Source organism: Hyperolius riggenbachi, chromosome 3, assembly GCF_040937935.1.
Source record: "Hyperolius riggenbachi isolate aHypRig1 chromosome 3, aHypRig1.pri, whole genome shotgun sequence".
NCBI lineage: Eukaryota > Metazoa > Chordata > Amphibia > Anura > Hyperoliidae > Hyperolius > Hyperolius riggenbachi.
This window is the reverse complement of record NC_090648.1, coordinates 11,495,492-11,639,670: the sequence shown is the minus strand read 5'-3', so window position 1 is coordinate 11,639,670 and position 144,179 is coordinate 11,495,492. Positions and strand designations below refer to the sequence as shown.

The window sequence follows — 144,179 nt, the reverse complement described above, 5'->3', positions numbered from 1 at the left end:
ACCGACACACTGCTCTGTGTATACAGGTGTACTTACCGACACACTGCTCTGTGTATACAGGTGTACTTACCGACACACTGCTCTGTGTATACAGGTGTACTTACTGACACACTGCTCTGTGTATACAGGTGTACTTACTGACACAATGCTCTGTATATACAGGTGTACATACTGACACACTGCTCTGTGTATACAGGTGTACTTACCGACACACTGTTCTGTATATACAGGTGTACTTACCGACACACTGCTCTGTGTATACAGGTGTACTTACCGACACACTGCTCTGTGTATACAGGTGTACTTACTGACACACTGCTCTGTGTATACAGGTGTACTTACTGACACACTGCTCTGTGTATACAGGTGTACTTACTGACACACTGCTCTGTGTATACAGGTGTACTTACTGACACACTGCTCTGTGTATACAGGTGCACTTACTGACACACTGCTCTGTGTATACAGGTGTACTTACTGACACACTGCTCTGTGTATACAGGTGAACTTACTGACACACTGCTCTGTGTATACAGGTGTACTTACTGACACACTGCTCTGTGTATACAGGTGTACTTACTGACACACTGCTCTGTGTATACAGGTGTACTTACTGACACACTGCTCTGTAAATACAGGTATACTTACTGACACACTGCTCTGTATACACAGGTGTATTTACTGACACACTGCCCTGTATATACAGGTGTACTTACTGACACACTGCTCTGTATATACAGCTGTACTTCCTGACTCACTGCTCTGTATACACAGGTATACTTACTGACACACTGCGCTGTATACACAGGTGTACTTACTGACACACTGCTCTGTATATACAGGTGTACTTACTGACCCACTGCTCTGTATATACAGGTGTACTTAATGACACACTGTGCTGTATACACAGGTGTACTTACTGACACACTGCTCTGTATACACCAGATGTACACTTACTGACACACTGCTCTATATATACAGGTGTACTTACTGACACACTGCTCTGTATATGCAGGTATACTTACTGACACACTGCTCTGTGTATACAGGTGTACTTACTGACACACTGCTCTGTGTATACAGGTGTACTTACTGACACACTGCTCTATGTATACAGGTGTACTTACTGACACACTGCTCTGTGTAAACAGCTGTACTTACTGACACACTGCTCTGTATATACAGGCGTACTTACTGACACACTGCTCTGTGTATACAGGTGTACTTACTGACACACTGCTCTGTGTATACAGGTGTACACTTACTGACACACTGCTCTGTATATACAGCTGTACTTACTGACACACTGCTCTGTGTATACAGGTGTACACTTACTGACACACTGCTCTGTATGTACAGGTGTACTTACTGACACACTGCTCTGTGTATACAGGTGTACTTACTGACACACTGCTCTGTGTATACAGGTGTACTTACTGACAAACTGCTCTGTATATACAGGTGTACTTACTGACACACTGCTCTGTATATACAGGTGTATACTTACTGACACACTGCTCTGTATATACAGGTATACTTACTGACACACTGCTCTGTATACACAGGTGTATTTACTAACACACTGCCCTGTATATACAGGTGTACTTACTGACACACTGCTCTGTATATACAGCTGTACTTCCTGACTCACTGCTCTGTATACACAGGTATACTTACTGACACACTGCGCTGTATACACAGGTGTATTTACTGACACACTGCCCTGTATACACAGGTGTACTTACTGACACACTGCTCTGTACATACAGCTGTACTTACTGACTCACTGCTCTGTATACACAGGTATACTTACTGACACACTGCGCTGTATACACAGGTGTACTTACTGACACACTGCTCTGTATACACAGGTGTACACTTACTGACACACTGCTCTATATATACAGGTGTACTTACTGATACACCGCTCTGTATATACAGGTGTACTTACTGACACACTGCTCTGTATACACAGGTGTACTTACTGACACACTGCTCTGTATACACAGGTGTACTTACTGACACACTGCTCTGTATATACAGGTGTACTTACTGACACACTGCTCTGTGTATACAGGTGTACTTACTGACACACTGCTCTGTGTATACAGGTGTACACTTACTGACACACTGCTCTGTATATACAGGTGTACTTACTGACACACTGCTCTGTGTATACAGGTGTACTTACTGACACACTGCTCTGTATATACAGGTGTACTTACCGACACACTTCTCTGTGTATACAGGTGTACTTACTGACACACTGCTCTGTGTATACAGGTGTACTTACCGACACACTGCTCTGTGTATACAGGTGTACTTACTGACACACTGCTCTGTGTATACAGGTGTACTTACTGACACACTGCTCTGTGTATACAGATGTACTTACCGACACACTGCTCTGTGTATACAGGTGTACTTACCGACACACTGCTCTGTGTATACAGGTGTACTTACCGACACACTGCTCTGTGTATACAGGTGTACTTACTGACACACTGCTCTGTGTATACAGGTGTACTTACTGACACACTGCTCTGTGTATACAGGTGTACTTACTGACACACTGCTCTGTATATACAGGTGTACTTACCGACACACTGCTCTGTGTATACAGGTGTACTTACTGACACACTGCTCTGTGTATACAGGTGTACTTACTGACACACTGCTCTGTATATACAGGTGTACTTACCGACACACTGCTCTGTGTATACAGGTGTACACTTACTGAGACACTCCTCTGTATATACAGGTGTACTTACTGACACACTGCTCTGTGTATACAGGTGTACTTACTGACACACTGCTCTGTATATACAGGTGTACTTACTGACACACTGCTCTGTGTATACAGGTGTACTTACTGACACACTGCTCTGTGTATACAGGTCTTCTTACCGACACACTGCTCTGTGTATACAGGTGTACTTACCGACACACTGCTCTGTGTATACAGGTGTACTTACCGACACACTGCTCTGTGTATACAGGTGTACTTACCGACACACTGCTCTGTGTATACAGGTGTACTTACTGACACAATGCTCTGTATACACAGGTGTACATACTGACACACTGCTCTGTGTATACAGGTGTACTTACCGACACACTGCTCTGTGTATACAGGTGTACTTACCGACACACTGCTCTGTATATACAGGTGTACTTACCGACACACTGCTCTGTGTATACAGGTGAACTTACCGACACACTGCTCTGTGTATACAGGTGTACTTACCGACACACTGCTCTGTGTATACAGGTGTACTTACTGACACACTGCTCTGTGTATACAGATGTACTTACTGACACACTGTCTGTGTATACAGGTGTACTTACTGACACACTGCTCTGTGTATACAGGTGTACTTACTGACACACTGCTCTGTGTATACAGGTGTACTTACTGACACACTGCTCTGTGTATACAGGTGTACTTACTGACACACTGCTCTGTGTATACAGGTGTACTTACTGACACACTGCTCTGTGTATACATGTGTACTTACTGACACACTGCTCTGTGTATACAGGTGTACTTACTGACACACTGCTCTGTGTATACAGGTGTACTTACTGACACACTGCTCTGTGTATACAGGTGTACTTACTGACACACTGCTCTGTGTATACAGGTGTACTTACTGACACACTGCTCTGTGTATACAGGTGTACTTACTGACACACTGCTCTGTGTATACAGGTGTACTTACTGACACACTGGTCTGTGTATACAGGTGTACTTACTGACACACTGCTCTGTGTATACAGGTGTACTTACTGACACACTGCTCTGTGTATACAGGTGTACTTACTGACACACTGCTCTGTGTATACAGGTGTACTTACTGACACACTACTCTGTGTATACAGGTGTACTTACTGACACACTGCTCTGTGTATACAGGTGTACTTACTGACACACTGCTCTGTGCATACAGGTGTACTTACTGACACACTGCTCTGTGCATACAGGTGAACTTACTGACACACTGCTCTGTGCATACAGGTGTACTTACTGACACACTGCTCTGTGCATACAGGTGAACTTACTGACACACTGCTCTGTGTATACAGGTGTACTTACTGACACACTGCTCTGTGTATACAGGTGTACTTACTGACACACTGCTCTGTATATACAGGTGTACTTACTGACACACTGCTCTGTGTATACAGGTGTACACCTACTGACACACTGCTCTGTGTATACAGGTGTACTTACTGACACACTGCTCTGTGTATACAGGTGTACTTACTGACACACTGCTCTGTATATACAGGTATACTTACTGACACACTGCTCTGTATACACAGGTGTACTTACTGACACACTGCCCTGTATATACAGGTGTACTTACTGACACACTGCTCTGTATATACAGCTGTACTTCCTGACTCACTGCTCTGTATACACAGGTATACTTACTGACACACTGTGCTGTATACACAGGTGTACTTACTGACACACTGCTCTGTATACACCAGGTGTACACTTACTGACACACTGCTCTATATATACAGGTGTACTTACTGACACACTGCTCTGTATATGCAGGTATACTTACTGACACACTGCTCTGTGTATACAGGTGTACTTACTGACACACTGCTCTGTGTATACAGGTGTACTTACTGACACACTGCTCTATGTATACAGGTGTACTTACTGACACACTGCTCTGTGTAAACAGCTGTACTTACTGACACACTGCTCTGTATATACAGATGTACTTACTGACACACTGCTCTGTGTATACAGGTGTACTTACTGACACACTGCTCTGTGTATACAGGTGTACACTTACTGACACACTGCTCTGTATATACAGCTGTACTTACTGACACACTGCTCTGTGTATACAGGTGTACACTTACTGACACACTGCTCTGTATGTACAGGTGTACTTACTGACACACTGCTCTGTGTATACAGGTGTACTTACTGACACACTGCTCTGTATATACAGGTGTACTTACTGACACACTGCTCTGTATATACACGTGTATACTTACTGACACACTGCTCTGTATATACAGGTATACTTACTGACACACTGCTCTGTATACACAGGTGTATTTACTAACACACTGCCCTGTATATACAGGTGTACTTACTGACACACTGCTCTGTATATACAGCTGTACTTCCTGACTCACTGCTCTGTATACACAGGTATACTTACTGACACACTGCGCTGTATACACAGGTGTATTTACTGACACACTGCCCTGTATATACAGGTGTACTTACTGACACACTGCTCTGTATATACAGCTGTACTTACTGACTCACTGCTCTGTATACACAGGTATACTTACTGACACACTGCGCTGTATACACAGGTGTACTTACTGACACACTGCTCTGTATACACAGGTGTACACTTACTGACACACTGCTCTATATATACAGGTGTACTTACTGATACACCGCTCTGTATATACAGGTGTACTTACTGACACACTGCTCTGTATACACAGGTGTACTTACTGACACACTGCTCTGTATACACAGGTGTACTTACTGACACACTGCTCTGTATATACAGCTGTACTTACTGACACACTACTCTGTATATACAGGTGTACTTACTGACACACTGCTCTGTGTATACAGGTGTACTTACTGACACACTGCTCTGTGTATACAGGTGTACACTTACTGACACACTGCTCTGTATATACAGGTGTACTTACTGACACACTGCTCTGTGTATACAGGTGTACTTACTGACGCACTGCTCTGTGTGTACAGGTGTACTTACTGACACACTGCTCTGTGTATACAGGTGTACTTACTGACACACTGCTCTGTATACACAGGTGTACTTACCGACACACTGCTCTGTATATACAGGTGTACTTACTGACACACTGCTCTGTGTATACAGGTGTACTTACTGACACACTGCTCTGTGTATACAGATGTACTTACTGACACACTGCTCTGTGTATACAGGTGTACTTACTGACACACTGCTCTGTGTATACAGGTGTACTTACTGACACACTGCTCTGTGTATACAGGTGTACTTACTGACACACTGCTCTGTATATACAGGTGTACTTACTGACACACTGCTCTGTGTATACAGTTGCACTTACTGACACATTGCTCTGTGTATACAGGTGTACTTACTGACACACTGCTCTGTGTATACAGGTGTACTTACTGACACACTGCTCTGTGTATACAGGTGTACTTACTGACACACTGCTCTGTGTATACAGGTGTACTTACTGACACCCTGCTCTGTGTATACAGGTGTACTTACTGACAAACTGCTCTGTATATACAGGTGTACTTACTGACACACTGCTCTGTATATACAGGTGTACTTACTGACACACTGCTCTGTGTGTACAGGTGTACACTTACTTACACAGTGCTCTGTATATACAGGTGTACTTACTGACACACTGCTCTGTGTATACAGGTGTACACTTACTGACACACTGCTCTGTATATACAGGTGTACTTACTGACACACTGCTCTTTATACACAGGTGTACACTTACTGACACACTGCGCTGTGTATACAGGTGTACTTACTGACACACTGCTCTTTATATACAGGTGTACACTTACTGACACACTGCGCTGTTTATACAGGTGTTCTTACTGACACACTGCTCTGTGTATACAGGTGTACTTACTGACACACTGCTCTGTATATACAGGTGTACTTACTGACACACTGCTCTGTGTATACAGGTGTACTTACTGACACACTGCTCTGTAAATACAGGTATACTTACTGACACACTGCTCTGTATACACAGGTGTATTTACTGACACACTGCCCTGTATATACAGGTGTACTTACTGACACACTGCTCTGTATATACAGCTGTACTTCCTGACTCACTGCTCTGTATACACAGGTATACTTACTGACACACTGCACTGTATACACAGGTGTACTTACTGACACACTGCTCTGTATATACAGGTGTACTTACTGACCCACTGCTCTGTATATACAGGTGTACTTAATGACACACTGCTCTGTATATACAGGTGTACACTTACTGACACACTGCGCTGTGTATACAGGTGTACTTACTGACACACTGCTCTGTATATACAGGTGTACTTACTGACACACTGCTCTGTATATACAGGTGTACTTACTGACACACTGCTCTGTATATACAGGTGCACTTACTATACTGGCACACTGCTCTGTATATGCAGGTGTACTTACTGACACACTGCTCTGTATATACAGGTGTACTTACTGACACACTGCTCTGTATATACAGGTGTACTTACTGACACACTGTTCTGTATTTACAGGTGTACACTTACTGACACACTGCTCTGTATATACAGGTGTACTTACTGACACACTGCTCTGTATATACAGGTGCACTTACTATACTGACACACTGCTCTGTATATGCAGGTGTACTTACTGACACACTGCTCTGTATATACAGGTGCACTTACTATACTGACACACTGCTCTGTATATATAGGTGTACTTACTGACACACTGCTCTGTATATATAGGTGTACTTACTGACACACTGCTCTGTATATACAGGTGTACTTACTGACACACTGCTCTGTATATACAGGTGTACACTTACTGACACACTGCGCTGTGTATACAGGTGTACTTACTGACACACTGCGCTGTGTATACAGGTGTACTTACTGACACACTGCTCTTTATATACAGGTGTACACTTACTGACACACTGCGCTGTGTATACAGGTGTACTTACTGACACACTGCTCTGTGTATACAGGTGTACTTACTGACACACTGCTCTGTAAATACAGGTATACTTACTGACACACTGCTCTGTAAACACAGGTGTATTTACTGACACACTGCCCTGTATATACAGGTGTACTTACTGACACACTGCTCTGTATATACAGCTGTACTTCCTGACTCACTGCTCTGTATACACAGGTATACTTACTGACACACTGCACTGTATACACAGGTGTACTTACTGACACACTGCTCTGTATATACAGGTGTACTTACTGACCCACTGCTCTGTATATACAGGTGTACTTAATGACACACTGCTCTGTATATACAGGTGTACACTTACTGACACACTGCGCTGTGTATACAGGTGTACTTACTGACACACTGCTCTGTATATACAGGTGTACTTACTGACACACTGCTCTGTATATACAGGTGTACTTACTGACACACTGCTCTGTATATACAGGTGCACTTACTATACTGGCACACTGCTCTGTATATGCAGGTGTACTTACTGACACACTGCTCTGTATATACAGGTGTACTTACTGACACACTGCTCTGTATATACAGGTGTACTTACTGACACACTGTTCTGTATTTACATGTGTACACTTACTGACACACTGCTCTGTATATACAGGTGTACTTACTGACACACTGCTCTGTATATACAGGTGCACTTACTATACTGACACACTGCTCTGTATATGCAGGTGTACTTACTGACACACTGCTCTGTATATACAGGTGCACTTACTATACTGACACACTGCTCTGTATATATAGGTGTACTTACTGACACACTGCTCTGTATATACAGGTGTACTTACTGACACACGGCTCTGTATATACAGGTGTACTTACTGACACACTGCTCTGTATATACAGGTGTACACTTACTGACACACTGCGCTGTGTATACAGGTGTACTTACTGACACACTGCGCTGTGTATACAGGTGTACTTACTGACACACTGCTCTTTATATACAGGTGTACACTTACTGACACACTGCGCTGTGTATACAGGTGTACTTACTGACACACTGCGCTGTGTATACAGGTGTACTTACTGACACACTGCTCTTTATATACAGGTGTACACTTACTGACACACTGCGCTGTGTATACAGGTGTACTTACTGACACACTGCTCTGTGTATACAGGTGTACTTACTGACACAATGTGCCATATATACTGACATAGTAAATAAATATTTGACTCCCTGCTGATTTTCTTGCTTGCCCTCTGACCAGGAGATGGTCAGTCTATAATTGCTATGGGTGGTTATTGTGGCTGTGAGAGACTGAATAAAAACAAAAGAACCCTCAATAACCCCCAGCGCCCCAAAGTCAGACCTTGATGTGCAATGAAATGAATAAAATAAGTATTTGATCCCCTATCAGTAAGCGAAGGTTTCAGGCTCACAGGTGTCTTCACTGTGTGCAGGTAGCGAGCTGAGATCAGGAGGAAGCTCTGTAAGGGCTGTTTCACACTGGGCACTTTTGCAGCGCTTTGCTGATTGCTGGCTGCTCATGTATCTCTATAGCACCATTCTCACTGCTCTCGATCAATCACAAACATGCTGCATGCAGTGCCTTGAGGATGATCTTGCTGCAATTCTCATTCTATTGAACGGGAATGACAAGCGCAAATCGTGGTAAATCGTGAGATTTTGTCTGCCGGTTGGTGGGCGCTTACCCGATCGCGATCCAGTGCTCAATATGCACCTGCGCTAAGGGAGTCCTCCTATTCCCAGCTCGTTATAAAGCCTGTCCACCGAATCAGGCAGTCAATATTTCTGTATCCTTCCCCTAAACCATGATGGTGAACAATCTTTGTCTTCAGGTCATTTGAGAGTTGTTTTGAGACCCCCATGTTGCTACTATTCAGAGAAAATTAAAAGAGGAGGGAAACTTACAATTGACCCACTTAAATACTATTTCTAATAATTGGATTCACCCGTGTATGTAGGTGAGGGGTCACTGAGCTTACCAAGCCAATCTGAGTTCCAATAATTAGTTCTAAAGGTTTTGGAATCAATAAAATGACAACAGTGCCCAAATTTATGCACCTGCCTAATTATATTTAAACAATTATTGGGCACTTTCTGTAAATCCAATAAACTTCATTTCACTTCTAACATATCCCTGTGTGTGTCTCCTATATGATATATTTAACTGACATTTTTTATCGTAACAGCCAACGATTTATACAGGAAAATCATGACGATTAACAACGTTGCCCAAACTTTTGCATCCCACTGTATTTTCTCTACTAAAAAATGTGTTAGATTGACTCTAAACTTTAATACCATCCTTCAAATTAATATATTAGTACTTTTAAGATGTTAATATGAAGCAAAATGAACCAGGATAGGAAGGACCAGTGTGGTTTTAATTATAAAACAACATGTTTTTCTCATGAAATCTTTATGGTATGTGTGACTAGGGGTGTGACAGGGGACATGATCAGGGTGTGGCATGGGTGTGGCATGAGCGTGGCCCTCTTTCTCATCTCAAAAAGTTGGGAGGTATGTCCAGGGGTGTCAGGGACAAGTCTGTAGACCTGCACACGGTTGGACTGAGCTACAAGACTATGGCTAAGCAGCTTGGTGGGAAGGTGACAAGTGGAGTGGTAATTGGTAAATGGAAGAAACGCAGAATAACTGACATTCTTCCTCAGTCTGGGGCTTTAGGTAAGATCTCACCTCCTGGACTTGCAGTGAGAACGGTGATGAAGCAGCCCAGAGCTACAGATGGTGGGGATCTTGTCAGCGAACCCAATGGAAGCTTGGACCATAGTCACCCCAAAAAAAAATTGGTAACACCAGGCCCGGATTTACATCACAGGAGCCTATAGGCACAGATGTCCTGGCACCCTAGACTCCGCCCTCCATGAACCTACAAACCCCTGCCGGACCCCATCCCAAGTGTGCTGGCTGGCCCAGCTGTCTCCCTTACTTCCCTTGCCCATCATAGGTAGCTACAGGTGCACCTTAGTATTAGGTAGCCAGAGGTACCCTCAGTATTAAGTAGCTACAGTTGCCCCCGATTGAAGCGAGATCTCATCAGTGAAATGCCAAGACCCGGGTGAGTAGCCCCTCATTTACACTCTGCTTGGGACTATGCATAGGGAAGGAGGGAGGGAAGCACTGGGGGAAGGTAGTGAGCTACCTTTGCATCATCAGCCGCCTGTAGGCTCGTGCCTACAGTGCCTTATGCTAAAGCCAGCCCTGAGTAACACACTACGCAGTGAAGGATCAAATCATGTACAACCTGCAAAGTCCCCCTGCTCAAGACAACACATGCACAGCCCTGTCTGCAGTGTGCCAATGCATATCGGAATGATCCAGAGGAGAACTGGGTGGAAGTGGTCAGATGAGACCAATATTGAGCTCTTTGGCATCAACTCATCTCGCTGTGTTTGGAGGAGGAGAAGGAGGCTGCCTGTGACCCCAAGAACACCAGCCCCACCCTCAAACACGGAGGTGAACACATTGTGCTTTGGGGGTATTTTCTGCTAAGGGGACAGGACACCTTCACCGCATCGAAGGGGCAATAGATGGCGGGGTGTACCGTCAAATCTTGGGTGAGCACCTCCTTCCCTCAGCCAGGGCATTAAAAAGGGGTCATGGATGGGTATACCAGCAGGACAATGACCCAAAACACATGGCCAAGGCAACAAAGGAGCGGCTCAAGAAGAAGCACCTGGAGTGGTCTAGCCAGTCTCCAGACCTCAATCCAATAGAAAATCCGTGGAGGGAGCTGAATTGCCAAGAGGAGCGGGCCAAAATCCCTCCTAAGATGAGTGCAAACCTGCTGGCCAACTACAAGAAACGTCTGACCTCTGATTGCCTACAAGTACTAAGTCATCTTTTGATAGGGGATCAAATACTTATTTCCCTCATTACAATGCACATCAAGCTCTTATTTTGGGTCTCTGGGATTTTTGAGGGTTATTTTGTTGTTATTCTGTCTGACACAGCTACAGTAAACCTCCCGTTACAGTTATAGACTGGTCCTTTCTTGGTCAGAGGGTAAACCAACAAAATCAGCAGGGGATCAAATACTTCTTTCCCTCACTGTAAGTCGGGGTGTACAGTTACTGACGCATTATACTATATGTAAGATACAGCCTCTGTATACAGCGCAGGATCTAACCATATATTCCATACTGGACTCTCTATATGTCCCGTGTGCAGTATATATGTATATCCTCCTGTGTGCAGTATATATGTATATCCTCCTGTGTGCAGTATATATGTATATCCTCCTGTGTGCAGAGACATTGCTCACCATTATATACACACCTACATCTCCCGTGCCCGGCCGTCTACAGCTCCTGCCATTCAGCGGGAGGATAGGGGAGGGGGTGACATTCTTCAGCCCCCTGTAATGGGGTGAGTGGGTCTCCCAGGGTAACACTCCCCCCCCCCTGTCTATAAGAAAGACCCCCCCCCCCCCACCTCTTTTATATATAGCCGCACTCTCAGCAATAACTCAGAATTGACCAGTCCTGCAGCATCAGGACAGACAGAAACAAAATCACGCAAAAGCGATTGCAAGCGAATACTCGAATCCTGCAGAATCTGACGACCCTAACCTGACCTCTAGGGTTACCGAAGTCACAAACTATTCCCTAAATCACCCAATAATCATGAAGAACGTGTCAGCGCTGATCACAGTGGTATCCCTGCTGGTTATCGGGGTGTCCGGCCGACCCTCGCCCCAAGTCAAACAGCTAAAGGTAAGGACTGAATATGTCACGACTATAATCTATGCTTGTTCCGGGTCGTCTCCTCTGTATTCTGTATCTTCCTGTTGTGTGGGAAAATATTCCAGATTGGAGATGTCAGAACGTGCGTTACAATCCCGACACAACCAGCCCACACACATTGCAAGAATGCCAAATTCTTTCATTTACAGGTGAAACGCGAAAAACTAGAATATTGTGAGAATGTTCAGTATTCTCGGCTCAGTGTCAGCCTCTAATCAGCTAATTCATCCAAAACACCTGCAAACAGTTCCTATTTCATATATTGGTTTCACCTTTAAAGGGAACCTAAACTGAGAGGGATATGGATGTTTCCTTTTAAACTATACCAGTTGCCTGGCAGTCCTGCTGATCAATTTGCTGCAGTAGAGGTTGAATCACAGACCTGAAACAAGCATGCAGCTAATCCAGTCTGACTTCAGTCAGAGCACCTGATCTGCATGCTTGTTCAGGGGCTGTGGCTGAAAGTATTAGAGACACAGGATCAGCAGGAGAGTCAGGCAACTGGTACTATTTTAAAAGGAAAAGTCCATATCCTTCTCAGTTTAGGTTCCCTTTAAGTTGAATTACTGAAATAAATCGACTTTTGCACGATATTCTAATTTTTCAAGGTTTATCTCTATTCTCCAGCACAGCCATAGAGCTTCTCATGTTGTCACTGGAATCCTCATCCACTACTCCATGATGAAGCTGGTGGATGTTAGAGACCTGGCGCTCCTCCACCTTCCATATAAGGAGGCCCCACAGAGGCTCAGTAGGGTTTAGGTCTGGAGACATGCTTGGCCAGTCCAGCACCTTTATCCTCAGTGTCTCTAGCAAGGCAGTGATCGTCTTGGAGGTGTGTTTGAGGTCATTATGTTGGATACTGCCCTGCTGCCCAGTGCCTGAAGGGAGGGGATCATGCTCTGCTTCAGTGTGTCACAGTACATGTTGGCATTCATAGTTCCCTCAATGAACTGTGGCTCTCCAGTGCCGGCAACACTTATGCCCCAAACCATGAAACTCCCACCACCATGCTTCACTGTAATACAATATACAATACAATAACGTTTCTATAGCGCTTTTCTCCCATAGGACTCAAAGCGCTTAGGCTCTCTCAGATTCAGTAATTGGTAGTAGGATGAAGCATTCACACAACAAAAGTTATAATTCTGCAAATGCCAAACTGAACAGGTGGGTTTTCAGTCTGGATTTAAACACGTCCAGGGATGGAGCTGTCCTGATCTGTTGAGGTAAGGAGTTCCAAAACGTAGGGGCAGCATGACAGAAGGCTCTGGGACCAAACGTTTCCAAGTGGACTCTGGGTATGACTAGATTATTAGAACCTGTGGATCTGAGAATGCGGGGATTGCTACGCAGCTGCAACATATCTTTCATGTATTCAGGACCTAGATTATTCAGGGTTTTAAATGTCAGTAGGTTGATCTTGAATAGGACCCTCCATTCTATAGGTAGCCAGTGAAGGGAGTGCAGGACTGGCGTTATGTGGCAGTGAAGGGGTTGGTTGGTTCAGGGCCAGCGCTACCATAGAGGCAAAGGAGGCAGCTGCCCCAGGGCCCCAGAGCTTGTAGGGGCCCCCAGTGGCTACAAGAGGAAAAAAAATTTCAAATCGGCCTTATAGTTTTTGAGAAAATCGATTTTAAGGTTTCAAAGGAAAAAAAAAACACATTTAAAAACCTGCCGACTTTAATGGTTGATAGCAAATCCACCTTAAATGCTAGAAACCCTAAATTTGCAGGATATGTTAAGGAGATCATTAGGAATAAGAGGAAAAAACAATTTTTCAAAAATACCTTATAGTTTTTGAGAAAATCAATTTTAAAGTTTCAAAGGAAAAAAGTATACTTTTAAATGCGGTAAATGTCACTTTTAGCAGCAAACCTAACGGTAGTGTAATTTTACATGCATGAAACGAAAGCGCAATAAATTTCCTGACGGGGTTTCCAGGGGGTCCATACGCAGCCTCAGCGCTTTGGTCAGGGATCGCTATACAGCCGTAATATGGCTGTATGTAGATCCCTGGCATTCTTTCCTATTTTCCCAATTCTTTTTTTATGTTTAGAGTGTGGGAATTAAAAAAAAAAAAAAATGATGTGGGGTCCCCCCTCCTGAAACTTTTTAGCCCCTTGTCCCCCATGCAGGCTGGGATAGCCAGAATGTGGAGCTCTGACCGATTGGGACTTCACACCCTGACTATACCAGCTGCAAAAAAGGTCCCCTAATGCCGATTTTTGTTCCGGGGTATATGTTGGGGGGGGGGGGCAGGTTTATTTTGCCCTGGGGCCCCATTGTTGCTTAAACCGGCCCTGGGTTGGTTAGCAGTCTGGCAGCAGTGTTCTGTATCAGCTGTAGGCGGTACAAGTCCTTTTTTGGAAGGCCAGTGTAGAGAGCATTACAGTAGTCCAGTCGGGATGTGATGAAGGCATGGACTAAGGTTGGCAGATCTTGTGGGGGGATGAGGTGCTTGATTTTTGCAATGTAGACAAGACACACTTGTATTAGTACGCCTCACCTGGTTGCTGCCACACACACTTGCCACCATCTGAACCATAAGTTTATCTAGGTCTCATCAGACCACAGGACATGGTTCCAGTAATCTATGTCCTTAGTCTGCTTTAGTAAACTGTGGGCTCTCTGTGTATCATCTTTCGAAGAGGCTTCCTTCTGGTATGACAGCCATGTGTGCAGCGTATGGTCTGAGCAGCACTGACAGGCTGACCCCCCCTATCCCCCCCCCCACCCTCTGCAGCAATGCTGGCAGCACTCATACGTCTATTTGCAAAAGACAACCTCTGGATATGATGCTGAGCATGTGCACTCTACACCTCTGGTTGACCATGGCAAGTCCTGTTCAGAGTGGAACCTGTCCTGTCCTGGTAAACCGCTGTATGGTCTTGGCCACCATCCTGCAGCTCAGTTTCAGAGTGTTGGCAATCTTCCTATAGTCTAGGCCATCTTCATGTAGAGGTATAATTCTGTTTGTTAGCCCCTCAGAGAGTTCTCTGCCACGAGGAGCCATGTTGAACTTCCATTGACCAGTATGAGAAAGTGTGATTCTACTAATCTAGTATATCTGATCATGTGTGCAAAAAGCCCCAAAGGAACTTGTGTGGGAGAAACTGGACAAACCCTGTGTAAACGTAGGAACGGACGCAGGTACATTATTATCGATACCAAATGTGATCTCCCAGTCCCTGCACACTTTCGTTTCCATGGACACAGCTTAAATAATGTTCATGTTACTGCCCTGGAGGGGGCTTTACATACCAGAAAGAGAGACTACTAATAGCAGAAACAAAATGTATACATTGTCTCAAATCTGTAGATAAAATATTGAACAAGGACACACATTTCTTGCATTGGTATGATGTTTATGATATTTAATGTTATAATTATTTTTCAGCCTAGACTAATGGCCCATACTCACGGGCTACAATTGTCGCCGCAACACGCGGCGCACGCGTGTTGCGGCGACAGGTCGCTCGTGAGTATGAGGCGCAACACGGGCGCACACCCCGAACCATCGCTCGTCACTACTGTCGCCAGGCGATTGTCGCGGTCAATCGCCTGCCGACAGTTGCCACCGCAACTCCGCCGCAACTGTCGGTAGTCTGCGTGGGTATGCGGACTAGCAACAGCAACAAGCAGGGAATACCTTGAGCTTCCGGCGGGGGGAGGAACAACAGCGACAGCTTTCGCTGCATCAGTTGCCAGGTCCCTCCGCCTTGTGTATGCGGAGGGACCTGGCGACGAGCTGTCGCCGGCCTGTTGCGCACACGTTCCCGTGTGCTAGCAACAGGCCACAAATATAGCCCGTGAGTATGGGCCATAACTGCATCCGTTCTGCTTGTAGCTTACGGTTTATGATGCCTGTGTGCCAGGCAGTCTCATTTATGTGAGGATTGAGTAAACAAAGGGTCTTATCTATTTGTCATAAATCAGCTAACATCCTCTCAAGACCCTATTTGGATGTTTTGTTTAACTTAAGGCATCTTAATTTATTTATTTATTTATTTATTGTATTTATAAAGCGCCAACATATTACGCAGCGCTGGACAATAAATAGGGATACATACAATATTTAGGGGTGACATACAGCAAAATGACAATACCTGAATACAAGAAAGATCAGATCATGCAGCACAGTATGAGTACAAGGTAATGCTTAGTCACTGGATGGAGCATGGAGATCACACAGCACAGTATGAGTACAAGGTAATGCTTAGTCAGTCACTGGATGGAGCATGGAGATCACGCAGCACAGTATGAGTACATGGTAATGCTTAGTCACTGGATGGAGCATGGAGATCACACAGCACAGTATGAGTACAAGGTAATGCTTAGTCAGTCACTGGATGGAGCATGGAGATTAGGCAAGTTAGGTTCACTCAGATGCATAGCATGGGTGCACAGTAATGGAGGTGCATGATCAGGTTGGACACAAAAGGAGGAGAACCCTGCCCAAAGGCTTACAATCTAAAGGGAAAGGTAGGGACACGAAAGGTAGGGGACCAGAGTTCAGCTGTAGGTTTAGAGCACTTGTGAGGGGTAGTAGGCCAGAGTGAAGAGGTGAGTTTTGAGGGCTTTCTTGAAGATGTTGAAGGAGGGGGCTGCCCTAATGGGTGGAGGTAGGGAGTTCCATAGTGTTGGAGCAGCTCTTGAGAAGTCCTGGAGGCGTGCATGGGACTGGGTAATGCGGGGGGCGGTTAGGCGAAGTTCATTGGAAGAGCGGAGTGAGCGGCTAGGTGTGTACCTCTGAGTAAGATCGGAAATGTAGGTTGGACAGGTTTTGTGGACAGATTTGTAGGTCAGACACAGTATCTTGAATCTGATTCTGGACTGGATAGGAAGCCAGTGGAGGGTTTCAAGGAGGGGATCCGCCATGGTGGAGCGATGGGAGCAGCAGTGGATAATTCTGGCTGCTGCATTCATGATCGACTGCAGTGGGGCTGTTCGGGTCATAGGGAGACCAGACAGCAGGGCATTGCAGCAGTCAAGGCGGGAAATTATGAGGGCATGGATGAGGAGTTTGGTGGTGGCAGAGGTCAGGAAAGGGCGAATCTTACAGATGTTACGAAGGTGGAAGTTGCAGGACTTTGTGAGGCTTTGGATGTGGGGAGTGAAGGAGAGTGCGGAGTCCAGGGTGACACCCAGACAGCTGGCTTGAGAGGTAGGGTGAATGGTAGTGTGGTTAACAGTGACATGCACATCTGGGGGGGTTCATGGATGGCCGGGGTGGGAAGATCATAAATTCCGTTTTGTCTAGGTTTAGTTTCAGGAACCTAGCGGACATCCAGGAGGAGATGGCTGATAGGCAGGAGGAGACCTTGTCCATGGTAGTGATGGATATGTCAGGAGTGTGGAGGTAGATCTGGGTGTCATCTGCATACAGATGATAGTTAAAACCCATGGAGGAGATAACCTTGCCAATGGAGGATGTGTATAGGGAGAACAGTAGGGGGCCAAGGACCGAACCTTGGGGGACTCCCACCGAGAGGTGGTTGGGGGTGGATGAGGACTCATTGAAGGCGGTCGTGAAGGAGCGGTTGGAGAGGTAGGATGAAAGCCAGGACAGGGCAAGATCGTGAATGCCCATGGACTGGAGGGACTGAAGGAGTAGGGGATGATCTACTGTATCAAAAGCTGCTGAAAGGTCAAGGAGGAGGAGAATGGAGTATTTACCTTCAGCTTTAGCTAAGGCAAGGTCATTGACCACTTTGGTGAGAGCAGTTTCGGTTGAGTGGGCAGGCCGAAATCCAGATTGCAGTGGGTCTAGCAGTGAGTTGGCATTGAGGAACTGGGTCAGGCGTTTGTGAACCAGACGCTCAAGGAGTTTTGAGGCAAAGGGGAGGAGGGAGATAGGACGGTAGTTGGAGGGTAGCGAGGGGTCGAGGGAGGGTTTCTTGAGCAGGGGTAGTACAGTGGCCTGCTTGAAGTCTGAGGGGAAGGTGCCTGTGGATAGGGAGAGGTTGAACAGGGTAGTAAGGACTGGGGCCAATTCCGTGAAGTGAGGCTGGAGTAAATCAGAAGGGATGGGGTCAAGGGGGGAAGTAGTGGTATGGGAAGTCTGCAGTAGGTGGATGACTTCCTCGGTGGTAGTAGGAGTGAAGGATGTGAGGGGAGGATAGGGTGGAGGAGGAGCTGGTTGGGAGGGGGTGGGAGGTGAAGATTGGAGATTGGATATTTCCTGGCGGATGGAGACAATTTTGTTGGTGAAGTGGGTGGCTAAATCTGTGGCAGAGAGGGAGGAAACGGAGGATGGGGGGGGGGGGGGGGGGGTGGACTAAGCAGGGAGTTGAAAGTGGCAAAGAGACGCCGGGGATTGGAAGCTTGTGCTCCGATGAGCTTGCTAAAAGTATTCCTGCTTTGCATGAGCAAGGGCAGTGTGGAACTGCAGCAGGTTGGTCTTGTACTGTAGGAAATCCTGGTTAAGTCTAGATTTCCTCCATTTCCGTTCAGTGGCGTGTGTTTCCCTCTGGAGGTTGCGAGTATGGGTAGTGCGCCAGGGCTGGGGGTTATAGGGTCGGTTGCGGCGAAATATTGGTGGAGCAGCTTTCTCTAGGGCTGATGAGAGAGTTTGGCGATACTGAGCTGCAGCAAGATTAGGACAGGTTAGGGTGGGGAGAGTGAAGACATGTTTTGTGTTTCCAAAATAAGCTATGTATCCCCTTTTGATGATGCATGTATATAGCTGTCTTGTAAGCATATAGGAATTGAGTCTGATGAAGGAGGAATAGCTGAAAGCTTACTTTTTTAAGTTGGCCAATAAATGGTATCATCCTGATTGACATTGACATTGATATTGACACTGTTATACAAGCTGTACACTGACTGCTTTACATTGTATCACAGTGTCACATCTGCAGTGCTGTCCCATGAGAAGATATCATATAATATTACACTGTTATACAAGCTGTAAACTGACTGCTTTACATTGTATCACAGCGTCACATCTGCAGTGTTATCCCATGAGAAGTTATCATACAATATTTACACTGTTATACAAGCTGTACACTGACTGCTTTACATTGTATCACAGCGTCACATCCGCAGTGCTGTCCCATGAGAAGATATCATACAATATTACACTGTTATACAAGCTGTACACTGACTGCTTAACATTGTATCACAGCGTCACATCTGCAGTGCTGTCCCATGAGAAGATATCATACAATATTACACTGTTATACAAGCTGTACACTGACTGCTTTACATTGTATCACAGTGTCACATCTGCAGTGCTGTCCCATGAGAAGATATCATACAATATTACACTGTTATACAAGCTGTACACTAGGGCTGCACGGTTTTTCGGTTCAAAACCGAAACCGCGGTTCGAGGCAAGACGATCTGCTGATCGTCAGTGCCTTCGGTTTTTTGGTCCGCTGTCTAACTTGCTTCTGGCCCCGCTGTGTGCTGATTGGCCAGAAGCAGTGAATATGCATAAGTGTTAATAAGCGGGCGGGGGGGGGGGCGGATCCACTCGAGCGAGCGGCGGGCACATGCAGCATTACTAATCACTGGCTAGCGATTGGATGACGGCAGCGGTAGGCGGAGCTGTATGCTCTGTACAGCTCCGCCTACCGCTGCCATCGTTCCATCGCTAGCCAGTGATTAATGAAATGCTGTATGTGCCCGGCCGCTCTCTCGAGTGGATCCGCCCCCCGCTCATTAACACTTATGCATATTCACTGCTTCTGGCCAATCCGCGCACAGCGGGGCCAGAAGCCGTGATCCTCAACACTAGCGGCATAACTAACAACATTAAGCTCGACTGAGATTTTCAGCTTGTGCTGCAAGGAGGGCACGTCTGAGTCAAGCGCAGATAGTACCAGACTGGTACTAGCGCTTGACTGTTATACAGCCTGTTATACAAGCTGTACACTGACTGTTTTACATTCTGTCACAGCGTCACATCTGCAGTGCTGTCCCATGAGAGGATATCATACAATATTTACACTGTTATACAAGCTGTACACTGACTGCTTTACATTGTATCCCAGTGTCACATCTGCAGTGCTGTCCCATGAGAAGATATCATACAATATTTACACTGTTATACAAGCGGTACACTGACTGCTTTACATTGTATCCCAGTGTCACATCTGCAGTGTTGTCCCATGAGAAGATATCATACAATATTTACACTGTTATACAAGCTGTACACTGACTGCTTTACATTGTATCACAGTGTCACATCTGCAGTGCTGTCCCATGAGAAGATATCATACAATATTTACACTGTTATACAAGCTGTACACTGACTGCTTTACATTGTGTCACAGCGTCACATCTGCAGTGCTGTCCCATGAGAAGATGTCATACAATATTTACACTGTTATACAAGCTGTACACTGACTGCTTTACATTGTAACACAGCATCACATCTGCATTGCTGTCCCATGAGAAGATATCATACAATATTTACACTGCTATACAAGCTGTACACTGACTGCTTTACATTGTATTACAGTGTCACATCTGCAGTGCTGTCCCATGAGAAGATATCATAAAATGTTTACACTGTTATACAAGCTGTACACTGACTGCTTTCCATTGTATTACAGTGTCACATCTGCAGTGCTGTCCCATGAGAAGATATCATACAATATTTACACTGTTATACAAGCTGTACACTGACTGCTTTACATTGTATCACAGTGTCACATCTGCAGTGCTGTCCCATGAGAAGATATCATACAATATTTACATTGTTAAATAAGCTGTACACTGACTGCTTTACATTGTATCACAGTGTCACATCTGCAGTGCTGTCCCATGAGAAGATCTCATACAATATTACACTGTTATACAAGCTGTACACTGACTGCTTTACATTGTATCACAGCGTCACATCTGCAGTGCTGTCCCATGAGAAGATATCATACAATATTACACTGCTATACAAGCTGTACACTGACTGCTTTACATTATATCACAGTGTCACATCTGCAGTGCTGTCCCATGAGAAGATATCATACAATGTTACACTATTATACAAGCTGTACACTGACTGCTTTACATTGTATCACAGTGTCACATCTGCAGTATATCAGGTTTCGCTCAGGGCGCTGTGAAACCTAAGGCCGGCCCTGGAGAAGATGGTGAACTTTTTCATATTGGTCACCAATAGGGATGATTAATAATATGCAAATACTTCTGTGTTGATCACTGGCGTAACAATAGGGCCTGCAGCCTCTGCACCCGCGGGGGGGGGGGGGGGGGGCGGCCCCCCCCTGGGGCCCGCTCGGGGCCGTTTTGTGGGGGTTGGAGGGGACGCAGCATGAGGGGAAAGCCATGCAGCAATTCGGCGGGGAAGGTCCCCCCCCTCCCTCACCTCGGGGCTCTCCCCTCTGCGCTCCCCTCCGCCTTAAATCTAAGTCCGGGCAGTGTCTGGGCAGCGGCGGGCAATCTTCGGGTGATCCGGATAGTAGTTATCCGGATGACACCCAGTAGTACTGCTGTGCTGTGCGACGGGCTGGGCGGAGGATCAACCCGGAAGGAGGAAGTGTTTGAAGTCACGTGAGCGCCGAGTGGAACGCATCGTGGGAGGCGCCGAGGGACGGCCGGAGAAGACGTCAGAAGGGTAAGCTTGATCCCCAGCCCGCACAGCACAGCAGTGCTGGGTGTCATCCGGATAACTACTGCCCAGACACTGCCCGGACTTAGATTTAAGGTGGAGGGGAGCGCAGAGGGGAGAGCCCCGAGGTGAGGGAGGGAGGGGGGGGGGACCTTACCCCCTCCCCGCCGAATTGCTGCATGGCTTTCCCCTCATGCTGCGTCCCCTCCAACCCCCACAAAACGGCCCGGGGGGGGGCGCTCAGAAATTCTGCAGGGGGGCCCGGTGGGGCCTAGTTACGCCCCTGGTGTTGATACAAATTTATGCAAATATATGCAGCTTCCGAAGGGACCAATTAATTTACATCTGGGTTTAAATGGATTGGTCCATTTTCAAACTGCATATAGTTGCATAAAATGTGCATAAACCTGGAAGTATTTACATCTCATTCATCATCCCTAATCATCAATGTATTGACATATTAGTGCAATAGTTGTAGAACAAGCTTATGCAATAGTTAATAGTGCAAAGTGGCAGAACGATGGCCAATGCAACATCTAATGGTGCAAAGTGGCAGAACGATGGCCAATGCAACATCTAATGGTGCAAAGTGGCAGAACGATGGCCAATGCAACATCTAATAGTGCAAAGTGGCAGAACGATGGCCAATGCAACATCTAATGGTGCAAAGTGGCAGAACGATGGCCAATGCAACATCTAATGGTGCAAAGTGGCAGAACGATGGCCAATGCAACATCTAATGGGTGGGCGTTCCAGCGACAGTCCGGCGTGTGTATGCACTGTTGGCAGTGGCGGACTGGCCCGGGGGGAGGGGGGCCGATTCCCCCCCCCCCCCCCCACCTCGGGCCGCCTCCTGTCCCTTGCATCAGGGCCGCCCAGGGCTGAATCTTACATTTGCAGAAGCGGGTGGCCCTTCTCCCGAACAGCTACTATTCTGGCTGCTGCTAAGACTGGCTGCTAGGCAACAGAGATCCCGCCCCTTGCCTGCAGACACAGCCAGCCAGTAAGGAGAAGAGAGCAGCGTCGCCTCCAGCGCGTCATTTGAAAGGGCAGAGACAGCCTGAGTATTCCAGTGCTGCCTGATGTCTCTCCCTGCTGAGTGTCTCCCTCAATCCCAGCCTCCTGCCTCTTGTAGCTGGGAAGGACAAGGAGGCTGACAGTGGCAGAGTCTACAGACCAGAGTCACCTTGTAAGCCGCCACCTCCTCTGCTTTACCTTTCTAATGCTTTGAACAGGCCAGTTCTGAACACACTAGCCAGGCATTCCACTGTCTGATGTATTCATGTAATCCTTTCACTGCTGCCTGCTGGACTGGTATTAGCTTATATAGCTTTTTGCAGCACTTTCTATTTAAAGGGATACCTAAGTAAAAAAAAAAATATTTACTCACTTGGGGCATCCCTCAGCCCCCTGAAGCTGTATGGTGCCCTCGCAGCCTCGCTCCGATCCTCCTGTCCCCACCGGTGGCTACTTCCGGGTTCGGCGACAGCTGCCGACAGGCTGGAAACGCGAGTGATTCTCCGCGTTCCCAGCCGCTATATCACCCTCTATGCTGCTATAGCATATAACATATACCACCCTCTATGCTGCTATAGCGTATAACATATATGCTATAGCAGCATAGAGGGTGATATAGCGGCTGGGAACGCGGAGAATCACTCGCGTTCCCAGCCTGTCGGCGGCTGTCGCCGAAACCCGGAAGGCGAGGGCACCATACAGCTTCAGGGGGCCGAGGGATGCCCCAGGTGAGTAAAAATCTTTTTTTTTTACTTATATATATTACTTTGGCTGCATACTGATATATTGTACTACCTCAATAGCACTTACCACTTTACTTAAAGAACTTCTGATGTGAAGTAGAAAATCTATCTTTTAGTCACCTGGGGCTTCTTCCATCCCCGAACAGCCGTCTCAGTCCCTCGCTGCAGCCCCGGTCCTCGTACGTGTCCCCTCTGGCTGTCCGCAATGATGGTGACCCGCTGCTGGGGTCAGCTCTTCTGCGTCTGTCCACATCATCTGGCGCATATTGTGCCTGTGCAATAGGTGTGCGCAAGTGCAGTATGCGTGAGATGACATAGACGCGCAGGCACAGAAGAGCCGACCCCACCAGCAGGTCGCCATCATTGCGGACAGCCAGAGGGGATACCAAGGAGGACCGGGGCTGCAGCGAGGGACTGAGACGGCTGCTCGGGGAGGGAAGAAGCCCCAGGTGAGTACAAAATAGATTTTTTACTTTGCATCGTAAGTCCTTTATTAAGGCTTTATTAAGTACAAGGTATTAGTACAACTGGATGATGCATCGGAAGTCCTTTAAAGGAAACTTGGGTTGTGTTGTGTACTGGTGTATTTATACTTACCTGTGGCTTCCTCCAGCCCCATGAGGTGCTCCCTTGCTGTCCTCTCTGGCCACTTTGTTGTAATATTACACAACCCCTCCCAGTAATCTGGCCAGTAGCAGCCAGTCATGTGCTTCTACAATGCCCTGCCACGCACGAGTGCTCTGCGTCTGCACAGTGCACAGGCACAGAACGCTCCCAGCTGTGGAAGCATGATGGGGGTGCACATGCAGTCGAGCCGTACCTGCGTAGAAGAGTGCGGCCAGCCAGATTACCATGGGGGACTACAACACAATGGAGAGGGCGGCGAGGGAACCTACACACCTCATGGGGCTGGAGGAAACCCCAGGTAAGTATAAATACACCACATCTCAGAGGGGGAACAGGTGACACAGGGACATGAGGTGACACACGAGGACAAAAGAGGCACAGTGAGAACAGAGGGGGAAGAACAGATGTAACATGAGGGAACAAAAGAGATTGGGGGACAAAAAAGGCACAGGGGGACATGAGGTAACAGAGGAGGAACAGAGGTGACAAGTGGAACAGATGTAACATAGGGGTACAAAAGAAAACGGGGAACAATGGTGACACGTGGAACAGATGTAACATAGGGGGACAAAAGAGACGGGGAACAGAGGTGACACGGGGACAAAAAAGGCACAGGGGAACAAAGGGGACACTGGGGAAAAAAGGAACGGGACATGAGGTGACACAGAGGGAGACAAGAGACACACGGGTAACACCGAGGGGGACAAAAAAGGCACAGGGGGAACAGGTGACATAGAGAATGTGGGTTCGTTCTTAATCTGAATCCGTTCTTAAGTCAGAACACTCATTTCTGTGCCTCTTCTGTCGTCCTCTATCTCCTTCATTAACCAGAGACTACCTGTATTTCGTTAGCCACTTTATTAGGTATGTTTTGCTAGTACTGAATATGATATATTTTTTTGCCATCAGAACTGCCTTAATTCTTTAAAGAGACTCTGTAACAATTTTTTCAGCCTTAGTTCTTCTATCCTATAAGTTCCTATGCCTGTTCTAATGTGCTCTGGCTTACTGCAGTCTTTCCTAACTGCACTGTCTCTGTAATAAATCAATGTATCTTTCCTCTGTCCTGTTTGTCGGGCTAAAGCTTGATTGTGTGGAATGTGCAGGGCTGCTTGTGATTGGTAGAAGCGATACACACCCTCTGCAGGCCCCCTGCATACTCTGAATGACTCACACACTATGCTTAGCTGAGCCTATTAGAAGCTGGTTAGTTTGTTTGTAAACATTGCCTAAAACTGTTAATTACAAGCCAGGATTGCAGCAGGGAGAGGCAGAAACAGCACAGAGGGGCACAGGACAAAATAATGAATAGAATGGTATGCTTTTTATTGTAAGAATATTAGAGTACAGATTCTCTTTAAGGCATTCCTCAGAGATTTTTGGTCCATACTGGCATGATAGTGCCATGCAGTTAGCTCCGCCCACATCATGCCACGGTCAATCCCATCTTTGTTGTTCGCCTCACTGTTGTAACCCCCCACCCCCACCCCCCCTCCCCCAAGGGCCTCTGGGTTGTGTTTTCCCCCCAGGCCAAAAGTTCCCAGTCCTCCCCTGACTGTTGGCGGACTGATACGCTCAGAAACAGCCGTATCAGTCTGCAGACTGACTGTACACACGCCGGACTGTCGCTGGAACGCCCACCCAGCGGGAGGTGACGACGGACCCGTCGTTGCCTCCAGTCCGGCGTGTGTACGGACCTTTATCCTTGTTTGTAAAGAAATACAATGTTACACTATGAAGATTTATAAATGATCGGATGTAGTTTTCTAATCTTCTGTTTTCTCTCTCTACTAACCCCCCCCCCCCCTCCACAAATCCTTAATTCATTCCATTTACCCCAAATTATAACCCCCCTCCCCCAATATATCACCACAATTCATTCCCTCCACTCCATAACATCCCCCCAGACTCTGGCTGATCTTCTCTCTCAGGATCTCACTTCCTCAGAGGAGGTCTTATTTATGGAGAATCTGGAAGATCTGGGATTGGTCGCCTCTGGACCCCGCCCTCGGGACACTGCCCTGCCTGCAGACTCCGCCCAGGCACCACCGAGCCGAGCCTGGCTCCGCCTCTTCAGTGACTTCATGAACAACCAGAAGAAATTTCGGGGGCGCACCAGGAAATCAGGGAACTCCCGCGGATGTTTCGGGATGAAACTGGAAAGAATAGGAAGTATGAGCGGACTGGGGTGCTGACACCAGGTACGGAAGGCCAACCTTATGATCATCTATCTATCTATCTATCTATCTATCTATCTATCTATCTATCTATCTATCTATCTATCTATCTATCTATCTATCATCTGCCTGTGTAATTGCTGTAATGTGATTCCAATGCATTGGATGGTAGGAACACAAGGAGAAAAAATGCAGCAAGGAGCAGGGGTGTAACTAGAAATCACTGGGCCGGGGCCCCCCTGCGAAACTTTGGATGTACAGTATTACACAGCACTTGGGGAGGGGTAGAGAGGCTGGGGGCGGGGCTCTGCAGACTCCTCCAGCATCACTACAGTGCACAGCACTTAGGGAGGGGAGGAGAGGCTGAGGGCCACGCTTCCGTTCTGCTGCGTAGCCGCAGCCCGAATCGCTAAGCCATGCCGTGCACACCCCCTCCCCTCCCCCATGCCATGCACACACCCTCCCCTCCCCCATGCCGTGCACAGGTAAATGGATTCGGCTGCGTGCTGCATAAAACTGCAGTATGCCATCCAGATTGGCACCGAAGTGCAATCAGGAGGGCAAGTTCATGATAGGTATAGGCAGAGTTTCTCCGCCCCTCTCGTCTGCAGATTTGTGCCGGATTCGGTAAATAAGGTGGCACTATACCCTGTCATACTGTACTATCCTCATGTATATCCCTCCCCAGCCTGGCAGACAGGTGGCGCTATGCCCTGTCATACTGTACTATCCTCATGTATATCCCTCCCCAGCCTGGCAGACAGGTGGCGCTATACCCTGTCATACTGTACTATCCTCATGTATATCCCTCCCCAGCCTGGCAGACAGGTGGCGCTATGCCCTGTCATACTGTACTATCCTCATGTATATTCCTCCGCAGCCTGGCAGACAGGTGGCGCTATACCCTGTCATACTGTACTATCCTCATGTATATCCCTCCCCAGCCTGGCAGACAGGTGGCGCTATGCCCTGTCATACTGTACTATCCTCATGTATATTCCTCCGCAGCCTGGCAGACAGGTGGCGCTATACCCTGTCATACTGTACTATCCTCATGTATATCCCTCCCCAGCCTGGCAGACAGGTGGCGCTATACCCTGTCATACTGTACTATCCTCATGTATATCCCTCCCCAGCCTGGCAGACAGGTGGCGCTATACCCTGTCATACTGTACTATCCTCATGTATATCCCTCCCCAGCCTGGCAGACAGGTGGCGCTATGCCCTGTCATACTGTACTATCCTCATGTATATTCCTCCCCAGCCTGGCAGACAGGTGGCGCTATACCCTGTCATACTGTACTATCCTCATGTATATCCCTCCCCAGCCTGGCAGACAGGTGGCGCTATACCCTGTCATACTGTACTATCCTCATGTATATTCCTCCGCAGCCTGGCAGACAGGTGGCGCTATACCCTGTCATACTGTACTATCCTCATGTATATTCCTCCCCAGCCTGGCAGACAGGTGGCGCTATACCCTGTCATACTGTACTATCCTCATGTATATCCCTCCCCAGCCTGGCAGACAGGTGGCGCTATACCCTGTCATACTGTACTATCCTCATGTATATTCCTCCCCAGCCTGGCAGACAGGTGGCGCTATGCCCTGTCATACTGTACTATCCTCATGTATATCCCTTTATTTTCAGGTCCTGGGACAATTCCCAAATCGGGAAGATTCTGGATTGAGGAAAGGACTTTGGATACATGAAAATAACACAATAATAAAAAAAAAAAACTGTTAACTACAAAGACGACATTGGGGCGTGACGCCCCTGGCTGGACCGACGCCCTCCGCACACGGCGGGGAAAGGACAATCGCCATTCTGATGAAGTCACATGTTTCATGTGAAGATTCTGTGCTGTCTTGTGTGAGAATTGTCACCTCGTTGCTGAGGAACGATTGTGGAGAAATCCTGTGTGTGTGTGTGATGTTCAAACCTGACGCGGGACCCCGCCCCGTCTGACGCGGGACTCAGTCCTGAGCCCTCCCCAATCCCCCCGCCCCCTGTCTGACGCGGGACTCTGTCCCGAGACCCCAATCCCTCCACCCCCTGTCTGACGACGCACTTTCCGAGAGAAACTCTAACACTGTATCTCGATTAAAAAAATCTCACTTGTGAGTCTTACATGATCTGCGAGTCTGTGTGTACCATTTATTAAAGATCAACTTTGTCAAAATGTGTATTTAACCCTTTAGCAGCCAGGCCAATTCATTTTAGCACATTTTGTATTGGTTACTTTTTCTTGCTTCTAATTAGTACTGCTGTAATGTGTATTTATGGCCACTTAAGACTAGGGGGCAGTGTGAGACAATAAGAAGACTTTTGCTTCCAGTTTATATTTTTTGCTAGCAGAGAGAGATCAAAGCATTCCAAGAATTTACAGCACAATCAGTTCGGCCAACTGAGGTGAAAAGCAGTGCAAATGAGATGACTCTAATGAAGCTGCTAATGACCTGATGATAGAGAAGTTAGGCTACCCACTTTTTTCAACAGTAAAGGTGGCCATAGATTTTGCAGCCCGATTGACCATATGTTTCGACAATTTTATTGAATCGGATGAAAATCGGTACCGCCACAAGCATACCCGATCGCCTATTTGACCTATTTTGAGCCAAAAGCGGTGAAATGTTCTGATTCAGTACGTTGAAAAATCTGGGGGATCGACGTGATCGATTGGGTGCACGGCAGTAAGTGTGCGATATTGCAAGAACCATCACACACGACAGAACCCCCGATCCCGTGCATTGCAATCGCTCACCCATCCAGCTGCTTCCCCACGCAGCTGCCACTTATAGGACGTGTGGCACGTGTGTGATGTCACACACACAGAGGCGTATCTAGGGGGGTGCAGGCATGGCTTGTGCCATGGGCTCCACAGCACCAGGGGCACCATTGCTGCTGCCTCCTCCCTCTCAGGCATTTGTACCTGCTCTCATACTGGAGGACATCTCTCACTAACTATACTGGGGGACACCTGCCAAATCTATACTGGGGGGTTACGGATACTGAGGGGAACCTCTCATTACTTATACTGAGGGACTATACTGAGGGGATACCTCTTACCACTTATGCTAAAGAAGGCTACTTATACTGGAGACACAACTCTAACTACATACAGTATACTGGGAGGGCAACGTAAACTGGGGTCTACTTATACTGGGTGAACTACTTCTGACTACCTATACTAGGGTGCTACCTCTGGTTACTTTTACTTGGGGGTTAACTCCAGCAACCTATACTGGGGAGACTTGTATCATTGCAAGAAAAGAAGCTGTTATTATGGGACAAGGTGGTCTGATGGGGGCGCAATTTCAGTGTTTGCCATAGGCGCTATGCAGAGGTCCCCAAACTTTTTCGGTCAAGGGCCACCCAGATACGCCCCTGCCAGGGGCGTAACTAAGACCCACTGGGCCCCCCTGCAGAAATTTTAATCGGGCCCTCTCCCCCCTGAAGCCCGCTTAGGGCCATTTGGGGGGCTGGAGGAGTCGCAGCATTATTATTATTATTATTTATTGTATTTATAAAGCGCCAACATATTACGCAGCGCTGCACAATAGATAAATGGGTTAACATACAGGTAGAACATACGGAAACTCACAACAAAACAAGATCATGCAAATGATTTGATAACAATACAGTGTCATAGGTCAAGATAGAGACTGTTCGAGTCTACAAGAAGGGTGGTTGTGAGTAAGATTGCATAATCAAGATGGATACATTAGGGAGGAGGGCCCTGCCAGAGGCTTACAATCTAAAGGGTGGGGTGGAGACAATAGGTGCGTCTTTTGAGAGGGGGTCTAACAGAACATATTATGATACTGGTGTAGGGGGGTATGCGAGCGTGAAGAGGTGAGTCTTGAGAGCTTGTTTGAAGGTATTAAAGGTGGGGGCGAGTCTGACGGCTGGTGGGAGAGAGTTCCAGAGAGTAGGGGCAGCCCTGGTGAAGTCCTGCAATCGTGCGTGTGACTGAGTTATGCGTGGTGCGACTAGGCGCAGGTCATCGGAGGATCGGAGGGGGCGGGCTGGTATGTGCCTGTGGACCAGATCAGAGATGTAGGTCGGGCAGGTCTTGTGCACTGATTTGTAGGCCAAGCACAGGATTTTGAAATTGATCCTAAAGCTGATGGGGAGCCAGTGTAGTGCTTTACAGAGCGGAGTTGTAGAGGCACTGCGGTGAGAAGAATGTATCAGTCTGGCTGCCGCATTCATTACCAATTTAAGTGGGTCAGTACGGTTAGAGGGGAAAGCTATGGCCGCACATCGACGGGGTGAGGGGATGGTCCCCCCCCCCTCCCTCACCTCGGGCTCCCCCCACTGCGCTCCCCTCCAGCTTCAATAACCATATGTGTGTAGCGGCGGGGCAGCGGCAGCTACATACCTTCCGTGCGCTCAAGCATGGACGCTTCTCTCTCTAGTGTCTGACGCGACTTCCTGTTTATACAGGAAGTCACGTCAAAGGCTAGAGAGAAAAGCGTCCACGCCATAGCTTTCCCCTCATGCTGCGACCCCTCCAGCCCCCCAAAACTGCCCTGAGTGGGTACCCCCCCCGCGCGGGCACATGGGCTGCAGCCCCTATAGTTACGCCCATGCGCCCCTGCACACACACACGCACCATGTGGTATATGGGGCAGCCATGTGGGGCAGGAGTGGGGAAGCAGCTGGAGGGGTGAGCGATTGCAATGCACGGCCACAGGGGGACAGCGTCAGGCTGGTGAGGCTGATTCCTGATTGATTTCAGCATGTAATTGATTGGGAATCGGCCTGCGGCGTATGGGCTGCCAACAGACCTCTCTCTCATCAGATCCCATCAGAGAGAGATCTGTCTCTTGGTAGATCTGCCATACATCGATAGATGTAACCGCTCCTTAAGAATTCTATTGCTTTACAAAAAAATCAGGTTGGTAAAATACCACATTCTGTATTGTAGCCTTTTTTGTTTTCCCCAAACTCACAAAGATTATCACAGGTGATTTACAGAAAAATGTCGCTTCCATTCACTGAGCCCTGCTTGGTAATGTAGACGTCTCACCAGTGGAGCGGATCTCTGCAGCAAGTTGTGTGAACTGGTCTGCATCAGCCCTGCCTGTGACTGACAGCTTGTTAGAGAGGTAAAGGCTTCCTGCATCCCTTCAGATGTGCATGCATGCCACTAGAGGGAGCTCTTCTGTTTCTCACTATGTACAAGGGATACAGAAATCCACTTTGAATGTCTCCTCCTGCCGATTGGCGTGAAAGTGGCGGCAGCCTCAGGACTGCTCAACGCCAATCAGCGTGCAGTCCTGGGGGCGTGTTTTGCAGGAGATTGCGCGTGCTGAGGCGTGCGCATCTCCACTTGAATGATGGCGCTTCGTCATCTGTCTCCCAGCAACGATCGCTGGTAGGAGACTGTTAGATGACGAAATTGCTATCTCTTTACACTGTACAGCGCTGCGATCTAAGGCAGCGCTGTACTGGGGACAGCCGTGTCAGACGGCTGTCCCCCTGGGAGGCTCAGAGAGATATCAGTTCTCATTGGCTGATATCTATGAGAGCCAATCGCTGGCATTGGCTGCCAGGGGGGGGGGGGATGGAGGGTGGAAAATAACAACAACAAAATAAAAAACAAACAAACCTCCCAGCAGGGATCAGACCCCACCAACAGAAAGCTCTGTTGGTGGTCAGAAAAGGTGGGAGGGAATCACTTGTGTGCTGAGTTGTACAGCCCTGCAGCGAGCCCTTAAGGCTGGTTTCACAGTAGGACGTTACAGGCGCACGTTAGAGCAGCCTGTAACGCACCCCACCGCACAGCAATGAAAAATCAATGGGCTGTTCACAGAGCCCACGTTGCGTTACTTAGTAACTCTGCGCCATAAAACAACGTACTGCATGCAGTACTTTATAAGCGGCAGAGCCGCGTTAGACTGTGCACACATGCTCAGTAACGTTGGGGAGGAGCGGAGAGCGGCCAGGCACATGGCTAATTAATATTAACTGCACTCAGTGACGTGCAGTGTTTACTTCCTGGAGCGGCTGCTCTGTGCAGCGATTGGCCGGCGGGACCACGTGATGCCGCATGCGTCCAAGAGTACACATCACGGACGTCAGAGTGAGCTGCACAACGCGGCTCACTCCGACGTCCACACCAGAGAGCACCAGGCGTTGCGTTAGGGGCATGTTATGTGCCCTATAACGTCCCCTAAAATGCAACGTCCTGGTGTGAAACCAAACCAGCCTAAAGCTGCAGTGGCCTGAATTGTAAAAAATAGCCCGGTCACTAGGGAGGTGTAAACCTACGGTCTTCAAATGGTTAATGAGAAGTGTTGAGGTATTTATGGCAGACAGATTCAAGCAGGCAGCACTGGCTGGGAGAGTCTGTCCCGGGGGATCGTGGAGGAATTTTATGGAAGACCTGGGAGATCCAGAGGGGAGAATAAAAGATGGAAAGGTGGGGGAAAGGGGAAGAATGGCGGGAGCCATGTGACTGTGGCTGCCATTACAGCGCCATCTTAATTCATTAAAACTAATTAAAAAATTATCCAGACGTTAACTGAGATATTGAAGCTCTTCACTCAGTAAAAGTGACAGATTTTTATCAACATTACAAAACCACACACACACATTAGCTGAACCAAACAGGGGAGATGCTCTGCTCGATTTGGTTATTAGAAATAGACCAGATATTATATCCAATGTGCATGTTTGAGAACACTTGGGAAATAGTGACCATAATATGGTAACATTTGACCTGCGACTTAACAGCTAAACTATCAAACTAGCAAACAATCCCACCTGCTACACACAATGCAATTTAGCATCAGATAGATGGGTCGAATAGATCATTTCTGTTCGTTTTTCTGATCGATTTTCTACAGAAGTGATCAGAAAATCGGTCAGAAAAGCATTCAGAAATCAGATCGGACCTGCCTGAATTTAGCTATTCAACCAGTCCATCTGACGGGAAATTGCATGCTGTGTACGGATCAGTGAATAATGGTGCACAGCGCCTATGCATAAAAATGGCGCCGCATTAAAAAGATACGCTTATCGCTATTTATCGTTAGTACTGCATAATAATGGTGCACAGGGAAAAAAGAAGAAAAACGGCACACACTAACGTTATTTATCAATAGTGGCACACACTAACGTTATTTATCAATAGTGTAGTTCATTTGCCAAACATCAGACGTTATTGCCCACAGTAACGTTATTTATCAATAGCGCCCTACATAAGCCAAACTGCAGACGTTATTTAACTGCAAAACGGTGAATGGATTTAATGTAACACTGTCAAGGTTAGGGTTAGGCACCACTGGGGGGGGGGGTCTTAGGGTTAGGCACCACCAGGGGGGTGGTTAGGGTTAGGCACCACCAGGGGGGTCTTAGGGTTAGGCACCACCAGGGGGGTGGTTAGGGTTAGGCACCACCAGGGGGGTCTTAGGGTTAGGCACCACCAGGGGGGTGGTTAGGGTTAGGCACCACCAGGGGCGTCTTAGGGTTAGGCACCAACCGGGGGGGTTTTAGGGTTAGGCACCACCAGGGGGGTCTTAGGGTTAGGCACCACCAGGGGGGGGTGGTCTTAGGGTTAGGCACCACCAGGGGGTGGTTAGGGTTGGGCACCACCAAGGGGTTAGTTAGGGTTAGGCACCACCAGGGGGGTGGTTAGGGTTAGGCACCACCAGAGGGGTGGTTAGGGTTGAGCACCACCAGGGGGGTGGTTAGGGTTAGGCACCACCGGGGGGGGGTTATGGGTTAGGGATAGGTACAGAGAGGGTTCTGTGTGTTAATGCTAAATAACAATAAGGCTTTAACGTTAAATAGCGATAAGCGGCAAACGGATTAGCGGCAACACCGTGCACCATTATTCACAGGCGCCATTTTCAGATGGATCCTGCTGTGTACCAGGCATAAGTCTGTATGACTGGGATACTACAGGGCAAGGACACTGAAAGTAAACAGCTAACTTTCAAACATTCCATTTGTCAAGATATCCACCCTGGTGGAAGGGTGATACACCCTCTTTCCTTCTTCAGAGAGTGACATCTTATTCCTGAGTGGGGACAGGTCTAATCTCCCCACCTGCCTATACAGTGGTTGCCTGAGCGGTAACCCTTGTTTGTGAGTATGACACTTACTTATCATCATTCCTGCTTGTTCCAATACATACTACACCATATCGGGCTCTCGGTATCTCTCTTTTAACTTTCAAACAGATTCTTAGTGACTATTGCATAATATATCTAAATATGAACATTCTAGAGCTAACAAAAAGGCAATGATGGAAAGATAATACTGTTTTGGAAAGGAATAAATGCAGTGTCCTAATGGGCTCCTCACCTCAGGAGAGCCTTGCCTCTTGGTCCCCCCCCCTGTCCTCCTCCCTGGCCTGTCCCAGTGCTGCCCCCTCGCGCATGTGCAGTTCTGCAGACCTGTTGAGGCTCCGCTTTGTTCCACTGGAGCCCGAGCGGTTCCGTGCTACAACTCCAGCAGTGTGACCGTGCGCCCACGATCTCAGCGCTGGGGGTGGGCTGACAGAGGAGCACGGGGGCGGACCCAAAGGCTCCACCTTCCCAAGGTAAGTATCTAAATGTTGGGATTGCAAACTGTAAAAGGAGAATCTCTAGGGCCCTAAAGCAGGAGGGGGCTGCATCTGCATTAAATAGAAACAAGCAATGTAACAAAAATTGTTTTAAAAAGAAACCTAACCCTTCAAAAGCTTGCAATGTAGTCATCAAAGGGACCATAAACAGGCAATAATAATAAAATCTGGACTTACCTGGGGATTCCTCCAGCCCCCCATAGTCCGCGATGTCCCTCGGCGTCCTCTGGGTAACCTCTGTTGTCCCGCTGGCGGCTCCGTAGGGTGCGACTTTGCTGGGAGTCGCTCTGTGTGCATGCATGGCTCCTCCCCTCCTCCCGTTGCTGGGAGTCGCTCTGTGTGCATGCATGGCTCCTCCCCTCCTCCCGTTGCTGGGAGTCGCTCTGTGTGCATGCATGGCTCCTCCCCTCCTCCCGTTGCTGGGAGTCGCTCTGTGTGCATGCATGGCTCCTCCCCTCCTCCCGTTGCTGGGAGTCGCTCTGTGTGCATGCATGGCTCCTCCCCTTCTCCCGTTGCTGGGAGTCGCTCTGTGTGCATGCATGGCTCCTCCCCTCCTCCCGTTGCTGGGAGTCGCTCTGTGTGCATGCATGGCTCCTCCCCTCCTCCCGTTGCTGGGAGTCGCTCTGTGTGCATGCATGGCTCCTCCCCTCCTCCCGTTGCTGGGAGTCGCTCTGTGTGCATGCAGGCTCCTCCCCTCCTCCCGTTGCTGGGAGTCGCTTTGTGTGCATGCATGGCTCCTCCCCTCCTCCCGTTGCTGGGAGTCGCTCTGTGTGCATGCATGGCTCCTCCCCTCCTCCCGTTGCTGGGAGTCGTTCTGTGTGCATGCATGGCTCCTCCCCTCCTCCCGTTGCTGGGAGTCGCTTTGTGTGCATGCATGGCTCCTCCCCTCCTCCCGTTGCTGGGAGTCGCTCTGTGTGCATGCATGGCTCCTCCCCTCCTCCCGTTGCTGGGAGTCGCTCTGTGCATGCATGGCTCCTCCCCTCCTCCCGTTGCCGGGAGCGTTCTGGGCAAGCATGGGTCATTCTTTTAATGACAGCTTTTCTTGCATTGAAAGATATTCATGGCTATAATTACCAGGTAATTCCCAGCAGAGTTGATCCAGGGATTTTATCCGATTGCCATCTGGAGTCAGGAAGGAAATTCTTCCCCTTTTAGGGTTAATTGGCCCAGGCCTTGTAAATGTATTTTGCCTTCCTCTGGATCAACTGAGAAATGTGCGGGTTCAGGACAGTGTTTTTTTTTTTTCATGGTTGAAATAGTTTTTTTTTCAACCAAACTATGTAACTATGTCACTAGGATATTCATGCCTGACTTTATCCCAGACTGATATCCTCTTGAGCGATATCGTATTGTGAAATATTGATTATTTTTCCACCTTGTAATGCATATGTGATAGAAGGGCGCAACCAGGAAAGCCGTCCCTAACCAGACGCCCTAATCCAAACCCCCCCCCCCCCCCCCCATTTACCGCTATGCTAAAGACCAAACAAGTCCTAAAAACTGCTGATCCTGGCTCTGCCTCTAATACCTTTAGCCATAGCCCCTGAACAAGCATGCAGCAGATCAGGTGCTCTGTCTGAAGTGTGACTGTATTAGCTGCTTGCTTGTTTCTGGTGTGTGATTCAGACACTACTGCAGCCAGAGAGATCAGCAGGGCTGCCGGGCAACCGGTATTGTTGAAAAGGAAATAAATATGGCAGCCTTCACATACCTCTTAGCTTCAGGTTCCCTTTAACAATTGCATGGTGTGTACACAGCCCCCTGCCCCTCTGTCCCATTTGTGTATAAATAGAGAATGCCAGGAATGATGGACAATGAGCTGAAAGAGATGCTGGAAGTCTTTATTACGGGACTATAAAACCCTGAGAAACAGACTTCCTGTCCTCCCATTGTCCCTGCCCCCCCCCCTTCCCCCAGGCCATTCTGTCCCTTTATCTAGGGGGGCCTCAGGTCACAGCTCTACAGCGCCCTCCCCAGTCACACTCTGACATGACAAAGGGGGAGAGGAATTGTGACTCCCTCCCCCCTGTAGAGTTTGGGATGACCAACTCCTAAAAAGGCACGTTTTCAAGTGAAAAACTATGCAGGGTAAGGCCCCACACCCCCGATAAATCTTGTATTGACTTTATTAAGAACTAGAAATACAAACATTTAAAAATGTGATCCTGAAATAAAGTTCCCATACTTGCAGCATGTCAATAACACATCCCCCCCCCCCCCTTTCCCCAATCCTTACATAAAAAAGTGCTGATCACAATGGGATATTTTTCTTTCGTGAATTTTCACAATTACAGGTCGTAATTACTGTGCTTCCCCGAAAATAAGCCCTTGCTGTATAGAAAGTCGGACACTATGTTAGTGTATGGGGAGATGTAGAGTCTCTTACCGCACCTCCCTTGTGGCTGCGCCCCCCTGTACATGGCCCCAGTACGTTAAAGTGAACCTAAAAATCTACTCAGCAGCACTGAAAAGGCCTGGTGTTTCTTTAACAGTTTCACAGCATCAGAACTTTGTTTTTCTTACCAAAGCATCATTTTTAGCTGCATTTTTAGCTAAGCTCCACCCAACAAAGATGCTGTGCAGAGCATGATGGGATTTCCTATGTTGTTATTCACGTTGCCTAGCAACTGGGAGAGGTGCTCAGGACACAGGACAGTTGGAACTGTGTCTCATACTCCCTGTCACCTCCTTTCAACCAAAAAGATGGGTGCCATCATGAAATCAAACATTTGCCTGTTCTTATAAAACAGGGTGGGTAAGAGATTATATTACCTATCTATTTTAATTAACATAACTAATGTTACGTAATGACAGTATGTTTGTTTAGGCTGGAGTTCCTCTTTAAGATGGTCGGCGGACATGCGCTGTATGTGGCTTCTCCCCTCTCATCATGGTCACAGTGCGCGTGCTGATGTGTCCCCGGCGGAGTCACAAAGGAGCCACATACAGCGCGTGTGCCGCCCGTGTTAGGATACTGGAGCCGTTTACAGGTGAACAGAGGGGGCGTGGCCACAAGGGAGGTGCGAGAAGAGACCTCACACCTCCTCATACACCAGCATAGCATCCGATTTTCTACTGTATACCCCTCAAAGAAAGTAAGACCTCCCCTGAAAATAAGCCCCAGCAAGTTTTGGAGCACAAATTAATATAAGACAGTGTCTTACAATCCGGGAAACACGGGTATTATTTCCTGGGGGATCTTAAATTCATGTAGTTTTCGCAAGTCACACGCACGCACACACACACGCACGCGCACACACATACATGCACACACACGCTCACGCACACACACACACACACACACACACACACACACACACACACACACACACACACACACACACACACACACACACACACACACACACACACACACACACACACACACACACACACACACACACACACACACACACACACACACACACACACAGTACACACACACAGTACACACACACACACATTACACACACACACACACATTACACACACACACACTGTACACACACTGTACACACACACACTCTGTATACACACACACACACACTCTGTATACACACACACACACACACACACACACACTGTACACACACACGCACACGCACACATTACAGACACACACATTACACACACACGCACACACATACATGCACACACACGCTCACGCACACACACACACACACACACACACACACACACACACACACGCACGCACACACACACACACACACACACACACACACACACACACACACACACACACTCTCTTGGCTTTCACTACATTGGCTCTGAGTGATCACATGACTCCCTCACAATATTGTTTCTATACAGCATAGATATATAATGAAGGTCGGTCACACATGAATCTGCAAAAATCATTTAATATCATTTAATATATCTCCTATCTCGGGTTAAAGAGAGAATAAACAGCCCTCACTTGCGTTTCCTCCCCTGGTTGCGCTGCCCCTGCTTCATCTTCCTGCGTGTGCCGGACTCTGCTGGGGGCGTGGCAGGAACTGCGTGGGTGGGAGGGGCATAGTTGTTTCGCTTCCTGGGGGTGTTCTGGGTAGTTTTGTAGATGAGATAAAAGAGGAAGGCATTGTTGTACCTGAGAGAGAGAATCAGAGTGTCAGCTCTTCAGGCCAGAACTCAGGTCCAATCTCATTTCCGATCTTTTTTTTATCGATTTTCCGATAACTTCTATATAAAATCGGTCAGAAAAACAATCGGAGATCAGATTGGACCTGCCAGAAATTATCTATTCAATTCTTCTAACCGATGGGAAATTGCATGGTATGTACCAGGCATTACACAAGGCAGTATGGAACCCAATACAGTGGGGAAGATATTCTTCAGCACACAGACAATTTCCTGCGTCTGCTTCTAAAGATCCTGGGGACACCTCTGCCTACGTAATACTGGGGGCACCTCTGGCTACCTAATACTGGGGGCACCTCTGGTTAACTAATACTGGGGGCACCTCTGGCTACCTAATACTGGGGGGCACCTCTGGCTACCTAATACTGGGGGCACCTCTGGCTACCTAATACTGGGGGCACCTCTGGTTAACTAATACTGGGGGCACCTCTGGCTACCTAATACTGGGGGGCACCTCTGGCTACCTAATACTGGGGGCACCTCTGGCTACCTAATACTGGGGACAACTCTGGCTACCTAATACTGGGGACAACTCTGGCTATCTAATACTGGGGTCACCTCTGGCTACCTAATACTGGGGACACCTCTGGTTACCTAATACTGGGGGACACCTCTGGCTATCTAATACTGGGGTCACCTCTGGTTACCTAATACTGGGGACACCTCTGGCTATCTAATATTGGGGTCACCTCTGGCTATCTAATACTGGGGTCACCTCTGGCTATCTAATACTGGGGTCACCTCTGGCTGCCTAATACTGGGGACACCTCTGGTTACCTAATACTGGGGGCACCTCTGGCTACCTAATACTGGGGACACATCTGGCTGCCTAATACTGGGTGGGCACCTCTGGCTACCTAATACTGGGGACACCTCTGGCTACCTAATACTGGGGACATCTCTGGCTAACTAATACTGGGGGGGGGGGGGGCACCTCTGGCTACCTAATACTGGGGACACCTCTGGCTACCTAATACTGGGGACACATCTGGCTGCCTAATACTGGGTGGGCACCTCTGGCTACCTAATACTGGGGACACCTCTGGTTACCTAATACTGGGGGACATCTCTGGCTAACTAATACTGGGGGGGGGGGGGCACCTCTGGCTACCTAATACTTGGGACATCTCGGGCTTCTTAATACTGGGGGACACCTCTGGCTACCTAATACTGGGGGACACCTCTGGCTACCTAATACTGGGGGGCACCTCTGGTCCAATCTCATTTCCGATCTTTTTTTTATCGATTTTCCGATAACTTCTATATAAAATCGGTCAGAAAAACAATCGGAGATCAGATTGGACCTGCCAGAAATTATCTATTCAATTCTTCTAACCGATGGGAAATTGCATGGTATGTACCAGGCATTACACAAGGCAGTATGGAACCCAATACAGTGGGGAAGATATTCTTCAGCACACAGACAATTTCCTGCGTCTGCTTCTAAAGATCCTGGGGACACCTCTGCCTACGTAATACTGGGGGCACCTCTGGCTACCTAATACTGGGGGGCACCTCTGGTTAACTAATACTGGGGGCACCTCTGGCTACCTAATACTGGGGGGCACCTCTGGCTACCTAATACTGGGGGCACCTCTGGCTACCTAATACTGGGGACAACTCTGGCTACCTAATACTGGGGACAACTCTGGCTATCTAATACTGGGGTCACCTCTGGCTACCTAATACTGGGGACACCTCTGGTTACCTAATACTGGGGACACCTCTGGCTACCTAATACTTTAGGACACCTCTGGCTATCTAATACTGGGGTCACCTCTGGTTACCTAATACTGGGGACACCTCTGGTTACCTAATACTGGGGACACCTCTGGCTATCTAATATTGGGGTCACCTCTGGCTATCTAATACTGGGGTCACCTCTGGCTATCTAATACTGGGGTCACCTCTGGCTACCTAATACTGGGGACACCTCTGGTTACCTAATACTGGGGGCACCTCTGGCTACCTAATACTGGGGACACATCTGGCTGCCTAATACTGGGGGGCACCTCTGGCTACCTAATACTGGGGACACCTCTGGTTACCTAATACTGGGGGACATCTCTGGCTAACTAATACTGGGGGGGGGGGGGGGGGCACCTCTGGCTACCTAATACTTGGGACATCTCGGGCTTCTTAATACTGGGGGACACCTCTGGCTACCTAATACTGGGGGACACCTCTGGCTACCTAATACTGGGGGCACCTCCGGCTACCTAATACTGGGGGACACTTCTGGCTACCTAATACTGGGGACACCTCTGGCTACCTAATACTGGGGGACACTTCTGGCTACCTAATACTGGGGGACATCTCTGGCTACCTAATACTGGGGACACCTCTGGCTGCCTAATACTGGGGGCACCTCTGGCTACCTAATACTGGGGGACACTTCTGGCTACCTAATACTGGGGACACCTCTGGCTACCTAATACTGGGGGCTCCTCTGGTTACCTAATACTGGGGTCACCTCTGGTTACCTAATACTGGGGGCACCTCTGGTTACCCAATACTGGGGACACCTCTGGCTACCTAATACTGGGGGACACCTCTGGCTACCTAATACTGGGGGCACCTCCGGCTACCTAATACTGGGGGACACTTCTGGCTACCTAATACTGGGGACACCTCTGGCTACCTAATACTGGGGGACACTTCTGGCTACCTAATACTGGGGGACATCTCTGGCTACCTAATACTGGGGGCACCTCTGGCTGCCTAATACTGGGGGCACCTCTGGCTACCTAATACTGGGGGACACTTCTGGCTACCTAATACTGGGGACACCTCTGGCTACCTAATACTGGGGGCTCCTCTGGTTACCTAATACTGGGGTCACCTCTGGTTACCTAATACTGGGGGCACCTCTGGCTACCTAATACTGGGGACACCTCTGGCTACCTAATACTGGGGACACCTCTGGCTGCCTAATACTGGGGGGCACCTCTGGCTGCCTAATACTGGGGACACCTCTGGCTACCTAATACTGGGGACACCTCTGGTTACCTAATACTGGGGACACCTCTGGCTGCCTAATACTGGGCACACCTCTGGCTATCTAATACTGGGGTCACCTCTGGCTATCTAATACTGGGGTCACCTCTGGCTACCTAATACTGGGGACACCTCTGGTTACCTAATACTGGGGGGGGGGGGGGGGGGCACCTCTGGCTACCTAATACTGGGGACATCTCTGGCTTCCTAATACTTGGGGCACCTCCAGCTACCTAATACTGGGGGACACCTCTGGCTACCTAATACTGGGGGCACCTCTGGCTACCTAATACTGGGGGCACCTCTGGCTACCTAATACTGGGGGCACCTCTGGCTACCTACTCCTGTACCTGTAGGCTCCTGTGATGTAAATCTGGGCCTGGTGGTCAAGCTGCACAAGTATGCCTTACTCTGTGCACCAGCCACTTTGTGCCACTGCGCCTGCATGGACCATTCCCAGACATGCTGAGTATATCCGCGCTCATACACGGAGGGGGGCGTGGCCATGAACGATAAGAGGGTCCCGGGCAGCTGAGGTCCAGTCGAGACTTCCCACTCTTTTAGTAACTTTTCCCCTTTGCTTTAGGTGTATCCTCACCATGGCATGTTATTATCAGCAGCAAAGATCCTCAGGGGCGAGCGAAATGGATTAAGCATGGGTGGGCTGATGGTCCCGCCTGTAGCCATGCCAACTACCTGTCCATCCACCTCACAGCTGTACTGAGAGCAGTCAGAGAAATACGCCGCCACCTTCATAGCCTGAGAGAGAGGAGATACACATTACACACCCAGTCACCCTACAGGAGGAGGGGCCTCTGTGTGACCCTGCAGGAGGAGGGGCCTCTTTGCGACCCTGCAGGAGGAGTTACCTCTGTGTCTTTCTGCAGGAGGATGGGCATCTGTGTCACCCTGCAGGAGGAGTTACCTCTGTGTCACCCTGCAGGAGGATGGGCATCTGTGTCACCCTGCAGGGGGAGGAGCAGACTGGTAGCTCCCTCGTGTCTGTGTCACCCTGCAGGAGGAGGGGCAGACTGGTAGCTCCCTCCTGTCTGTCACCCTGCAGGGGGAGGGGCAGGCTGATAGCTCTCCCCTGTGTCACCCTGCAGGAGGAGGGGCAAACTGGCAGCTCTGTTTGTGTCACCCTGCAGGAGGAGGGGGAAGACTGGCAGCTCCCTTCTGTCTGTGACACCCTGCAGGAGGAGGGGGAAGACTGGCAGCTCCCTTCTGTCTGTGTCACCCTGCAGGAGGAGGGGCAGGCTGGCAGCTCCCTTCTGTCTGTGACACCCTGCAGGAGGAGAGGCAGACTGGCTGCTCCATTCTGTCTGTGTCACCCTGCAGGAGGAGGAACAGACTGGTAGCTCCCTTCTGTGTCACCCTGCAGGAGGAGGGGCAGGCTGGCAGCTCCCTTCTGTGTCACCCTGCAGGGGGAGGGGCATACTGGCAGATCCCTTCTGTGTATGTCACCCTGCAGGAGGAGGGGCAGACTGGTAGCTCCCTTCTGTCTGTCATCCTGCAGGAGGAGGGGCAGGCTGGCAGCTCCCTTCTGTCTGTGTCACCCTGCAGGAGGAGGGGCAGACTGGCAGATCCCTTCTGTCTGTGTCACCCTGCAGGAGGAGGGGCAGACTGGTAGCTCCCTTCTGTCTGTGTCACCCTGCAGGAGGAGGGGCAGACTGGCAGCTCCCTTCTGTCTGTGTCACCCTGCAGGAGGAGGGGCAGTCTGGCAGCTTCCTTCTGTCTGTGTCACCCTGCATGGGGAGGGGCAGACTGGCAGCTCCCTTCTGTCTGTGTCACCCTGCAGGAGGAGGGGCAGGCTGGCAGCTCCGTTCTGTCTGTGTCACCCTGCAGGAGGAGGGGCAGACTGGTAGCTCCCTTCTGTGTCACCCTGCAGGAGGAGGGGCAGGCTGGCAGCTCCCTTCTGTGTCACCCTGCAGGGGGAGGGGCATACTGGCAGATCCCTTCTGTGTATGTCACCCTGCAGGAGGAGGGGCAGACTGGTAGCTCCCTTCTGTCTGTCATCCTGCAGGAGGAGGGGCAGGCTGGCAGCTCCCTTCTGTCTGTGTCACCCTGCAGGAGGAGGGGCAGACTGGCAGATCCCTTCTGTCTGTGTCACCCTGCAGGAGGAGGGGCAGACTGGTAGCTCCCTTCTGTCTGTGTCACCCTGCAGGAGGAGGGGCAGACTGGCAGCTCCCTTCTGTCTGTGTCACCCTGCAGGAGGAGGGGCAGACTGGCAGCTCCCTTCTGTCTGTGTCACCCTGCAGGAGGAGGGGCAGTCTGGCAGCTTCCTTCTGTCTGTGTCACCCTGCATGGGGAGGGGCAGACTGGCAGCTCCCTTCTGTCTGTGTCACCCTGCAGGAGGAGGGGCAGGCTGGCAGCTCCGTTCTGTCTGTGTCACCCTGCAGGAGGAGGGGCAGACTGGTAGCTCCCTTCTGTGTCACCCTGCAGGAGGAGGGGCAGGCTGGCAGCTCCCTTCTGTGTCACCCTGCAGGGGGAGGGGCATACTGGCAGATCCCTTCTGTGTATGTCACCCTGCAGGAGGAGGGGCAGACTGGTAGCTCCCTTCTGTCTGTCATCCTGCAGGAGGAGGGGCAGGCTGGCAGCTCCCTTCTGTCTGTGTCACCCTGCAGGAGGAGGGGCAGACTGGCAGATCCCTTCTGTCTGTGTCACCCTGCAGGAGGAGGGGCAGACTGGTAGCTCCCTTCTGTCTGTGTCACCCTGCAGGAGGAGGGGCAGACTGGCAGCTCCCTTCTGTCTGTGTCACCCTGCAGGAGGAGGGGCAGACTGGCAGCTTCCTTCTGTCTGTGTCACCCTGCAGGAGGAGGGGCAGACTTGCAGCTCCCTTCTGTCTGTCACCCTGCAGGGGGAGGGGCATACTGGCAGCTCCCTTCTGTCTGTGTCACCCTGCAGGAGGAGGGGCAGACTGGCAGCTCCCTTCTGTCTGTGTCACCCTGCAGGAGGAGGGGCAGACTGGCAGCTCCCTTCTGTCTGTGTCACCCTGCAGGAGGAGGGGCAGGCTGGCAGATCTCTTCTGTCTGTGTCACCCTGCAGGAGGAGGGGCAGACCGGCAGCTCCCTTCTGTCTGTGTTACCCTGCAGGAGGAGGGGCAGACTGGCAGCTCCCTTCTGCCTGTGTCACCCTGCAGGAGGAGGGGCAGACTGGCAGCTCCCTTCTGTCTGTGTCACCCTGCAGGAGGAGGGGCAGACCGGCAGCTCCCTTCTGTCTGTGTTACCCTGCAGGAGGAGGGACAGACTGGCAGCTCCCTTCTGTCTGTGTCACCCTGCAGGAGGAGGGACAGGCTGGCAGCTCCCTTCTGTCTGTGTCACCCTGCAGGAGGAGGGGCAGACTGGCAGCTCCCTTCTGTCTTTGTCACCCTGCAGGAGGAGGGGCAGACTGGCAGCTCCCTTCTGTCTGTGTCACCCTGCAGGAGGAGGGGCAGACTGGTAGCACCCTTCTGTCTATGTCACCCTGCAGGGGGAGGGGCAGACTGGCAGCTCCCTTCTGTCTGTGTCACCCTGCAGGAGGAGGGGCAGACTCGCAGCTCCCTTCTGCTTGTGTCACCCTGCAGGAGGAGGGGCAGACTGTCAGCTCCCTTCTGTCTGTGTTACCCTGCAGGAGGAGGGGCAGACTGGCAGCTCCCTTCTGTCTGTGTCACCCTGCAGGAGGAGGGGCAGGCTGGCAGCTCCCTTTTGTCTGTGTCACTCTGCAGGAGGAGGGGCAGGCTGGCAGCTCCCTTCTGTCTGTGTCACCCTGCAGGAGGAGGGGCAGACTGGCAGCTCCCTTCTGTCTGTGTTACCCTGCAGGAGGAGGGGCAGACTGGCAGCTCCCTTCTGTCTGTGTCACCCTGCAGGAGGAGGGGCAGGCTGGCAGCTACCTTCTGTCTGTGTTACCCTGCAGGAGGAGGGGCAGACTGGCAGCTCCCTTCTGTCTGTGTCACCCTGCAGGAGGAGGGGCAGGCTGGCAGATCTCTTCTGTCTGTGTCACCCTGCAGGAGGAGGGGCAGACCGGCAGCTCCCTTCTGTCTGTGTTACCCTGCAGGAGGAGGGGCAGACTGGCAGCTCCCTTCTGCCTGTATCACCCTGCAGGAGGAGGGGCAGACTGGCAGCTCCCTTCTGTCTGTGTCACCCTGCAGGAGGAGGGGCAGACCGGCAGCTCCCTTCTGTCTGTGTTACCCTGCAGGAGGAGGGGCAGACTGGCAGCTCCCTTCTGTCTGTGTCACCCTGCAGGAGGAGGGACAGGCTGGCAGCTCCCTTCTGTCTGTGTCACCCTGCAGGAGGAGGGGCAGACTGGCAGCTCCCTTCTGTCTGTGTCACCCTGCAGGAGGAGGGGCAGACTGGCAGCTCCCTTCTGTCTGTGTCACCCTGCAGGAGGAGGGGCAGACTGGTAGCACCCTTCTGTCTATGTCACCCTGCAGGGGGAGGGGCAGACTGGCAGCTCCCTTCTGTCTGTGTCACCCTGCAGGAGGAGGGGCAGACTCGCAGCTCCCTTCTGCTTGTGTCACCCTGCAGGAGGAGGGGCAGACTGTCAGCTCCCTTCTGTCTGTGTTACCCTGCAGGAGGAGGGGCAGACTGGCAGCTCCCTTCTGTCTGTGTCACCCTGCAGGAGGAGGGGCAGGCTGGCAGCTCCCTTTTGTCTGTGTCACTCTGCAGGAGGAGGGACAGGCTGGCAGCTCCCTTCTGTCTGTGTCACCCTGCAGGAGGAGGGGCAGACTGGCAGCTCCCTTCTGTCTGTGTTACCCTGCAGGAGGAGGGGCAGACTGGCAGCTCCCTTCTGTCTGTGTCACCCTGCAGGAGGAGGGGCAGGCTGGCAGCTACCTTCTGTCTGTGTTACCCTGCAGGAGGAGGGGCAGACTGGCAGCTCCCTTCTGTCTGTGTCACCCTGCAGGAGGAGGGGTAGACTGGCAGCTCCCTTCTGTCTGTGTCACCCTGCAGGAGAAGAGGTAGACTGGCAGCTCCCTTCTGTCTGTGTCACTCTGCAGGAAGAGGGGTAGACTGGCAGCTCCCTTCTGTCTGTGTCACTCTGCAGGAGGAGGGCAGACTGGCAGCTCTCTTCTGTCTGTGTCACCCTGCAGGGGGAGGAGCAGACTGGCAGTTCCCTTCTGTCTGTGTCACCCTGCAGGAGTAGGGGCAGACTGGCAGCTCCCTTCTGTCTGTGTCACCCTGCAGGAGGAGGGGCAGACTGGCAGCTCCCTTCTGTCTGTGTCACCCTGCAGGGGGAGGGGCAGACTGGCAGCTCTCTTCTGTCTGTGTCACCCTGCAGGAGGAGGGGTAGACTGGCAGCTCCCTTCTGTCTGTGCCACCCTGCAGGAGGAGGGGTAGACTGGCAGCTCCCTTCTGTCTGTGTCACCCTGCAGGAGGAGGGGTAGACTGGCAGCTCCCTTCTGTCTGTGTCATTCTGCAGGAGGAGGGCAGACTGGCAGCTCCCTTCTGTCTGTGTCACCCTGCAGGGGGAGGAGCAGACTGGCAGTTCCCTTCTGTCTGTGTCACCCTGCAGGAGTAGGGGCAGACTGGCAGCTCCCTTCTGTCTGTGTCACCCTGCAGGAGGAGGGGCAGGCTGGCAGCTCCCTTCTGTCTGTGTTACCCTGCAGGAGGAGGGGCAGACTGGCAGCTCCCTTCTGTCTGTGTCACCCTGCAGGAGGAGGGGTAGACTGGCAGCTCCCTTCTGTCTGTGTCACCCTGCAGGAGGAGGGGCAGGCTGGCAGCTCCTTTCTATCTGTGTCACCCTGCAGGAGGAGGGGCAGACTGGCAGCTCCCTTCTGTCTGTGTCACCCTGCAGGAGGAGGGGCAGGCTGGCAGCTCCCTTCTGTCTGTGTCACCCTGCAGGAGGAGGGGCAGACTGGCAGCTCCCTTCTGTCTGTGTCACCCTGCAGGGGGAGGAGCAGACTGGCAGCTCTCTTCTGTCTGTGTCACCCTGCAGGAGGAGGGGTAGACTGGCAGCTCCCTTCTGTCTGTGTCACCCTGCAGGAGGAGGGGTAGACTGGCAGCTCCCTTCTGTCTGTGTCACCCTGCAGGAGGAGGGGTAGACTGGCAGCTCCCTTCTGTCTGTGTCATTCTGCAGGAGGAGGGCAGACTGGCAGCTCCCTTCTGTCTGTGTCACCCTGCAGGGGGAGGAGCAGACTGGCAGTTCCCTTCTGTCTGTGTCACCCTGCAGGAGTAGGGGCAGACTGGCAGCTCCCTTCTGTCTGTGTCACCCTGCAGGAGGAGGGGCAGGCTGGCAGCTCCCTTCTGTCTGTGTTACCCTGCAGGAGGAGGGGCAGACTGGCAGCTCCCTTCTGTCTGTGTCACCCTGCAGGAGGAGGGGTAGACTGGCAGCTCCCTTCTGTCTTTGTGTCACCCTGCAGGAGGAGAGGCAGGCTGGCAGCTCCCTTCTGTCTGTGTCACCCTGCATGATGGGGGGGGGGCAGTCTGGTAGTTCACCCCTGTGTCGCCCTGCAGGAGGAGGGGCAGACCCTGTGGGTAATCAGCATGTGTTGGGTGGTCTCACCTGCAGTCTTGGTAAGGTGCTAAGCCAGGAATCATCTAATCCAAAGCCAGAATTAAATCCTGCAGGGAAAAAAATGTAAGTATTAATATTTTGGATTTACTTAGCGCCAGACATCTCTCATTGCCTCCCACTAAAAGGACAGATTGTTAATTAAAGTGGACCTGTGTCACATGTCTTCCATGTCAGATAAGGCAGATAAGCCAATCTGAAAGCACTGGATGTTAACCCTATGCCTGCTCCCATGAAAGCAGGAAGTAGAAACAGGGCAGATTTATAGCAGGATTTTAGCTGTAGCGGTCAGTCAGATGTTAGTAGGTCAGGCTTGCATTCACATATAATGCAAACTTAACATGGCTTTTATTTTAACCTGGGCCAATAAAAATCAGCAGAAAGTGCATCTTGATTGGCTCAATTTCTAATTAGCGTTGCATTTGCGTGCAAGAGAGCGTCATTAGCCTCTCACTGACCATCTGTGGTCATCCGTACCCCGAAACACGGGCACAGATCTGCAGCAATAGCCATAGACACACCAACCAATCCCAAAACACGGGCACAGATCTGCGGCAATAGCCATAGACACACCAACCAATCCCGAAACACGGGCACAGATCTGCGGCAATAGCCATAGACACCAACCAATCCCGAAACACGGGCACAGATCTGCGGCAATAGCCATAGACACACCAACCAAGCATGAAACACGGGCACAGATCTGCGGCAATAGGAATAGACACCAACCAATCACGAAACACGGGCACAGATCTGCGGCAATAGGAATAGAAACCAACCAAGCATGAAACACGGGCACAGATCTGCGGCAATAGCGATAGACACCAACCAATCCCGAAACACGGGCACAGATCTGCGGCAATAGGAATAGACACCAACCAATCACGAAACACGGGCACAGATCTGCGGCAATAGGAATAGACACCAACCAAGCATGAAACACGGGCACAGATCTGCGGCAATAGCGATAGACACCAACCAATCCCGAAACACGGGCACAGATCTGCGGCAAAAGGAATAGACACCAACCAATCACGAAACACGGGCACAGATCTGCGGCAATAGGAATAGACACCAACCAATCACGAATCATGAGCACAGATCTGCGGCAATAGGAATAGAAACCAACCAATCACAAAACACGGGCACAGATCTGCGGCAATAGGAATAGACACCAACCAATCACGAAACACGAGCACAGATCTGCGGCAATAGGAATAGAAACCAACCAATCACAAAACACGGGCACAGATCTGCGGCAATAGGAATAGACACCAACCAATCACGAAACACGGGCACAGATCTGCGGCAATAGGAATAGAAACCAACCAATCACGAAACACGGGCACAGATCTGCTGCAATAGGAATAGACACCAACCAATCACGAAACACGAGCACAGATCTGCGGCAATAGGAATAGACACCAACCAATCACGAAACACGGGCACAGATCTGCAGCAATAGGAATAGACAACAACCAATCACGAAACACGGGCACAGATCTGCTGCAATAGGAATAGACACCAACCAATCACGAAACACGGGCACAGATCTGCGGCAATAGGAATAGACACCAACCAATCACGAAACACGGGCACAGATCTGTGGCAATAGGAATAGACACCAACCAATCACGAAACACGAGCACAGATCTGCGGCAATAGGAATAGACACCAACCAATCACGAAACACGAGCACAGATCTGCGGCAATAGGAATAGAAACCAACCAATCACGAAACACGGGCACAGATCTGCGGCAATAGGAATAGACACCAACCAATCACGAAACACGAGCACAGATCTGCAGCAATAGGAATAGACACCAACCAATCACGAAACACGAGCACAGATCTGCGGCAATAGCAATAGGAACCAACCAATCACGAAACACGGGCACAGATCTGCGGCAATAGGAATAGACACCAACCAATCACGAAACACGGGCACAGATCTGCGGCAATAGCAATAGACACCAACCAATCCTGAACCACGGGCACAGATCTGCAGCAATAGCAATAGGAACCAACCAATCCCGAAACACGAGCACAGATCTGCGGCAATAGCGATAGACACCAACCAATCACGAAACATGAGCACAGATCTGCGGCAATAGCAATAGACACCAACCAATCACGAAACACGGGCACAGATCTGTGGCAATAGCAATAGACACCAACCAATCACGAAACACGGGCACAGATCTGCGGCAATAGGAATAGAAACCAACCAATCCTGAAACACGGGCACAGATCTGCGGCAATAGCAATAGACACCAACCAATCCCGAAACACGGGCACAGTTCTGCGGCAATAGCAATAGGAACCAACCAATCCCGAAACACGGGCACAGATCTGCGGCAATAGCGATAGACACCAACCAATCACGAAACACGAGCACAGATCTGCGGCAATAGGAATAGACACCAACCAATCACGAAACACGAGCACAGATCTGCGGCAATAGGAATAGAAACCAACCAATCACGAAACACGGGCACAGATCTGCGGCAATAGGAATAGACACCAACCAATCACGAAACACGAGCACAGATCTGCGGCAATAGGAATAGACACCAACCAATCACGAAACACGAGCACAGATCTGCGGCAATAGGAATAGAAACCAACCAATCACGAAACACGGGCACAGATCTGCGGCAATAGGAATAGACACCAACCAATCACGAAACACGGGCACAGATCTGCGGCAATAGGAATAGACACCAACCAATCACGAAACACGAGCACAGATCTGCGGCAATAGGAATAGACACCAACCAATCACGAAACACGAGCACAGATCTGCGGCAATAGCAATAGGAACCAACCAATCACGAAACACGGGCACAGATCTGCGGCAATAGGAATAGACACCAACCAATCACGAAACACGGGCACAGATCTGCGGCAATAGCAATAGACACCAACCAATCCTGAACCACGGGCACAGATCTGCAGCAATAGCAATAGGAACCAACCAATCCCGAAACACGGGCACAGATCTGCGGCAATAGCAATAGGCACTAACCAATCCCGAAACACGAGCACAGATCTGCGGCAATAGCGATAGACACCAACCAATCACGAAACACGAGCACAGATCTGCGGCAATAGCAATAGACACCAACCAATCACGAAACACGGGCACAGATCTGCGGCAATAGGAATAGAAACCAACCAATCCTGAAACACGGGCACAGATCTGCGGCAATAGCAATAGACACCAACCAATCCCGAAACACGGGCACAGATCTGCGGCAATAGCAATAGGAACCAACCAATCCCGAAACACGGGCACAGATCTGCGGCAATAGCGATAGACACCAACTAATCACGAAACACGGGCACAGATCTGCGGCAATAAGAATAGAAACCAACCAATCACGAAACACGGACACAGATCTGCGGCAATAGCAATAGGCACTAACCAATCCCGAAACACGAGCACAGATCTGCGGCAATAGCGATAGACACCAACCAATCACGAAACACGAGCACAGATCTGCGGCAATAGCAATAGACACCAACCAATCACGAAACACGGGCACAGATCTGCGGCAATAGGAATAGAAACCAACCAATCCTGAAACACGGGCACAGATCTGCGGCAATAGCAATAGACACCAACCAATACCGAAACACGGGCACAGATCTGCGGCAATAGCAATAGGAACCAACCAATCCCGAAACACGGGCACAGATCTGCGGCAATAGCGATAGACACCAACCAATCACGAAACAAGGGCACAGATCTGCGGCAATAAGAATAGAAACCAACCAATCACGAAACACGGACACAGATCTGCGGCAATGGCAATAGACACCAACCAATCACAAAACACAGGCACAGATCTGCGGCAATAGGAATAGACACCAACCAATCACGAAACACGGGCACAGATCTGCGGCAATAGGAATAGACACCAACTAATCACAAAACACGGGCACAGATCTGCGGCAATAGGAATAGAAACCAACCAATCACGAAACACGGGCACAGATCTGCGGCAATAGGAATAGACACACCAACCAATCACAAAACACGGGCACAGATCTGCGGCAATAGGAATAGAAACCAACCAATCACGAAACACGGGCACACATCTGCAGCAATAGCCATAGACACACCAACCAATCACAAAACACGGGCACAGATCTGCGGCAATAGCAATAGAAACCAACCAATCAAGAAACACGGGCACAGATCTGCGGCAATAGCAATAGAAACCAACCAATCATGAAACACGGGCACAGATCTGCGGCAATAGCAATAGACACCAACCAATCATGAAACACGAGCACAAATCTGCGGCAATAGCAATAGAAACCAACCAATCAAGAAACACGGGCACAGATCTGCGGCAATAGGAATAGACACCAACCAATCATGAAACACGGGCACAGATCTGCGGCAATAGCAATAGACACCAACCAATCATGAAACACGAGCACAGATCTGCGGCAATAGCAATAGACACCAACCAATCAAGAAACACGGTCACAGATCTGCGGCAATAGGAATAGACACACCAACCAATCACGAAAGACGGGCACAGATCTGCGGCAATAGCCATAGACACACAAACCAATTACGAAAGACGGGCACAGATCTGCGGCAATAGCAATAGACACTAACCAATCACGATGTCCGGTTTGGCCACTTGGAGGCTGTGATAAGGGCGGGCGTGGACTTTCACCTGGATTCCTCGCAGCCTCTCATTGGCTGAAAAGCTGACATCAGAGCAGATGACATCACCGCCCTGGAAGATAAAGCGGGAAGGAAAGAAGTTCTGCCAGCAGCAAACCGTATAATAATAATCAAACATAACACCTGTGTGCGCTTCCTGCCATAACCAAGGAGTGAATAAACTCCGCTTGTGAGAATTCTGTGCACCACAGCTCTGCCCACCTGCTTCACCCATTACCAGAGGCTCCTCCCCCTGCTGGCTCCTCCTACCTCTCAGGGATCTGGTGGTGAGATCTCTGTGAACCTGAGTTCCCAGCTCTGCCCACCTGCTGCACCCATTACCAGAGGCTCCTCCCCCTGCTGGCTCCTCCTTTCTCTCAGGGGCTCTGGTGGTGAGATCTCTGTGCACCTGAGTTCCCAGCTCTGCACACCTGCTGCACCCATTACCAGAGGCTCCTCCCCCTGCTGGATTCTCCTGTCTCTCAGGGGCTCTGGTGGTGAGATCTCTGTGCGCCTGAGTTCCCAACTCTGCACACCTGCTACACCCATTACCAGAGGCTCCTCCCCCTGCTGGCTCCTCCTACCTCTCAGGGACTGGTGGTGAGATCTCTGTGCACCTGAGTTCCCAGCTCTGCCCACCTGCTGCACCCATTACCAGAGGCTCCTCCCCCTGCTGGATTCTCCTATCTCTCAGGGGCTCTGGTGGTGAGATCTCTGTGCATCTGAGTTCCCAGCTCTGCCCACCTGTTGCACCCATTACCAGAGGCTCCTCCCCCTGCTGGATTCTCCTATCTCTCAGGGGATCTGGTGGTGAGATCTCTGTGCACCTGAGTTCCCAGCTCTGCCCACCTGCTGCACCCATTACCAGAGGCTCCTCCCCCTGCTGGATTCTCCTATCTCTCAGGGGCTCTGGTGGTGAGATCTCTGTGCACCTGAGTTACCAGCTCTGCATACCTGCTGCACCCATTACCAGAGGCTCCTCCCCCTGCTGGAGTCTTCTATCTCTCAGGGATCTGGTGGTGAGATCTCTGTGCACCTGAGTTCCCAGCTCTGCCCACCTGCTGCACCCATTACCGGAGGCTCCTCCCCCTGCTGGATTCTCCTATCTCTCAGGGGCCCTGGTGGTGAGATCTCTGTGCACCCGAGTTCCCAGCTCTGCACACCTGCTGCTCCCATTACAAGAGGCTCCTCCCCCTGCTGGATTCTTCTATCTCTCAGGGGATCTGGTGGTGAGATCTCTGTGCACCTGAGTTCCTAGCTCTGCACACCTGCTGCACCCATTACCAGAGGCTCCTCCCCCTGCTGGATTCTCCTATCTCTCAGGGGATCTGGTGGTGAGATCTCTGTGCACCTGAGTTCCCAGCTCTGCCCACCTGCTGCTCCCATTACCAGAGGCTCCTCCCCCTGCTGGATTCTTCTATCTCTCAGGGGCTCTGGTGGTGAGATCTCTGTGCACCCGAGTTCCCAGCTCTGCACACCTGCTGCACCCATTACCAGAGGCTCCTCCCCCTGCTGGATTCTCCTATCTCTCAGGGGCTCTGGTGGTGAGATCTCTGTGCACCCGAGTTCCCAGCTCTGCACACCTGCTGCTCCCATTACAAGAGGCTCCTCCCCCTGCTGGATTCTTCTATCTCTCAGGGGATCTGGTGGTGAGATCTCTGTGCACCTGAGTTCCCAGCTCTGCCCACCTGCTGCACCCATTACCGGAGGCTCCTCCCCCTGCTGGATTCTCCTATCTCTCAGGGGCCCTGGTGGTGAGATCTCTGTGCACCCGAGTTCCCAGCTCTGCACACCTGCTGCTCCCATTACAAGAGGCTCCTCCCCCTGCTGGATTCTTCTATCTCTCAGGGGATCTGGTGGTGAGATCTCTGTGCACCTGAGTTCCCAGCTCTGCACACCTGCTACACCCATTACCAGAGGCTCCTCCCCCTGCTGGATTCTCCTATCTCTCAGGGGCTCTGGTGGTGAGACCTCTGTGCACCCGAGTTCCCAGCTCTGCACACCTGCTGCTCCCATTACCAGAGGCTCCTTCCCCTGCTGGATTCTCCTATCTCTCAGGGGCCCTGGTGGTGAGATCTCTGTGCACCCGAGTTCCCAGCTCTGCACACCTGCTGCTCCCATTACAAGAGGCTCCTCCCCCTGCTGGATTCTCCTATCTCTCAGGGGCTCTGGTGGTGAGATCTCTGTGCACCTGAGTTCCCAGCTCTGCCCACCTGCTGCACCCATTACCAGAGGCTCCTCCCCCTGCTGGATTCTTCTATCTCTCAGGGACTCTGGGGGTGAGATCTCTGTGCACCTGAGTTCCCAGCTCTGCCCACCTGCTGCACCAATTACCAGAGGCTCCTCCCCTTCTGGATTCTCCTATCTCTCAGGGGCTCTGGTGGTGAGATCTCTGTGCACCTGAGTTCCCAGCTCTGCCCACCTGCTGCACACATTACCAGAGGCTCCTCCCCCTGCTGGATTCTTCTATCTCTCAGGGGATCTGGTGGTGAGATCTCTGTGCACCCGAGTTCCCAGCTCTGCACACCTGCTGCATCCATTACCAGAGGCTCCTCCCCCTGCTGGATTCTCCTATCTCTCAGGCATCTGGTGGTGAGATCTGTGTGCACCCGAGTTCCCAGCTCTGCCCACCTGCTGCACCCATTACCAGAGAGCCCTCCCCCTGCTGGATTCCTCTATCTCTCAGGGGCTCTGGTGGTGAGATCTCTGTGCACCTGAGTTCCCAGCTCTGCACACCTGCTGCACCCATTACCAGAGGCTCCTCCCCCTGCTGGATTCCTCTATCTCTCAGGGATCTGGTGGTGAGATCTCTGTGCACCTGAGTTCCCAGCTCTGCACACCTGCTGCACCCATTACCAGAGGCTCCTCCCCCTGCTGGATTCCTCTATCTCTCAGGGATCTGGTGGTGAGATCTCTTTGCACCTGAGTTCCCAGCTCTGCACACCTGCTGCACCCATTACCAGAGGCTCCTCCCCCTGCTGGATTCTACTATCTCTCAGGGACTCTGGTGGTGAGATCTCTGTGCACCTGAGTTCCCAGCTCTGCCCACCTGCTGCACCCATTACCAGAGGCTCCTCCCCCTGCTGGATTTTTCTATCTCTCAGGGACTCTGGTGGTGAGATCTCTGTGCACCTGAGTTCCCAGCTCTGCCCACCTGCTGCACCCATTACCAGAGGCTCCTCCCCCTGCTGGATTCTTCTATCTCTCAGGGGATCTGGTGGTGAGATCTCTGTGCACCTAAGTTCCCAGCTCTGCACACCTGCTGCACCCATTACCAGAGGCTCCTCCCCCTGCTGGATTCTCCTATCTCTCAGGGACTCTGGTGGTGAGATCTCTGTGCACCTGAGTTCCCAGCTCTGCACACCTGCTGCACGAATTACTAGAGGCCCCTCCCCCTGCTGTTTGCTTCTATCTCTCAGGGGATCTGGTGGTGAGATCTCTGTGCACCTGAGTTCTCAGCTCTGCCCACCTGCTGCACCCATTACCAGAGGCTCCTCCCCCTGCTGGATTCTCCTATCTCTCAGGGGCTCTGGTGGTGAGACCTCTGTGCACCTGAGTTCCCAGCTCTGCCCACCTGCTGCCTCCATTACCAGAGGCTCCTCCCCCTGCTGGATTCTCCTATCTCTCAGGGGCTCTGGTGGTGAGATCTCTGTGCACCCGAGTTCCCAGCTCTGCACACCTGCTGCACCCATTACCAGAGGCTCCTCCCCCTGCTGGATTCTCCTATCTCTCAGGGGCTCTGGTGGTGAGATCTCTGTGCACCTGAGTTCCCAGCTCTGCCCACCTGCTGCTCCCATTACCAGAGGCTCCTCCCCCTGCTGAATTCTTCTATCTCTAAGGGGCTCTGGGGGTGAGATCTCTGTGCACCTGAGTTCCCAGCTCTGCCCACCTGCTGCACCGATTACCAGAGGCTCCTCCCCCTGCTGGATTCTCCTATCTCTCAGGGGCTCTGGTGGTGAGACCTCTGTGCACCCGAGTTCCCAGCTCTGCACACCTGCTGCACCCATTACCAGAGGCTCCTCCCCCTGCTGGATTCTCCTATCTCTCAGGGGCTCTGGTGGTGAGATCTCTGTGCATCCGAGTTCCCAGCTCTGCACACCTGCTGCTCCCATTACCAGAGGCTCCTCCCCCTGCTGGATTCTTCTATCTCTCAGGGATCTGGTGGTGAGATCTCTGTGCACCTGAGTTCCCAGCTCTGCCCACCTGCTGCACCCATTACCAGAGGCTCCTCCCCCTGCTGGATTTTTCTATCTCTCAGGGACTCTGGTGGTGAGATCTCTGTGCACCTGAGTTCCCAGCTCTGCCCACCTGCTGCACCCATTACCAGAGGCTCCCCCCCCCTGCTGGATTCTCCTATCTCTCAGGGGCTCTGGTGGTGAGATCTCTGTGCACCTGAGTTCCCAGCTCTGCACACCTGCTGCACGAATTACTAGAGGCCCCTCCCCCTGCTGTTTGCTTCTATCTCTCAGGGGATCTGGTGGTGAGATCTCTGTGCACCTGAGTTCCCAGCTCTGCCCACCTGCTGCCTCCATTACCAGAGGCTCCTCCCCCTGCTGGATTCTCCTATCTCTCAGGGGCTCTGGTGGTGAGATCTGTGTGCACCCGAGTTCCCAGCTCTGCACACCTGCTGCACCCATTACCAGAGGCTCCTCCCCCTGCTGGATTCTCCTATCTCTCAGGGGCTCTGGTGGTGAGATCTCTGTGCACCTGAGTTCCCAGCTCTGCACACCTGCTGCACCCATTACCAGAGGCTCCTCCCCCTGCTGTATTCTCCTATCTCTCAGGGGCTCTGGTGGTGAGATCTCTGTGCACCTGAGCTCCCAGCTCTGCACACCTGCTGCACCCATTACCAGAGGCTCCTCCCCCTGCTGGATTCTCCTATCTCTCAGGGGCTCTGGGGGTGAGATCTCTGTGCACCTGAGTTCCCAGCTCTGCCCACCTGCTGCACCGATTACCAGAGGCTCCTCCCCCTGCTGGATTCTCCTATCTCTCAGGGGCTCTGGTGGTGAGACCTCTGTGCACCCGAGTTCCCAGCTCTGCACACCTGCTGCACCCATTACCAGAGGCTCCTCCCCCTGCTGGATTCTCCTATCTCTCAGGGGCTCTGGTGGTGAGATCTCTGTGCATCCGAGTTCCCAGCTCTGCACACCTGCTGCTCCCATTACCAGAGGCTCCTCCCCCTGCTGGATTCTTCTATCTCTCAGGGGATCTGGTGGTGAGATCTCTGTGCACCTGAGTTCCCAGCTCTGCACACCTGCTGCCCTTATTACCAGAGGCTCCTCCTCCTGCTGGATTCTCCTATCTCTCAGGGATCTGGTGGTGAGATCTCTGTGCACCTGAGTTCCCAGCTCTGCGCACCTGCTGCACCCATTACCATATGTTCTTGCCCCTGTTGGATTCTCCTATATCTCAGGGGCTCTGGTGGTGAGATCTCTGTGCACCTGAGTTCCCAGCTCTGCCCACCTGCTGCACCCATTACCAGAGGCTCCTCCCCCTGCTGGATTCTTCTATCTCTCAGGGGCTCTGGTGGTGAGAACTATGTGCACCTGAGTTCCCAGCTCTGCCCACCTGCTGCTCCCATTACCAGAGGCTCCTCCCCCTGCTGGATTCTCCTATCTCTTAGGGGCTCTGGTGGTGAGATCTCTGTGCACCCGAGTTCCCAGCTCTGCACACCTGCTGCACCCATTACCAGAGGCGTCTCCCCTGCTGGATTCTCCTATCTCTCAGGGGCTCTGGTGGTGAGATGTCTGTGCACCTGAGTTCCCAGCTCTGCACACCTGCTGCACCTATTACCAGAGGCTCCTCCCCTGCTGGATTCTCCTATCTCTCAGGGGCTCTGGTGGTGAGATCTCTGTGCACCTGAGTTCCCAGCTCTGCCCACCTGCTGCTCCCATTACCAGAGGCTCCTCCCCCTGCTGGATTCTTCTATCTCTCAGGGGCTCTGGGGGTGAGATCTCTGTGCACCTAAGTTCCCAGCTCTGCCCACCTGCTGCACCGATTACCAGAGGCTCCTCCCCCTGCTGGATTCTCCTATCTCTCAGGGGCTCTGGTGGTGAGATCTCTGTGCACCCGAGTTCCCAGCTCTGCACACCTGCTGCTCCCATTACCAGAGGCTCCTCCCCCTGCTGGATTCTTCTATCTCTCAGGGGATCTGGTGGTGAGATCTCTGTGCACCTGAGTTCCCAGCTCTGCACACCTGCTGCCCTTATTACCAGAGGCTCCTCCTCCTCCTGGATTCTTCTATCTCTCAGGGGCTCTGGTGGTGAGATCTCTGTGCACCTGAGTTCCCAGCTCTGCACACCTGCTGCACCCATTACCAGAGGCTCCTCCCCCTGCTGGATTCTCCTATCTCTCAGGGGCTCTGGTGGTGAGATCTCTGTGCACCCGAGTTCCCAGCTCTGCACACCTGCTGCTCCCATTACCAGAGGCTCCTCCCCCTGCTGGATTCTTCTATCTCTCAGGGGCTCTGGTGGTGAGACCTCTGTGCACCCGAGTTCCCAGCTCTGCACACCTGCTGCACCCATTACCAGTGGCTCCTCCCCCTGCTGGTTTCTCCTATCTCTCAGGGGCTCTGGTGGTGAGATCTCTGTGCATCCGAGTTCCCAGCTCTGCACACCTGCTGCTCCCATTACCAGAGGCTCCTCCTCCTGCTGGGTTCTCCTATCTCTCAGGGATCTGGTGGTGAGATCTCTGTGCACCTGAGTTCCCAGCTCTGCACACCTGCTGCACCCATTACCAGAGGCTCCTCCCCCTGCTGGATCCTTCTATCTCTCAGAGACTCTGGTGGTGAGATCTCTGTGCACCTGAGTTCCCAGCTCTGCACACCTGCTGCACCCATTACCAGAGGCTCCTCCCCCTGCTGGATTTTTCTATCTCTCAGGGACTCTGGTGTTGAGATCTCTGTGCACCTGAGTTCCCAGCTCTGCACACCTGCTGCACCCATTACCAGAGGTTCCTCCCCCTGCTGGATTCTCCTATCTCTCAGGGGCTCTGGTGGTGAGATCTCTGTGCACCCGAGTTCCCAGCTCTGCACACCTGCTGCCCTTATTACCAGAGGCTCCTCCTCCTGCTGGATTCTTCTATCTCTCAGGGGCTCTGGTGGTGAGATCTCTGTGCACCTGAGTTCCCAGCTCTGCACACCTGCTGCACCCATTACCAGAGGCTCCTCCCCCTGCTGGATTCCTCTATCCCTCAGGGGCTCTGGTGGTGAGATCTCTGTGCACCTGAGTTCCCAGCTCTGCACACCTGCTGCACCCATTACCAGAGGCTCCTCCCCCTGCTGGATTCCTCTATCTCTCAGGGGCTCTGGTGGTGAGATTTCTGTGCACCTGAGTTCCCAGCTCTGCACACCTGCTGTTCCCATTACCAGAGGCTCCTCCCCCTGCTGGATTCTTCTATCTCTCAGGGGCTCTGGTGGTGAGATCTCTGTGCACCTGAGTTCCCAGCTCTGCCCACCTGCTGCACCCATTACCAGAGGCTCCTCCCCCTGCTGGATTCTCCTATCTCTCATGGGGCTCTGGTGGTGAGATCTCTGTGCACCTGAGTTCCCAGCTCTGCCCACCTGCTGCACTGATTACCAGAGGCTCCTCCCCCTGATGGATTCTTCTATCCCTCAGGGGCTCTGGTGGTGAGGTCTCTGTGCACCTGAGTTCCCAGCTCTGCCCACCTGCTGCTCCCATTACCAGAGGCTCCTCCCCCTACTGGATTCTCCTATCTCTCAGGGGCTCTGGTGGTGAGATCTCTGTGCACCCGAGTTCCCAGCTCTGCCCACCTTCTGCACCCATTACCAGAGGCTCCTCCCCCTGCTGGATTCTCCTATCTCTCAGGGGCTCTGGTGGTGAGATCTCTGTGCACCCGAGTTCCCAGCTCTGCCCACCTGCTGCACCCATTGCCAGAGGCTCCTCCCCCTCCTGGATTCTCCTATCTCTCAGGGATCTGGTGGTGAGATCTCTGTGCACCTGAGTTCCCAGCTCTGCACACCTTCTGCACCCATTACCAGAGGGTCCTCCCCCCTGCTGGATTCTTCTGTCTCAGGGGCTCTGGTGGTGAGATCTCTGTGCACCTGAGTTTCCAGCTCTGCTCACCTGCTGCTCCCATTACCAGAGGCTCCTCCCCCTGCTGGATTCCTCTATCTCTCAGGGGCTCTGGTGGTGAGATCTCTGTGCACCTGAGTTCCCAGCTCTGCCCACCTGCTGCACCCATTACCAGAGGCTCCTCCCCCTGCTGGATTCTTCTATCTTTCAGGGGCTCTGGTGGTGAGATCTCTGTGCACCTGAGTTCCCAGCTCTGCACACCTGCTGCACCCATTACCAGAGGCTCCTTCCCCTGCTGAATTCTTCTATCTCTCAGGGGCTCTGGTGGTGAGATCTCTGTACTCCTGAGTTCCCAGCTCTGTCCCCCTGCTGCACCCATTACCAGAGGCTCCTCCCCCTGCTGGAGTCTTCTATCTCTCAGGGATCTGGTGGTGAGATCTCTGTGCACCTGAGTTCCCAGCTCTGCCCACCTGCTGCACCCATTACCAGAGACTCCTCCCCCTGCTGGATTCTTCTATCTCTCAGGGGCTCTGGTGGTGAGATCTCTGTGCGCCTGAGTTCCCAGCTCTGCCCACCTGCTGCACCCATTACCAGAGGCTCCTCCCCCTCCTGGATTCTCCGATCTCTCAGGGATCTGGTGGTGAGATCTCTGTGCACCTGAGTTCCCAGCTCTGCCCACCTGCTGCACCCATTACCAGAGGCTCCTCCCCCTGCTGGATTCTCCTATCTCTCAGGGGCTCTGGTGGTGAGATCTCTGTGCACCTGAGTTCCCAGCTCTGCCCACCTGCTGCACCCATTACCAGAGGCTCCTCCCCCTCCTGGATTCTCCGATCTCTCAGGGATCTGGTGGTGAGATCTCTGTGCATCTGAGTTCCCAGCTCTGCACACCTGCTGCACCCATTACCAGATGCTCCTCCCCCTGCTGGATTCTTCTATCTCTCAGGGATCTGGTGGTGAGATCTCTGTACTCCTGAATTCCCAGCTCTGCTCACCTGCTGCACCCATTACCAGAGGCTCCTCCCCCTGCTGGTTTCTCCTATCTCTCAGGGGCTCTGGTGGTGAGATCTCTGTGCATCCGAGTTCCCAGCTCTGCACACCTGCTGCTCCCATTACCAGAGGCTCCTCCCCCTGCTGGATTCTTCTATCTCTCAGGGGATCTGGTGGTGAGATCTCTGTGCACCTGAGTTCCCAGCTCTGCACACCTGCTGCCCTTATTACCAGAGGCTCCTCCTCCTGCTGGATTCTTCTATCTCTCAGGGGCTCTGGTGGTGAGATCTCTGTGCACCTGAGTTCCCAGCTCTGCCCACCTGCTGTTTCCATTACCAGAGGCGTCTCCCCTGCTGGATTCTTCTATCTCTCAGGGGCTTTGGTGGTGAGATGTCTGTGCACCTGAGTTCCCAGCTCTGCACACCTGCTGCACCCATTACCAGAGGCTCCTCCCCCTGCTGGATTCTCCTATCTCTCAGGGGCTCTGGTGGTGAGATCTCTGTGCACCTGAGTTCCTAGCTCTGCACACCTGCTGCACCCATTACCAGAGGCTCCTCCCCTGCTGGATTCTCCTATCTCTCAGGGACTCTGGTGGTGAGATCTCTGTGCAGCTGAGTTCCCAGCTCTGCACACCTGCTGCACCCATTACCAGAGGCTCCTCCCCTGCTGGATTCTCCTATCTCTCAGGGATCTGGTGGTGAGATCTCTGTGCACCTGAGTTCCCAGCTCTGCACACCTGCTGCACCTATTACCAGAGGCTCCTCCCCCTGCTGGATTCTCCAATCTCTCAGGGGCTCTGGTGGTGAGATCTCTGTGCACCTGAGTTCCTAGCTCTGCACACCTGCTGCACCCATTACCAGAGGCTCCTCCCCTGCTGGATTCTCCTATCTCTCAGGGACTCTGGTGGTGAGATCTCTGTGCAGCTGAGTTCCCAGCTCTGCACACCTGCTGCACCCATTACCAGAGGCTCCTCCCCTGCTGGATTCTCCTATCTCTCAGGGGCTCTGGTGGTGAGATCTCTGTGCACCTGAGTTCCCAGCTCTGCCCACCTGCTGCTCCCATTACCAGAGGCTCCTCCCCCTGCTGAATTCTTCTATCTCTAAGGGGCTCTGGGGGTGAGATCTCTGTGCACCTGAGTTCCCAGCTCTGCCCACCTGCTGCACCGATTACCAGAGGCTCCTCCCCCTGCTGGATTCTCCTATCTCTCAGGGGCTCTGGTGGTGAGACCTCTGTGCACCCGAGTTCCCAGCTCTGCACACCTGCTGCACCCATTACCAGAGGCTCCTCCCCCTGCTGGATTCTCCTATCTCTCAGGGGCTCTGGTGGTGAGATCTCTGTGCATCCGAGTTCCCAGCTCTGCACACCTGCTGCTCCCATTACCAGAGGCTCCTCCCCCTGCTGGATTCTTCTATCTCTCAGGGGATCTGGTGGTGAGATCTCTGTGCACCTGAGTTCCCAGCTCTGCACACCTGCTGCCCTTATTACCAGAGGCTCCTCCCCCTGCTGGATTCTCCTATCTCTCAGGGGCTCTGGTGGTGAGATCTCTGTGCACCCGAGTTCCCAGCTCTGCACACCTGCTGCACCTATTACCAGAGGCTCCTCCCCTGCTGGATTCTCCTATCTCTCAGGGGCTCTGGTGGTGAGATCTCTGTGCACCTGAGTTCCCAGCTCTGCCCACCTGCTGCTCCCATTACCAGAGGCTCCTCCCCCTGCTGGATTCTTCTATCTCTCAGGGGCTCTGGGGGTGAGATCTCTGTGCACCTGAGTTCCCAGCTCTGCCCACCTGCTGCACCGATTACCAGAGGCTCCTCCCCCTGCTGGATTCTCCTATCTCTCAGGGGCTCTGGTGGTGAGATCTCTGTGCCCCTGAGTTCCCAGCTCTGCCCACCTGCTGCTCCCATTACCAGAGGCTCCTCCCCCTGCTGGATTCTTCTGTCTCTCAGGGACTCTGGTGTTGAGATCTCTGTGCACCTGAGTTCCCAGCTCTGCACACCTGCTGCACCCATTACCAGAGGCTCCTCCCCCTGCTGGATTCTCCTATCTCTCAGGGGCTCTGGTGGTGAGATCTCTGTGCACCTGAGTTCCCAGCTCTGCACACCTGCTGCTCCCATTACAAGAGGCTCCTCCCCCTGCTGGATTCTTCTATCTCTCAGGGGATCTGGTGGTGAGATCTCTGTGCACCTGAGTTCCCAGCTCTGCACACCTGCTGCCCTTATTACCAGAGGCTCCTCCTCCTGCTGGATTCTTCTATCTCTCAGGGGCTCTGGTGGTGAGATCTATGTGCACCTGAGTTCCCAGCTCTGCACACCTGCTGCACCCATTACCTGAGGCTCCTCCCCCTGCTGGATTCCTCTATCTCTCAGGGGCTCTGGTGGTGAGATTTCTGTGCACCTGAGTTCCCAGCTCTGCACACCTGCTGTTCCCATTACCAGAGGCTCCTCCCCCTGCTGGATTCTTCTATCTCTCAGGGGCTCTGGTGGTGAGATCTCTGTGCACCTGAGTTCCCAGCTCTGCCCACCTGCTGCACCCATTACCAGAGGCTCCTCCCCCTGCTGGATTCTCCTATCTCTCATGGGGCTCTGGTGGTGAGATCTCTGTGCACCTGAGTTCCCAGCTCTGCCCACCTGCTGCACTGATTACCAGAGGCTCCTCCCCCTGATGGATTCTTCTATCCCTCAGGGGCTCTGGTGGTGAGGTCTCTGTGCACCTGAGTTCCCAGCTCTGCCCACCTGCTGCTCCCATTACCAGAGGCTCCTCCCCCTACTGGATTCTTCTATCTCTCAGGGGCTCTGGTGGTGAGATCTCTGTGCACCCGAGTTCCCAGCTCTGCCCACCTGCTGCACCCATTACCAGAGGCTCCTCCCCCTGCTGGATTCTCCTATCTCTCAGGGGCTCTGGTGGTGAGATCTCTGTGCACCCGAGTTCCCAGCTCTGCCCACCTGCTGCACCCATTGCCAGAGGCTCCTCCCCCTGCTGGATTCTCCTATCTCTCAGGGATCTGGTGGTGAGATCTCTGTGCACCTGAGTTCCCAGCTCTGCACACCTTCTGCACCCATTACCAGAGGGTCCTCCCCCCTGCTGGATTCTTCTGTCTCAGGGGCTCTGGTGGTGAGATCTCTGTGCACCTGAGTTTCCAGCTCTGCTCACCTGCTGCTCCCATTACCAGAGGCTCCTCCCCCTGCTGGATTCCTCTATCTCTCGGGCTCTGGTGGTGAGATCTCTGTGCACCTGAGTTCCCAGCTCTGCCCACCTGCTGCACCCATTACCAGAGGCTCCTCCCCCTGCTGGATTCTTCTATCTTTCAGGGGCTCTGGTGGTGAGATCTCTGTGCACCTGAGTTCCCAGCTCTGCACACCTGCTGCACCCATTACCAGAGGCTCCTTCCCCTGCTGAATTCTTCTATCTCTCAGGGGCTCTGGTGGTGAGATCTCTGTACTCCTGAGTTCCCAGCTCTGTCCCCCTGCTGCACCCATTACCAGAGGCTCCTCCCCCTGCTGGAGTCTTCTATCTCTCAGGGATCTGGTGGTGAGATCTCTGTGCACCTGAGTTCCCAGCTCTGCCCACCTGCTGCACCCATTACCAGAGACTCCTCCCCCTGCTGGATTCCTCTATCTCTCAGGGGCTCTGGTGGTGAGATTTCTGTGCACCTGAGTTCCCAGCTCTGCACACCTGCTGTTCCCATTACCAGAGGCTCCTCCCCCTGCTGGATTCTTCTATCTCTCAGGGGCTCTGGTGGTGAGATCTCTGTGCACCTGAGTTCCCAGCTCTGCCCACCTGCTGCACCCATTACCAGAGGCTCCTCCCCCTGCTGGATTCTTCTATCTCTCAGGGGCTCTGGTGGTGAGATCTCTGTGCACCTGAGTTCCCAGCTCTGCCCACCTGCTGCACTGATTACCAGAGGCTCCTCCCCCTGATGGATTCTTCTATCCCTCAGGGGCTCTGGTGGTGAGGTCTCTGTGCACCTGAGTTCCCAGCTCTGCCCACCTGCTGCTCCCATTACCAGAGGCTCCTCCCCCTACTGGATTCTTCTATCTCTCAGGGGCTCTGGTGGTGAGATCTCTGTGCACCCGAGTTCCCAGCTCTGCCCACCTGCTGCACCCATTACCAGAGGCTCCTCCCCCTGCTGGATTCTCCTATCTCTCAGGGGCTCTGGTGGTGAGATCTCTGTGCACCCGAGTTCCCAGCTCTGCCCACCTGCTGCACCCATTGCCAGAGGCTCCTCCCCCTGCTGGATTCTCCTATCTCTCAGGGATCTGGTGGTGAGATCTCTGTGCACCTGAGTTCCCAGCTCTGCACACCTTCTGCACCCATTACCAGAGGGTCCTCCCCCCTGCTGGATTCTTCTGTCTCAGGGGCTCTGGTGGTGAGATCTCTGTGCACCTGAGTTTCCAGCTCTGCTCACCTGCTGCTCCCATTACCAGAGGCTCCTCCCCCTGCTGGATTCCTCTATCTCTCGGGCTCTGGTGGTGAGATCTCTGTGCACCTGAGTTCCCAGCTCTGCCCACCTGCTGCACCCATTACCAGAGGCTCCTCCCCCTGCTGGATTCTTCTATCTTTCAGGGGCTCTGGTGGTGAGATCTCTGTGCACCTGAGTTCCCAGCTCTGCACACCTGCTGCACCCATTACCAGAGGCTCCTCCCCCTGCTGGATTCTCCTATCTCTCAGGGGACGCTGGTGGTGAGATCTCTGTGCACCTGAGTTCCCAGCTCTGCCCACCTGCTGCACCGATTACCAGAGGCTCCTTCCCCTGCTGAATTCTTCTATCTCTCAGGGGCTCTGGTGGTGAGATCTCTGTACTCCTGAGTTCCCAGCTCTGTCCCCCTGCTGCACCCATTACCAGAGGCTCCTCCCCCTGCTGGAGTCTTCTATCTCTCAGGGATCTGGTGGTGAGATCTCTGTGCACCTGAGTTCCCAGCTCTGCCCACCTGCTGCACCCATTACCAGAGACTCCTCCCCCTGCTGGATTCTTCTATCTCTCAGGGGCTCTGGTGGTGAGATCTCTGTGCGCCTGAGTTCCCAGCTCTGCACACCTGCTGCACCCATTACCAGAGGCTCCTCCCCCTGCTGGATTCTCCTATCTCTCAGGGGCTCTGGTGGTGACATCTCTGTGCACCTGAGTTCCCAGCTCTGCCCACCTGCTGCACCCATTACCAGAGGCTCCTCCCCCTGCTAGATTCTTCTATCTCTCAGGGGCTCTGGTGGTGAGATCTCTGTGCGCCTGAGTTCCCAGCTCTGCACACCTGCTGCACCCATTACCAGAGGCTCCTCCCCCTGCTGGATTCTCCTATCTCTCAGGGGACGCTGGTGGTGAGATCTCTGTGCACCTGAGTTCCCAGCTCTGCCCACCTGCTGCACCCATTACCAGAGGCTCCTCCCCCTCCTGGATTCTCCGATCTCTCAGGGATCTGGTGGTGAGATCTCTGTGCATCTGAGTTCCCAGCTCTGCACACCTGCTGCACCCATTACCAGATGCTCCTCCCCCTGCTGGATTCTTCTATCTCTCAGGGATCTGGTGGTGAGATCTCTGTACTCCTGAATTCCCAGCTCTGCTCACCTGCTGCACCCATTACCAGAGGCTCCTCCCCCTGCTGGTTTCTCCTATCTCTCAGGGGCTCTGGTGGTGAGATCTCTGTGCACCTGAGTTCCCAGCTCTGCCCACCTGCTGTTTCCATTACCAGAGGCGTCTCCCCTGCTGGATTCTTCTATCTCTCAGGGGCTTTGGTGGTGAGATGTCTGTGCACCTGAGTTCCCAGCTCTGCACACCTGCTGCACCCATTACCAGAGGCTCCTCCCCCTGCTGGATTCTCCTATCTCTCAGGGGCTCTGGTGGTGAGATCTCTGTGCACCTGAGTTCCCAGCTCTGCACACCTGCTGCACCTATTACCAGAGGCTCCTCCCCCTGCTGGATTCTCCAATCTCTCAGGGGCTCTGGTGGTGAGATCTCTGTGCACCTGAGTTCCTAGCTCTGCACACCTGCTGCACCCATTACCAGAGGCTCCTCCCCTGCTGGATTCTCCTATCTCTCAGGGACTCTGGTGGTGAGATCTCTGTGCAGCTGAGTTCCCAGCTCTGCACACCTGCTGCACCCATTACCAGAGGCTCCTCCCCCTGCTGGATTTGGTTCAGACAGGTAAAGGCGCAGAGAGTGTATTGACATCATCTCACTGCTGAAATCCCCAGAAGGTAAATGTATTGATGACTCCGCCTACCACAGACTCCACCTATAAATGGAATACACACAATAATAATCAGACCCCCTCACCTCTTTATGTATTATGAGGCTTCTCTCATCCATCTCAGGAGGGAGATCCGAGCCAACCAATACCAGCTCCAGAGTCACCTGCGGCATCAGCACTGCCAGTTCCTGCCAGGAGGGGGCAGCAGATAAACATGTCAGCACCTTTTATAGCAACATTAACACCCAACCCAGTCCTGATTAGTCCCACCCACTAGTAGAATAAACCACACCCATTTTCACCTTCATCCTACATACATACTAGCAGGGGCCACGCTACAAATTATATCAGGAATAGTTTATTTCGCCAAGCATGACTGGGTCATGCCTGGAATTGGGTTTGGCACAGTACATTTGGCTCAGAAAGGACATCAATCGATAGCATAGAGCAACAGGAGCAGACATTTACAATTACACATGTCAGGAGCAGACGGTTACATTTGCATTTTAATTGCATTTACATTGTACATTACGTTTGCATATACAGTTTACATACTAGAGCAGCAGTTGGCTCTGACCGTGACAGTTCTATATGTCATGGGGGGTGCCCTGGTGGGAGTATGTGGAGGGAGTTCAGGAGGCTGACGGCTGAGGGGAAGAAGGAATTACTATGCCTAGCCGTCTTTGTGGAGATGGCCCGAAGCCTTCGTCCTAGTGGCATCGGACTAAAGTAGCAGTGGCCCAGGTGAGAGGGGTCGTTAGCGATCTTCAGGGCCCTCGATCTCAATCTTTTGTTGTGTAGGAGGGCAAGTGAGGGAAGAGGTCTCCCAATGACCCTCTCTGCTGCCCTGATGACCCTCTGAAGTGAGTGCCTGTCGCTGGCGGATGCGCCAGCGTACCAGACCAGGATGGATGAGCAGAGGATCGACTCAATGGTAGCGGAGTAGAAATTGGTCAGAATCTCTTGGGCCATGCCAAACTTCCTCAGCTGGCAGAGGAAGTACAGTCTCTGCTGGGCTTTTCTCTGTATTGCAGTGATATTGGGCCTCCAGGTGAGGTCACTGGAGATTGTAGTGCCCAGGAGGCGAGCGCAGGGTACTCTTGCCACCTCCGTACCATCGATGTGAATTGGGGGTGGGGTGGAAGCGGACCTTCTGAAGTGGACAATTAGCTCGACAGTTTTTGCGGTGTTAAGCACCAGCCTGTTCCCCTTGCACCAGAGGGAGATTCTCTCCACCTGCTGACAGTACTCCTGGATATTGTCCTTGGTGATGAGTCCAATGATAGTAGTATCGTCGGCGAACTTGATGACCTTAACTGAGTCTGCCCTGGATCTGCATTTGTTTGTGTAAAGGGAGAACAGCAGTGGCGACAGGACGCATCCTTGAGGTGCACCTGTGTTTGTGGTCATACTTCGTGATTTGATGTCCCCCAGCCTGACGACTTGGGTCCTGTTGGTGAGAAAGTCTGTGATCCAGAGTCGTAGGCTTGGGTGCACTCCCAGTGCAGCTAGTTCTTCCAGCAGAATGCGTGGACAGATGGTGTTGAACGCCGAGCTGAAGTCCAAGAGTAGAATTCTGGCGTACGTGTCTGGTCTATCCAGGTGGTCATAAATAGATTCAAGGCAGATGTTTACTGCGTCATCAGTGGACCGGTTTGCCCTATACGCGAACTGATAGGGATCCAGAAGGGGCAAGGTGGAGAGTTTGTGTAATGATCGCTGCTGCAGCAGCTGTTGCTGGAAGTAGTAGTGCTGCAGCTCAGGCAGTTCTGATCTATTTCCATGCAAGCTGCATAGCTTTGTCTGTCTTTCCCTGCTGTCAGCTTGTGACTGATTATTCACCTGTGTGGGAATCTGCATGTCTGCTCCCATTGGATGACCTCAGTATAAAGATCTGCTTCCTGCAGGGTTTCCTTGGGTTTTCATAGCTTCAGTTAAGCCTGTCTTGCTGTCGCTTCAGCCCTCGATCGTGTTTCTTGTTCTAAAGATACTTTGCTGGTTTTGCATCATATATTGGTTCATTGCCAATATATATGCATACCAGCACGTTTATTATTTTCCTTGTATTCGTGTTACGTTGATACATCAGTGTCGCTGATATATACGTACACGAACTGTTTATTTCCTGTGTTCAGTTAGTCAGTTTTCCAGCACGTTTTGGTAGTTTGCGCGTACCGTGAGCACCCGTGCTGAGCTAGTATCCTGCTCCTGGTCCTGTTTGTGGATTGCGTTCATCTCTGCGAGGAAATAACGAATCCTTCTGAATCCTGTTCTGTTACTGTTTGTGGATTGCGTTCATCTCTGCGAGGAGATAACGAATCCTTCTGAATCCTGTTCTGTTACTGTTTGTGGATTGCGTTCATCTCTGCGAAGAGATAACGAATCCTTCTGAATCCTGTTCTGTTACTGTTTGTGGATTGCGTTCATCTCTGCGAAGAGATAACGAATCCTTCTGAATCCTGTTCTGTTACCGTTTGTGGATTGCGTTCATCTCTGCGAAGAGATAGCGAATCCTTCTGAGTCCTGTTCCCTGTATTACTCCAGTGCTAGTCAGCGTTCCTGCCTATGTCATATATCGGTTCATTGCCGATATATACATATGTTAGTCAGACGTTACAAATAGTTTCATTGATAGCTGTAATTGTAATACGCTAGGAAAACATACTTATTGTATATTTATCTGTGTTACGTTCATCTATCTTGATCCTGCTATTTCCTGACTATCCTGTCCTGTCTTTGTGAGGCACGCCATCGCTGCATCGCATTGGCTGCCTCATTCCAGTCTGTCTGGTTTTGGACGCTTGCTGTCACTAAGTAGCCGCTAGCTAGCAAGCGTTCATTCTGTCTACCTGTCCTGATCTCCTCAGTTCTGGTTTATGCGCTCAGCGCTACTTTGCGCTGAGACGTTATAACGAAAGCATTGTTTGTGGCTGTCGGATCTGCACCGGCTCTGTGCGCCACAATCTCCTATTGGAGTCAGTCCTCCCCTCCACTATACTAGGGATAGCCTGTTTCCTTGTGCTAGTGTGTGTACCTCCTCCACGCCAGCTCATGCGTTGCATGCTGACTGTGGAGAATACACCACCAAGCCTTACAGTTTGAGGTTGGATAGAACTGCTCGCTCCAGGGTTTTCATTATGACGGACGTAAGGGCCACAGGTCTAAAGTTGTTAAGCTCGGAAACCCCGTTTCTTAGGGACAGGGATGATGGTCGACCTCTTGAAGCAGGTGGGGACCTTTCCTTCCCTTAGTGACCTGGTGAAGATGGTGGAGAGGATGGGATTAGTGACTTGGTGAAAATGGAGGAGAGGATGGGAGCGAGTTGCGTGGCACAAGTTTTCAGGCAGGCTGGAGTCACGCCGTCAGGGCCAGGAGCTTTCCTGATGTTTAGTGTTGATAGGAGTTGCAGGACATCAGCCTCTCTCACCGCTGGGGAGGGGGGTGGGCTTGTGATGTTCTCCTCGGTGCGTGGAGGGGGAGTGAGAGGTTCCGAGTGCTCCCCCAATTCTTCCTGTCTCTCAAACCTGCAGTAGAACTTTCTGAATTCTTCGGCTAGTTCTGGGCTGGGGGATGCATGTTGAGGGGGGGTTTGTAGTTGGTGGCAGTCTTAAGCCCCCTTCACATGGCCCATGAGTCGTTTGAGCGCAGGTTTTGTTCCATCCTCTCAGCATATTCCCCTTTGGCGGCCCTCAGTTCCCGATTAAGGTCGTTCCTCGCCCTTCTGTAGTCTTCCAGGTTGCCGGACTTGTGTGCGACTTCCTTCTGCCTCCGGAGTTGCCGTAGCTTGTTGGTGAACCACGGCTTGTTGTTCAGGCAGACCTTGAAGGATTTGCTTGGTATGCAGGAATCCTCACAGAAACCGATGTATGAGGCGACGTTGTCGGCCCACACATCCAGGTTTGGCGCTTCCAGGGACTCCCAGTCGGTGCAGTCAAAACAGGCCTGGAGTTTAAGCTTGGCCTCATCTGTCCATACTTTGACGGTCTTGAGGGTCGGTTTTGCCGATTCTAGGCGTCTCCTGTAGGTCGGGATAAGATGGACGAGGCAGTGATCGGAGGAGCCCAGAGCCGCCTCTGGGACAGCCTTGTAGGCATCCTTCAGTGCTGTGTAGCAGTGGTTGAGGGTGTTCATGCCCCTGGTGGGGCAAGCCACGTGCTGGTGGTAGTGTGGCATTTCCCGGCAAAGATTGGCCTTGTTGAAGTCCCCCATGATCACGAATAGTGAGTCTGGCTGGGATGTCTCCCACCACGAGATGGTCGCACTTAGCTCCAGCAGGGCAGATTTGGCATCAGCGTCAGGAGGAATGTACACTCCGACAAGGACATAGGAGGAGAACTCGCGTGGAGAGTATGACGGCCTGCAGTTGATAAGTATGAGTTCAAGGTCAGGAGAGCACTTCCTGGTGAGAACTGATGAAGAGGGGCACCATGATGAGCTGATATAAAAGCAGATACCCCCACCTCTTTTTTTCCCGGAGAGTCCAGGGTCTCGATCTGCTCGAGTGAGGCTGTAGCCTGGGAGATGGAGAGCGTTCTCAGGTATGTCCCCATGTAGCCATGTTTCCGTGAAACAGAGGACTGGAGTTGTCTTGCTGAGGTCTCTCGTGTCACTAGGGTTGCCACCCGGCCGGTATCTGTCCGGTACTACCGTTAAAATAGTCTATGAAGCCGGAGCCGGAATTATATTTGTACCGGCACGTCATTTGCCGGTAATTCTGTCACTCAGCTCTCTCTCTCCTTGGATTGGCTGGCCACCGGGCACTGCCAGCCAATCATCAGTAAGTGCTGCAGGCTGTTTTTCTCCCCACACGCTGGCTGGTGAGGACTCGTGGAGAGGGAGGAGCCGACAGGAGAGTGAGAGTCTTGGTGCTGCTTCTGTGCTGCGCAGCGTGTGCTTAGGTAACTCACTCTGAAAAGAAATCTCCATATCATTTTACATGTTCCTACCAGCTGTCCCACTAAGATGATTTTATGTACTACTGTATGTCTTGTTCGTTTGCTGCCTGTGCCTGATAAGTGTTAAATCATGGAGACTCATACTGCAGAAATGAAATGTAGTCTGCAGGTTATACACACACCAATGGGATTCCCTGCATTTGTGGAGTTACTGCAGGCTGGTGAGAAAGAGGAGAGTGGGACATGGCTGTAGTATTGTGCACACAGCGGCAGAGTTGAGCCAGCCCATCCCTCAGGAGGAGAGAGGGCCAGGCAAACCTTTACCAGCTGAAGTGCTGGGTGAAAACAAGCAGGTAGCAGAGGACTCACACCCACACACTCTCTCTTCTGTTTGCTTTTTCTATTCCCGACCCTCTATCAGCTCCTATCCCCTCTTCCAGACTCATATGCTAGCTACTCACCATACAGTTTTCTAGCAGATTTACCTGCCAGATTGATTTTTTTTTCCAACATGTCCGATCTGAATCTTGATCAATTTTCCAATTGATTTCCATAGCAGTGAATGGAAATCGATCGGAAAATCGATTGAAATTCAGGTCAGACATGTTGGAAAAAATTGATCTGGCAGGTAAATCTGCCAGAAAATTGTATGGTGTGTACCTAGCCCATTATTGATACAATTCCACGTGTGATCAATCGTTTCTGCGGTAATCAATCAGAAACGATTAAGGGACTTCCGAGGCAAGGGGCAACAATCTATGTTTACTCACCTGGGGCTTCTTCCAGCCCCTAGCAGCCGTTTCAGTACCTTGCAACAGCCCCGGTCCTCCGCGTGTCCCGCTGGCCGTCTGTAATGACCACGACCCTGCTGGCAGGTTGTGTCGTCTGCTTGGGCACTTGCACCCATGCTTCCACGTCATTTGGCAGGTACTGCGCAGGCACATTACGTGCTAGATGATGTGGATGCATGGACACCAGAAGAGATGACCCGCCGGCAGGTCAACGATCATTACAAACGGCAAGCAGAATAACGCGGAGGACCGGGGCTGCAGCAAGGTACTGAAATGGCCAGGGCTGTGGAGTCGGAGTCGTGGAGTCGGGCAATTTTGGGTGCCTGGAGTCGGAGTCGGGAAAAAATGCTCTGACTCCGACTCCTAATGAATTTGTAACTGTAATTAAAATAGAAAATATGATAAAATGTTCTATTTCTCAGATAATAGTCATTAAAAATAATGTATATATACAGTATATATACAGTAATAGCTGTGCTTAGTCCACAAAAATGAAATAAACCAATCAAAATTAGTTACTTGTGCTGCTTCAATAAAGCAGTCCCCGTATTTTTAAGGTCAGATATACATATCTGATTGTGACTGTATATATGATGTGTACACAGGAATCTCTTATATATGTTACGGCCAGAACCCGAAGTTTGGCCAGAACTAGAAGTGGCCGGCCAATGCGCGAACTGGCCGCTGCGCTGCGGCCAATGTGAGAAATGAAACAATTCCTGTAAGGTTAATGTGATGTTGTGGCCGCAGCGCAGCGGGGCAAAATGTATCACATCTTTACTTTATTCAATGGCATTAAGCCGCCCGACTTTTTCCTCTGCCTCTCTCTCCTCCCCCCGCCTCTCTCTCCTCCCCCCGCCTCTCTCTCTCCTTCTCTTATGGGCACAGCCGGGCCAGGGACACGCGTGTCCCTCCGGAGTCGTTCGTCGCGGCAGGGGAATCCTGCCGTTCTTGCAGAGCGGGTGCTGGCAGAAGCAATGTCTGCAGCCTCCCCCGCTCTGCTCTCCTGCCGCGAGGAACGACTCTCCTGGACACGCGTGTCCCCCGCCCGGCTGTGCCCATAAGAGAAGGGGAGAGAGAGGCGGGGGGGGGGGAGGAGAGAGAGGCAGAGGGAAAAAGCCGGGCGGCTTAATGCCATTGAATAAAGTAAAGATGTGTGATACATTTACCCGCTGCGCTGCGGCCACAACATCACATTAAACCTTACAGGAATTGTTTCATTTCTCACATTGGCCGCAGCGCAGCGGCCAGTTCGCGCATTGGCCGGCCACTTCTAGTTCTGGCCAAACTTCGGGTTCTGGCCGTAACATATATACTAAATAACATCTATGCTGTAAGAATAAAGCCTGATGTGTAGCTGTGTCACTAATAGAGATGGTCAACGAGATGGAAATAATTCAGCATTGATGCTGGTTTATGCAAATGTATGCACTCCCTTTGCTGATGAAATCAAATAATTTGATGTGTTATTAAAATTTGGTTTGGTGACTACAAATTAAAGGGTACCTGAGACGGATGAAAAGTAAAGTTTTATACATACCTGGGGCTTCCTCCAGCCCTCTTCAGGCTAATCAGTCCCTCGCTGTCCTTCACCACCCGGATCTTCTGCTATGAGTCCTGGTAATTCAGCCAGTCAGCGCTGTCCGGCCGCATGCCGCTCCCACAGCCAGGAACATTCTGCACCTGCGCAATAGTGCTGCACAGGTGTAGTATGCTCCTGGCGGCGGAGTGTGTGCATGCGCACTACGCCTGACTGGCTCAAGTACCTGGACTCATAGCAGAAGATCCAGGTGGCGGAGGAGGACAACGAGGGACTGATTATCCTGAAGGCGGCTGGAGGAAGCCCCAGGTATGTATAAAACTTTAATTTCATCTGTCTCAGGTTTACTTTGTTACACAGTAGTACTATACTCTACATATGCACTCCCCACAGAGCTGCAGGGAATCCACTGAGAATGCTGTGCACATTGAACACAGAGGTGTTGTCTGTTTACAATCTCCTCATTCCCCTGCAGAGTACCTGCACATCTTTCTTACATGTACCCACACTTACATTGCCTAGGGCCTGATAGATGTTCTTTGTTCCGGTTGTACCTTTTACAAGTACTCTTACCAAGGACTAGTTTTAGTCTAAAGGGAATAAATATAGTAGTCTACATATCCTTCTCACTTCAGTTGTCTTGTAAAATTCCTAAGCGTTGGCAGTTAAGAGACGAATTTCATGTTACATACTTTTAATCAACAAAATTGTAATATGCAAATTAGAGGAGTCGGAGTCGTGGAGTCGGAGTCGGTGGAATCCTAAACTGAGGAGTCGGAGTCGGTGGATTTTTGGACCGACTCCACAGCCCTGATATAAGGACACAGAGGCTGGTGATAATATACAAAATGTGCCTCTTTGTCCTATATGAATTGCAGAAACCCACCTTTGGCTCTCTTTAGGGCCCGTTTCCATTATCACGAATCTGCATTGCATGCGTTTTCTGCACGCAGAATCGCATAACCAATACAAGTTAATTAGCCTGTTTCCACTTGTCAGGACAACAGTGTTTTTCTGTACAGGAAAAATCTGCACAGCAGAGCCATCAGAATTCGCACACTGCCTTGTGCATGCAACGTAATTAATAGGAAATTCGCATGCGTTTTCGCGATGCGAATTTTCCATGCAAATAAGCGTACGTTTTTGCATAAAATCAATGTAAGGGCCGTTTCGACGAGTGCGGTGCAATTTCTATGTGGAAAACGCATAAACGAATTCACATGCGCATGCAAATTTAAATGCAAATTTTCATTCGCATGCGTTTTCGCGTTCCTGTGTAAGGATGTGAATTTAACTATATCAGTGCCTGTGTGCTCTTACATTTATTTTACACATGCAGATTCGCTGTAGTGGAAACGGCCCTAAAAGCATACAGGTACTGACATGGTTAAAATTCGCAAACTTACTAACATTTGCGAAAACGTGCGCAAATTCGCTTCTGCATTTTCGATAACAAACTCGCATGGGCCCTTACAGTATGCCTATACCCACTACGCTGGTATACTCTACTTAGGGCTCGTTTCCACTATTGTGGTGCGGAATCGCCTGGATTCCACCGCGGACGAAATCGCATGCGGATGCGTTTCTGCATGCGTTTTTCCCTGCGATTTCGCATGGCTAAGTAATAGGCGATTTTAATCATGTCACTGCCTGTGTAAATTTACATTACATTCCATGCGAAATCGCGGGAAAAAACGCATGACAAAGCCGCATGCGATTTCCCTATTAAAAGCATTGCGGGCGAATCGCACGCATTCCAGCCGCACGCGAAATCTGACGGCTCTGCCGTGCAGATTTCCCCCGCACACCAAAACGCTCCCGCACGACGCACAAGTGGAAACAGTCCCATCCACTTGTATTGGCTGTGCGAATCCGCATGCGGATTAGCTGTAGTGGAAACGAGCCCTACGTCTATTATTTGACAGTATAACAAAATGGTGGATGTGGTCCCCGACAACCTGGGTGTACATACCTCTGCCCTCAATACTGAAGATTATGAATTATTACAACCCGGCTGGACTTTGGTAGGAAGAGCTGGTATACATCAGAGATAGTACACCTTGTCATCAGGAACAGCTGAGACCCCCTCACACATCCACATGTATATAAATAGGCTCAATTTGTTTATAAAGTCAAAGTCGCATTTATCATTCAACTTATGGTGACAACAACATACCCCACACAAAGACTATAATTTTACAATAGTCTGGCTACATAGATTCATTAGCAAAGTTCTGCATCTAAATATGTAACGTTAATTACAAAATAAGGCTCCTCATAATCAAAGTTGGCCAGCGCAATGCCTCATCATGGGACAGACCAAATGATTTGCATAGCTCCGCCTCCTTCTGACTGTATTAACCCTGGCAGCCTTTCCATCTCACAGGCCACACCTCCTCTGCCCTCAGACAGCCCATCCCAGGACTCAAGTCAGGTATGGACTATGGACAAGGCGGAGAGCCATGATATACGGGGAGCCATAGAGAGTGGCAGCATCAATGTAAACAGCCATCTAGCGACAATCTGTGTGTCGCTTGCGTGACGGTTTTTATAATGGGGGACAGCGGGGGGGGTTGGTGGCACAGTATAAGGACACAGAGGCTGGTGATAATATACAAAATGTGCCTCTTTGTCCTATATGAATTGCAGAAACCCACCTTTGGCTCTCTTTAGGGCCCGTTTCCATTATCACGAATCTGCATTGCATGCGTTTTCTGCACGCAGAATCGCATAACCAATACAAGTTAATTAGCCTGTTTCCACTTGTCAGGACAACAGTGTTTTTCTGTACAGGAAAAATCTGCACAGCAGAGCCTTTAGAATTCGCACACTGCCTTGTGCATGCAACGTAATTAATAGGAAATTCGCATGCGTTTTCGCGATGCGAATTTTCCATGCAAATAAGCGTACGTTTTTGCATAAAATCAATGTAAGGGCCGTTTCGACGAGTGCGGTGCAATTTCTATGTGGAAAACGCATAAACGAATTCACATGCGCATGCAAATTTAAATGCAAATTTTCATTCGCATGCGTTTTCGCGTTCCTGTGTAAGGATGTGAATTTAACTATATCAGTGCCTGTGTGCTCTTACATTTATTTTACACATGCAGATTCGCTGTAGTGGAAACGGCCCTAAAAGCATACAGGTACTGACATGGTTAAAATTCGCAAACTTACTAACATTTGCGAAAACGTGCGCAAATTCGCTTCTGCATTTTCGATAACAAACTCGCATTGCACAAGTGGAAATGGGCCCTTACAGTATGCCTATACCCACTACGCTGGTATACTCTACTTAGGGCTCGTTTCCACTATTGCGGTGCGGAATCGCCTGGATTCCACCGCGGACGAAATCGCATGCGGATGCGTTTCTGCATGCGTTTTTCCCTGCGATTTCGCATGGCTAAGTAATAGGCGATTTTAATCATGTCACTGCCTGTGTAAATTTACATTACATTCCATGCGAAATCGCGGGAAAAAACGCATGACAAAGCCGCATGCGATTTCCCTATTAAAAGCATTGCGGGCGAATCGCACGCATTCCAGCCGCACGCGAAATCTGACGGCTCTGCCGTGCAGATTTCCCCCGCACACCAAAACGCTCCCGCACGACGCACAAGTGGAAACAGTCCCATCCACTTGTATTGGCTGTGCGAATCCGCATGCGGATTAGCTGTAGTGGAAACGAGCCCTACGTCTATTATTTGACAGTATAACAAAATGGTGGATGTGGTCCCCGACAACCTGGGTGTACATACCTCTGCCCTCAATACTGAAGATTATGAATTATTACAACCCGGCTGGACTTTGGTAGGAAGAGCTGGTATACATCAGAGATAGTACACCTTGTCATCAGGAACAGCTGAGACCCCCTCACACATCCACATGTATATAAATAGGCTCAATTTGTTTATAAAGTCAAAGTTGCATTTATCATTCAACTTATGGTGACAACAACATACCCCACACAAAGACTATAATTTTACAATAGTCTGGCTACATAGATTCATTAGCAAAGTTCTGCATCTAAATATGTAACGTTAATTACAAAATAAGGCTCCTCATAATCAAAGTTGGCCAGCGCAATGCCTCATCATGGGACAGACCAAATGATTTGCATAGCTCCGCCTCCTTCTGACTGTATTAAGCCTGGCAGCCTTTCCATCTCACAGGCCACACCTCCTCTGCCCTCAGACAGCCCATCCCAGGACTCAAGTCAGGTATGGACTATGGACAAGGCGGAGAGCCATGATATACGGGGAGCCATAGAGAGTGGCAGCATCAATGTAAACAGCCATCTAGCGACAATCTGTGTGTCGCTTGCGTGACGGTTTTTATAATGGGGGACAGCGGGGGGGTTGGTGGCACAGTATAAGGACACAGAGGCTGGTGATAATATACAAAATGTGCCTCTTTGTCCTATATGAATTGCAGAAACCCACCTTTGGCTCTCTTTAGGGCCCGTTTCCATTATCACGAATCTGCATTGCATGCGTTTTCTGCACGCAGAATCGCATAACCAATACAAGTTAATTAGCCTGTTTCCACTTGTCAGGACAACAGTGTTTTTCTGTATAGGAAAAATCTGCACAGCAGAGCCATCAGAATTCGCACACTGCCTTGTGCATGCAACGTAATTAATAGGAAATTCGCATGCGTTTTCGCGATGCGAATTTTCCATGCAAATAAGCGTACGTTTTTGCATAAAATCAATGTAAGGGCCGTTTCGACGAGTGCGGTGCAATTTCTATGTGGAAAACGCATAAACGAATTCACATGCAAATTTAAATGCAAATTTTCATTCGCATGCGTTTTCGCGTTCCTGTGTAAGGATGTGAATTTAACTATATCAGTGCCTGTGTGCTCTTACATTTATTTTACACATGCAGATTCGCTGTAGTGGAAACGGCCCTAAAAGCATACAGGTACTGACATGGTTAAAATTCGCAAACTTACTAACATTTGCGAAAACGTGCGCAAATTCGCTTCTGCATTTTCGATAACAAACTCGCATTGCACAAGGTGAAATGGGCCCTTACAGTATGCCTATACCCACTACGCTGGTATACTCTACTTAGGGCTCGTTTCCACTATTGCGGTGCGGAATCGCCTGGATTCCACCGCGGACGAAATCGCATGCGGATGCGTTTCTGCATGCGTTTTTCCCTGCGATTTCGCATGGCTAAGTAATAGGCGATTTTAATCATGTCACTGCCTGTGTAAATTTACATTACATTCCATGCGAAATCGCGGGAAAAAACGCATGACAAAGCCGCATGCGATTTCCCTATTAAAAGCATTGCGGGCGAATCGCACGCATTCCAGCCGCACGCGAAATCTGACGGCTCTGCCGTGCAGATTTCCCCCGCACACCAAAACGCTCCCGCACGACGCACAAGTGGAAACAGTCCCATCCACTTGTATTGGCTGTGCGAATCCGCATGCGGATTCGCTATAGTGGAAACGAGCCCTACGTCTATTATTTGACAGTATAACAAAATGGTGGATGTGGTCCCCGACAACCTGGGTGTACATACCTCTGCCCTCAATACTGAAGATTATGAATTATTACAACCCGGCTGGACTTTGGTAGGAAGAGCTGGTATACATCAGAGATAGTACACCTTGTCATCAGGAACAGCTGAGACCCCCTCACACATCCACATGTATATAAATAGGCTCAATTTGTTTATAAAGTCAAAGTCGCATTTATCATTCAACTTATGGTGACAACAACATACCCCACACAAAGACTATAATTTTACAATAGTCTGGCTACATAGATTCATTAGCAAAGTTCTGCATCTAAATATGTAACGTTAATTACAAAATAAGGCTCCTCATAATCAAAGTTGGCCAGCGCAATGCCTCATCATGGGACAGACCAAATGATTTGCATAGCTCCGCCTCCTTCTGACTGTATTAAGCCTGGCAGCCTTTCCATCTCACAGGCCACACCTCCTCTGCCCTCAGACAGCCCATCCCAGGACTCAAGTCAGGTATGGACTATGGACAAGGCGGAGAGCCATGATATACGGGGAGCCATAGAGAGTGGCAGCATCAATGTAAACAGCCATCTAGCGACAATCTGTGTGTCGCTTGCGTGACGGTTTTTATAATGGGGAACAGCGGGGGGGGGTTGGTGGCACAGTATAAGGCAGGGCTGTGGAGTCGGAGTCGTGGAGTCGGAGTCGGGCAATTTTGGGTGCCTAGAGTCGGAGTCGGGAAAAAATGCACCGACTCCGACTCCTAATGAATTTGTAACTGTAATTAAAATAGAAAATATGATAAAATGTTCTATTTCTCAGATAATAGTCATTAAAAATAATGTATATATACAGTATATATACAGTAATAGCTGTGCTTAGTCCACAAAAATGAAATAAACCAATCAAAATTAGTTACTTGTGCTGCTTCAATAAAGCAGTCCACGTATTTTTAAGGTCAGATATACATATCTGATTGTGACTGTATATATGATGTGTACACAGGAATCTTATTCATTTGTAGTTAGCCAATAAATGGTATCATCCTGATTTAAAACTTCTTGCTTACACAGGAATCTCTTATATATACTAAATAACATCTATGCTGTAAGAATAAAGCCTGATGTGTAGCTGTGTCCAGGGGCGTTTCTAGGGTCCTTGGAGATCAGTGGCACCTGTGGGCACCAGGCGGGGAGGTACATGCGCCGCGGCAAAAAATGGGCGTGGCCATGCAGTGAGTGGGCGTGGCCATGGGTGGGGCCAAATGTACATGAACTTAGCAGCGGTGTAAGCTACGGATAACGGGCCTGCCCATCGAAATATTGGACGGAGCCCCCTGTCCTTTATTTCGATCATTTACAATCAGTATAGGCATAAATCAAAGATGTATACGCACATAAAATTTTGATTGGTCAATCACTGACCCCAAATTTCCCACCCCCGTGCAGTAAGTGGGCCAACAGACAATGAATTTTATGAACAGAGCTAAAATTGGCTAATCAAAATTGCATGTGTGTACCAGGCTTTACAGCTAATACTGTACATACTGAAAGTAGCAGGGATCAGCATACAATACAGCTGGTTTACAATCAATAAAGGCACAGAGTAACACCTTACACTGTACACACTGGAGGTAAATCAGCACACAGTGCAAGCACTAGAGAACAGCGTATACTGTACATACTGTAGGCAGCAGAATTCAGCACACTGCAGCTAGCGTGCCAAAAATATGACGATCACGTTGTGCGGCGTGCTTATCGCGCCGCACCAAAAAATGGGTGGGCCATGGACCAGAATATAGGTGTGGTAACGGGTGGAGACAAATTTACATGAACCTAGCAATGGTGGGACATCAGATTAGGACAGTGGTGGCGAACCTTTTGGAGGCCGAGTGCCCAAACTGCAACCCAAAAGTCACTTACCGGTATCTATCGCAAAGTGGCAACAGCAATTTAAACTAAATACTGTACAAACGTTTTAACTCATACATGAACATTATGGAAAATCCAAGTTGAAAATAAACTGTGAAGATAAACAATTTCATCCATCCTACTCCTGAAAAATGTATTCAATTTTTTAGAACCTCCCAGTTTTATTTTCTGTTTTAAAACGCTAAAAAAGTAGGTTTAATGCTATTGTCTCATATGATAAGGATTCAGCTTTTCCCAAAGTCTCGCAGTTAGCAATCATGTGACCCCCAACAAGACATATTCAGCAATCATGAGGCCCCCAACAAATCAGGAGGCCCCCAACAAGACAAATTCAGCAATCATGAGGCCTCCAACAAATCATGAGGCCCCCAACAAGACAAATTCAGCAATCATGAGGCCCCCAACAAGACAAATTCAGCAATCATGAGGCCCCCAACAAATCATGAGGCCCCCAACAAGACAAATTCAGCAATCATGAGGCCCCCAACAAATCATAAGGCTCCCAACAAGACACATTCAGCAGTCATGAGGCACATAAATAGACAGCATTTCACATAAATAGGCAGAATGCCCCCTTAATATGGTAGCCCCCCCAAGTTAGGTAGTGAGTGACAGGGACCCCCAGGTTAGCTAGTGAGTGACAGGCGCCTCCAGTTAGGTAGTGAGTGACAGGGACCCCGATAGTGAGTGACAGGGAGCACCTTTAGGTAGTGAGTGAGTGCCAGGGAGCCCCTTTAGGCAGTGAGTGAGTGACAGGAAGCCCCTTTAGGCAGTGAGTGAGTGCCAGGGAGCCCCTTTAGGCAGTGAGTGAGTGACAGGGAGCCCCTTTAGGGAGTGAGTGAGTGACAGGGAGCCCCTTTAGGGAGTGAGTGAGTGACAGGGAGCCCCTTTAGGGAGTGGGTGAGTGACAGGGAGCCCCTTTAGGGAGTGAGTGCGTGCCAGGGAGCCCCTTTAGGGAGTGGGTGCGTGCCAGGGAGCCCCTTTAGGGAGTGGGTGCGTGCCAGGGAGCCCCTTTAGGGAGTGAGTGAGTGACAGGGAGCCCCTTTAGGGAGTGAGTGCGTGCCAGGGAGCCCCTTTAGTGAGTGAGTGAGTGACAGGGAGGCCCCCCCTCTAGCCGCCGCCGCTCCCCCCCTACCTCTCAGCAGACCTCAGGATCAGTGGCGACCCGACCAGATGTACGAGCGGGCGCTGGACGCACCCGCTCGATATGCGGAAGTGATGTCACTTCCGCATATCAGTGCGGGCGCTGGGTCCTAGCGCCCGCACGATTGGTCGCCGGCTCGCCGCCTGATCCTGAGGTCTGAGACGAGTGTCAGTGACGCGGCGCGGCGGCGGCTGGAGGAAGCCGCTGTCTTGACAGAGGGGGCAGCCGGGCGGAGATCCGTGGCACCCCAGGAAAGATTGGGGGCACGTGCCCCCCTAAAACAGGGCTAGCGACGCCCCTGGCTGTGTCACTAATAGAGATGGTCAACGAGATGGAAATAATTCTGCATTGATGCTGATTTATGCAAATGTATGCACTCCCTTTGCTGATGAAATCAAATAATTTGATATGTTGTTAAAATTTGGTTTGGTGACTACAAATTAAAGGGTACCTGAGACGGATGAAAAGTAAAGTTTTATACATACCTTGGGCTTCCTCCAGCCCTCTTCAGGCTAATCAGTCCCTCGCTGTCCTTCACCACCCGGATCTTCTGCTATGAGTCCTGGTAATTCAGCCAGTCAGCGCTGTCCGGCCGCATGCCGCTCCCACAGCCAGGAACATTCTGCACCTGCGCAATAGTGCTGCACAGGTGTAGTATGCTCCTGGCGGCGGAGTGTGTGCATGCGCACTACGCCTGACTGGCTCAAGTACCTGGACTCATAGCAGAAGATCCAGGTGGCGGAGGAGGACAACGAGGGACTGATTATCCTGAAGGCGGCTGGAGGAAGCCCCAGGTATGTATAAAACTTTAATTTCATCTGTCTCAGGTTTACTTTGTAAGGCCTGGAACCCACTGAAAACCGCAAACGCAAAACGCAACCGCTAGCGTTTTGTCTGAGCGGTTTGCAAGCGGATTCATGCGCGTTTTGGGTTGTGTTTTGCAACATTGTATTTTTTTCCCCAGCGGGTGCCTAGCGTTTTGCGTTTTGCGTTTTTATCCTGATTGGTCCTGTGAATTATTTTTAATTTTGTTACAGTGTGCTGAACCGCAAAACGCTAGCAAAACCGCTCAGTTTAGGTTTTGCTGAGCGTTTCTGCTAGCGTTTCAATACTTTACATTGAAGCGCTAACGCTCCCAAAATGCTGCAGGTCCTGCGTTTGCGTTTCTGGGAAACGCAAACGCTCCTGTGGAAGTTGCCCCATCCATTAACATTAGCCCAGCGTTTTGGCAAACTGCTAGCGTATCGCAGTGCTGCCAAAACGCTGCCAAAAGCGCTCCTGTGGGTTCCAGCCCTTACACAGTAGTACTATACTCTACATATGCACTCCCCACAGAGCTGCAGGGAATCCACTGAGAATGCTGTGCACATTGAACACAGAGGTGTTGTGTGTTTACAATCTCCTCATTCCCCTGCAGAGTACCTGCACATCACTCTTACATGTACCCACACTTACATTGCCTAGGGCCTGATAGATGTTCTTTGTTCCGGTTTGTACCTTTTACAAGTACTCTTACCAAGGACTAGTTTTAGTCTAAAGGGAATAAATATAGTAGTCTACATGTCCTTCTCACTTCAGTTGTCTTGTAAAATTCCTAAGCCTTGGCAGTTAAGAGACGAATTTCATGTTACATACTTTTAATCAACAAAATTGTAATATGCAAATTAGAGGAGTCGGAGTCGTGGAGTCGGAGTCGGTGGAATCCTAAACTGAGGAGTCGGAGTCGGAGTCGGTGGATTTTTGGACCGACTCCACAGCCCTGGAAATGGCTGCTAAAAGTTAGAAGAAGCCCCAGGTGAGTACACATAGATTGTTTTCCCTCGCCTCGGAAGTCCGTTAATGGCTGAATTCCCGCTAGCCAATTCTATGAGATTGATCCGAAAAACAGGTTGATTCCATTAATCTGATTAACTTGGCTTTCAGTAATTCAGTCGTTAATGGGCACAACGGTCATTTCCGAACACTACAGGGTAATTGGAAATAATTGATCAGCTGTGGAAGTGTGTCATTAATGGGCACCTTCAGAGTTTACCTTTAGGGAAAAAAGTGCACCTGGGGGTACTCCCCTCAGGAGGGGGATCCTAATGAGGCTTCCCCTATCCTCAGCAGAGGGGATCCAGCTCTAGTACCCCCTAAAGTCTGCTTGTTGGGGGTGTGCGCAGGTGCAATAGTGGCTTTTCCCTCGGACTCTGGCGTAAATAGCTGAGCCTGAACAGGTCCGCTTTACTTTGTATAGTGGTCACGATGGGGCTCGGCTATTTCCGCTGGAGCCTGAGCAGTAAGCCGCTAGTGCACCAGCTACATGTCTTTTTCCGGGGCTGCCAGCACTGAGTAAAATGCTGAGTAAGATGGGGGCAGGGCCGGTTTAAGCAACAATGGGGCCCCAGGGCAAAATAAACCTGGGGGGCCCCCCCAACATATACCCCGGAACAAAAATCGGCATTAACCAGCTGAGCGGTCTGGACGAGCTCAGCTCGTCCAACACCGCCAGCGGCTGCCGCTCAGGCCCTGCTGGGCCGATTTTAATGAAATAAAAAGCAGCACACGCAGCCGGCACTTTGCCAGCCGCGTGTGCTGCCTGATCGCCGCCGCTCTGCGGCGATTCGCCGCGAGCAGCGGCGAAAGAGGGTCCCCCCAGCCGCCTGAGCCCAGCGTAGCCGGAACAAAAAGTTCCGGCCAGCGCTAAGGGCTGGATCGGAGGCGGCTGACGTCACGACGTCGGCTGACGTCGATGACGTCACTCCGCTCGTCGCTATGGCGACGATATAAGCAAAACAAGGAAGGCCGCTCATTGCGGCCTTCCTTGTTTATTCTGGGCGCCGGAGGCGATCGGAAGATCGCCTCCGGAGCGCCCTCTAGTGGGCTTTCATGCAGCCAACTTTCAGTTGGCTGCATGAAATAGTTTTTTTTTTATTTAAAAAAAACCCTCCCGCAGCCACCCTGGCGATTTAATCAGAACGCCAGGGTGGTTAAGAGACCTTTTTTGCAGCTGGTATAACAGGGTGTGAAGCCCCAATCGGTCGGAGCTCCACATTCTGGCTATTCCAGCCTGCATGGGGGACAAGGGGTTAAAAAGTTTCGGGAGGGGGGACCCCACAATTTTTTTTTTTTAAATTCACACACTCTAAACATAAAAAAAAAAAATTTGGGAAAATAGGAAAACATGCCAGGGATCTTCATACAGCCATATTGCGGCTGTATAGCGATCCCTGGCCAAAGCGCTGCGGCTGCGTATGGACCCCCTGGAAACCCCGTCAGGAAATTGATTGCGCTTTCGTTTGATGCATGTAAAATTACACTACCGTTAGGTTTGCTACTAAAAGTGACATTTACCGCATTTAAAAGTATACTTTTTTTCCTTTGAAACTTTAAAATCGATTTTCTCAAAAACTATAAGGTATTTTTGAAAAATTGTTTTTTCCTCTTATTCCTAATTATCTCCTTAACATACCCTGCAAATTTAGGGTTTCTAGCATTTAAGGTGGATTTGCTATTAACCATTAAAGTCGGCAGGTTTTTAAATGTGTTTTTTTTTCCTTTGAAACTTTAAAATCGATTTTCTCAAAAACTATAAGGCCGATTTTGAAATTTTTTTTCCTCTTGTAGCCACTGGGGGCCCCTACAAGCTCTGGGGCCCTAGGGCAGCTGCCTCCTTTGCCTTAATGGTAGCGCCGGCCCTGGATGGGGGAAGCCTCCTTAGGATCCAGAGGCTCTCCCTTACATGTGGTCTTTAAACTATTTCTGTATATATAGTATAATCTTGTTATAATCTCTGCTATAGTAAACATTTGGGTTTAGTAAACTACCTCTCCAGGTCCCGGCCAATCTCCATTGTAAGTCTATGGGAGCATTTTGTTTGTGTGCTGAGTTGTATGGCTGTGCAGCAAGCTGACAAAGCTGCACAGCCCTATGTTGCGAAAAATGGCCTGGTCACTAGAGGGGTGTAAGCCTGTGGTTAAGAAGCCCTGGATACTGTACCAGTGATTTTTTTTCCAGCTTGGCTATGCAGCCCTGAGGTATACTTAACCTTGTAGTCCACTAAATATGCAAGTGCATCCGAACACGCTGAAGCCAGCGCAGGAGATTTGGGCACAGCCGGCGCCGCCATAGGCCGTAATAGGAACTATGGCTATAGCAGCGCACAGGGAGTAACTTCAGCGCCGTCAGAAGACAGAGCTGAAGTAGCTTTTAAAACACAATAATTCGGCTTCCAGCGATTGCTGGAAGCCGAATTATATCATTCCCCCACTATCCATGTCGGCCTGGAGGGGGAATAGTAATTAACACGGCCGGGACTTGTGCAGCAGCAGGATCAGCCATATACCGGCTGTATCCTACGCCCAAGTCTACCGGCGCTGTTATCTCTCGTACGCAGTGCATCTACTTTACCTCCGATGGGAGGACAATGTTGGTCCTTTGCAACAGAGAATGTACCAGGGCATGCTGGGCTGTTTTTAGGACATTTGATGATATAGTAAACCAGTTTTCCTGGTGCCTTGGAGTTTACTATAACAAAATTATGCTGTATTCATGTTTCTTGTGCTATTTTTGAAAAATGGTCATAATAAACCCCTCCCACTTTTAGGCCACACCCCCAGGCTAAACCTCAAAGCCGGTATTTTTTCAGTCACAAGGTGGCAACCCTACGTGTCACAGAGGAGGCGAAGTTCATCCAGCTTGTTATAAAGGGAATGCACATTTGCCAGGAGGACTGAGGGGATGGCTGATCGTAGCCCTTTCCTCTTAAGTAGAGTGACCATATTTTTGTGGGTCCAACCTGGGACGGGGGGGGGGGGGGGCGTGGGGGGCGGCGCGCGCAGCGCGCCGCGGCTAAAAGTGGGAAGGAGTGAGGAGCACGCAGCGGCGAAGACTGGGGGAGGGGTGCTGCGCGCCGCGCCGAAAAAATGGGCGTGGCCATGACATTGTATGGGCGGAGCTAACGTAATGATGTAACAGCGAGGCATAAGAAAGCAGTGTTTACGCCATGATGTGGACAAACGAGACTTTGTATCATGGGTGTGCAGAAACTGTGTGATGCTAATAGTATACCGTAACCACAAAGCAGCAAACATAGCCATCTATGACCATTAAATAATAAATGCAGTAACAGTTACCCCGGACACCAGAAAATAAACGCAATAGGCAACATGTCAGTACAAAATAAACGCACTGCGGGCAAACATTTCGCCAGAAAAGAAACAATGCGGGCAAACAATAACATTTCACTAGAAAAGAAACAATGCGGGCAAACATTTCACCAGAAAAGAAACAATGCGGGCAAACATTTCACCAGAAAAGAAACAATGCGGGCAAACATTTCACCTGGAAAAGAAACAATGCGGGCAAACATTTCACCAGAAAAGAAACAATGCGGGCAAACATTTCACCTGGAAAAGAAACAATGCGGGCAAACATTTCACCAGAAAAGAAACAATGCGGGCAAACATTTCACCTGGAAAAGAAACAATGCGGGCAAACATTTCACCAGAAAAGAAACAATGCGGGCAAACATTTCACCTGGAAAAGAAACAATGCGGGCAAACATTTCACCTGGAAAAGAAACAATGCGGGCAAACATTTCACCTGGAAAAGAAACAATGCGGGCAAACATTTCACCTGGAAAAGAAACAATGCGGGCAAACATTTCACCAGAAAAGAAACAATGCGGGCAAACATTTCACCTGGAAAAGAAACAATGCGGGCAAACATTTCACCTGGAAAAGAAACAATGCGGGCAAACATTTCACCTGGAAAAGAAACAATGCGGGCAAACATTTCACCTGGAAAAGAAACAATGCGGGCAAACATTTCACCTGGAAAAGAAACAATGCGGGCAAACATTTCACCTGGAAAAGAAAGCATTTACTCACCTGGCAGAAGTGTCCGGCCTCTGGCGCGCTGCTCCGTCCCGGGACCGTCTTCCTCCTCCTGCTCTTCTCTCCCGCGCTGACAGGGCTACGGCAAGATGGCGCCCGAAGCCCTGTACTAGTGACACAAATAGGTCTCCAGTACAGGGCTTCGGCAGCCATCTTGCCGTAGCCCTGCTCGCCTGCCGGTGTCGGAAACAGACACCGGAAGAGGAGGCTGGAGCGGGGCTGCGGGCAATGAACTGGCACGGCGTCTATAGACGCCGCTGCCAGTTCATTGAGGAGAGAGTGGCCAGAGTCCCGAGGCCGGGACGTCCCGCTGCTGAAAGCGGGACGTTTCCCGGGACCTCATTAAGCCTGGGACAGCGGACCCCGAATCCGGGACGTGTCCCGGGCAATCCGGGACGTCTGGTCACTCTATCTTAAGCCTCACATGGGCTCCTGCCCGACAGCCTCTACACCGATGTCCTGCCCAGAGGTCCAGGGCCGGATCCAGGATTTGTCGTATGTGATTCCAGACTAGTTTGGGCAGGAGTCTGGCTACAGGGGGAGAGGGGCCACGTGGTTCCCACTGCAGGAGCTGCTCCCTGGTGTATGTAGTGCGCGTGGCAGTGAGTGGAGTGAGTGGGTCATGGATTCTCGGTGTGGGGGCGAGAGTTGGTGGATCGCCAGGGAGGGGTGGTAGAGCATGGCATCGCAGTGGAAGCCTTCCATATACCTCTCCTGAGCGTGCACAGGTCGGACAGCGTCCAGCATAAGTTCGAGAAAGTTCAGCATGGGCACAGCAGAGGATCAGCGGTAGCAGCACAGCTCAGGGATAAGCAAGCAGCAGATACCCCGAAAAATTATAGGACTCTTCCCCACACCCTCCCCCCTTCCCCCACTGACACACCCATTTCCCAAACCTATCCCTTCAAACACCCAAACCTCCTCCCTTCAAAACTTGATCCATATCGATTGTCATTTGATATAAATTATGATCGATATATTGATCGATTATTTTATAACTGACTAAAAAGACCAACATTGCAGATCCATCTTTCCATTGGTTTTACCCTTTAATATTGATTGGGAAAATGAATTATAATATCGATCTTAAATATGTAAATTCACTACAATTTATGAATTATGATGGATAAGACCTTTGTCTGATCAAAGGTCTAATTGGGCTAAAAAAAATTGACTAGAGTAAAGGCCTCGTTCACATCTATGTAGAGCAGATAGCCGTGCGATTGGAACGCAACACCTACGATCGCACGCCATCTGCGCCGATACCCACTACACTGCTGATCCCATCCATTGACAGTGAATGGGTCAGCTCTGTGCTTGCGGGCAGAACGCAGGCAGCATTACGCAAGCGCATCATAGCGCATCGTACTGCTGCGCAGAGCATTTGATGTGAACGGCAGAAGGGCTGTCTATACTCTTCTTGCGTGTCGCACATCATACACGCTTCCAAATGTGCACGGAAACGCGTCATGATGTGATCGAGCCCTTATACTTTAAGAGAAGAACATAAAGTGTTAATAAAGTGATAATAAATCTAAGAAAAGTGGGTTACCCAGAAGAGCAGGAGGTTCCTGAGCTCCATCCTGGCCTCTATAATGTGGATCTTCAGCGAGCGCTTGTTTACCACGTTCAGATCCGGAACTGCGGAACAACCAAGAGAGCGGAGATTAAATGACGTATTCCACGCCAGACTGCAACCTGTGCAAATTAGATGTACGCCGGATCGCGGTGTGCAGTATAGAAGACGTATTCCACGCCAGACCGCGGAGATTAGAAGACGTATTCTACACCAGACCACAGTGCGGAGACTAGAAGACGTATTCCACGCCAGACCGCGGTGCGGAGACTAGAAGACGTATTCCACGCCAGACCACGGAGATTAGAAGACGTATTCTACACCAGACCGCGGTGCGGAGATTAGAAGACGTATTCCACGCCAGACCGCGGTGCGGAGATTAGAAGACGTATTCCACACCAGACCGCAATGCAGAGACTAGAAGACGTATTCCACACCAGACCGCGGTGCAGAGATTAGAAGACGTATTCCACGCCAGACCGCGGTGCAGAGATTAGAAGACGTATTCCACGTCAGACCGCGGAGATTAGAAGACGTATTCTACACCAGACCGCAGTGCGGAGACTAGAAGACGTATTCCACACCAGACCACGGTGCGGAGATTAGAAGACGTATTCCACACCAGACCGCAGTGCAGAGACTAGAAGACGTATTCCACACCAGACCACGGTGCGGAGATTAGAAGACGTATTCCACACCAGACCGCGGTGCGGAGACTAGAAGACGTATTCCACACCAGACCACGGTGCGGAGATTAGAAGACGTATTTCACGCCAGACCGCGGAGATTAGAAGACGTATTCTACACCAGACCGCTGTGCGGAGACTAGAAGACGTATTCTACACCAGACCGCGGTGCGGAGATTAGAAGACGTATTCTACACCAGACCACGGTGCGGAGATTAGAAGACGTATTCCACGCCAGACCGCGGAGATTAGAAGACGTATTCTACACCAGACCGCTGTGCGGAGACTAGAAGACGTATTCTACACCAGACCGCGGTGCGGAGATTAGAAGACGTATTCCACGCCAGACCACGGTGCAGAGATTAGAAGGCGTATTCCACGCCAGACCGCGGTGCGGAGATTAGAAGACATATTCCACGCCAGACCGCGGTGCGGAGATTAGAAGAAGTATTCCACGTCAGACCGCTGTGCAGAGATTAGAAGACGTATTCCACGCCAGACCGCGGTGCGGAGATTAGAAGAAGTATTCCACGTCAAACCGCTGTGCAGAGATTAGAAGCAGTATTCCACGCCAGACCGTGGTGCGGAGTATAGAAGACGTATTCCACGTCAGACCGCTGTAAAGAGATTAGCTGACGTATTCCATGCCAGACCGCGGTGCGGAGATTAGAAGACGTATTCTACGCCAGACCGCTGTAAAGAGATTAGCTGACGTATTCCATGCCAGACCGCGGTGCGGAGATTAGAAGACGTATTCCACGCCAGACCGCGGTGCGGAGATTAGAAGACGTATTCCACACCAGACCGCAATGCAGAGACTAGAAGACGTATTCCACACCAGACCGCGGTGCAGAGATTAGAAGACGTATTCCACGCCAGACCGCGGTGCAGAGATTAGAAGACGTATTCCACGTCAGACCGCGGAGATTAGAAGACGTATTCCACACCAAACCGCAGTGCGGAGACTAGAAGACGTATTCCACACCAGACCACGGTGCGGAGATTAGAAGACGTATTCCACACCAGACCGCGGTGCGGAGACTAGAAGACGTATTCCACACCAGACCACGGTGCGGAGATTAGAAGACGTATTCCACACCAGACCGCGGTGCGGAGACTAGAAGACGTATTCCACACCAGACCACGGTGCGGAGATTAGAAGACGTATTTCACGCCAGACCGCGGAGATTAGAAGACGTATTCTACACCAGACCGCTGTGCGGAGACTAGAAGACGTATTCTACACCAGACCGCGGTGCGGAGATTAGAAGACGTATTCTACACCAGACCACGGTGCGGAGATTAGAAGACGTATTCCACGCCAGACCGCGGAGATTAGAAGACGTATTCTACACCAGACCGCTGTGCGGAGACTAGAAGACGTATTCTACACCAGACCGCGGTGCGGAGATTAGAAGACGTATTCCACGCCAGACCGCGGAGATTAGAAGACGTATTCTACACCAGACCGCTGTGCGGAGACTAGAAGACGTATTCTACACCAGACCGCGGTGCGGAGATTAGAAGACGTATTCCACGCCAGACCACGGTGCAGAGATTAGAAGGCGTATTCCACGCCAGACCGCGGTGCGGAGATTAGAAGACGTATTCCACGCCAGACCGCGGAGATTAGAAGACGTATTCTACACCAGACCGCTGTGCGGAGACTAGAAGACGTATTCTACACCAGACCGCGGTGCGGAGATTAGAAGACGTATTCCACGCCAGACCGCGGAGATTAGAAGACGTATTCTACACCAGACCGCTGTGCGGAGACTAGAAGACGTATTCTACACCAGACCGCGGTGCGGAGATTAGAAGACGTATTCCACGCCAGACCACGGTGCAGAGATTAGAAGGCGTATTCCACGCCAGACCGCGGTGCGGAGATTAGAAGACATATTCCACGCCAGACCGCGGTGCGGAGATTAGAAGAAGTATTCCACGTCAGACCGCTGTGCAGAGATTAGAAGACGTATTCCACGCCAGACCGCGGTGCGGAGATTAGAAGAAGTATTCCACGTCAAACCGCTGTGCAGAGATTAGAAGCAGTATTCCACGCCAGACCGTGGTGCGGAGTATAGAAGACGTATTCCACGTCAGACCGCTGTAAAGAGATTAGCTGACGTATTCCATGCCAGACCGCGGTGCGGAGATTAGAAGACGTATTCTACGCCAGACCGCTGTAAAGAGATTAGCTGACGTATTCCATGCCAGACCGCGGTGCGGAGATTAGAAGACGTATTCTACGCCAGACCGCTGTAAAGAGATTAGCTGACGTATTCCACGTCAGACCGTGGTGCGGAGTATAGAAGACGTATTCCACGTCAGACCGCTGTGCAGAGATTAGAAGCAGTATTCCACGTCAGACCGCGGTGCGGAGATTAGAAGACATATTCCACGCCAGACAGCAGTGCAGAGATTAGAAGACATATTCCACGCCAGACCGCGGTGCGGAGTATAGAAGACGTATTCCACGCCAGACCGCGGTGCGGAGTATAGAAGACTTATTCCACGCCAGACCGCTGTGCAGAGATTAGAAGCAGTATTCCACGTCAGACCGCGGTGCAGAGATTAGAAGACATATTCCACGCCAGACCGCGGTGCGGAGTATAGAAGACGTGTTCCACGCCAGACCGCGGTGCGGAGTATAGAAGACGTATTCCACGCCAGACCGCGGTGCGAATATCAGACTGAACACCATGGTGATATCAGAACAGATGTCTGAAGTTTCACAAAGAAGAAGGTAGCAGTTTATTTCTCAGGTAAGACATTTAAAGTGTACCTCAGATGAGAAGCATCTCAGGTTCCATACTTACCTGGGGCTTCCTTAAAGTGAACCTGAGGTGAGAGGGATATGGCGGCTGCCATATTTGTTTCCTTTTAAACAATACCAGTAGCCTGGCCGCCCTGCTGATCTATTTGGCTGCAGTAGTGTCTGAATCACACTTCAGAAACAAGCACGCAGATAATCCAGTCTGACTTCAGTCAGAGCACCTGATCTGCATGCTTGTTCAGGAGTTGTGGCTAAAAGTGTTAGAATCAGAGGATCAGCAGGACTGCCAGTTAACTGGTATTGCTTAAAAGGAAATAAATATGGCAACCTCCATAGAACTCTCACCTCAGGTTCACTTTAAGCCCCGTTGAGGCTGCTTATCCCTCGCTGTCTCCCTGGATGACTCCTGTCACTTGCAATTCAGCCGGAAAGCCTGACCGAGTTGTGCTTCACATGTGCGGCCTGTCCAGGCGCGCTCCCAACCCTGAGAGCGAGCGCAGTACGTTCCCAGCCGCAGGAGTGAGACCGGGGAGCGGGAGCCGGGCTGCACATGAGAAGCACCTCTCGGCCAGGTGCGCTCCCAACCCTGAGAGCGAGCGCAGTACGTTCCCAGCTGCAGGAGGGAGACCGGGGAGCGGGAGCCGGGCTGCACATGAGAAGCACCACTCGGCCAGGTTTTCCGGCTAAATTGCAAGTGACAGGAGCCACCGAGGGAGGGCGAGGGACGAGCGGCCTCAACGGGGCTGAAGGAAGCCCGAGGTAAGTATGGAACCTGAGCCGCTTCTTGACTCAGGTACACTTTAAAAGAATTTGTAATCAGTTATTCCCATGTCCAAAAAATACTCTACAACTGCCGACGCGCCCAGCTCCGGCCTTCCAAACAAGTCCCCCCCTGAGACCAGCCTGCAGGATGCTATGGCTGGTGTCACACTGCATATTGGCGGTGCGGATCGGCAGCCTCACCGCACCGCCAGAAATAGGCCTTCAGGGAATACCGCGTTACTAAGCGGTATTCCCTATGTGGCATCCTGACAAAAAGGAAGTGACCTCACTTCCTGCCAGCCAAGCGATCACGTGTGCGGACGTGTATTGCAAAAAATATGCATCAACGCATTTGTGACGCGTAAAACCTGCAGCGGGTGTTTACACCTACACACGGCACCGTAGACTTACATGACTTCCGGTCCGACACAGAGCGGTAACATAGTTTTGGAGGTCAGACTGAGGACGGCTGGCGCACTGCGCCGCGACACAGGTAATGTGATTTCCCCCAAAGGTCTTCATTGGAGTGTAGTAGCAGTGTGTCAGTTTGACGCCAGTGTGAAAGGGACCTCAAGGAAGTCTGTAAAAACTCTAAAATGTCACCACAAGACCCCCAGGAGGCTCCTGCTACTGGTGATGGGAAAGTGCAAACCAGAGAGAGATTGCACAACTTTACCCTGCACGAGAGGTGTGCAAGGAGGGAAACTATTCTCTCCCAAGGTAAGCACACACATCCAGTCTTGATTGGACAATCTCACCACCTCCACGTAGTATGAGGGCTGAGAGATTGTGAATACTTTGAACAGATTGTGTAGGTAAACCCTCATACTACATGGAGGTGGTAGGATTGACCAATCAAGGTCGGATATGAGCACACAGCTATCGAGAAACCTCAAGGCCAGAGAGAACATAGACAAAAGCCACCTACACACGCTCAACAAAAGACTTTTACTATAAACAACTTTACAAACAACTACGATTACAAAAGTTGGAAAGATACATCTTGGAGCGCAAACAACTATCATACGCACAGAACAACGTGATGGACAACAACAAATTTACATATTGTTACTCAACTGGTGAACGGCTAATATGTTCTAGTTGGTAATGGAAGTCATTGAAAAGTCATAGCAGACTTAGGCCACATACACATATCAGACCATAGTCTTTTGAAAACGAAAGATCACAGACCAATCTTACCACCCTTCATGTAGTATGAGAGCCATACTCTACACAGCCTTTTCTATGGAGCTGAACTCCCCACCAGACAGAAATCTTACCCCCTTCCATGTAGTATGAGAGCCACACCTTCACAGTCTATTCTATGGAGCTGCACTCCCCATCAGACAGAAATCTTACCCCCTTCCATGCAGTATGAGAGCCACACCTACACAGTCTATTCTATGGAGCTGCACTCCCCATCAGACAGAAATCTTTGCAAGATGCTGCACACAAAGATGCTGTACACATGCAACAGATCAGTATCTGCAAAAGATCAGTTCCTGCCAAAGATCCGTTCCTGCAAATTGCAATGATAGTCTATGAGATCTGCAGATCATCATACACACATGATTTAACTGACATTCATCTGCAGATCAGATCCACCAGGATGGTTTTTCAGATCTGCGGATGATTGCTTAATCTGCAGATCTATGTCAGTTAAATCATGTGTGTATGATGATCTGCAGATCTCATAGACTATCATTGCAATTTGCAGGAACGGATCTTTGGCAGGAACTGATCTTTTGCAGATACTGATCTGTTGCATGTGTACAGCATCTTTGTGTGCAGCATCTTGCAAAGATTTCTGTCTGATGGGGAGTGCAGCTCCATAGAATAGACTGTGTAGGTATGGCTCTCATACTACATGGAAGGGGGTAAGATTCCTGTCTGATGGGGAGTTCAGCTCCATAGAATAGACTGTGTAGGTGTGGCTCTCATACTACATGGAAGGGGGTAAGATTCCTGTCTGATGGGGAGTGCAGCTCCATAGAATAGACTGTGTAGGTATGGCTCTCATACTACATGGAAGGGGGTAAGATTTCTGTCTGATGGGGAGTGCAGCTCCATAGAATAGACTGTGTAGGTGTGGCTCTCATACTACATGAAGGGTGGTAAGATTTCTGTCTGATGGGGAGTGCAGCTCCATAGAATAGACTGTGTAGGTGTGGCTCTCATACTACATGGAAGGGGGGTAAGATTTCTGTCTGATGGGGAGTTCAGCTCCATAGAATAGACTGTGTAGGTGTGGCTCTCATACTACATGGAAGGGGGTAAGATTTCTGTCTGATGGGGAGTGCAGCTCCATAGAATAGACTGTGTAGGTGTGGCTCTCAGTCTCATACTACATGGAAGGGGGTAAGATTTCTGTCTGATGGGGAGTGCAGCTCCATAAAATAGACTGTGTAGGTGTGGCTCTCATACTACATGGAAGGGGGTAAGATCTCTGTCTGATGGGGAGTGCAGCTCCATAGAATAGACTGTGTAGGTGTGGCTCTCATACTACATGGAAGGGGGTAAGATTTCAGTCTGATGGGGAGTGCAGCTCCATAGAATAGACTGTGTAGGTGTGGCTCTCATACTACATGGAAGGGGGTAAGATTTCTGTCTGATGGGGAGTGCAGCTCCATAGAATAGACTGTGTAGGTGTGGCTCTCATACTACATGAAGGGTGGTAAGATTTCTGTCTGATGGGGAGTTCAGCTCCATAGAATAGACTGTGTAGGTGTGGCTCTCATACTACATGGAAGGGGGTAAGATTTCTGTCTGATGGGGAGTGCAGCGCCATAGAATAGACTGTGTAGGTGTGGCTCTCATACTACATGGAAGGGGGTAAGATTTCTGTCTGATGGGGAGTGCAGCTCCATAGAATAGACTGTGTAGGTGTGGCTCTCATACTACATGAAAGGGGGTAAGATTTCTGTCTGATGGGGAGTGCAGCTCCATAGAATAGACTGTGTAGGTATGGCTCTCATACTACATGGCAGGGGGTAAGATTTCTGTCTGATGGGGAGTGCAGCTCCATAGAATAGACTGTGTAGGTGTGGCTCTCATACTACATGGAAGGGGGGAGCCATACTACATGGAAGGGGGTAAGATTTCTGTCTGATGGGGAGTGCAGCTCCATAGAATAGACTGTGTAGGTGTGGCTCTCATACTACATGGAAGGGGGTAAGATTTCTGTCTGATGGGAAGCTCAGCTCCATAGAATAGACTGTGTAGGTGTGGCTCTCATACTAGATGGAAGGGGGTAAGATTTCTGTCTGATGGGGAGATCAGCTCCATAGAATAGACTGTGTAGGTGTGGCTCTCATACTACATGGAAGGGGGTAAGATTTCTGTCTGATGGGGAGTGCAGCTCCATAGAATAGACTGTGTAGGTGTGGCTCTCATACTACATGGAAGGGGGTAAGATTTCTGTCTGATGGGGAGTGCAGCTCCATAGAATAGACTGTGTAGGTGTGGCTCTCATACTACATGGAAGGGGGTAAGATTTCTGTCTGATGGGGAGTGCAGCTCCATAGAATAGACTGTGTAGGTGTGGCTCTCATACTACATGGAAGGGGGTAAGATTTCTGTCTGATGGGGAGTGCAGCTCCATAGAATAGACTGTGTAGGTGTGGCTCTCATACTACATGGAAGGGGGTAAGATTTCTGTCTGATGGGGAGTGCAGCTCCATAGAATAGACTGTATAGGTGTGGCTCTCATACTACATGGAAGGGGGTAAGATTTCTGTCTGATGGGGAGTGCAGCTCCATAGAATAGACTGTGTAGAGTATGGTTCTCATACTACATGGAAGGGGGTAAGATTTCTGTCTGATGGGGAGTGCAGCTCCATAGAATAGACTGTGTAGGTGTGGCTCTCATACTACATGGAAGGGGGTAAGATTTCTGTCTGATGGGGAGTTCAGCTCCATAGAATAGACTGTGTAGGTGTGGCTCTCATACTACATGGAAGGGGGTAAGATTTCTGTCTGATGGGGAGTGCAGCTCCATAGAATAGACTGTGTAGGTGTGGCTCTCATACTACATGGAAGGGGGTAAGATTTCTGTCTGATGGGGAGTGCAGCTCCATAGAATAGACTGTGTAGGTGTGACTCTCATACTACATGGAAGGGGGTAAGATTTCTGTCTGATGGGGAGTGCAGCTCCATAGAATAGACTGTGTAGGTGTGACTCTCATACTACATGGAAGGGGGTAAGATTTCTGTCTGATGGGGAGTGCAGCTCCATAGAATAGACTGTGTAGGTGTGGCTCCCATACTACATGAAGGATGGTAAGATTGGTCTGTGATCTTTCATTTTCCAAAGACCATAGTCTGATGTGTGTATGAGCCTTTAGTTCTGTACACATTGCCATGTTGGACACAACTTCTCTCAGTTGTTCGTCAGTCAGTCCAACAGTTGGATTGACTTGAGCTGCGTCTTATCAGTTGTTGCTCGCCTCTTATCAGTGATAACGTCTTGTCGTTTGCACGTCTTTTACTTGACAAAAGTTTTCCAACTCCTTCAAGTTATTTGATAATTGTGCATGTAAAAGACTTTTGTTGAGCGTGTGTAAGGCCTGGTGCACACCAGAGGAGTTTTTCTGAGCGTTTTGAGTTTTTAAATCTGCTGCTAATGTTATCCTATGTGTCTGTGCACACTGGAGCAATGAGGTTTTGTAAAAAAAAACCCATAGCATTACATTGGGAAGAGCTTTTAGAGGTTTCAAAAGCTCTTCCCAATGTAATGCTATGGGGATTTTTTTACAAAACCTCATTGCTCCAGTGTGCACAGACACATGGGATAACATTAGCAGCGGATTTAACTCAAAACGCTCAGAAAAACTCCTCTGGTGTGCACCAGGCCTATGAGCCTAAAGACCAGGGCTTCTGGAATAATGTTCTTTGGCCAGATGAGTCCCAAACTGAATTATCTGAACACTGGATATGTGTGGCATTAACCAAATAAAGCATTGCAGGAAAATAACCTCATACCAACTGTGAAGCATGGAGGTGGAAGTGGAGAAGTCACTTACAGTGCTGCGGTACCATCTTGGAGATGATATGGTAGACAGTCAGGGGATAGGTCAGCAGGGCGGCTATAGAGTTGTTTAGACTTATCCCCCTCCATGCATAATACTCCTTCCACGTCTCTGGAAGAGAGAGCCAGTCAATATCAGCAACAACAGCATTTCTGATTGGTCAGCTGATATACCCACCAAGTACAATTATCTATCGTTTACTGTGGGTATCTGAGACGCAAGGCTTATGGGGGGGGGGGGGGGGGGGGCACTCAATATGCCTTCATACAAATAAGAGTCCAAAGAAACACACACATGTCATACTTACCTCCCATGTACTCTACTCATCAATCTCTTTTCCCTCTCCCGAGTCCTGTTTGTCCGCTGCGATCAATGGAATTCTCCATCCTCCATTTAAAAAATAGTGATGACCCTGTAACAGTTTCCAGGGTCAGCACTCCGTTAACCAGAAATATCGCTCCAGCCATAGGGAACCATGGACATTACCTTGCACATCAGTTGTCCTCAGTTACAGTTATAACTGACTGATATAGCGGAAAATGGCTCTAAGAGTTTCAGCTTCTGGAGGGACCGGTCTGACATAATCTTGTCAGAACTGGAAGGTGTTGTTAGGAGAAAATGGTACATATTTGGTTTCATACCTGTATTGTATAACCAATATCTAAGGTCAGATGTGGTAAAGTTTTTAAGTGATCTAATGGGGTCTATTATCTGCTCTACACTTCCACTCCGCTCCCCCCCCCTTTCCCCAATAGTACCTTCCCATTCCTTGGTCCACTCCCCTCCCCCTTTCTCATATATGTACAGATACATTGTTATATTGTTAAAATGATAATTTTGTTACGCAACAAAATTTTCAATGCAAAATTTTTCTGTAAAAAAAAAAAAAGGATGAAAAATGCTGAGACTGCAGAAAGCAACATCACAGAACCACAACATTTCCTGAGCCTGCATTGTGCAGCCACATCACAGCAACCATGGAAGCCCTAAACCTCAGGTCTTCACTGACTTGCTGTCACTCTCTGCCCTTACTGCTGCTGAGGAACCAGTGAGGCCCACATAGTAGGCAACAGTGGCATAGCTAAGGAGCTGTGGGCCCTGATGCAAGTTTTACAATGGGGCCCCCGCCCCAAGCACTCTATACAGAACAATTGATACGGCACCCCAAAACCTCCCAATGGCAACTACAGTGTCAGAGGTGCAAGAAGGGGATGGGGAAGTTTGTTAATAAAGGGGCACTATGGCGAAAAATTGTAAAATGTAAAATATATGCAAACATAGACAAATAAGAAGTACATTTCCTCCAGAGTAAAATGAGCCATAAATGACTTTTCTCCTATGTTGCTGTCACTTACAGTAAGTAATAGGAATCTGACAGAACCGACAGGTTTTGGACTAGTCCATCTCTTTATCGGGGATTCTCAGCATGGCTTTTATTCTTTATAAAAATACTCCCTAAAAAGGATAGAAACAATGATGCTGGCCAGCCTCCCTGCTCGCTACAGTTTTTGGCAGTTGGACAGAGCAACTGCCATTCACTAAGTGCTTTTGAAAATAAACAAATCCCTGAGAATCCCCCATGAAGACATGGACTAGTCCAAAATCTGTCACTTCTGAGTAGTGTTGGGCGAACAGTGTTCGCCACTGTTCGGGTTCTGCAGAACATCACCCTGTTCGGGTGATGTTCGAGTTCGGCCGAACACCTGACGGTGCTCGGCCAAACCGTTCGGCCACATGGCCGAACTAAGAGCGCATGGCCGAACGTTCCCCGAACGTTCGGCTAGCGCTGTGATTGGCCGAACGGGTCACGTGGTTCGGACCCGAACGCGCTCTGATTGGCCGAACGGTCACGTGGTTCGGGTAAATAAATACCCGAACCACGTCATATCTCCGCCATTTGTCTGTGGGTTTAGCTTTGGGTAGGCAGGCAGGGTAGTTCTCTCTCCAGCCAGGCTAGCCAGGGTCCCCTTAGTCATTGTGTCGCTGCTGGGAACAGTAGTACACCGCTTGCTCAGCCACACTATATAGCATTCTGTTTACTGCCACTCTGTGTACCTCGCTCAGCCACACTATATAGCATTCTGTTTACTGCCACTCTGTGTCTGCTGGGAATAGTAGTACACCGCTTGCTCAGCCACACTATATAGCATTCTGTTTACTGCCACTCTGTGTACCTCGCTCAGCCACACTATATAGCATTCTGTTTACTGCCACTCTGTGTCTGCTGGGAATAGTGGTACACCGCTCGCTCAGCCACACTATATAGCATTCTGTTCACTGTTCTGTGTCTGCTTGGAATAGTGGTACACCGCTCGCTCAGCCACACTATATAGCATTCTGTTTACTGTTCTGTGTCTGCTGGGAATAGTGGTACACCGCTCGCTCAGCCACACTATATAGCATTCTGTTTACTGTTCTGTGTCTGCTGGGAATAGTGGTACACCGCTCGCTCAGCCACACTATATAGCATTCTGTTTACTATTCTGTGTCTGCTGGGAATAGTGGTACACCGCTCGCTCAGCCACACTATATAGCATTCTGTTCACTGTTCTGTGTCTGCTGGGAATAGTGGTACACCGCTCGCTCAGCCACACTATATAGCATTCTGTTCACTGTTCTGTGTCTGCTGGGAATAGTGGTACACCGCTCGCTCAGCCACACTATATAGCATTCTGTTCACTGTTCTGTGTCTGCTGGGAATAGTGGTACACCGCTCGCTCATCCACACTATATAGCATTCTGTTCACTGTTCTGTGTCTGCTGGGAATAGTGGTACACCGCTCGCTCAGCCACACTATATAGCATTCTGTTCACTGTTCTGTGTCTGCTGGGAATAGTGGTACACCGCTCGCTCAGCCACACTATATAGCATTCTGTTCACTGTTCTGTGTCTGCTGGGAATAGTGGTACACCGCTCGCTCAGCCACACTATATAGCATTCTGTTTACTGTTCTGTGTCTGCTGGGAATAGTGGTACACCGCTCGCTCAGCCACACTATATAGCATTCTGTTTACTGTTCTGTGTCTGCTGGGAATAGTGGTACACCGCTCGCTCAGCCACACTATATAGCATTCTGTTTACTGTTCTGTGTCTGCTGGGAACAGTAGTACACCGCTCGCTCAGCCAGAGTATATAGCATTGTGTTTACTGCCACTCTGTGTACACCGCTCAGCCAGACTATATACCATTGTTTACTGACACTCTGTGTACACCGCTCAGCCAGACTATATACCATTGTTTACTGACACTCTGTGTACACCGCTCAGCCAGACTATATACCATTGTTTACTGCCACTCTGATTCTGCTGGGAACAGTAGTACACCGCTCGCTCAGCCAGACTATATAGCATTGTGTTTACTGCCACTCTGTGTACACCGCTCAGCCAGACTATATACCATTGTTTACTGACACTCTGTGTACACCGCTCAGCCAGACTATATACCATTGTTTACTGAAACTCTGTGTACACCGCTCAGCCAGACTATATACCATTGTTTACTGCCACTCTGATTCTGCTGGGAACAGTAGTACACCGCTCGCTCAGCCAGACTATATACCATTGTTTACTGACACTATATAGCAGACTATATAGCATTGTGTGTACACCGCTCAGCCAGACTATATACCATTGTTTACTGACACTCTGTGTACACCGCTCAGCCAGACTATATACCATTGTTTACTGCCACTCTGATTCTGCTGGGAACAGTAGTACACCGCTCGCTCAGCCAGACTATATACCATTGTTTACTGACACTCTGTGTACACCGCTCAGCCAGACTATATACCATTGTTTACTGCCACTCTGATTCTGCTGGGAACAGTAGTACACCGCTCGCTCAGCCAGACTATATACCATTGTTTACTGACACTATATAGCAGACTATATAGCATTGTGTGTACACCGCTCAGCCAGACTATATACCATTGTTTACTGACACTCTGTGTACACCGCTCAGCCAGACTATATACCATTGTTTACTACCACTCTGATTCTGCTGGGAACAGTAGTACACCGCTCGCTCAGCCAGACTATATACCATTGTTTACTGACACTCTGTGTACACCGCTCAGCCAGACTATATACCATTGTTTACTGCCACTCTGATTCTGCTGGGAACAGTAGTACACCGCTCGCTCAGCCAGACTATATAGCATTGTGTTTACTGCCACTCTGTGTACACCGCTCAGCCACACTATATAGCATTGCGTACTCTGCCAGTCAGTGTGTATATTGCTGGGATCAGTAATACTCCACTCACCGTCAACCACTATATGAGCTCAACATGAGTTCCCCAGAGACCTCTGCTGTGAGCAGCACTCCCAACAACAGCAACAGCCAACGCCCCACGCAAGCTATAACATCCACCCCAGCAGCCAGTGGTCAGCAGCAGCCCTCCCCGGAGGAGAACGTTGTGTCCATCAGTCCGTCGCCAGAGCGATTAATGAGGGCTGCCATTGAGGAGATGATGGGGCCTGATGTGGAGGAGGAGGTCTGGCTCAGGCCAGCATCCCAAGTTAATGTTGAGGACGATGAGGGGTCTGTGTCTGGGGATGTTGGGGTGGCAGAGGTGGTGGGTGGGTCAGACTCAGGAGAAGAGTTGTATGATGAGGATGATGATCGGGACCATCTGTATGTGCCTCAGAGTCCGACCCCGGAAAACATGTTGTATCGTGTGTTTAGGTACTAAAATCTGCGTTCCCTCCCAGTAGTGTTGGGCGAACAGTGTTTGCCACTGTTCGGGTTCTGCAGAACATCACCCTGTTCGGGGTGACTATATAGCAGACTATATAGCATTGTGTTTAATGCCACTCTGTGTACACGGCTCAGCCACACTATATAGCATTGTGTTTACTTCCACTCTGTGTCTGCTGGGAACAGTAGTACACCGCTCACCCGCCACTGTATAGCATTGTGCTCTGTGTCACTGCTGACAATAGTGGTACACCGCTCACCCACCACTGTATAGCATTTCTGTACTGCCACTGTACTGCTGCCAGTCAGCGTGTACTTTAAGGATAAGTGAAATGAGGAAGAAATCCGGTGAAAGAGGGAGGGGCAAGGGAAGAGGTGTTTCCCCTGACGGTTCACGTACAGGCCACAGGGGAGCACCCAAGAAAACCCACTCAATACTGCCCATGTTGTCCAGGACAACAACCCTCACAGATCCAAAAGAACAGGACCAGATAATTACTTGGATGACCTCTCAAGCGTCCAGCAGTGGGTTAAGCAGCACCAGCACATCACGCACGAGGTCCGAGTCCTCAGCCAGTTAAAGTCTGGGCTTTCTTTGAAGACTGCACTGAGGATGTTACCATGGCGATTTGCAAGGTGTGCAAGACCCGCCTGAGCAGGGGGAAAAGTATTAACAACCTCTCCACCACCAGCATGAGCCGCCACATTCTATCCAAACATCCCACTCTGTGGGCAAACGCGGCAGGACAGGGTACCACCAGCAACACTGCCTCCTTTGGGTTCACCAGACTCACCACCAGACCCGCCTCAGCAGCAGCAGTAGCCCAGCCATTGCGTGGTTCACAACATTCACAAACATCAGACGATGCTGACACTGTCACTTTCCGGACTAGTGCTCTTGAGGTCTCCCAGTGTTCATCAAACACAACAACCAACAGCCCTTCGGTGTGCAGCGCTACGGTTGAGTTGTCTGTCTCTGAGATGTTTGAGCACAAGAGGAAATTGCCAGCAAATGACCCCCGGGCCGTGGCAGTAACAGCCAGCCAGCATAGCCAAGCTTCTGGCCTGCAAAATGCTGCCATATCGAGTGGTGGAGACAAACAGCTTCAAGGGCATGATGTCAGTGGCCATCCCACGTTACGTGGTTCCCAGCCGCTACCACTTTGCGCGCTCTGCAGTGCCTGAGTTGCATGAGCACGTGGTCAGCTAAATAACCCGAAGCTTGAAGAATGCCGTTGCCTGCAAGGTTCACCTCACCACTGACACCTGGACGAGTGCGTTCGGCCAGGGTCGATACATCTCCCTTACCGCGCACTGGGTGAACCTTGTGGAGCCTGGCAGCGATTCCTCACCTGCTACGGCGCGGGTGTTGCCCACGCCGCAAACAGCTGGATAACAACAGCAGCACCTACCTCTCTGACTCCTTCTCCTCCAACGCATCTCAAAGCTGTACCTCATCCGGAAATGCTAACCCAGCACCAGCAGCAGTAGGATTGTGGAAGCAGTGCAGCACAGCTGTTGGCATGCGTCAGCAAGCGTTGCTGAAGCTGATCTGCCTTGGGGATAAGCAGCACACAGGGGAGGAAATTTGGAGGGGAATAAAGGAACAGACGGATTTGTGGCTGGCACCGCTGGACCTGAAACCGGGCATGAAGCTAGACACCTGGCACGAACTGGCAATGTACGCAATAGAGGTGCTGGCTTGCCCGGCAGCCAGCGTTATGTCGGAACGCTGTTTCAGTGCTGCCGGAGGCATCATCACAGATCGGCGTATCCGCCTCTCCACAGAAAATGCAGACCGTCTGACTCAAATTAAAATGAATCAATCCTGGATTGGAAACGACTACGCAACACTCCTGGACCCCAACCAAGTAACATGACCGATGAACATCTGGGATGGTTTAGCGTTTCCGGTCCCTGTTTATTGAACCTCTCATCTGTATTACATTTATGACTGCATGGCGGCAAAAAGCATTGCTGCTATATCCGCACGCTTTTTGTCCTCATGCAAGGCCTGGGTTGTTGTGTCTCACAAAGCGTGGCCTTCTCCTCCTGCGCCTCCTCCTGTTCCATCACGTGTGCTGCTGCTGCTGCTGCTGGGTTACCGTTGCCGGTCCCTGTTTATGGAACCTCTTATCTTTATTACATTTATGACTACATGGCGGTACAAAGCATGCTATCCGCACGCTTTTTGTCCTCATGCAAGGCCTGGGTTGTTGTGTCTCACAAAGCGTGGCCTTCTCCTCCTGCGCCTCCTCCTGTTCCATCACGTGTGCTGCTGCTGCTGCTGCTGCTGCTGGGTTACCGTTGCCGGTCCCTGTTTATGGAACCTCTTATCTTTATTACATTTATGACTACATGGCGGTACAAAGCATGCTATCCGCACGCTTTTTGTCCTCATGCAAGGCCTGGGTTGTTGTGTCTCACAAAGCGTGGCCTTCTCCTCCTGCGCCTCCTCCTGTTCCATCACGTGTGCTGCTGCTGCTGCTGCTGCTGCTGGGTTACCGTTGCCGGTCCCTGTTTATGGAACCTCTTATCTTTATTACATTTATGACTACATGGCGGTACAAAGCATGCTATCCGCACGCTTTTTGTCCTCATGCAAGGCCTGGGTTGTTGTGTCTCACAAAGCGTGGCCTTCTCCTCCTGCGCCTCCTCCTGTTCCATCACGTGTGCTGCTGCTGGGTTAGCGTTGCCGCGTGGTCCCTGTTTATTGAACCACTTATCTTTATTACATTTATGACTGCATGGTGGTACAAAGCATGCTATCCGCACGCTTCTTGTCCTCATGCAAGGCCTGGGTTGTTGTGTCTCAAAGCGTGGCCTTCTCCTCCTGCGCCACCCTCCTCCTGTTCCATCACGTGTGCTGCTGCTGGGTTAGCATTACCGGTCCCTTTTCCTGGAACCTCTTATATGTATTACATTTATGACTGCATGCCGACAAAAAGCATGTTACCTGTGCAAAGAAAACAGACATTTCCCGCATTTAAAAGAGTTTTCCCTTTGAAACTTTAAAATCGATTTTCTCAAAAACTATAAGCTCTTTTTGCTAAATTTTTTTTTCCTCTTGTACCCACTCCCAAGGTGCACATACCCTGTAGATTTGGGGTATGTAGCATGTAAGGAGGCTTTACAAACCACAAAAGTTCGGGTCCCCATTGACTTCCATTATGTTCGGAGTTCGGGTCGAACACCCGAACATCGCGGCCATGTTCGGCCTGTTCGGCCCGAACCCGAACATCTAGATGTTCGCCCAACACTACTTCTGAGTAATTTATGGCTCATTTTACTCTGGAAAAAATGTACTTCTTATTTGTATATGTTTGCACATATTTTACATTTTACAGTTTTTCCCCATAGAGCCCCTTTAATGCTTACCACTATTCAAAGTATCTATAGAAGTGATTATTACTAGCACAGGACCAAAAGAGAGCTAATACTGTAGTTGAGAGAGGGCCCTTAAGGGCCCTTCTGGCCCCGATGCAGTCGCTACCTCTGCAACCCCTATTACTACGCCCATGGTAGGCAATAATGGAGCTCTCATTAGTTCAGGGAAAGGAAAAGATGAAGTGTGGCACTCCCTTACTTACAGCGTGAGTGTAAGCGTGTCAACACAGCACAAAAACAATTTGAAACACACTGGCCTGCGCCGATATGGAGTCTGTTTGACTCTGTCGCTGAGACGTGTGCTCCGCTTAAATGAGGAAAAGACAACCATATGGCAATAGATATCAGAAAAAAAGGGATTGTTGCGTGCACCTTCCGTCCAGTGAATGATTTTATTATCATCAACAGCGACAGCTGATGCTTGAGGATACAGACATCCAAAAACACTGTATGTGTAGCAAAACAGTTCAACCTGATATAAACCAATTCTTACATATCTTCGGTGCAGGTTCAGTGGTACGGGAGGTGGGTGCAGGCACTGAAAGGTGGGGCGACGGCCGTTTCGCGTCTGTCTGACGCTTGGTCACGCGTTCCACTCTATTATATCAGGTTGAACTGTTTTGCTACACATACAGTGTTTTTGGATGTCTGTATCCTCAAGCATCAGCTGTCGCTGTTGATGATAATAAAATCATTCACTGGACGGAAGGTGCACGCAACAATCCCTTTTTTTCTGATATCTATTGCTCTCATTAGTTCGTGGACAGCAGGACAGGTTTGGAGGAGGTCCAAGTCACAGAGGTGGAGAACATTAGTCAAGGTGCGCCAGACACGGGGGGGGGGGGGGGGGGGGTTCCATGCTGAGCAGGATCTGGTTTGTGACAAGATGATGACAAACTCAACTGTTGTAAAAGACAACTACACAGTGAATTGTGCCACTAGGACAGGGGTGTCAAACTCCAAATACAAAGTGGGCTGAAATTGAGCTCTGATACCAAGTCGCAGGCCAACCTCAGTGTCTAGTGACCACCTCTCTCCCTTATAAAGTTCCCTGGTGTCTAATGCCTTCTCTTACCCCTATACAGTTCCCTGATGTTTAGTGGTCCTCCCTCCCTAATCTATACAATTTCCTGATGTTTAATGGTCCTACTTCCCCTATACAGTTCCCTGGTGTCTCATGACCCTCCTCCTTCCCCTATACAGTTCCCTGGTGTCTCATGACCCTCCTACTTCCCCTATACAGTTCCCTGGTGTCTCATGACCCTCCTCCTTCCCCTATACAGTTCCCTGGTGTCTCATGACCCTCCTCCTTCCCCTATACAGTTCCCTGGTGTCTCATGACCCTCCTCCTTCCCCTACACAGTTCCCTGGTGTCTAGTGGCCCCTTCCCTCTCTTATATGGTTCCCTGGTGTCTAGTGCTGTGCCCCTCCCCATATGGCTTTCCTGGGGATCTGGGGCTTACCCTCCACTATAGCTTCTCTGGTGGTCCAGTGTGGGCCAAACATAATGCAAAGTGGGGAAACCACTTGAGGGCCAAATCTGATGGCTCAGAGGGCCAGTTTTGGCCCATTGGCCGGAGTTTGACATGTATGCTCTAGGATGACACATAGCTACAACTACTAGCAGGTGTCCCAGAGGATAGGAAAGTCCATAAACCATGATCTACCCAACACTGGTGAGCCTTGTATCTCCAGTAACAAGCAGTACGTCTTACCAACTGGACTCCGGAGTCTTTCCTTGGGCTGCTGCTTGAGGAAGGGCTCCACGTTCGACATTGGCTCAAAGTATTCTGAGCCCCCTGGAAAGTGAAACAGGAATTAGTGATTGTCACGCTGCATTGTGGTTCCTCGGTGGAGTCACGCTGCATTGTGGTTCCTCGGTGGAGTCACGCTGCATTGTGCTTCCTCGGTGGAGTCACGCTGCATTGTGCTTCCTCGGTGGAGTCACGCTGCATTGTGCTTCCTCGGTGGAGTCACGCTGCATTGTGCTTCCTCGGTGGAGTCACGCTGCATTGTGCTTCCTCGGTGGAGTCACGCTGCATTGTGGTTCCTCGGTGGAGTCACGCTGCATTGTGGTTCCTCGGTGGAGTCACGCTGCATTGTGGTTCCTCGGTGGAGTCACACTGCATTGTGGTTCCTCGGTGGAGTCACGCTGCATGTGGTGGCTGGATAGTGTAATGGTTAAGGGCTCTGCCTCTGACACAGGAGACCTGGGTTCGAATCTCGGCTCTGCCTGTTCAGTAAGCCAGCACCTATTCAGTAGGAGACCTTGGGCAAGACTCCCTAACACTGCTGCTGCCTATAGAGCGCGTCCTAGTGGCTGCAGCTCTGGCGCTTTGAGTCTGCCAGGAGAAAAGTGTGATATAAATGTTCTGTGTTTGTTTTGTTTGTTTTGCATTGTGGTTCCTCGGTGGAGTCACGCTGCATTGTGGTTCCTCGGTGGAGTCACGCTGCATTGTGGTTCCTCGGTGGAGTCACGCTGCATTGTGGTTCCTCGGTGGAGTCACGCTGCTTTGTGGTTCCTCGGTGGAGTCACGCTGGATTGTGGTTCCTCAGTGGAGTCACGCTGCTTTGTGGTTCCTCTGTGGAGTCACGCTGCATTGTGGTTCCTCGGTGGAGTCACGCTGCATTGTGGTTCCTCGGTGGAGTCACGCTGCATTGTGGTTCCTCGGTGGAGTCACGCTGCATTGTGGTTCCTCGGTGGAGTCACGCTGCATTGTGGTTCCTCGGTGGAGTCACGCTGCATTGTGGTTCCTCAGTGGAGTCACGCTGCATTGTGGTTCCTCGGTGGAGTCACGCTGCATTGTGGTTCCTCGGTGGAGTCACGCTGCATTGTGGTTCCTCGGTGGAGTCACGCTGCATTGTGGTTCCTCGGTGGAGTCACGCTGCATTGTGGTTCCTCGGTGGAGTCACGCTGCATTGTGGTTCCTCGGTGGAGTCACGCTGCATTGTGGTTCCTCGGTGGAGTCACGCTGCATTGTGGATCCTCGGTGGAGTCACGCTGCATTGTGGTTCCTCGGTGGAGTCACGCTGCATTGTGGTTCCTCGGTGGAGTCACGCTGCATTGTGAATCCTCGGTGGAGTCACGCTGCATTGTGGTTCCTCGGTGGAGTCACGCTGCATTGTGGTTCCTCGGTGGAGTCACGCTGCATTGTGGTTCCTCAGTGGAGTGGCACCTACCTTCAAGGGTTGTGTCTAGTTTTTGAATCTTAAATAAGCTGGTGAAGTGATGGATGCTCTCTGACGACCAACAACCTCCAGTCAGCTTCCGGGAACTCAGGAACCACTCCTTGTCAAACGTCCGGCTAGTCACCTCTGTGGGGAGCAATTATCAATGATGAATGAGGACAAATGATGATTGATGGATAATGAATGAGGAAGAATGATAATGATAGAGGATGGAGATAATGATGACTAATGTAGGCTTGAGATGAATGATGGAAGCTGGAGATGAGGGATGATGAGGGATGGTGTTGAGAACTGAAGGATGAAGATGACGGATGAGGGCTGGAGATCAGGGATGAGGATAAAGGGTGGAGATGAATGATGGAAGCTGGAGATGAGGGATGATATTGAGAATTGAAGGATGAAGATGACGGATGAAGGCTGGAGATCAGGGATGAGGATAAAGGGTGGAGATGAATGATGGAAGCTGGAGATGAGGGATGATATTGAGAATTGAAGGATGAAGATGACGGATGAAGGCTGGAGATCAGGGATGAGGATAAAGGGTGGAGATGAATGATGGAAGCTGGAGATGAGGGATGATGCTGAGAATTGAAGGATGAAGATGACGGATGGAGGCTGGAGATCAGGGATGAGGATAAAGGGTGGAGATGAATGATGAAATAGTAACATGAATAATGAAGACGAAGGATGATGATGATGATGTATGGTGATGAATGATGGAGCTGAATGCTGGTCCCACCTCTGCTGAAATAAAATGGCAGCTGTGCTAGCTCCGCCTCCCCCTGCATGTAGTTCTTCATCCGGTCACACCAGTGGGCGTGGCTGATGTCCCGCGGGTCCCTCCTCCAGTCCTGGATCTTACAGGTGTCGGAGCAGTACAGGACGGCGTCACACTTGTCACTGCATAGAGAGAGACACACTGAGAGGGGCAGCCAGCCATACACCCTCCAGGGGTTTATAGAGGCATACATATGAAATCGGCGGCGGTAGACTTGGGCGCAGGACACAGCCGGTATATGGCTCACCCTGCTGCTGCACAAGTCCCGGCAGCGGTAATTACTATTCCCCCTCCAGGTCCATGTGGATAGTAAGGAATGATGTCATTCCATTTCCAGCAATTGCTGGCGGCCAAATTACAGTGTTTTAAAAGTAACTTCAGCTCCGTCTTCTGAGGGTGCTGAAGTTACTCACTGAGTGCCGCTATAGCTGTAATTCCTATTACGGCCTATGGTGGCGCCGGCTGCGCCCAAATCTCCTGCGCTGTAATTACAGTGCTCGTTATAGAGTCTGGACGTCAGCAGCCAACTAGGGCACCGCTGGGGTTGTCTCTCCTACCTCTATAGGTAGCTAGATAATCCCCCAGTATAGGTAGATAGATTACCCCTCCCCCAGTATAGGTAGCTAGATAATCCCCCAGTATAGGTAGCTAGATTACCCCTCCCCCAGTATAGGTAGCTAGATAATCCCCCAGTATAGGTAGATAGATTACCCCTCCCCCAGTATAGGTAGCTAGATAATCCCCCAGTATAGGTAGCTAGATTACCCCTCCCCCAGTATAGGTAGCTAGATAATCCCCCAGTATAGGTAGCTAGATTACCCCTCCCCCAGTATAGGTAGCTAGATAATCCCCCAGTATAGGTAGATAGATTACCCCTCCCCCAGTATAGGTAGCTAGATAATCCCCCAGTATAGGTAGCTAGATTACCCCTCCCCCAGTATAGGTAGCTAGATAATCCCCCAGTATAGGTAGCTAGATTACCCCTCCCCCAGTATAGGTAGCCAGATAATCCCCCAGTATAGGTAGCTAGATTACCCCTCCCCCAGTATAGGTAGATAGATAATCCCCCAGTATAGGTAGCTAGATTACCCCTCCCCCAGTATAGGTAGCTAGTTTACCCCTCCCCCAGTATAGGTAGCCAGATAATCCCCCAGTATAGGTAGCTAGATTACCCCTCCCCCAGTATAGGTAGATAGATAATCCCCCAGTATAGGTAGCTAGATTACCCCTCCCCCAGTATAGGTAGCTAGTTTACCCCTCCCCCAGTATAGGTAGCCAGATAATCCCCCAGTATAGGTAGCTAGATTACCCCTCCCCCAGTATAGGTAGATAGATAATCCCCCAGTATAGGTAGCTAGATTACCCCTCCCCCAGTATAGGTAGCTAGTTTACCCCTCCCCCAGTATAGGTAGCCAGATAATCCCCCAGTATAGGTAGCTAGATTACCCCTCCCCCAGTATAGGTAGATAGATAATCCCCCAGTATAGGTAGCTAGATTACCCCTCCCCCAGTATAGGTAGCTAGTTTACCCCTCCCCCAGTATAGGTAGCCAGATAATCCCCCAGTATAGGTAGCTAGATTACCCCTCCCCCAGTATAGGTAGATAGATAATCCCCCAGTATAGGTAGCTAGATTACCCCTCCCCCAGTATAGGTAGCTAGTTTACCCCTCCCCCAGTATAGGTAGCCAGATAATCCCCCAGTATAGGTAGCTAGATTACCCCTCCCCCAGTATAGGTGGCTAGATTACCCCTCCCCCAGTATAGGTAGCTAGATTACCCCTCCCCCAGTATAAGTAGCTAGATAATCCCCCAGTATAGGTAGCTAGATTACCCCTCCCCCAGTATAGGTAGCTAGTTTACCCCTCCCCCAGTATAGGTAGCCAGATAATCCCCCAGTATAGGTAGCTAGATTACCCCTCCCCCAGTATAGGTGGCTAGATTACCCCTCCCCCAGTATAGGTAGCTAGATTACCCCTCCCCCAGTATAGGTAGCTAGATTACTCCTACCCCAGTATACGTTGCTAGATTACCCCTCCCCCAGTATAGGTAGCTAGATTACCCCTCCCCCAGTATAGGTAGCTAGATTACCCCTCCCCCAGTATAAGTAGCTAGATGCCCCTCCCCCAGTATAGATAGCTAGATTACTCCTACCCCAGTATACGTAGCTAGATTACCCCTCCCCCAGTATAGGTGGCTAGATTACCCCTCCCCCAGTATAGGTAGCTAGATGCCCCTCCCCCAGTATACGTAGCTAGATTACCCCTCCCCCAGTATAGGTAGCTAGATTACCCCTCCCCCAGTATAAATAGCTAGATGCCCCTCCCCCAGTATAGATAGCTAGATTACTCCTACCCCAGTATACGTAGCTAGATGACCCCTCCCCCAGTATAGGTGGCTAGATTACCCCTTCCCCAGTATAGGTAGCTAGATGCCCCTCCCCCAGTATACGTAGCTAGATTACTCCTACCCCAGTATACGTAGCTAGATGACCCCTCCCCCAGTATAGGTGGCTAGATTACCCCTCCCCCAGTATAAGTAGCTAGATGCCCCTCCCCCAGTATAGATAGCTAGATTACTCCTACCCCAGTATACGTAGCTAGATTACCCCTCCCCCAGTATAGGTGGCTAGATTACCCCTCCCCCAGTATAGGTAGCTAGATGCCCCTCCCCAGTATAGGTAGCTAGATGCCCCTCCCCCAGTATAAGAAGCTAGATGATCCCTGAACCCCATGCGGATCACGTGATCGGGAGGCAGCAGAGTGTGTTCTGCTGTGAAGCAGCCTCTGGAAGCGGGAAATAATTACTCACGCCTCTGCTCAGGGTATTTGTGAGTGAATGAGGATGTTCCTTTGCTAATTGGCTGCTCTTGTGGTTGGGGAGAGGGAGAAGGAGGGGCCACCAAAGCCTCTGGACCCCCCTGCGATGGTAGAGGTCGCAGGGGTGATTGCTACGCCCATGCGTGTGCCATAGGTTCTGACACGCCTGCCAATCCCCCCCATGTTAATAATTTGTTTTGCTTTGGCAATGCTAAACGTATTTGGTCCTGCCAATAAAGCTTTTTTGGATTTGTATTTGGTTCACCTCTCCTCACCTAGGCTACACATCGCTGAGAGGGTGGGGTTTATATACAAGATACAGGAATATAAAAGTATAAGAAGCATTTCTTACACAAAATCCAGGATAACTGAGCTAAAAACGGGTATCCGAAAATGGTGTAATACATTCTAGTCTACTATAGGTCACTACACTCCCTCCTCCACCCCCCCCCCCCCCCCCCCCCTTACCAGGCGGTGAGGGTGGCCTCAAACCCGCGCTTCCTGCAGACGTGGCACCGATGGGGCATCCACCCGGAGAAGAGGAAGTTGGCGTTGGGTGCCCAGCCTCTGAGGGGCTCCTGGTGCACACACACTCCGATAGCAGACATGTGTTCTGTGAGAAAACTGGGCAAAAGAGTAACAGAGCAAAATGTAAAACGTCCAAGCAGTGAGTGCAGACAGCACAAGATGTCTTCTGGTTGCCTGTTGTTTACATGTATGTCTTCCATTACCAGTAACCCATTCACATGCTCTACCATCTCCCTCGCGTGACAGATCTGACCACTGTGCCTAGGTGAGGCCATACTACTTCCTGTCTGCAGACAGATACAGGAAGTGTATGCAAATAGCACTGAACAGACTTGATGCATCGATCACAGATATTTGTGTCACACAGGTGGAATGGGGAGTGGTGGTGAAATTGCCAAGCAATAGCCCATTGGACAGTGAAGCCATTCATCAGATGAATGCACCAATAGGGATGGGTTGGGAGGTCACAAAGGAGGGACTTCCTCACCACTGGCCTGGAAACAGCATGAATTTGCATATTATTCTCCTGGGGTATAACTGGAACAAATATATTTGATTTGCAGTTAATTGAAGATATCCTCTGATAATGTACTTTGTCATTATGTCATCAGTTCAGATTTACTTCAGGGTCATGTTAACGGACACCCGAAGTGACATGTGACATGATGAGATAGACATGTGTATGTACAGTGCCAGGCACACACATAACTATGCTGTGTTCCTTTTTTTCTTTCTCTGCCTGAAAGAGTTAAATATCAGGTATGTAAGTGGCTGACTCAGTCCTGACTCAGACAGGAAGTGACTACAGTGTGACCCTCACTGATAAGAAATTACCCTTTTTATCTCTTTACTGCTCTCAGAAGCCATTTTCTGCTAGGAAAGTGTTTTATAGTTGGAATTTATGGAGTCAGAACTGAGTCAGCCACTTACATACCTGATATTTAACTCTTTCAGGCAGAGAAAGAAAAAAAGGAACACAGCATAGTTATGTGTGTGCTGGGCACTGTACATACCCATGTCTATCTTATTATGTCACCTTGGGTATCCTTTAACCATTTCTGCCGCCCGGATGTGATGCTCACGTCCGGGTGGCTGCTCTGCTGTGGCGATTGCGGGCGCGCCCCTGTGCTGTCCCCCGGTAGCCCTGGGATCAGTGAACGGGAACATGGTTCCCGATCACGATCTTTGTCCCCAGCAGAAAAACCGAAGCGCTCTTACTAGAGGCTTCAGTCTTTCTGCACGTAAAATTTTCCGCGTCCTCCTCGTGCTTCCGGTTAGCGAGAAGCACAAGGAGGAAAAAAAAACTCAAGGTGGCCATCTTGTGGCCAAATAGTAAAACTACATCTACATATTTTTTACATTACAATTTACACATATAATAACATTAAAAATTAACTGTTTATTTCCCACACCAAAATATTACCCAAATAAAATGTTTAATGGAAGAAAAAAATTACAATAAAAAAAAAGACATAAATAGTTACCTAAGTGTCTGAACTTTTTAAATATGCATGTAAAGGGGGTATACTACGATTTTTTGTTTTAATTATACGTTTGTAAATAGTGATGGACGCAAAACGGAAAAAATGCACCTTTATTTCCAAATAAAATATTGGCGCCATACATTGTGATAGGGACAACATTTAAATGGTGTCATAACCGAGACAAATGGGCAAATAAAATACATAGGTTTTAATTATGGTAGCGTGGATTATTTTAAAGCTATAATGGACGAAAACTGAGAAATAATGAATTTTTTCCATTTTTTCTTATTAATCCTGTTAAAATGCATTTATAAAAAAATAATTTTTAGCAAAATGTACCACCCAAAGAAAGCCTAATTAGTGGCAGAAAAAAACAAGAATTAGATCAACAAATTGTGATAAGTAGTGATAAAGTTATTAGCGAATGAATGGGAGGTGAAAATTGCTCTGATGCATAAGGTGAAAAATCCCTGTGGGCTGAAATGTTAAAGGACTTGAGAGGAATATGGCGGCAGCCATATGTATTTCCTGTTAAACCATACTAGTTGCCTGGCTGTCCTGCTGATCCATCTAGCTGCAGTCGTGGCTGAATCACACACCAGAAGCAAGCATGCAGCTAATCCAGTCACACTTCAGTCAGAGCACCTGATCTGCTGCATGCTAGTTCAGGGGCTGTGGCTAAACGTATTAGAGGCCGAGGATCAGCAGGGCAGCCAGGCAATGTGCATAGATTAAAAGGAAATAAATATGGCAGCGTCTATATCCCTCACTTCAGGTGTCCTATCAGGTGCTGAAATAGGTTTTCATTCAATAATCCTATTTGACTATTCTAGATTGAATAAACTTTACACCACATGATTGAACTTCTCCTCCAATGTACAAAAAATACAATGTAAAAATAGTTGGTTGGCACAGACCAATCGGGAGTATAATTGTATAGCTGGTAGCTCCTCCCCTGAGGAGCGCCATACTCACCTCAGCAGAGATGGCTCCCCTACAGCTACTCTACTGGGCTGCCGCGGTCCTCCGCCCACCATAGGCCTCTGCATACACTGGTACAGCAGGCGACAGGCTCTGGCTCCAAGCATGGGCTGTCCCTTCCGGCCGGCCGTCACAAAGTCCACGCCCAACACATCGCCCGAATCCTCTGCCACGATCAACAGATGTTCAATCCGCTGCAGATCGCCTGAGGTGAGGGAGATAAAAGTCAATCACAGCTGAGTGCACGTGGGAGGTTCCCCCACAGTAACGGTCCAGCGCATGGGGTGTAACTTAAAGAGGAACTCCAGTGAAAATAATGTAATGAAAAAGTGCTTCATTTTTACAATAATTATGTATAAATGATTTAGTCAGTGTTTGCCCATTGTAAAATCTTTTACATCCCTGATTTACATTCTGACATTTATCACATGGTGACATTTTTACTGCTGGCTGGTGGTGTAGCTGCTGCATGCTTTTTTGACAGTTGGAAACAGCTATAAACAGCTATTTGCCACAATGCAACGAGGTTCACAGACAGAAAACTGCCAGGAGTACCACGGTCCTCAGAGTTTCCTGTGGGAGGGGATTCACCACAATATCAGCCATACAGCGCCCCCTGATGGTCTGTTTGTGAAAAGGAATAGATTTCTCATGTAAAAGGGGGTATCAGCTACTGATTGGGATAAAGTTCAATTCTTGGTCGGAGTTACTCTTTAAGGGAGATGTGCTCACACTAACCTTATAGCTGATCACATGATGAAATCAGATCCCATCCACTGTCTAATGGTGACCATTAACTGTGCAATCTCCAGAACAATCGACCATACAATCAATCGGATTGGATGCCGTTAATTTCTGATCGGATTACTTGTTATTTTCCCCTCCGTTGGTGGGCCGGAGTGATCTATCACAACGATTGGATTGGACAGTCGATCGCTTGGGAAATCGGATCGTTAATGGGCACCATTATAAACATCCCAGCGCACCTGAACTCAGAACTTCCTTTCTGCTCTAAAAGATAAGCAACAGCAAAATAACCTTTACAGAAAAACATTTCTTTGTTACAGCTGATCCAAATCCTGCAATACATCTGCAGGGTGTCTACTTCCTGCTTTCATGGAAGCCGACATAGGGTTAACATCCTGTGTTTACCAGTTAGCTGATTTGCCGAGGCAGCCAGCTGACACAGCTGAGAGATCAAATTACAGTTGTGATAGGGAATTAGACAAACGAAACTCTCTAAATACATACAGGGTGTATTTCTCTCTGTTTCCCTTCTGTCCTGTGCAAGGGTTCAGGTTCCCTTTAACGTATGTCTGGTGCAGGTGCAAACATATGATACAATCTTGATTGTCCAATTTTAACAAATCTATGTAGTAGAAGGGTAAACCGAGTGAATATATTTTGAATGGATACTTAGACGTCCCTCATATTACACAGAAGTGGCAAGGCCTCCGTCACACTATGAAACGCTTATGACCATGCGTTCGGAACGCAGCGCACGCGATTGCACGCCATCTGCATTTCCATCCGTTGCGCTGCTGATCTCATCCACTACAGTGAATTGTTCAGCATTGCGTTTTGTCCATGAAAACATGCAGCGTTACCGTGAGTGTGTAGTGCATAGATCCCAAGCGATGGACTGTCCAATCCAATCGTTGTGAGACATGCAGCGTTACCGTGAGTGTGGAGTGCATAGATCCCAAGCGATGGGCTGTCCAATCCAATCCAATCGTTGTGAGACATGCAGCGTTATCATAAGTGTGTAGTGCATAGATCCCAAGCGATGGGCTGTCCAATCCAATCCAATCGTTGTGAGACATGCAGCGTTACCGTGAGTGTGGAGTGCATAGATCCCAAGCGATGGGCTGTCCAATCCAATCCAATCGTTGTGAGACATGCAGCGTTACCGTGAGTGTGGAGTGCATAGATCCCAAGCGATGGGCTGTCCAATCCAATCCAATCGTTGTGAGACATGCAGCGTTACCGTGAGTGTGTAGCGCATAGATCCCAAGCAATGGGCTGTCCAATCCAATCCAATCGTGAGACATGCAGCGTTATCATAAGTGTGTAGTGCATAGATCCCAAGCGATGGGCTGTCCAATCCAATCCAATCGTTGTGAGACATGCAGCGTTACCGTGAGTGTGTAGTGCATAGATCCCAAGCGATGGGCTGTCCAATCCAATCCAATCGTTGTGAGACATGCAGCGTTACCGTGAGTGTGTAGTGCATAGATCCCAAGCGATGGGCTGTCCAATCCAATCCAATCGTTGTGAGACATGCAGCATTACCGTGAGTGTGTAGTGCATAGATCCCAAGCGATGGGCTATCCAATCCAATCGTTGTGAGACATGCAGCGTTACCGTGAGTGTGTAGTGCATAGATCCCAAGCAATGGGCTGTCCAATCCAATCCAATCGTGAGACATGCAGCGTTATCATAAGTGTGTAGTGCATAGATCCCAAGCGATGGGCTGTCCAATCCAATCCAATCGTTGTGAGACATGCAGCGTTACCGTGAGTGTGTAGTGCATAGATCCCAAGCGATGGGCTGTCCAATCCAATCCAATCGTTGTGAGACATGCAGCGTTACCGTGAGTGTGGAGTGCATAGATCCCAAGCGATGGGCTGTCCAATCCAATCATTGTGAGACATGCAGCGTTACCGTGAGTGTGTAGTGCATAGATCCCTAGCGATGGGCTGTCCAATCCAATCCAATCGTTGTGAGACATGCAGCGTTACCGTCAGTGTGTAGTGCATAGATCCCAAGCGATGGGCTGTCCAATCCAATCGTTGTGAGACATGCAGCGTTACCGTGAGTGTGTAGTGCATAGATCCCAAGCGATGGGCTGTCCAATCCAATCCAATCGTTGTGATACATGCAGCATTACCATGAGTGTGTAGTGCATAGATCCCAAGCGATGGACTGTCCAATCCAATCCAATCGTCGTGAGACATGCAGCGTTACCGTGAGTGTGTAGTGCATAGATCCCAAGCGATGGACTGTCCAATCCAATCCAATCGTTGTGAGACATGCAGCGTTACCGTGAGTGTGTAGTGCATAGATCCCAAGCGATGGGCTATCCAATCCAATCGTTGTGAGACATGCAGCGTTACCGTGAGTGTGTAGTGCATACATCCCAAGCGATGGGCTGTCCAATCCAATCCAATCGTTGTGAGACATGCAGCGTTACCGTGAGTGTGCAGCGCATAGATCCCAAGCGATGGGCTGTCCAATCCAATCCAATCGTTGTGAGACATGCAGCGTTACCGTGAGTGTGTAGTGCATAGATCCCAAGCGATGGGCTGTCCAATCCAATCCAATCGTTGTGAGACATGCAGCGTTACCGTGAGTGTGGAGTGCATAGATCCCAAGCGATGGGCTGTCCAATCCAATCGTTGTGAGACATGCAGCGTTACCGTGAGTGTGTAGTGCATAGATCCCAAGCGATGGGCTGTCCAATCCAATCCAATCGTTGTGATACATGCAGCGTTACCGTGTGTAGCGCATAGATCCCAAGCGATGGACTGTCCAATCCAATCGTTGTGAGACATGCAGCGTTACCGTGAGTGTGCAGCGCATAGATCCCAAGCGATGGGCTGTCCAATCCAATCGTTGTGAGACATGCAGCGTTACCGTGAGTGTGGAGTGCATAGATCCCAAGCGATGGGCTGTCCAATCCAATCGTTGTGAGACATGCAGCGTTACCGTGAGTGTGGAGTGCATAGATCCCAAGCGATGGGCTGTCCAATCCAATCCAATCGTTGTGAGACATGCAGCGTTACCGTGAGTGTGGAGTGCATAGATCCCAAGCGATGGGCTGTCCAATCCAATCCAATCGTTGTGAGACATGCAGCGTTACCGTGAGTGTGTAGTGCATAGATCCCAAGCGATGGGCTGTCCAATCCAATCCAATCGTTGTGATACATGCAGCATTACCGTGAGTGTGTAGTGCATAGATCCCAAGCGATGGACTGTCCAATCCAATCCAATCGTCGTGAGACATGCAGCGTTACCGTGAGTGTGTAGTGCATAGGTCCCAAGCGATGGACTGTCCAATCCAATCCAATCGTTGTGAGACATGCAGCGTTACCGTGAGTGTGGAGTGCATAGATCCCAAGCGATGGGCTGTCCAATCCAATCGTTGTGAGACATGCAGCGTTACCGTGAGTGTGGAGTGCATAGATCCCAAGCGATGGGCTGTCCAATCCAATCCAATCGTTGTGAGACATGCAGCGTTACCGTGAGTGTGTAGTGCATAGATCCCAAGCGATGGGCTGTCCAATCCAATCCAATCGTTGTGAGACATGCAGCGTTACCGTGAGTGTGTAGCGCATAGATCCCAAGCGATGGGCTGTCCAATCCAATCCAATCGTTGTGAGACATGCAGCGTTACCGTGAGTGTGTAGTGCATAGATCCCAAGCGATGGGCTGTCCAATCCAATCCAATCGTGAGACATGCAGCGTTACCGTGAGTGTGTAGTGCATAGATCCCAAGCGATGGGCTGTCCAATCCAATCGTTGTGAGACATGCACCGTTACCGTAAGTGTGTAGTGCATAGATCCCAAGCGATGGGCTGTCCAATCCAATCGTTGTGAGACATGCAGCGTTACCGTGAGTGTGTAGCGCATAGATCCCAAGCGATGGGCTGTCCAATCCAATCCAATCGTTGTGAGACATGCAGCGTTACCGTGAGTGTGCAGCGCATAGATCCCAAGCGATGGGCTGTCCAATCCAATCCAATCGTTGTGAGACATGCAGCGTTACCGTGAGTGTGTAGTGCATAGATCCCAAGCGATGGGCTGTCCAATCCAATCCAATCCAATCGTTGTGAGACATGCAGCGTTACCGTGAGTGTGTAGCGCATAGATCCCAAGCGATGGGCTGTCCAATCCAATCCAATCGTTGTGAGACATGCAGCGTTACCGTGAGTGTGTAGCGCATAGATCCCAAGCGATGGGCTGTCCAATCCAATCCAATCGTTGTGAGACATGCAGCGTTACCGTGAGTGTGCAGTGCATAGATCCCAAGCGATGGGCTGTCCAATCCAATCCAATCGTTGTGAGACATGCAGCGTTACCGTGAGTGTGTAGTGCATAGATCCCAAGCGATGGGCTGTCCAATCCAATCCAATCGTTGTGAGACATGCAGCGTTACCGTCAGTGTGTAGTGCATAGATCCCAAGCGATGGGCTGTCCAATCCAATCCAATCGTTGTGAGACATGCAGCGTTACCGTGAGTGTGTAGTGCATAGATCCCAAGCGATGGGCTGTCCAATCCAATCCAATCGTTGTGAGACATGCAGCGTTACCGTGAGTGTGTAGTGCATAGATCCCAAGCGATGGGCTGTCCAATCCAATCCAATCGTTGTGAGACATGCAGCGTTACCGTGAGTGTGCAGCGCATAGATCCCAAGCGATGGGCTGTCCAGTCCAATCGTTGTGAGACATGCAGCGTTACCGTGAGTGTGTAGTGCATAGATCCCAAGCGATGGGCTGTCCAATCCAATCGTTGTGAGACATGCAGCGTTACCGTGAGTGTGTAGTGCATAGATCCCAAGCGATGGGCTGTCCAATCCAATCGTTGTGAGACATGCAGCGTTACCGTGAGTGTGTAGTGCATAGATCCCAAGCGATGGGCTGTCCAATCCAATCCAATCGTTGTGAGACATGCAGCGTTACCGTGAGTGTGTAGTGCATAGATCCCAAGCAATGGGCTGTCCAATCCAATCCAATCGTTGTGAGACATGCAGCGTTACCGTGTGTGTGCAGCGCATAGATCCCAAGCGATGGGCTGTCCAATCCAATCCAATCGTTGTGAGACATGCAGCGTTACTGTGTGTAGTGCATAGATCCCAAGCGATGGGCTGTCCAATCCAATCCAATCGTTGTGAGCCATGCAGCGTTACCGTGAGTGTGCAGCGCATAGATCCCAAGCGATGGGCTGTCCAGTCCAATCATTGTGAGACATGCAGCGTTACCGTGAGTGTGTAGCGCATAGATCCCAAGCGATGGACTGTCCAATCCAATCCAATCGTTGTGAGACATGCAGCGTTACCGTGAGTGTGTAGTGCATAGATCCCAAGCGATGGGCTGTCCAATCCAATCGTTGTGAGACATGCAGCGTTACCGTGAGTGTGTAGTGCATAGATCCCAAGCGATGGGCTGTCCAATCCAATCCAATCGTTGTGAGACATGCAGCGTTACCGTGAGTGTGTAGTGCATAGATCCCAAGCGATGGGCTGTCCAATCCAATCGTTGTGAGACATGCAGCGTTACCGTGAGTGTGTAGTGCATAGATCCCAAGCGATGGACTGTCCAATCCAATCCAATCGTTGTGAGACATGCAGCGTTACCGTGAGTGTGTAGTGCATAGATCCCAAGCGATGGGCTATCCAATCCAATCGTTGTGAGACATGCAGCGTTACCGTGAGTGTGTAGCGCATAGATCCCAAGCGATGGGCTGTCCAATCCAATCCAATCGTTGTGAGCCATGCAGCGTTACCGTAAGTGTGTAGCGCATAGATCCCAAGCGATGGGCTGTCCAATCCAATCATTGTGAGCCATGCAGCGTTACCGTAAGTGTGTAGTGCATAGATCCCAAGCGATGGGCTGTCCAGTCCAATCGTTGTGAGACATGCAGCGTTACCGTGAGTGTGTAATGCATAGATCCCAAGCGATGGGCTGTCCAATCCAATCCAATCGTTGTGAGACATGCAGCGTTACCGTGAGTGTGTAGTGCATAGATCCCAAGCGATGGGCTATCCAATCCAATCGTTGTGAGACATGCAGTGTTACCGTGAGTGTGTAGCGCATAGATCCCAAGCGATGGGCTGTCCAATCCAATCCAATCGTTGTGAGACATGCAGCGTTATCATAAGTGTGCAGCACATAGATCCCAAGCGATGGGCTGTCCAATCCAATCGTTTTGAGACATGCAGCCATTCTGATACTTGCGTATCGCACGTTATACGTGTTGCTGAAATGCTCACAGCAATGTGTTTAGTTTGAATGAGGCCTAAAGGTGGCCATACATACGGCTACTTGGGGCCAATCGACCATCAGATTTGATTATTATAATCAGATCGGATGAAAATCGGAGCGGCTAAGTGCATGTCTGATTGACGTTGTGACCAATTTCGGGTCAAAATTGGTCACATTAATCTGTATGACATGCTGCAAGATGTCGGCCGTCGTGGTCCCTTGGGTGAACGGTGGTAACAGCAAGCGATATCGGGACCAGTGACGAACGCGATGAAACCCCTGACTCCCCTCCCCCCCCAATGGTCAATGTGCCCCGCCCCCCGGAACCCCTTCACTTCTTGGGGTGGTCGGGGGATTTATATTGACCATTAAGAGGGGGCAGCGTCGGGACGGCGAGGAGGCAGATACAGCGTCACACAGACGATTCTGGATCGATTCCAGCAGGAAATTGATCAGGAATTGGCCTGCGGTGTGTGGGCAACCGACAGATCTCTCTCCGATCAGATTGGATCAGAGAGAGGTTTGTCTCTCAGTCGATCTGCCCATCATTGCTAGATGTATAGCTACCTTTGGATTGTACAGTTGTATCATTAGTGGGCATATTCAGTGATTGAGCTGAAACCATACGGTCAGTTTCCCAGCATGCACCTCACCGTTACTCCATAGAAAGCAGCGTTTTTTTTATAGTCTGAGTTTTTAGGTGAACAAATGATCCATTTTTCCGAGTGGTTTGGGTCACCCTGAGCTGCTTGGTTACTCTGTTGTACTGGTCCAAGCCCTATCTCACACAGCCGTATCAATCCTTGCCGTGTACTGATGAGGGCCAAAAGCCCGAAACAGGCTGTCTACATGTGGGGTTGGTGTAGTTGTGTAATATTTAAAGCTATAGGCTTGCTATACACCAGCGGCTCTGGATGCCTGCCTGGCTTACCAAGGGGGAAAAGGGATAATTTGCATATTCAGTAGTGGAGCATTCAGAATCAGAATCGTTTATTTCGCCAAGCATGACTGGGTCAGAATTGGGTTTGGCACAATACCGAGCGGGACATGAACAGAAAGGCAGGAAAAAAAGCAACAGAATACAAAAAGACATGACAGCATTACATCATTCTCAAATATATACATAAACAATTATACGATCAGCATCAAATATACATTCAACATCAGTATGCATCTTCCAAAAACACTGCCGAAGTCTACCAAGGGTGCGGAAAAAGTCTGTTCAGTTTAAAAATGATGACTGGGCACTGATTGAGGGTGGGAGAATGTTAAAGAGAAACTCCAACCTAGAATTGAACTTTATCCCAATCAGTAGCTGATAACCCCTTTTACATGAGAAATATAATGATTTTCACAAACAGACCATCAGGGGGCGCTGTATGACTGATTTTGTGCTGAAACCCCTCCCACAAGAAGCTCTGAGCACCGTGGTACTCTGGGCAAACTGTCACAATGTAACAATGTTCACAGACAGGAAATAGCTGCTTACAGCTGTCTGTAACAGCCAGAGCAGCTAGAAACAGCTACATAACCTGCCCACAGTAACAATGTCACCATGTAATAAATGTCAGAATGTAAATCGGGGAGAGGAAAGATTTTACAATGAGCAAACACTGACTAAATCATTTATACATAATTATGGTAAAAAATGAAGCACTTTTTTTACTACATTATTTTCACTGGAGTTCCTCTTAAGGGAGTTCAGGACGCTAACCGCCGTAGGGAAGAAGGAGTTCCTGTGTCTGGTGGTCTTGGTGGGGATGACCCAGAGTCTTGGCCCAATGGAAGTGGGGTGAAGAAACAGTGGCCAGGGTGTGAGGGGTCACCTGCAATCCTCAGTGCCCTGGCACGCAGTCTTGTGTTATACAGGAGGTCAAGTGGAGGCAGAGGTCTCACAATGATCCTCTCCGCCGTCCTGATGACCCTCTACAGTTTTTGCCACTGGCGGTGGCTCCCGCATACCAGACCAAGATGGCAGAGCAGAGGATCAATTCAATGGTGGCAGTGTAAAAGCATGTTAGGATCTCCTGCGCCATGCCGAACTTCCGCAGTTGGCGGAGGAAGAAGAGCCTCTGCTGGGCTTTCCGCTGGGTTGACTTGATGTTGGCTCTCCAACTGAGATCGCTGGAGATGATGGTGCCCAGAAGGCGAGCGCAGGGCACTCTGGCCACCAGTGCTGGGCGTAATGGAAAAAGCTACGCTTACGGATCATTACGCGTAATTTTACGCTATTACGCATTACGGAATTACGCTTACGGCGTAGACATTCAATTTTGGTACATGTCTGTAATTACGCATAGCCATTACGCAATTACACGTAAGAATACCGTAATTCAGGTTGTTACGTTGTAGGCTTACGCGTAAAATCCTACTAGCAATTAATGCGTAAGGTCATGCTGCCAAGCGGAAAAGTTGACGCATGGATCAATGTTAGGTAGCCGCTGACTTTAAGGGTTAATAGCAAAGCCCCCTTAATTGCTAAGAGCCTCAAATTTGGAGAATATATTAAGGAGATCAGAAGGAATAAGAGGACATTTTTTTTTTTCAAAAAGACCTTATAGTTTTTGAGAAAATCGATGTTAAAATTTCAAAGGAAAAATATATACATTTAAAAACCCGCCGACTTTAACGGTTAATAGCAAAGCCTGCTTAAAATTTAGGAACACCAAATTCACAGGGTATATTAAGGGGATCAGTGGGAATAAGAGGAAAACATTTTTTTTCAAAAAGACCTTATAGTTTTTGAGAAAATCGATTTTTAAGTTTCAAGGGCAAAAATGTCTTTTAAATGTGGAAAATGACAGTTTTTTTTGCACAGGTAACAATAGTGTTTTATTTTCATAGATTCCCCCAAGTGGGAAGAGTTTTACTTACTTCGTTCTGAGTGTGGGAAATATAAAAAAAAAACGAAGTGGGATCCCCCCTCCCAGACCTCTTTAACCCCTTGTCCCCCATGCAGACTGGGATAGCCAGAATGCGGAGCACCGGCCGCGTGGGGCTCCACACCCTGACTATACCAGCTCGCATGGTCCATGGATTGGGGGGTCTCGGAAGGGGAGGGGCAGCCAAGCTTTCCCCTCCCCCTCCGAGCCCTTGTCCAATCCAAGGACAAGGGGCTCTTCTCCACCTCCGAAGGGCAGTGGAGGTGGAGGCCGCGATTTCCTGGGGGGGGGGGGGGTTCATGGTGGCATCTGGGAGTCCCCTTTAAAAAGGGGTCCCCCAGATGCCCACCCCCCCTCCCAGGAGAAATGAGTATAGAGGTACTTGTACCCCTTACCCATTTCCTTTAAGAGTTAAAAGTAAATAAACACACAAACACATAGAAAATTGAACAAAAAACATAACCACGAAAAAAGTCCTTTAATATTCTTAATTAACCATTAATACTTACCTGTCCCTTTAAAAGCCAGTTCCCACGCAATATCCTCGGAAATATACTAATCAGTTACAATGTAACAAAGTTGTTACAATGTAACAACTTTGTTACTTTGTAACATCACCGCACCCGACGTCACTCGCCGCTCACCCGCCGGCCGCCGCATACACTCTAAGTCCCCGTCGGCTCCCGCCGTCCACTCCGCCCACACCTGTCACCCATATACATGCTGGCACCCATGGGTGCCAGCATGTATATAGGTGACATGTGGTAGAGGCGGGGAGGGCAGCGGAGCCGGCGGGGACTTAGCGTCCTGAACCTTCAAATCAGAAGGAACCCCATTGGTCTGCTAAGGACCAATGGGGCTCCTTGGAGCCCAAATACAAAGATGCTTTAGAGAGCTCTGAGCTATATAGCTCAGAGCTCTGTGGTCCGTGCAGGACGCTAAGTCACGCCGGCTCCGCTGCCCTCCCCGCCTCTCCCACATGTCACCTATATACATGCTGGCACCCATGGGTGCCAGCATGTATATGGGTGACAGGTGTGGGCGGAGTGGACGGCGGGAGCCGGCGGGGACTTAGAGTGTATGCGGCGGCCGGCGGGTGAGCGGCGAGTGACGTCGGGTGCGGTGGTGTTACAAAGTAACAAAGTTGTTGCATTGTAACAACTTTGTTACATTGTACCTGATTAGTATATTTCCGAGGATATTGCGTGGGAACTGGCTTTTAAAGGGACAGGTAAGTATTAATGGTTAATTAAGAATATTAAAGGACTTTTTTCGTGGTTATGTTTTTTGTTCAATTAAAATACTTTTTCTATGTGTTTGTGTGTTTATTTACTTTTAACTCTTAAAGGAAATGGGTAAGGGGTACAAGTACCTCTATACTCATTTCTCCTGGGAGGGGGGGTGGGCATCTGGGGGACCCCTTTTTAAAGGGGACTCCCAGATGCCACCATAAACCCCCCCCCCCCCCAGGAAATCGCGGCCTCCACCTCCACCGCCCATCGGAGGTGGAGAAGAGCCCCTTGTCCTTGGATTGGACAAGGGCTCGGAGGGGGAGGGGAAAGCTTGGCTGCCCCTCCCCTTCTGAGACCCCCCAATCCATGGACCATGCGGGCTGGTATAGTCAGGGTGCGGAGCCCCACGCGGCCGGTGCTCCGCATTCTGGGTATCCCAGTCTGCATGGGGGACAAGTGGTTAAAGAGGTCTGGGAGGGGGGACCCCACTTCGTTTTTTTTTTATATTTCCCACACTCAGAACGAAGTAAGTAAAACTCTTCCCACTTGGGGGAATCTATGAAAATAAAACACTATTGTTACCTGTGCAAAAAAAACTGTCATTTTCCACATTTAAAAGACATTTTTGCCCTTGAAACTTAAAAATCGATTTTCTCAAAAACTATAAGGTCTTTTTGAAAAAAAATGTTTTCCTCTTATTCCCACTGATCCCCTTAATATACCCTGTGAATTTGGTGTTCCTAAATTTTAAGCAGGCTTTGCTATTAACCGTTAAAGTCGGCGGGTTTTTAAATGTATATATTTTTCCTTTGAAACTTTAACATCGATTTTCTCAAAAACTATAAGGTCTTTTTGAAAAAAAAAATGTTCCTCTTATTCCTTCTGATCTCCTTAACCACTTCACCACTGAGGGGTTTTACCCCCTGACCACCAGAGCAATTTTCACCTTTCAGCGCTCCTTCCATTCATTCATTTATAACTTTATTATTACTTATCCCAATGAAATGAACTATATCTTGTTTTTTTCACCACCAATTAGGCTTTCTTTAGGTGGGACATTATGCCAAGAATTATTTTATTCTAAATGTGTTTTAATGGGGAAATAGGAAAAAATGTGGGAAAAAATTATTATTTTTCAGTTTTCGGCCATTATAGTTTTTAAATAAAGCATGCTACTGTAATTAAAACCCATGAAATGTATTTGCCCATTTGTCCCGGTTATAAAACCATTTAAATTATGTCCCTATCACAATGTTTGGCGACAATATTTTATTTGGAAATAAAGGTGCATTTTTTTCAGTTTTGCATCCATCCCTAATTACAAGTCTGCAGTTTATAAAGTAACAGTGTTATACCCTCTTGACATAAATATTTAAAAAGTTCAGTCCCTAAGGTAACTATTTATGTTTTTTTTTTATTGTATTTTTTTTTTTTAATTACAAAAAAAAAATAAAAATTGGGGAGTGTGGGAGGTAATGAGTTAATTTATTGTGTAAATGTAATGTTTGTATATGTAAAATGCTTTTAGGGTGTAGTTTACTATTTGGCCACATGATGGCCACAGAGTGTTTGTTTACATGCGACCTGTAAGCGTCCGGAAGGACGCTTACAGGAAGCAGTAGGAGGCTGGGAGACTCACAATGATCTCGCTGTTTCTGAAAGAAGCAGCAGATCATTGCGGGGGCTTAGATCAACGAACGGGAATGGATTTTCCCGTTCATTGATCTCCGGGCGGGCGGCGGCATGCACGAGCGGCGGGTGCGCGCGCACGAGCGGCGGGAGCGCGGACAGCGGCGGGAGCGCGGACAGCGGCGGTAGCGCGGAAGGTACGGATTTCTCCGTCCCTGGTTTTTTAGGGGGGAAAAAAGGGACGGAGAAATCCGTACGCGTGGGGGTAAATTGGTTAATATATTCTCCAAATTTGAGGCTCTTAGCACTTAAGGGGGCTTTGCTATTAACCCTTAAAGTCGACGGCTTTTTTATATTATACGGGAGCGTAATATTACGCGATTACGGCAGACTGTGTAATTTCAATGGGAGTTTACTGTCTTACGCGTAATTTGTTACGCGTAATAACGTAACCTACGGTCTACGTGTAATTAATTACGCGTAATACCGTAACCTTACACGTAACGCTTACGGTGCATTTGTAGTGAATTACGATGCGTAATTACGCTAATGCTTAATTTCGGCCCAGCACTGCTGGCCACCTCAGTGCCATCGATGTAGATAGGAGGTGGGTTGGGAGCAGACTTCCTAAAGTCGATTATTAGCTCGACGGTTTTGGCAGTGCCGAGAACCAGACTGTTTTCCTTGCAATAGTGGCATAATCTCTCCACCTGCTGCTGGTACTCCCGGATGTTGTCCTTGGTGACGAGGCCGATAATGGTGGTGTTATCAGCAAATTTTATGACTTTGACGGAGTCTGCCGTGGATCTACAGTTATTTGTGTAGAGGGAGAAGAGCAGCGGGGACGGGACGCAGCCCTGGGGTGCCCCTGTGTTGGTTATCATTTCTCGCGAGTAGATGTCCCCCCGCCTGACAGCTTGGGATCTGTTAGAGAGGAAGTCAGTGATCCATAGCCGTAGGGTGGAATGGACCCCAAGTGTGGCCAGAACATTCTGGAGGATGCATGGGCATATAGAGTTAAATGCTGAGCTGAAGTCAAGTAGCAGTACTCTGGCATATGCATCTGGTCTGTCAAGATGGTTGTAGATGAATTCCAGGCAAATGTTTAGAGCATTGTGGGTAACCACTAGTGTTGGGTGAACAGTGTTCGCCACTGTTCGGGTTCTGCAGAACATCACCCTGTTCGGGTGATGTTCGAGTTCGGCCGAACACCTCACGTTGTGCGGCCTTTTTAGTTCGGGTTCGCCCGAACAGCTCAATGCCCAGCCGAACAGGCCGAACAGGGCCCCTGTTCGGCCGAACAGGGCCCTGTTCGGCCGAATACTGCCCCCCTATGGGGTCGCAGGCATAAGGGGGGAGCATGCCCCGGTCGCGGGGGGGGGGGGGTCGGAAATTCCCCCCACCCCCTCCGCTAGCGCTCCCCCCTCTGCCCGCTTCCCCATACAAAAATTTTCCATAAAGTTCAATAGTACCTTCAGTGGCTGGCTGGCACTGTGGTGTGAGTGAGGAGGAGGAGGAGTCTGAGTAGGACGCGTTGAGGCCGGGCAGCGGGCGGTTCAGCGGTAGTACCCTTGTGGTACTTCCGCCCTTTCTCTGACCTCACGTCCTCTGCATACGAGGGTACGCGTCACGTGTACCCTCGTATGCGTCATCACGTAGAGGACGTGAGGTCAGAGAAAGGGCGGAAGTACCACAAGGGTACTACCGCTGAACCGCCCGCTGCCCGGCCTCAACGCGTCCTACTCGGACTCCTCCTCCTCAGTCACTTCATAGTGCCAGCCAGCCACTGAAGGTACTATTGAACTTTATGGAAAATTTTTGTATGGGGAAGCGGGCAGAGGGGGGAGTGCTAGCGGAGGGGGTGGGGGGAATTTCCGACCCCCCCCCCACGATCGGGGCATGCTCCCCCCTTATGCCTGCGACCCCATAGGGCCCCCAAAAGCGGGATGTTCGGGGAGTTCGGCCCGAACATGCCGAACATCGCGGCCATGTTCGGCGAACGGACCCGAACCCGAACATCCAGGTGTTCGCCCAACACTAGTAACCACAAATGTTTACTTATAGCTTTTAAGAAGGCAAATTTCACCCAACTTTTTCAGGGCAGTACAAGTAAAAGACATGAGAAGTCCGGGCAGTCAGCGTACACCTGCGCATTGGGCTGCAGCCGACTGGGCGCATTGCCGGCGTGTGAGTGTATGGCGACTTCCTGTCCGCTACAGCTTTACAGCGTTTTTTTTTGTGGGGGGATTAAAAAATATGGATTCTCTGAACCCAACAGCGCTTGCTTAGAAACTCATGCTCATCTGTTATCCTGCAGCGCCACCTGCTGCTCGTTTATAGTATCCACATCTCAGGCCTGAAGAGGACTGGAGCGCAGGGGTACAATGGGACCTCTCGTAAAGCAAGTGAAACGTGATCTGGTGTTAGTGAACAGTCAAGTACAAAGAAAAGGATAGCTGGCTCTCTACCTGGATTTTGCAATTATAGCTGTGGCTTTATTAGCACCATAGTAGCAGAAAACACAACGTTTCAAGTCACTTGAAAAAGGCCTTGCGGCCGAAACGTTGTGTTTTCTGCTACAATGTTGCTAATAAAGCCACAGCTATAATTGCAAAATCCAGGTAGAGAGCCAGCTATCCTTTTCTTTGTACTTGACTGTTTCACTCCCTTGCTGCATCCGGGTGTTTGCTGGTTGACTCCCTGGTGCCTATTCATACAGTTGAGCCTGGGGACTACTGCTTTTGTGCCTGCTTAGTCGTGGAGCAGACAGGGCCGGCGTTGTGTGTGATTGCGCTGCCTGTAAATTTGCACTGCCCTGCCTGGGCACTGCGACCCTGTGCTGCCACATTTCCTATTCAATCATGCTGCTGGAGCAATACACCCCAAATATCTCAGCAGCCACGCCTCCTACACCCCCCAAATGTTCAGTGTAGAGAGGGGACCCCCCGATTAGCAGCCCCCCCCCCCCCCGAGTCCTGCCGGTTCACAATATAGCAGTGTGAAAGGCAGCTTCCGGGCAGCATAGTCAGACATTACACCGGGGATTCCAAAGAGGCAAAGGGGGCAATTGTCCTAGGGCCCCAGAGCCCACAGGGGCCCCCCAAGGTGCCCCTCCTCTCCTCCAGCTATGGTGGTGGATGCTGTGTGATTACTCTGTATAGGAAAAAGAGGAGGTGACTAATGGGAACCCCCAAAATGCTTTTAGGGGGCATATGATGGACACCTAATGATATTGTGTTTTGGGGGGTGGGGTGGGTCCAGACTGGCAGCCGACTCAAGGGCCCTGGGGGTAATTAGGATTGAAGGGGGCCCCATAGCTAGAACCAGCCCTGGGAGTAGATATGTAGATATCAAACTGTCTAACAAGCGTTGAGTCCGGTAATATCTGTGTCCATGGTTTATTGGAAGCTTTCAAAAAAGTCTCTTCTTCAGGCATTATACAGAACTGGGTCAGAACCGCACCGGATCTCCGCCAGTTCTGTATGATACCCGAAGAGGAGATGTAACATTTGGAAAGCTTTGCCATAAACCGTGTACAGCTAGTCATTAAAGGTATCCCCTGAATCAACATTTATTGGTTTGATGTCTGCCATGTTACCTCACCGTGTGCCAGCAGCACTAGGACCGCCAATCTCATTGTTACATCACCGGTCAGATGCCGGGTACCCTTATGACGTCACTATCATTATGGGACTGGCGGCCATCTTTACCAAAAGCAGAGAGGATGGGTAAATGGTGAACACACTGCACACTGTTCAATTGCCTATATTTCTTGTCATTGGCGGTGTAATGAAATGTATATGGCAGTGATCTCACTGCTACGATCGCCGGCGATTAGCAGTAAACGCAAACACGGTGCATACAGCGATTTTACGCAATTTTAGAGCGATCGCGATTAAAATGTTAAAAAAACGCAAATCACAATCGCTCAAAAATCACAAAAATGTCCAAAAAATAATACGCATTGCATGCTAATAAATTCCCTGTTGCAAAACGCTAGCAATTTTGCTATAGTTTTGTGATCGCCAGTGTAAATCGGCCCTAAAAGTGCTCATTAACAACTCTTGAATCAAAATCTTGATTGTATCAATAATGGACGGAGATTGTTCTACCTCCTTTCTCTGCTCCCCCACCCATAGTGACCATCAATGTACAAAACACCCCTCTGGGTCTGGGGGTAACGCGGCTAGACTCTATGGCCTGGTGCACACCAGAGGAGTTTTTCTGAGCGTTTTGAGTTTTTAAATCTGCTGCTAATGTTATCCTATGTGTCTGTGCACACTGGAGCAATGAGGTTTTGTAAAAAGCCCCATAGCATTACATTGGGAAGAGCTTTTGAAACCTTTAAAAGCTCTTCCCAATGTAATGCTATGGGTTTTTTTTACAAAACCTCATTGCTCCAGTGTGCAGAGACACATAGGATATCATTAGCAGCAGATTTGAAAACTCAAAACGCTCAGAAAAACTCCTCTGGTGTGCACCAGGCCTATCACCGCATTAAATAACCACTATAAAACATACAATTCTCCCTGAGTAAAATGTGCTATAAATTACTTTTTTCTTATGTTGCTGTCACTTACAGTAGGTTGTAGAAATCTGACAGAAGCGACAGGTTTTGCACTAGCCCATCTCCTCATGGGGGATTTTCATGGTTTTATTTTCAAAAGCACTTAGTGAACGGCAGTTGCTCCGTCCAACTGCCAGAATAGTGTGTAGACAGGTGGGGGGCACATATTTGTATAAATCCTTTCCAGGGAGTGCGTTTGAAAAAAATTAATTAAATACTGAGAATCCCCCTTACAGAGATGGTTGAGTCAAAAACCTGTCAGTTCTGTCCGACTTCATTAACTATTGTAAGTGATAGCAAGATAGTATAAAAGTTATCTATAATCTATAAAGTTATTTATAGATCGTTTTACTTGTGAAAAGAAAGACTTTTTATTTGTATGTGACCACATTATATACATTTTTTTGCGACAGTGGTCCTTTAACTATCTCCTGCATGCAAATGTAATGCAATTTGTATGCAGCTTGGTACTGACCCAATGAAATGTACATGATTATCACAGGCAATACAATTTGCATTATCTTTGCATGCAAGCTGATATGAGTAGTACCTCAGCGGCCAATTTTCAGAAGCGATTCACTTACCGGCTTCTGACCCCCTCATCTCATGTTCCCCTTCTGCATCGATCAGTCGGACGTATTTCTCCAGATCGCCGCATCGCAGGACGTCGTCCGCATAGAAGCCATCGTGGTTCTGCTGATCGGGGTCACGAGGCTGGAAGGCAATGCGGTCATTGTGCAGTACATGGAGGAACCAGCAGGAGGCATCGCAGCTCAGTGCCTTCAGCTGCTTCTCCTGATGGTCGCTGCCCACATCGCGGTCCAACCGCCCGCCACAGTCCGACAGGTAACGCCGGTACCAGCTAAAGAGGACCTCCGAATACTCCACCAGCCGGTCACGGTAGCCAGATACAAACTCCATGTCCGCCAAGAGGGGCACACAACTGACAAGATGAACAAACTGAGATTAATCGGCATGAAATTATAATTATACAGCATGGAAAATATCGGTATACAAGATCTTTGAAAAATAAGTACACCTGTCACATTTCAGTGTAATATTGTATGATATCTTCTCAAGGGACAGCACTGCAGATGTGACACTGAGACACAATGTAGAGCAGTCAGAGTACAGCTTGTATAACAGTGTAATATTGTATGATATCTTCTCAAGGGACAGCACTGCAGATGTGACACTGAGACACAATGTAAAGCAGTCAGTGTACAGCTTGTATAACAGTGTAATATTGTATGATATCTTCTCATGGGACAGCACTGCAGATGTGACACTGTGATACAATGTAAAGCAGTCAGTGTACAGCTTGTATAACAGTGTAAATATTGCATGATATCTTCTCATGGGACAACACTGCAGATGTGACACTGTGATACAATGTAAAGCAGTCAGTGTACAGCTTGTATAACAGTGTAATATTGTATGATATCTTCTCATGGGACAGCACTGCAGATGTGACGCTGTGATACAATGTAAAGCAGTCAGTGTACAGCTTGTATAACAGTGTAAATATTGCATGATATCTTCTCATGGGACAACACTGCAGATGTGACACTGTGATACAATGTAAAGCAGTCAGTGTACAGCTTGTATAACAGTGTAATATTGTATGATATCTTCTCATGGGACAGCACTGCAGATGTGACACTGAGACACAATGTAAAGCAGTCAGTGTACAGCTTGTATAACAGTGTAATATTGTATGATATCTTCTCATGGGACAGCACTGCAGATGTGACACTGTGATACAATGTAAAGCAGTCAGTGTACAGCTTGTATAACAGTGTAAATATTGCATGATATCTTCTCATGGGACAACACTGCAGATGTGACACTGTGATACAATGTAAAGCAGTCAGTGTACAGCTTGTATAACAGTGTAATATTGTATGATATCTTCTCATGGGACAGCACTGCAGATGTGACACTGTGATACAATGTAAAGCAGTCAGTGTACAGCTTGTATAACAGTGTAATACTGTATGATATCTGCTCATGGGACAGCTTTGCAGATGTGAAACTGTGATACAATGTAAAGCAGTCAGTGTACAGCTTGTGTAACAGTGTAATATTGTATATCATCTTCTCATGGGACAGCACTGCAGATGTGACACTGTGATACAATGTAAAGCAGTAAGTGTACAGCTTGTATAACAGTGTAAATATTGTATATCTTCTCAGGGGACAGCACTGCAGATGTGACGCTGTGACACAATGTAAAGCAGTCAGTATACAGCTTGTATAAAAGTGTAAAATTGTATGATATCTTCTCATGGGACAACACTGTAGATGTGGCACTGTGATACAATGTAAAGCAGTCAGTGTACAGCTTGTATAACAGTGTAATATTGTATGATATCTTCTCATGGGCCAACACTGCAGAGATGATACTGTGATACAATGTAAAGCAGTCAGTGTACAGCTTGTATAACAGTGTAATATTGTATGATATCTTCTCATGGGCCAACACTGCAGAGATGATACTGTGATGCAATGTAAAGCAGTCAGTGTACAGCTTGTATAACAGTGTAAATATTGTATGATATCTTCTCATAGGAAAGAACTGCAGATGTGACGCTGTGATACAATGTACAGCAGTCACTGTACAGCTTGTATACCAGTGCAACTATTGTATGATATCTTCAATTGGGACAGCACTGCATATGTGACACTGTGATACAATGTAAAGCAGTCAGTGTACAGCTTGTATAACAGTGTAATAATGTATGCTATCTTCTCATGGGACAGCACTGCAGATGTGATACAATGTAATGCAGTCAGTGTACAGCTTGTATAACAGTGTAATATTGTATGATATCTTCTCATGGGACAGCACTGCAGATGTGACACTGTGATACAATGTAAAGCAGTCAGTGTACAGCTTGTATAAAAGTGTAATATTGTATGATATCTTCTCATGGGACAGCACTGCAGATGTGACACTGTGATACAATGTAAAGCAGTCAGTGTACAGCTTGTGTAACAGTGTAAATATTGTATGATATCTTCTCATGGGACAGCACTGCAGATGTGATGCTGTGATACAATGTAAAGCAGTCAGTGTACAGCTTGTATAACAGTGTAATATTGTATGATATCTTCTCATGGGACAACACTGCAGATGTGACACTGTGATACAATGTAAAGCAATCAGTGTACAGCTTGTGTAACAGTGTAATAATGTATGATATCTTCTCATGGGACAGCACTGTAGATGTGACGCTGTGATACAATGTAAAGCAGGCAGTGTACAGCTTGTATATCAGTGTAAATGTTGTATGATATCTTCTCATGGGACAACACTGCAGATGTGATGCTGTGATACAATGTAAAGCAGTCAGTGTACAGCTTGTATACCAGTGTAAATAATGTATATCTTCTTATGGGACAGCACTGCAGATGTGATGCTGTGAATGTGATACAATGTAAAGCAGTCAGTGTACAGCTTGTATAACAGTGTAAATATTGTATATCGTCTGCTCATGGGACAGCACTGCAGATGTGACACAATGTAAAGCAGTCAGTGTACAGCTTGTATAGCAGTGTAAATAATGTATGATATCTTCTTATGGGACAGCACTGCAGATGCGATGCTGTGAATGTGATACAATGTAAAGCAGTCAGTGTACAGCTTGTATAACAGTGTAATATTGTATTTCTTCTCATGGGACAGCACTGCAGATGTGACGCTGTGTTACAATGTAAAGCAGTCAGTGTACAGCTTGTATAACAGTGTAATATTGTATTTCTTCTCATGGGACTGCACTGCAGATGTGACGCTGTGATACAATGTAAAGCAGTCAGTGTACAGCTTGTATAACAGTGTAAATATTGTATGATATCTTCTCATGGGACAGCACTGCAGATGTGACACTGTGTTACAATGTAAAGCAGTCAGTGTACAGCTTGTATAACAGTGTAATATTGTATGATATCTTCTCATGGGACAGCACTGCAGATGTGACGCTGTGATACAATGTAAAGCAGTCAGTGTACAGCTTGTATAACAGTGTAATATTGTATGATATCTTCTCATGGGACAGCACTGCAGATGTGACACTGTGATACAATGTAAAGCAGTCACAGTACAGCTTGTATAACAGTGTAAATGTATGATATCTTCTCATGGGACAGCACTGCAGATGTGACGCTGTGATACAATGTAAAGCAGTCAGTGTACAGCTTGTATAACAGTGTAATATTGTATGATATCTTCTCATGGGACAGCACTGCAGATGTGACACTGAGACACAATGTAGAGCAGTCAGTGTACAGCTTGTATAACAGAGTAAATCTGCTGTCCCATCACAGGAACTAAACACACAGCCATTAATGTCTACACCCTGGCAACAAGTGTGAGTACACCCCTAAGTGACAAATGTCAAAATTCTGCTCCCTGGGGGTCGTGTGACTGGTTAGTGTTACAAGGTCTTAGATGTGACTTGGGTGTGTTGTGAATGTGGCCGATGGTGCCTGTGAGCAACTTTAGATTTTAGTCATCTACCCCTATTTCTTAGAAATGAGTGGAGGTGGCCATTTTCCTGAAGGCAGGAAGCAGCTATTTATGGCAATTACGGTTGTACAGTGCGGTGCGAGTGGTCTCTGGTATTCAGTAGCATACCTAAGGAGCTTGGGGCCCCAGTGCGGGTTTTACATGGGGCCACAAGTACTCTATTGATTATGGAGCCGCAAAAACCTACTAAGGGCAGCAGCAGTCTCAGTGAGGTGTAAACAGAGGGAGGATTAGAACTATGCAATACACATGGAGGTGTTCATTACCAGCATAGCACCAATGAAAAGCTACTAAGATGGATGAAGGAGGGCCCTTCTGATCCAGGGGCCCTGGTGCGGTCACAACCTCTGCATCCCCTATTGCTATGCCACTGCTGGTATTGTACAGTGTGGAGGGGTCTGAGATTAGTGGTACATACTTCCGTGTCCTGGACTTGGTGTGTCTTCTAGTCTTGCAGGCCTCTGTCAGTTGCTCAGAAGATCAGTTGCTGTTGGCTACTGTTGGTACCGGCATGAGACCTGGGCGGATCCACCTCCTGCTCCACCCTCTTCCTACAGAGCGCTCTGCAGTGTGTATAGCTCCTCCCACACCGGGAGGAGTCTGAGGACTCGCTATAGAGTGCTCTGCAGTGTGTACAGCTCCCCCCACACAGGGAGGAGTCAGGGGACTCGCTATAGAGCGCTCTGCAGTGTGTACAGCTCCTGCCACACAGGGAGGAGTCTGAGGACTCGCTATAGAGCGCTCTGCAGTGTGTACAGCTCCCATCACACAGGGAGGAGTCTGAGGACTCACTATAGAGCGCTCTGCAGTGTGTACAGCTCCTCCCACACAGGAAGGAGTCTGAGGACTCACTATAGGGCGCTCTGCAGTGTGTACAGCTCCCATCACACAGGGAGGAGTCTGAGGACTCGCTATAGAGCGCTCTGCAGTGTGTACAGCTTCCATCTCCTCCGACACAGGGACGGGTCTGAGGGCTCGCTCTAGAGAGCTCTACAGTGTGTACAGCTCCTCCCACACAGGGAGGAGTTTGAGGACTCACTATAGGGCGCTCTGCAGTGTGTACAGCTCCTGCCACACAGGGAGGAGTCTGAGGACTCACTATAGAGCGCTCTGCAGTGTGTACAGCTCCCATCACACAGGGAGGAGTCTGAGGACTCACTATAGAGCGCTCTGCAGTGTGTACAGCTCCCATCACACAGGGAGGAGTCTGAGGACCCGCTATAGAGCGCTCTGCAGTGTGTACAGCTCCCATCACACAGGGAGGAGTCTGAGGACCCGCTATAGAGCGCTCTGCAGTGTGTACAGCTCCCGCCACACAGGGAGGAGTCTGAGGACTCGCTATAGAGCGCCCTGCAGTGTGTAGAGCTCCTGCCACACAGGGAGGAGTCTGAGGACTCGCTATAGAGCGCCCTGCAGTGTGTACAGCTCGCCCCACACAGGGAGGAGTCTGAGGACTCACTATAGAGCGCTCTGCAGTGTGTACAGCTCCCACACAGGGAGGAGTCTGAGAACTCGCTATAGAGCGCTCTGCAGTGTGTACAGCTCCTGCCACACAGGGAGGAGTCTGAGGACTCTATAGAGCACTCTGCAGTGTGTACAGCTCCCATCACACAGGGAGGAGTCTGAGGACTCGCTATAGAGAGCTCTGCAGTGTGTACAGCTCCTCCCACACAGGGACGGGTCTGAGGACTCACTATAGGGCGCTCTGCAGTGTGTACAGCTCCCCCCCACACAGGGAGGAGTCTGAGGACTCACTATAGGGCGCTCTGCAGTGTGTACAGCTCCCATCACACAGGGAGGAGTCTGAGGACTGGCTATAGAGCGCTCTGCAGTGTGTACAGCTCCTCCCACACAGGGACGGGTCTGAGGACTCACTATAGGGCGCTCTGCAGTGTGTACAGCTCCCGCCACACAGGGAGGAGTCTGAGGACTGGCTATAGAGCGCTCTGCAGTGTGTACAGCTCCCGCCACACAGGGAGGAGTCTGAGGACTCACTATAGGGCGCTCTGCAGTGTGTACAGCTCCCATCACACAGGGAGGAGTCTGAGGACTGGCTATAGAGCGCTCTGCAGTGTGTACAGCTCCTCCCACACAGGGACGGGTCTGAGGACTCACTATAGGGCGCTCTGCAGTGTGTACAGCTCCCGCCACACAGGGAGGAGTCTGAGGACTGGCTATAGAGCGCTCTGCAGTGTGTACAGCTCCCCCCCCCCACAGGGAGGAGTCTGAGGACTGGCTATAGGGCGCTCTGCAGTGTGTACAGCTCCCATCACACAGGGAGGAGTCTGAGGACTCGCTATAGGGCGCTCTGCAGTGTGTACAGCTCCCGCCACACAGGGAGGAGTCTGAGGACTGGCTTTAGAGCGCTCTGCAGTGTGTAGAGCTCCCGCCAGACAGGGAGGAGTCTGAGGACTCACTATAGGGCGCTCTGCAGTGTGTACAGCTCCCGCCACACAGGGAGGAGTCTGAGGACTCACTATAGGGCGCTCTGCAGTGTGTACAGCTCCCGCCACACAGGGAGGAGTCTGAGGACTGGCTATAGAGCGCTCTGCAGTGTGTACAGCTCCCCCACACAGGGAGGAGTCTGAGGACTCGCTATAGAGCGCTCTGCAGTGTGTACAGCTCCCATCACACAGGGAGGAGTCTGAGGACTGGCTATAGAGCGCTCTGCAGTGTGTACAGCTCCTCCCACACAGGCAGGAGTCTGAGGACTGGCTATAGAGCGCTCTGCAGTGTGTACAGCTCCCATCACACAGGGAGGAGTCTGAGGACTCGCTATAGGGCGCTCTGCAGTGTGTACAGCTCCCGCCACACAGGGAGGAGTCTGAGGACTCACTATAGGGCGCTCTGCAGTGTGTACAGCTCCCGCCACACAGGGAGGAGTCTGAGGACTGGCTATAGAGCGCTCTGCAGTGTGTACAGCTCCCCCCCCCACAGGGAGGAGTCTGAGGACTCGCTATAGAGCGCTCTGCAGTGTGTACAGCTCCCATCACACAGGGAGGAGTCTGAGGACTCGCTATAGGGCGCTCTGCAGTGTGTACAGCTCCCGCCACACAGGGAGGAGTCTGAGGACTGGCTTTAGAGCGCTCTGCAGTGTGTAGAGCTCCCGCCAGACAGGGAGGAGTCTGAGGACTCACTATAGGGCGCTCTGCAGTGTGTACAGCTCCCGCCACACAGGGAGGAGTCTGAGGACTCGCTATAGAGCGCTCTGCAGTGTGTACAGCTC

At 49.9% G+C, this 144,179-nt stretch overlaps 1 protein-coding gene across 1 annotated transcript; it reads right to left on the bottom strand.

The window, feature by feature from the left end:
• Nucleotides 1-39,119: 39,119 nt before the first annotated feature.
• ZMYND15 (zinc finger MYND-type containing 15) lies at nucleotides 39,120-141,477 on the bottom strand. Its single transcript, XM_068272012.1, has 14 exons — nucleotides 141,372-141,477; nucleotides 137,010-137,368; nucleotides 119,126-119,336; nucleotides 116,607-116,762; nucleotides 113,283-113,443; nucleotides 112,535-112,669; nucleotides 111,070-111,153; nucleotides 101,264-101,380; nucleotides 91,995-92,083; nucleotides 68,866-68,967; nucleotides 53,533-53,656; nucleotides 48,887-48,945; nucleotides 43,008-43,168; nucleotides 39,120-39,362 (listed from the first exon to the last, which is right to left on the bottom strand). Exons 2-14 carry the CDS (start codon nucleotides 137,344-137,346, stop codon nucleotides 39,188-39,190), a joined length of 1,911 nt encoding a protein of 636 aa, XP_068128113.1. The 5' UTR covers nucleotides 137,347-137,368; nucleotides 141,372-141,477; the 3' UTR covers nucleotides 39,120-39,187.
• Between the last annotated feature and the right edge of the window lie 2,702 nt (nucleotides 141,478-144,179).

What these genes read in the sequence shown, in the direction of transcription:
- ZMYND15 (XM_068272012.1), bottom strand. Translation starts at nt 137,346, where the DNA reads ATGGAGTTTGTATCTGGCTACCGTGACCGGCTGGTGGAGTATTCGGAG. An exon ending in ACTAGACACAACCCTTGAAG is followed by an intron (nt 111,154 to 112,534) that starts GTAGGTGCCACT and finishes TTCACTTTCCAG; the next exon opens with GGGGCTCAGAATACTTTGAG. An exon ending in GCCTCATAATACATAAAGAG is followed by an intron (nt 53,657 to 68,865) that starts GTGAGGGGGTCT and finishes TTTATCTTCCAG; the next exon opens with GGCGGTGATGTCATCTGCTC.